Genomic DNA, 144,179 nt, shown 5'->3' with positions numbered 1-144,179 from the left:
ATTAAGTAAAGCTTAAAATTATGAAGGAATAAAAAATAGATCCATGTAATGAGAAAAAAAATCAAGAAAGTCTGGTCATGCGTTCTTGTTACAAATTATATCTGAAGGAAATAGTACACAGGAGACAAAATGAATGTCAGAGGAATTAAAGACCCAAACCATCAGTTACAATAAGGTAGCAAGTTCTTCTAAGTCTACACACTAGTGGAAACAAAGGACAAGGGCTGGGGATGAGCTCACTGAGAGAGACTCGAGTAGCATGGGCAAAGCTCTGGGTTTTATCTCCAGCCTATAACAAATTCATGTACATTACGTGAAACCTTTATACATCAAAAGACACCATAAGCAGTACAAGCACCAAGATATAAAACCAGCCTAGACACTCATCAACAGATAAGCAGATACCTAAGACATAGTACATATGCACAGTGGAGTTGTATTCTGTCATGAAGGAGAATCAAATCATGACAGTTGCCTAAGGAAGCAGCTCCAGGAAGACAAATATTTCCGTGTGTGTGTGTGTGTGTGTGTGTGTGTGTGTGTGTGTGTGTGTGTAAGAGAGAGAGAAACAGAGAGACAGAGACAAAGACAGAGATGAAAATAGAAAGGGCCTTGGAGAGGAAAGATGGAGTCTAAAAGAAAATGAAATACTAATTCAGAGTGATGAAGGGAAGAAACAAAATATCACACATTACCTCTCATATGACTTAGCTATGTATGTCTAGTATATGTGTGTATATACATATGACATATATATCTATATAAATATAGGACATAGAGGTAGAGAGGGTGCCATTTGGAGATGGAAGGGTACTAATGAGATGAGACAGGAGAGAAAGAGAAGGAGGTAGAGGAGCACATATGAGCACAGGACAATTACGTATATCAGTGAAAATGTCACTGGAAGCTCATTATCACCTTGTACGCTAAGAAAAAAGAATACTAACAAAAATAATTAAAAAATAAATGTAGCATGCCTTTTCTCACGTATGAAAACAAATTTATATGTAATTATATATTTATGTATATATTTATAATATATGTAATATATATGTAAATACTATATATAGTATATACATTGTGTATTTTTATATAATATATATACATGTATATACTATGTAGTATATACATATGTGTGTATTTTTATATGGTATAATATACATATATATACATATACAGTATGAAGGTAAAATGGGGTTTATTGAGGGAAGCAAGGGCACCAAAGAGAGAGGAAGGGGAAGCAGGATGGGGAAATGGGAGAGGAAAAGACATATTCTCTCTCACAGGCGGAACCTAGGTTTCAGTGTGCATGGCATGAATGAGGACTGTTTGGAGCAAGGAAGTAGATCAGGAGAAGGCAGCAAAAGGAAGTGGAGGATGTGAAGGGGCCTGAGCAAAGAATAATGATACAGTATGTGAAATGTGATGATGGAGCTGCGAATTTGTGTGCACACTAAAAGAGAAAGGAAAAATTCCAAGTGAATGCTATAAGCATTATTAAATAATAAACAAGCAACAGACTGGAAAGATATGTAATACACACATTCATCAGCTATGGAGAGAGAGGCAAAGATGAATTGAGAACACTAATACAAGAAAAAGTGAAACACATTAACCAATCAAAATGTAGGACAGGTGAACCGCTTATATAAAAAGGAAAACTGGCAATAAACCTACTAACATGTTCAATTTCATGACCTTTATGATCTGAAAAGGAAAATAACAATCAGATTTTTAAACTAATCATTACTTTTTCCCCTTGCCTTATGCATGCCTGATGCCTGCAGAGGTCAGAAGTGGGCATTCAGATGGTTTGTAACCCACCATGTGGGTGCCCGGAATCAAATCTTGGTCCCCTGAAAGAGCAGCCAGTGCTTTTAACCTGAGCCACCTCTTCAGCCCAAATGGTTATCAATACTTGGATAAAAAGAAATATATCAAAATATCACTTCTACTTGTATAAAATTATAAATTACCTTAAAGTAATTTAATAAAGTAATTTAACCCGAGGCTTCTGGAGCATCCTTCAGAGTCCTGTGAGGATGTCTATGAGATGCTCCGTGTACTGGTGCATCTACTGACTACACAGCCTATCAGCTGCACTGGGACCCTTCTTAAAGTCCCTATGGAAAAGAATGATTAGTGGTTTGTACATATATCAAATAACTTTATGTATCTATTATAACACAAGACAAATCCCATAAGTATTACTTTCTTTTTATTTAGTATTTTTATTTGTTTTTAAAATGAGCAAGTAATAAGACATTGTAGGGTAAGTGGTTCTGAAGGTGGTTGCTGTGCAGCATAGAACCCGAGAGTTTAAATCCTCAGCATCTATGCACAAAGCCTGGTTTGGCTGCTCACACTGGTAACATGAACACTGGAGAACAGAAATAGGAGGGCAGATCCTTAAGGCTTGCTGGCCACCAGCCTAGCTCCAGATACACTGAAAGAACCTGTCTCAAGTTAGGTGGAGTGTGATAGAGCAGGACACCCAAGTTCTTCTGCTGGCCTCAGTACACATGCATACACGTGCATACACTACACACAAACACCACATGTATATTCCTGTCCAAATGCACACATAAAGATAATCTATAGTATGTTACCTTGAAAATACCTATACTTGTACATTTGGGTCTGTGCATGTGTGTGTCTGTTGCTGGATAGGCTGATCTCAGTCACCAAGCTACACGTGCCTTCAAGTCATCCCTTTATCACATAGATTTCGTTTTTATTAAGAACTAGCAAGTCTAAATTAAACATCAATTTCACATTTAATTTAAAATCTCTCCCCTCTTCCCAGTACAAGCCTAAGCATAGTTTAGGGACCAGCACTAGGGGGATACAGAAGGAGTATTCTTTCATTCATTCATCTTTCCATTCATGTGATCCTGGCTTATGACTATAACACATTCCATTATGCAAAAAGAGATTTTAAAGGAATGCCCGTGAGCTGAATTTTGGTTGCATCAATAACATCAGCCATTTATAAGTTTTAAAATACCAAGCTACCTATTTTAATAATACTATACATTTTGATGGTGCCCACGGACAGCACTTTTGCCCAGTTTGGCCAGTGTTCTCATCTGTGTTGAGCTTAGAAGCCAGTGTCATCTGTCTCTTCAAGAATCTATGACAATTCCCCAGCATTTCTCATCTTTTGCACTATGTAGCTAGATGATGGGGAACGGCCACTCAGGGCTGCTGATTTGATTGCAGACTGTGAGCTGCCCCGAGGCTTCTGGAGCATCCTTCAGAGTCCTGTGAGGATGTCTATGAGATGCTCCGTGTACTGGTGCATCTACTGACTACACAGCCTATCAGCTGCACTGGGACCCTTCTGAAGATGAAGCTCCTCAGGAGCATCATGGCTGTTGGCATGGAAGATGATGTTTATGGTTCACTCAGAAGGAAGAAGGGTTGCACGCAGCAAGGATGGATGGAGGAAGAAAGGGAAGAGAACAGAAGTAGACCATATGTTCTATATGCAGATCTTGGAATAACTGATCAATTCTTCCACAATTGAGGATAATATCCTGGAAATAAAATAGATTTGACAGAGAGAGAATATTTGAATAGATGAGGGCAATTAATGAAAGTCAGAAATTTCAAGTCTTATGAAAGGAGAGGGGCAGAGAGCTGCCATTCAGGCTCTGCCTCCCTGCCCACAGCAATGTGACCAGCCATGATATGATATGATTGCAACCTGGCAAATTCTGAAAGAGGAAGGAGGGCAGAATGGTAGAGGGCAGAAGAGACCTGGGCAAACAGTGAGCACCGTGAGAACAGACCCTTGAGAGACAGCTTCAGAGAGAGAGAGCCTGTTTAATGAAGGTGGGGGTGAGGAACTAAGGCTGTTTAAACCTTTGTGGGTATGGTAGGGGCTTTCAAGGTGCGCTATGTCATGGGCTGGGGCCAGGGTGCTGGCATGACTCATTAGCTTAAGGAGGAATTCCAGTTGCTGCTGGGCACACCCTTTAAGGGGAGAGGAAATTTTACCTGGCTACCTGGCTATGTGATCTGCTTTGGTGGGCAAAGGTGAGGATACAAGGCTATGTGTGCTGGGACACACAGGCCTGGGGCAGGCAGAGAGTGATCCTATTCCTCCTGATGTCATTCTGAGATTCCTGGAGTTGGACATGCCTCAACCCCACTCTTGCTCCAGGCTGGCTCCCCTGGTCCACAGAGAGCCTCCAATAGGAAAAAGAGGGGAAAGGGGGAAAGAAGAATCCGAGGTTTTGAAGGAAATGATCCCACTTGTTTTTACCTCATACAGACAAACAGTGTCTAAGGAGACTGAAGACAGATGGCAGAAGGAATGGCTTTGGAAGATAGTCTAATCATTTGTCTGGGAAGAAAAGAGAGAGGAGAGGAGATCAGACCCTGGGCAGGAGGGTTGTGCCAAAGGCTGCTGGAAGGCAGCAGGAACTCCATGCACAGCTCAGCTACACTGAGGCTCACCTCATCCTGTCTTCACCACTGAGAGATAATGGAAAGGGCCCATGCTGGGAAGCCATATTAAAGACTCGTGCAAACTTGAGCAAATACAGATGGGCAAGTGGTACCCACCTTTCCTCATCTGTCCATCCCAGATGAGGATAACTACCCCATTTGGGAAAAACTGGGAAACTATGTGGAAGCTACACGTGTTTGGTATATGATCTTTGCTTTTAAACAACTTTTCATTTGTCCTGAGGGGAGAGATAACAACCTGTCCCTTGATCAAGCAGTTGATGTTGTTTCATGTCTGATGTTAAGACTGTGGACATCTTGTCACTGTGATTCTGTTGGTCACACTCTGTTGAAAGAGAGTTGTAGACTCCAGATGATGTGGCTTCCCATCTTACCATCCACTCACCTTCTCAGATCGGTTTCCTCTTTTGGGGTCAATCAAAAATTCATTCTCCTGTGGGATTCAGAGCATATCTCAAAGGCAGGCTGGTGGGAAGTATGCTCATATGCATACAGAAGAAAGAAAAGTGTGTGTGTGTGTGTGTGAATGCGAGCGTGCATATTTGTGTCTGTGTCTTTAGTTGTGGAAAAGGGGCAACATAAGAATGATTGAGGACTTGCCTACCTCTGTATCTAGAATAGTCTCCTTTCTCAACTTTCAGGTGAAGACATTGAATCAAAGACATACTACAGAAACTTTCATTTTCAAATGTCATTTTATGGCATTAAACCTTAATGAGAAAAGCAAGCTTATTAAGTTCCCTTTTTTTCTCCTCTCTATTTTTTTTTTCCTAAAGAGATCCAAGATTCAAAGCCAGGACAACAAAGGAGCCCTCATTCCTCTTTATGGGGTAATATGTTTGTTTTGTTCACTCTAAATTGGGCTCAAATTAGGCCTCAAAAGGAGGGAATTCATTAAAATCCTGAGCTGGCATGCTGGCGCGTTACCATCTGAAAGGCCAGTAGTGTTGCTCTTGATATAGCTCAAAAGAGAAAGAACAAACTCTCAAACAAGACTGTTGTTCGCTCACTGCCAATTTATAATCTTTACCTAGGATGGTAAAGTTAGAAAGATGAAGACATTGATTCCTGAGAAGCAGACTTCCCCCACTGAAAACATGCATATGCATATACTAGCTGTGTGTCTTTCTAATAATTTTATAAAGATGTAAACATAGAAACCCACAAACACATAAGCATGTTATGAAATTGATAACATATTTAATGCATAGATTTGCAGTTTGCTCTTTTCCACCCAAACTTATAGTTACCATTGCTTTTCGCCACTGAATATATTCCATGAAAAGCCCATTTTCTGGGTCTAAATAATGTCCTATCCTAGGCTAGTCACAAATCATCATTGACTTAGGAGTTCCTTTTCACTGTCTGCCAAGATGATACCCATTTTTACCATTTTGTGAGAAAGAGCTACTGCTCAGAGACAATTTTGACAGCAGGTATCTCTTAAAGCTTTTAGCAGTGGGGTTTTTAGAGTGACATTCATTTTGAAGCCTTCGAGCTCTTATTGTGAAATGTTCCCCACAGCCCCGGAGCTTGTCACTGTGACTTCCAGCAAGGTCAGAGCTGGGTGGAAGGAAGTTTGGACATCTGAGGACGTTCAGAAGAGATGTTCATCCTCACACTGCATCCCTCTCCAGTCCCCTCACCTTCTACCCCCAGCACAGAGAAAGGTAGAAGATGTTGTCTTCTCTACTCAAGAAGTGGCTCTATCTGGACACTCAGAGGACTTCCTATGTGTACTCTAGAGGTGGGGATCCAGTTATATGGACTCTGGCTCATGTTTCATGCTATTAAGAATGAAGAACATAGGGGCTAGAGAGATGGCTCAGTGGTTCAGAGCAGAGACTGCTCTTCCAGAGGTCCTGAGTTCAATTCTCAGCAACCACATGGAGGCTCACAGCCATCTGTAATGGAATCTGATGCATCTGAAGACAGCTACAGTATACTTATATAAATAATAAGCAAATAAAACTTTTTTAATAAAAAAAAAGAAGAAGAACAGAAAGTGGGTGCTCTTGGCTGTGATTAAAAAGAAACTGTCTCACCAACAGCAGATCTCTGAATGTGGTTTCTCCTGAGGCCAAGTGAGGACTCTGATTGATTAAGTGGACCATCTAGCAATACAAAAAGATTTGACAAGAAGATGCTGGAAGTGGGTGACATGACTCTCAGGCACCAAGAGAAGAGCTTGGCTAACTTTAAAGAGTTTGTCCTATCCTCAGAATTAGGAGCTCCTCAGCGAACCCCAAGTCGTCCCCTTAAACATCTGAACCAGATGATAAACAGTTATCAGTGCAGTGAGGTGTTCCAGGTCTGCCTTCCTCTCTGCCGTGTGCCCTGACTATCTTGGCTCTAAAGAGCAGAGGAACAGCAACCCCCACCATAGCAGATGATGGTACCTTCAGTTCAGTCAAGTTTCAGACTTCAGAGGAAGCTGGGAAGGTTTAGATATCTCATGGGACCCGAAGACTTTTTAATACTCTGAGAGAAGTCTAAAGCATCATGAGGCTCACCTCAGAATTGGCCCAGCAAGGCAGGAAGGAGCGCTCCCAAAAAATGAAGATAGAGAGAGTAAGAACAAGATAAGTTGTTTTCTGCTCTCTTCAAATACCGATGTTCAGTATCCCGTTAAGATTTCCTCAAATGATAATGTTTGTAAAATAATAAATAAGCCGTGAAGAGAGTTAAGTCTATTGGAGTACTGGAACTCAACTAATTAATCAAAGAGAATACAGAGAGCAGCAGATATTAAATCAGTCAGCCTAGGGATGGCTCCTGGAAGCTATCAACTTGCTTTCTTGTCTGTCAGTTATAATCACACCATCGACGTCAGCTGGAAACGTCACTGTAGGCTGTGGACTAATTCAGTGGTTGGAGTGCTTGCTTGCTTGCCAACCATGCAGGAGTCCCTCCCTGAATCCAATCCCTAACCCCACAAACACAGACAAAGCAAATAGCCTTTGTTAAGAAAAGTGCTTAAGTAAAGCCAGGGGATTATCGAGTAGTTTCTTTGGCACTGAGAAACTATAACGCAAATGATGGGCATTAATTATCAGGTCATAAAACTCATGGACACAAAAGAATATAATTTTACAAGCTTCCTGTAGCTCAACTTAATAACTATCTGGAGTCTTTAGTCTTCCTAATATAGAAAAAAATTAATGTCTATTCAATGCAGAAAAAGAAAATCAGTCACCTAGTTGATTTTTTTCTTCCAGGTACTTCGGGCTAAGGCTTACTGTTCTACATCCCCAAAGGAAGGTCTACTTCCTTTGGTGATGTTTTGTTAAGAGAGGGTGCCTTGCTTGCAGCTTACTTCTTGTAATAGATCCAGTCTCTGAGGATGCCATTTATACTGCATGAACTGCCAATGTTACCTTGGATTTTTCTAACCCTGCTAGCTCACCCTCTGCTCCGACTGGCTTTCTAACAGCAAGCAAGAGCCCCATGCTTCTCCCTCTGATAACCGTTCCTTAGGCCCCATTCATTCGCATTCCCTCTAAGAGGCAATGCAGAACTTTGGCATGTTGCTCCTTGCCTCTTGGCTCTCTGGGGAGAATTCTGGGTAGGATGTGTCATGCCACGCCCTCTCTGTATTTTGCTGTGCCGACTCTCACCAGAGCTTGGGATGAGGACTGGAGAAGTCAGGTCTGGTTCTACCTCCCAGCTCCATGCTCCCAGAAATTAAGACTCAGACTCAAAATACATTTTAAAATACTCTTCTCTGACTAAATCATACCTTAAAATAAGCCGTTTATTTTAATCTACATTCTGCCGTGTGGCTGGTTACCTGTGCTCAGGTACCATGTGTCCATCTCATCCCATATTCCCTGTGTGAATCTCCTGTGCCTGGCACCATCGCAGACTTCTTTCTGCCTCCCGGATGTTCCACCTCCTGTTTCCTGACTAAGCCATAGGCCATCAGATTTTTATTGACAGGTACCACATCCATATAGATGCAAGATATTCTCTCTACAGAGAACTGTAAGACATTGTTACACTTTCAGGCTTTACCCGGAGAGCAGGGTGGGCAGCTCTGTTTTCAGACCCCTTGTCTCTCGAGGCTCTGTTCTGCTATCATCTTGTTCAGCCTTATTGAGGTAAAAACCACCTATAGCATTCACTGACGGCTAAATTACCCTGTCTTACACACACGCACACCTGTGGAGAGAACTCTATATCTGGGTTCCTTCGACATTTAACCTTTAAAAGTGGAAACATGCTGGCAAGCAGCAGCAGCAGCATCTTTTGTGTGCCCTACAGAAACGGGAGTTCTAGATGAATGCTCTGAGTCTAAACGGTCCATTTGGAAGGAGGAAAACAAGAGGAGGAGGGAGAAACACTTGCTCTTTCTAAGCCACGCCCCCTTTCAACAAATGCTTTCTAAGGTCTCTTTAAAATCATGAAGTTCATACATGGGGCATAAATAGGCTGAAAGCAGCAGGCAAGTTCTCATCCTTCTCACTGTTTGTCTGTAGAGGCGACCGGTCAGATTTCCCTTTATCTGACAGGAGTCACCACATGCGTGTCCATTTCCCATCTCACGACATGCAAGAAGGAAGCCAGAAGTTCTAGTTTCCTGAGCCTATAGCCAGGGAAAGAGACTACCTACCTGAGACACACGACTCTATCCACTGTCAAAATGCCCGTGGAGAAGAAATGAAATGCTGGAGGTCACCTAAAAGAGGTTTCCTCCAGCTTTTTGCCCTCCTACACCAGAAGTATCTCCAGAAATGACGAGTAGACAAAAGGGCAGTCTATTTGAATCGTGTTTTAATTTTATGAATCTGGTGGTAAGAAATGAACAATGAAGTAATTCTTTTCCATGACTATCTAGGTATTGGACAATGAACATATTTTAACTTTATAACAAACACAGATTAAAATGTCTCCAGCTTGAAACAACTTTTGAATTGCCTAGAAAGTTAACTGGGGAGTACCAGGTCCCACCTTCATTCATCAATCATTTTGAATTGTGCAGTTAAACCCCCCGATGAGCCTCCACAAGGTGAGGACCACTTTAACATATGACTTAAAGGTCTCACAGGACAATATAAGTAGAAGGATATAGTCTCTGACCAATCTTAAAATGGATCTCATCTCTGCCCCCATTTGAAGAAACAACCAATAGGAAAGAAATTAGACTTGTCTGGGTTTCTTCCTCCAGGAGGCAGAACCAGGCTTAAGTTCAAGACAGAAGACATGCCAGACAAAAGTTATCCCAATGAGCAGCACTTCTTGCCTGGAAGTTTCTCTTTAAAATCACAAACTTGCCCTCACTTCTACCAAGTCTATTAGCCTGGAAATCAGGAAAGAATGAGGTGAGAGATGGCTCTGCTACCATTCAGGTACAGGTAATAATTGCAGAGGTTTGATATTCTATCTCCAGCGGAAGTACCGGCTTTTAAGCCCTCCTGCTCCTCCCCCTCCCTGACAGATCCTGGGAAAGCTGAGAGTCCTGTACTGAGTGATTTCTTGCTGCTGGGCTGCGATTCCATCCTGCTGTGACCTCAGGCCACCCTGTCATGGCCACCGCCATCAGAACCTTTTCTTTGTCTTACTGCTACCTTCCTAACTGTCTAGCTAGCCCTTGGTTAATCTTCACATTGTCAACAAGAAGGGGGACACTTTTCTCCCTGATGATGTTACTACATTTTGGCAAGTAGCCACAAGAGTCACCCAGCTGTTGTCAAGTTCATCTGGACACGCAGCAGGTACCCAAAAACGTACTCAGCTATCAGATACCAGGTCCTAGGCTTTCATCTGGGACATGGGCGGGAGCAAGGCACTGATGGTTAACAGTAGACATGGTGGAATGCATTATCTATTATTGGTATTATCACCCTTTTCTGATGAGCATCAAACAAGCTGCTCAAGTACAGGAAACCATGGGGTGGTACTTCCAGGGCTGGCAGTCATACCTATTTTTCAAGGTTAGCATCTCCGGGCCTTCTCACCTCTCCACACTGAAGTGAAATTCTTGCTCACTGAGGCACTTTGCTTTTTTCTACACCTTTCTCAAAGAATTTTTTATCACCATGTCACAGAAGCCAGTAGTACTTCATCCACACCTCTCTGCTTTCCCCAAGAGGGCTAGACTTCAATAGGTAATTGAAAATAGAATTGTATATGCTCTGTTAGGTCAGAGCTATGTTGTTTACATGTGAGAAGATAAGGAAGCAAGAATATCTAAATCCAACATCTGAATATTCATAGTATTTAAAACATTGCAGGCAAGGAATTGTTAGAATAACAAACGCAGGGTGTATTTTATATGCTTTGCGCACATGCTTCTCGGGGCTGAATAGTGAAGAAGCCATTAACGATTTTATAAAGCAATGACAAGATCACCTTGTTGCTGATCCTGCAAAATCTATTCATTATTTAGTGATCTCTGAAAGCAGGAGAACTTAACCAGCATGGTCCTAAACTCTAAGGAACCCCCCCCCCCAGCTTAAGGAGGGCAGTTCCTCACCCCTTTTCTTCAGGATAGATTTTCCCCAGCTCCCTTGAGACAAGATCATGTCATTTAGACCCAGCTGGGCTAGAGTTTGCAATCCTCCTGCCTCAAACTCTCAAGTGCTAGGATTAAAAGTTTATGTCATCATTCCAAACTCTGGAGGATAGTTTTTTTTTTTTTTATTCTGCCCTAAAATCCTGCATGACAGACACAACCAAGGTTTTGGGTTGTTTGGGGTTTTGTTTGTTTGTTTGTTTGTTTTGTTTTGTTTTTTTGTCTTAAGGAATGCTGTAGTCAGTAGATGAGGCTGTACTTTACTCTTAGCCATTGTTGTAACTTCGATTCATTGTACATTCTGCTCATCGTTCTCTGGGTAAGGAGGATGGAATCTTCAGCTTAAATGTGAAAATGGGGACCAGTTATTTTCAGTTGCTTCAAACAGAGCACATCATGATCCTTCCACGACAAAATGAGACCTTCATCAACAAATATTTCTGATTTGAATCCAACAGTAAGGGTCATTCTTCCTGTTTATTGTGGAAATTCCTTTTAGATTTTTGTAAGGCATAGCTCTTATAGTGAGGTGGGCACATTGGCAGAACGAGGCTGGGGGTCAGAATGGCGTTTCAGTGTAGACGGGTGTGGTGGTTTGAATATGTTTGGCCCAGGGAGGGGCACTATTAGGAAGTGTGGCCTTGTTGGAGTAGGTGTGGCCTTGTTGGAGGAAGTACGTCACTGTGTGGGTGGCCTTTGAGACCCTCCTTCTAGCTGCCAGTGAGCCAGTCTTCTTCTGTTTGCCTTCAGAACAAGATTCAGAACTCAGTGATTCCTGCATCATGCCTGCCCGAACTCTGCCGATCTCGTACCTTGATGATAATAACCTGATCCTCTAAACCTGTGAGCCAGCCCCAATTAAATGTTGTCCTTTATAAGAGTTGCCTTGTTTGTGGTGTCTTTTTACAGCAATGGAAACCCTAACTAAGACAACAAGATAGAGCCTAAACAGCCATAAATCTTTGCCATAGTGCAATCTTGTGAACTGTCACTCACCTACTCCCATGAGGTCAGTAAAACTGACTAAACAGAGACATACAGATCTGTGTGATCGAGGCTTTCAGATGGGTATATCACTGGGGTGTTAACTTCACACTCTTGAATTCCCAGGTGTAAATTAGATGGTCCAAACTATCTGTACTGATTTCATTGACACAGGGAATAATGGTCCATATGAGGGAAGCAATGAGTGAAATGAACCCAAGTGTTCTGAGAGGGCGAACACAGAGTCAGTGCACAACTACAATATGGAAAATGTTCCTTTGCAAAGGAAAAGCAAAGCCATGCATCATGATGGAAGATGGTTGTTTAGAGAGTATAGCAAAATGGGCATCAGAAAGGCCAAATTTGGCATCATTCACTCGGTGCCTCCCAAGGAATACTCTCTAGAGCCCTTATACAATATCTTTCACTAGAGCACACAGCACTTGGCTAGGAATGTCTCTGGATGCTCCTACCAACTCAGCTTGAAGATCAGAACACTGACTCACTTAATAATTAGCTACTATCTTAAGTGGTTAAATTCCATGATTTTGTTTCTTCATCTGAAAACCTAGACAGTAATAGTACTTCTTTTGTTTGTTTGTTTGTTTGTTTGTTTTGCCACATTGACCTGAACACTTTGTGCACAGACTACATTTCCCAGTCTTCTCTGGGAAATTTAGGAATGACCATGACATTGATTTGTGTGCAAAGAAGCATGAGCAGAAATAATACATGACTCTTCCAAGGCTGACACATAAAGTCTTCCTCTACATAAGCTTCCACCTTCTTCATCTGTCGACCGATGGATGTAACAGAGCCTCCAACATCCTGAGAATTTGAATGATCATATGGTGCAAAATCATATGGTACCACCTCTCATTTAGGAAGTAATTTAACGCAGCATTTAATCAACTTACCTAAAGTTTCGTTTTTGCTGTTGTGAGACTTGAAAGACATGCATCCACGTAAAATATGTAGAACAGTTCCAAGTCCTTACATTTTGTCCCAATTGTTCTTATTCTGGACTAGACCAGTGTTATTTGAGCCTCGTGTATATGTGAGAAAGATGAAATTAATAAATCCAACTTAGCTACTACTGCTTTCATTGACTTTAAAAATACGATATTAGGCATCAAGCAGTACATAAGGTATGGGTGACTAGAACATATGCGAATATGAGTGAAGAGGACATCAGACTCTCTATGTTCTTCAATGACACTCCAAAGGTAGAGTGGCTGAACAGCCAAACAGGGGAGGAGGTTGGCAAGTCAGAACAGCCCGGCCCTGTACACTCATCTTGTCTTGATACAATTTGGGATTGGGAGGTAAGAGGGAGAGAAAGGCTGGGTCGGCTCACATCTAAAATATAATCTCAGTTTGGATATACTTTTTTTCTTCCTGAGCCACTTATATAGTGTTTGGGCTTCCATATTTCATTTCTTGCCATTCTGCCATACCTATTTAGCAACATCAAATGCAGTAGGACAGGCCATAAACTATTGCATTTTTTTCTCATCATACAGGTTACTAACTTTTCTTTTACTTGATTTTCTACCCTTTGTTGCTGAAAAAAACATATTCTAGAATAAAAACTAAACTCCTTACAGATGATAAAATCCCTATTAGAAATAAATATAGTGACATGATTAATTACCCATCCAGTTCTTCTATATTACATTATGCTAGTTACATCTACATGGCCCACCCAAAATTATTCTGTATGGCATTTGCAACTATCTGAAATTGTATTGTGGTTTGTGGATATAGATGTGTACATTTCTGTGTGTGTGTGTGTGTGTGTGTGTGTGTGAGAGAGAGAGAGAGAGAGAGAGAGAGAGAGAGAGAATGGAATCCAGGTCAACCTTAGGTGTCATTCCACAGATACCATATACCATTTTTTATTTGTTTGTTTGTTTGTTTGTTTGATTGATTGATTGAGTCTTTCCCCAGCTAAGTGAGGCTGGATAACCAGTGAGCCTGAGGGATCACTCTCTCTCTATCTCAGCAGCACTAGGACTACAGGTAGGCACACATACCCCATGTCCACCAGGGCTTCAAGGACCAAACTTAGGTTCTTGTATTCGCAAGGTGAGCACTCTACTGACTGGGCTATCTCCCCAATCTTGATTTTACTATTTGTGTTCCTATTGGATGATTGTGTTCACTGATGAAAGATCTATGGGGTCTAGGTCTTTTCTTGTTTGCCACTATACCTCAGCAGCTGGGGCAGTGCTAGTCAACAGGCAAAAGCTTAAGAAACACTTTTTTCAAAATGTGCTAATAATTTTATGAATGAATAGATGATTTCCATACATAGGTTCTCCTGGACATTTTTGGATTTTTCTAAGACTAATCAAAGAATTTCTAAGCCAACAAAGCTAACTGATGGGTTTTTAGCCAAGTCTGGTGCCAAAGTTCAAGGACTGGGTATCCAGGCAGACAGCTGTATTCTGTAAGCAATATGACTGCATGGCCATAAGAAATATTGGGGAATAAACATAAATTTGCAAATCAAATTCTGGACCTGTCTGTGGAGATGGATTTAGCTTATTGCTACACATTGCAATTCATAAGACTCATTGCTGGTGTCAGGAAAAACCCTGCAGAGATCCTGGGATTGCTAACACAGGAGAAAATGCCGAGGTGAAATATTATCTGCTAAGAAATAAGTCTTCTCAAATTCACCTCACATTTTAGGGGTTAGGGTTATTAAATGAGGCTTGTCAAATTCACCTTATGCTAGGTCAAGGTTATTAACTGATGGAGCTCAGGACTGATCTACAGTAAAGGGTTTTCTCACAAACACAAAAGGAAAAGGCGATTAAACTGACAGAATTGAAGAGTCATCATGCGGGATAGCACAGGGGTCTATGGTGGTGGACTTCAGTGGATTATTTGAATGCCTGGAATACACGCTGATCAAAGCTGGACCACAGAGACAGGAACTTGAACACATGGGTGAAATAATCATGCCCCATAAATATCGTTTTGAGCTGTAACAATGGACCGAATAGAGCAAGACAGAATTATCTATCTATCTATCTATCTATCTATCTATCTATCTATCTATCTATCTATCTATCTATCTAAACAAACTTGGGTTCTACAGATCAGCCACACCTGTGATCCATTAGGATTCTTCTAAATAATTAAACCAAGCCACATAAACAATGATATGGAAAGTTTAGTCCCTGACCCCTTTCTCAGCCCAATCTTGAGCCTTTAGTGGACAAGGGTACCAGATAACTTGTGCTTTGCACAATGCAGTAGCTCAGTGCCTGCCTAAACAGGATTGGTTGTCTCTGGCTCTGATAGGCAACCCTCTGACAGTATCCCTCTTGCCTTCATTTTGACCTCTCTTGGTTTTTACACCATCATCTCTGAGCCTAGACTCTAGGAGCCACCGCCACAGATAGCTCCAAGACATAAGATTTGAAGCCCTAATCAATATTTTCAAACAAGAAAATGCACATCCTCACTTTGCTCAAGGTAAACTGAAATGGGATCCAAGCATAAAACTACCCCAGTGCTGCCTGGACTGTGTTCAGATCCAAGCCATCTTGTAATGGTTTAGCAGGGAAATTCTTTCCAAAGGCCCTGATGCTAAAGGCTTTGTTGTCAGTGGGTCACCACTGGGGATGGTGGAATTTTTAGGAAGCAGGCCTTAATTATTTCCCTGCCTCCACCAGCAGCTGTTGACTCTCTATCTACTCTCTGGGGGCCAGACCACATCTCGAGCTAGGACTTGCTTCTGTGCAAGTAACTACAAATGTATCCCCAAGAAATGAAGGTGAGAGAACCTAAGTCTATCCTATGAATGGTTTTCCTTCTGCTTTCCAGGGACACAGAAGAAAGGAACCCTCTCATTTAAAAAAAAATATATATATACATATATATATGATTACATACACACAAATATATGCTACATAAAATACAATATATATCATTACAAAAGCATGTTCAATACATAAAACTTGGAGAAAACAGATAAGTTCAAATCCACATGCATTTTCATTCTTTCCACATATATGTATATATACATATATATATATATATATATATATATATATATATATATGTGTGTCTTTATAAAATACATATTGACTCGGAATTGTGATCATAACTACCTTCCTCCAAAGGCCCTTATGCTAAAGGCTAGTTTGGTAAAGGGTGGCAATATTTGGAAAGAGTAGAACCTTTGACAGGGGTCTAGTGAGAGAAAGGTAGGTAGTTGGGATATGCCCTTGGACGGAGAATAGGGACTTCCAGCCCCACCACCATCCCCACCCCTCCCCTTACTTCTACCACACATATGCTTCCGGATCACTACAAGATAGGCAATGGGATTTCATTTCCTCTGCTGTGCCCTCCTAGCTATGACAGTCTCTGTAGGCCTAGAGGCAATGGAGTCACATCACCAGGTACTCAAATCTCTGAAGCCACAAAGCAACATAAAACTTTCCTTTTGTTGAGACCAAGTCTCATTCTGTAGCCCAGGCTGACCCAAAACCAAGATGGTTCTCCTGCCTCCTGATTTTTGTGACAGGCATGCATGGTCACAGTCAGCTTTTCTCTTTTGTAAGTTGTTTATCTCAGATGCTGTGTCATAGTGATGGAAAATGGAGTGCTCTGTTGTCACTTTTTGTGCTTTATATTAAGATATTTTAACCATGAAATAAGTATTCTTCTTCAAGACCATTCAAGGATGTTGTCTTAGTCAGGGTTTCTATTCCTGCACAAACATCATGACCAAGAAGCAAGTTGAGGAGGAAAGGGTTTATTTGGCTTACACTTCCACACTGCTGTTCATCACCAAGGAAGTCAGGACTGGAACTCAAGCAGGTCAGAAAGCAGGAGCTGATGCAGAAGCCATGGAGGGATGTTCTTTACTGGCTTGCCTCCCCTGGCTTGCTCAGCCTGCTCTCATAGAACCCAAGACTACCAGCCCAAGATGGTCCTACCCACAAGGGGCCTTTCCCCCTTGATCACTAATTGAGAAAATGCCTTACAGTTGGATCTCATGGAGGCATTTCCTCAACTGAAGCTCCTTTCTCTGCGATAACTCCAGCTGTGTTAAGTTGAGATAAAACCAGCCAGTACAGATGCAGAGAAGAATTTTTTAATAATTGGAACTTATTATAAAGAACTAGTTTTAAAAGATCACACAGCAAGCCTGGCAGTGATGGCGCATGCCTTTAATCCCAGCACTTGGGAGGCAGAGGCAGGTGGATTTCTGAGTTTGAGGCCAGCCTGGTCTACAGAATGAGTTCCAGGACAACCAGGGCTACACTGAGAAACCCTGTCTCAAAACACCTTAAAAAAAATTAGCCAGATCCAATGTCTACTCATCTCAGTGAATTTCAGTGCACTTAGACTTGTGCTTTGCCAACGCATGTAGTCTGGAGAATAGGGTTTCAATATCTCCACATTTTCTTTAATTGTGACTTAATTTTCTAAGCAGTGATTGTATCAGAATGCAGAATATCAGTATAGGACAGCTCCAAATGACTCCTTCCCTCTACTCCATTTGGAATCTCTTCACATTCTCTCCAGAGAGGTTTGGGGAGGTGCCTAAGGTTGACAATTGTCTTAGTTTACTGCTGTGAAGAGACACAATGACCAAGGCAAGTCTTATAAAGGAAAACATTTAATTGGGGCTGGCTTACAGGTTCAGAGGTTCAGCCCATTATCATCAAGGTGAGAGCATGGTAGCAAGCAGAGCTGAGAGTTCTACATTTTCATCTGAAGGCTGCTAGAATACTGTCTTCCAGGCAGCGAGGATGAGGGTCTTAAAACCCATACCCATAGTGACACATCTACTCCAATAAGGCCATACCTACTCCAACAAGACCACACCTCCAAATAGTGCCACTCCCTGGGTCAAGCATATTCAAACCACCACAATGATGCTTCATCTTCAAGGCATTCTTTGAGTGATGTCACATGACTAACGTGCAGCAGGGTCAAAATGTTAATGGCTATCACCTTCAGTCTGATCTAGAAGGATGGTCATTCCTGTGATCTCAGATTATTTTCCAAGAAAATCTGAAGAAGAAGATAGATGAATGAGTGCCATGCACATAGCATTTTCCCGGGTATGTTGTGGCCCCTTCCCTCGATGTCAGCTTCTTCCCTTGGGAAGGAGAGGAAAAAATGAGAGGTTCTATTATTTAGATGTCTTCCCCTGTCTATTTGTTACTGCTTCTTCTTCTAGACAACAAACCCAAACCTTCCAGAGCTACTATTCGATTGCTGTGAAGAGACCCCATAACTAAGGCAACTTATAGAAGAAAGCATTTCATTGGGAGCTTGCTTTACAGCTTTAGACAGTAAGTCCATTATTGTCATGGTAGGGAGCCTGACAGCAGGCAGGCATGTTGCTGGAGAAAGAGCTGAGAGCTGTAATCCCGATCCACAGGCAACAGACTGAGAGTGGAGCTGGCAAGGGCTTTTTAAACCTCAAAGCCCCATCCCCAGTGACACATCTCCTCCAACTAGGCCACACCTCTTAATCCTTCCCAAACAGCTCAATTCCCTGGTGACTAAGCATTTAAATATATGTAAACCTAGGGGCCATTTCCATTCAAATCCTGTAGCTACCCATGGGGGCCTATGGTGTCATGACCCATTTGGCATATATATATATATATATATATATATATATATATATATATATATATATATATATATGACATAGAGGTATAAGGGGCACCATTTGGAGATGGAAAGGTACTATTGAGAGGCGACAGGAGAGAAAGAGAAGGCATGGAGATGCAGGTAGAAACACAATACAATTACATAGATCAGAAAATGCTACCAGAAGCTCATTATTACCCTGTAAGCTAAGAAAAAAAGAATACTGACAATAAGAATATTAAAAAGATAATATAGCATGTTTCTTCTCATGCATGGAAACAAATTTTATATATTTATATTAAGTATTTATGTATATATTTATATTTGAATTTCAAAGTGTAGGGATACCTGATAAGTTCACCTCAACTTCTAACTAGAAAGAGTGGAATTTAGCTCCAAATGGCCATCTGGAATGTCTATTTGAAGACTATCCCTAAGTATTCTCAGTCCCCCTTCAGAGCTACTGAGGACCTCCCCAGCCCCACCTCCTGAAGTGCCTTCTACCTGGCCTCAGCTCAGAGCCGGCCGTGGTGGAAGCACCAGTGGATGGCTCTTCACAAGTATCTCCGGCATGGTCTCTGCTCTCAATCTCATTGCTCATTCTTTGTCATAGTAATAACCATGCAGTTCTTACTCCCCTGCTGGACTGCGAGTTTCTTTCTATCCCACTGTCTGATTCCTCTGTTTCCCCCTTATAGCACTTGGAAATGAATTCCTATCTGAAAAGCTATATGACTTCATAGTTCCAGAGAGGAACCACTTATTTATATTTCTTCTATCTAGGGCACTTCATAAGCAATCTATCCATTTCACTACCTTCTAGCTTTTGGGCTTCCTGGTACTACTGAGCAAATGCTAGATTCTTAGCCAGCACACACCCTTGTTCTTCATGCTCCACTTACACCATCTTGACCTGCAGGCAAGGAGTGGTTCTAAGCCTCACCCATAAACAAAGGATCCTTCCAGCTCTTTCTCTCCCTGCTCAGTTAACCCATCATGTGGCCCTGATCCCTTTGCTTCAAGGGACACTAGAGCTTCTGTAAATGGCCACCATTGCAGTGAGGTGCATGAGCAGAGCAAGAAATGAAGCGACCACAGGTATAAAACCCAGGCTTGGTCTTAGCTTTCTGGGTGTGATATCCTCAAAAACCATTTCTCTCTTTCAGAAATCTTGTCTACAGCGATAATATTTGGGCTTCCCAAGCTATTTCCAGCTTTAGGCCATCATTTACTGAAATCTTGTTTGAAAATGAAGACCAATAAAGTAAGTGAACACCTGCCGCTGTGACTGAGGCTCAGGATGATGTAAACCATGCTGCCTTCCTTTGAAGGCCATTGAACGGAGAGCTTCTATGCAGTTCTAACCAGAGTTCCTGATTTCCCAAGGCAGATACATCAGTGATGTCCCAACAAGGAGCTGTCCCAGGGAAGCAAAGCATCCTGGGAAAAGCCAGAAGTCTACCTAGGGATGAGGTTGTCTTTGTACACAAGAGATCTGCCACACCCAGACATCCTCAGGGCTTTTGGGTTGAGTTGCTGCTTAAGGGCAGGGATTCAGTTTTGTTAATCTCTGCATTCTCGCTTCTCAGCACGGTGGCTAGACCAAAGTTATCGTCTCTCTTATGTAGTTGGTGCCGCTCAGGAGGTATGCGCTGCTCTCCATCCACTTCTATCGAAGCATTAAATTCCACCTGTCTCTGCACCTAAACTAGTGGTGCATGTTTGTACATCATCACTGTGCTGTCTGGCAGCCGGACAGGGCAGTACCCCTTCTCTGCATCACAGGCAGCCGACGTGGTGATGGAGTCATGGCGAGCACTCCGTGGTCCATGGTGAGCACTCAGTGGTCCATGGAGAGCACTCAGTGGTCCATGCTGAGCACTCCGTGGTCCATTGGAGAGCACTCAGTGGTCCATGGTGAGCACTCAGTGGTCCATGGAGAGCACTCCGTGGTCCATGGTGAGCACTCAGTGGTCCATGGAGAGCACTCAGTGGTCCATGGAGAGCACTCAGTGGTCCATGGAGAGCACTCCGTGGTCCATGGAGAGCACTCAGTGGTCCATGGTGAGCACTCAGTGGTCCATGGTGAGCACTCAGTGGTCCATGGTGAGCACTCAGTGGTCCATGGAGAGCACTCAGTGGTCCATGGAGAGCACTCAGTGGTCCATGGTGAGCACTCAGTGGTCCATGGAGAGCACTCAGTGGTCCATGGAGAGCACTCCGTGGTCCATGGAGAGCACTCCGTGGTCCATGGTGAGCACTCCATGGTCCATGGAGAGCACTCAATGACTATGAGTGAATGACTGAGAATGTTCAGGTTCTGGGTGCTGCTGTCTTGGCCAGAGAAATATGAAGCACGTGTCTTTCCCATGGCTTACCAGACAGTCTCCTCCTTTGCCATCTACAACAGCCAGCTGGACTTGGCTGAAACCCTGCCAAGTGCCACTCCAGTCCACCGACGTCTTTGTTCTCCACTGAATTTGCTCTGTCCCTTCTATCAGATAGGAGGAGTGCTTTGAGTGTTTGTTTGTTCTCTTCTATCACAGATTCAAGCTATCATCATTTCTCCCGTCTTTCTCTTTACAAATGACACGAGTCAGAACAGTCAGCTCGGTGGTTAGGAGTCTCTGCTCTTTCCGGGGACCAGGCTTTGGCACTCAGTACCAATATCTGTGGCTCACAAGCATCTGTCACTCCAGTCCCAGGGGACTTAACTCCCTCATACATCCTCCATAGGCACCAGGCATGATTGTAAGGGACATTTACACAGGCAAAACATCCTCACTTATAAATAACATTTTAAAATGAAGATAACAAGACATACTACACGGTAACATCATACCATGACAACACAACAGCAACATAACCTGCCCAGTCCTGGGCTCTCCTCATTTCTAGAAGGGCGGCTCACCTGGTGATAAGGATCTCAGCAGAGGAACTGGCTTCTCAGCAGGCCTCAGAGCTGTGCAAAGGGTTTCCATGGTGATTCCAATGAAGAGCCCATTCCAGTCCCCTTCCAAGATGACATATACACCAGAAGAGGGGACAGTTGGAGTCAGGAAGGGAGCTACCAGAAGGGGACAAAAAAGCTAAGGGAGGGTGGAGTACAAGCAAAGAACAATGACACACAGGCATGGAGATGGCATCCTGACACCTATTAAGTAACAGTATGAAGCGCAGGCAGGCAGCAAAGCAGCAGGAGGTGCAGGCCATGCAGTGCAGAGTTAACCAGAAACATCTGGACCATGGGGGCTCCCTGCTTTGGATTAGCTATGCATTTTTTCACTGGCAAGATGGAAGGAGAGCCCTAGGGATTGGAGCAAAGCCCTGATGAGGGTTAATGTCTTCAAAGCTGAGGCCCCGGCTTTGCTCCTGTGTTCCGTTCCTCCCCATCTCGAACGCTTCTCTTCTTCATGCTCTTATTACAGACTGGAAGCCACCCTGCCCCTCTTTGTGTCTCTGAAGCTGATTGAGGGATCCCGTGGCCTCTACCTTTAAAACCTGCTTAGAGACTGGTCATCCCTCCCTACTACTACCAGTTACCACTCTGTACTAGTTGTTCTGCCTCAGCTCTAATGACGTTCAGGCTGGATAATTCTTTTTAAAGGGAGGCAGCCATACACTGTGAGGCAGCATCTCTCATATGTATCCACTCACGAGGAACACATACCAATCTCTCTGTGGTGGTTTGAATAAAAATGCTCCCCCACCCCCAATAGACTCATATGTTTGAATGCTTGGCCCACTGTGAGTGGCACTACTAGGGGGTGTGGCCTTGTTGGAGGTCATGCATCACCATGGGGACAGGCTTTGAGTTCTCTTATGCTCAAGCTATGGCCAGAGTGGCACAGTCTGCTTCTGCTGCCTGCAGATCAAGATGTAAAACCCTCAACCCCTTTTCCAGCACCCTGTCTGCCCACATGCTGCAATGCTCCCTGCCATCATGATAGCGGATTAAACCTCTGAGAATGTAAGCCAGCCCCAATGTTTTCCTTTATAGAAGTTGTAGTGGTCATGGTGTCTCTTCACAGCAGTAAAACCCCAACTAAAACACCCCTTTCCCCCTAAGTTCTGCAAAACCAAACCATGTCTAGACATTGCCAACTGTTTTGCAAAGGAAAAGAATTGTTTGGTTGATAACCACTGCTCCAGAGTGAGCTCTGCCAGCTTTCCCCAGGATGGCTTCAGCACTCACCTATCTCATCTCCCTTTAACAGCCCCGATCTCCTCTCTCCAGCCTATTCTACTGGCAGAGATGATATAATCTGGATCCTACATCAGGTTAGTCCTTGGCTCACCACCCTCCCAACACCCATCGTCATTGAAACCCTATCCTTCAACAGATTAGCAAGCCCTACCTTATCTGTACCAGCCCCACCGCACATCACCTACTTCATTGCCTCTCTCCTCTGTTCTGTGAGCTGCAAGCGCCATAGCCCTCTCATTTCCTAAAGGCTAAGCACAGTCCTGCTGCAGGACCTCTCTGCTTGCTGATGCTGGGTTCTGTGGAGGATGCGTAGAATAAGGTATGAAGAATGTTTGACACGGTGTTTGTCACACCATACACTCAGAAATGGGAGCTAATGTCTCATTTTGATGTTCAGTTCATGAGACATTTTCCCAAATCACCATTAGTTGCTCAAATATATTTTGGTAAGTGATTCCTGGAAGAGGCTGTGAAATGGCTGTAGAAGAGAGATTCTCAGATGAGTATCAGGGTCAGGTATAGAGACAGCAAGGGAAAAACACATAGAGAATTACCTGTTCTGTCTTTGTCTCTCTGTCTCTCCCTCTCCCTCCCCCCCCCCCACATACACACACACACACACACACACACACACACACACACACACACACTTTTCCATCTGTCCCTTTGATGGAATTCTACATAGCACATCACATTCTGGTATCGTTCTCTGGGGATCACTCCTGAATCAATGTAGATGCAGAAGTCATTATTGTTTCCCTCGAGAGCTTCCAGCTATTTGGGATGAAGGAAGCCTGAGATAACATGCTGTGCATGAATTGACAGAGTAACTAATATCACTATGGACAGTGCAGGACACAAAACTAGCTCCTACAGATTTATTCATGTTCCTAAATGAATACCTTCATTGTTCCCTTAGGTACCAAAGCCAGACTTTAGACAATGCATATCTAAAATCAATACATACCACTTTTTAAGGCTGGTTTGTAAAATAAAGTTAATGTTTTTGCTAATAATAAACCTACATGACTCTAAGTCCTCATTCCTGACAGAGCAACTGCACTCTTCTCTACCCTCTAACAGCCTGTTATCAACTCAGTCTCAGTGGTCATAGGGAAAGTGTTTAGAGGTGTCTAGCCCTATTCTGGCATGTGTTGAGTGAATACAATATGTTGTTGTTATTCCTACCATCAATATGTTTTCTGGGATTTCAACTTGCCATGGAAGTCAGACTTTGTTGAGCTGCCTGTGGCAAAGGACACACAGTTAAAGTTGCTTGCCAGAATCCCGGAGCCTTTTCCTGGCATCAGATACAATTACACTTACGCTCTCTCTTTGACTGAGGCCATGCGAGGAGTTCTAGGCAAAGCATCGTGGAGGCAGCAAAGAGTCATCTCTAAGCTAAAGCAGTTCATTGCTTTTGCTGGTCCTTTGAACTCTATTTTCGCTGTTTCACTAGAACAAAGGATAGCTGAGCCGCCCATCTCAGTCCCCAACCAAGAACAAAGATGAGATGGAGCGTCACCCAGTAATGAACAAGAAATACGTCTTTACTCTTTCAACCACTAGGATGTGTGTTTCTTTGTTACTGGGACTTACCCTGATCTGTCCTGACTTATGCACATCAGTAGCTTGACGTCTGAGAACAATGACAGCATAGCTAATGCATCACCAACGCAGGAAGCCATAGCTTACAGGGAATGCAAAAAGAATTTCCCCATTGGGCAAGAGCTGTCACTACATAAGCATAATCATAAAAACCTAGGTTTGAATCCCGATCACCCACATAAAAAGTCAAGTCTGGGGACTGGAGAGATGGCTCATTGTTTAAGAGCCTGGTTGCTCTTGCAGAGGACCAAGCTTTGATGCCCAGCACCCACATGGCAGCTAGCTATCATCTATAATTCCAGTTCCAGGGAGGTCTGACGCCCTCTTCTGGAGGTCTTTTGAAGTACTCTTTTGAAGGTACTGCATGTACATGGCACACCAACATACACAAAAGCAAAATATCCATACACAAAATTAAAGATAAATCAATCTCAAATTTTTGTTGCTGTTGTTGTTTTTGGTTTTTTGAGACAGGGTTTCTCTGTATAGCCCTGGCTGACCTGGAACTCACTTTGTAGACCAGGCTGGCCTCAAACTCAGAAATCTGCCTGCCTCTGCCTCCCAAGTGCTGGGATTAAAAGTGTGCGCCACCACGCCTGGTCAATCTTAATTTTTTAAAGCCAAGTGTAGCCATAATTCTAACACTTAAGGTATCAATGGTGAGGTGGGGACAGGAGGATCTCTGGGGCTTGCTGGCTGCCAGCCTAGCTCCAGGTTCAGTGAGAGATCTTGCCTCAAGGGGATAAGGCAGAGAGTAATAGAGCAGGACACCCAGTGTTCTCCGGTGACTACTGTGTGGGAGTGCACACTCATGCATATACATACTCATAAACACACACATACACACAGAGAGAGGGAGAGACAGACAGACAGACAGACAGAGGTTGTGGTTTATTTGGGCTTGAAGGAACACAGTCCATCATGAAAGGAAAATAGTGGTGGCAAGAGCATGGGGTGGCCAGTCACACAGTGTCCCCAGCCAGGAAACAAAGATGAATGCGGACATTCAGATCACTACCTCTCCCTCTCCCTGTCTCTCTCTCCACCTCCTACCCCACTTCCCTCTCCCTGTCCTCCTTCCCTTCTCCCTTTCCTCTTCCCCCTCCCCTCCCCCTTCCTCCCCTCCCCTCCCTCCCTTGTCCCTTTCTCCTCTACCCCCTCCCCTTTCCCCTTTCTATTCAGTCTAGAATTCCAGCCTATGGAACAATACAGAAAACATTGGTGGTGATGGGAGGGGTGTGTCTCATCTCCTCAATAAAACTTCTCTGGAAACACCCTTGAAGACACACCCATAGGTGTATCTCCTAGGTGATTCCAAATCCAGTTAGATGATAACGAAGATGGACTATCAAAACCACTTTCTCTGCAAGGCTTGATCTTGGTGAGAGACCAATTGCTGGAGAATCCCGTCCCAGACTCACAAATCCTTACACACACATGCCTGATTATCAAACGGACAGCTTTCCAGATCATCCACATAAATCCACATGTGTGTTGACAGCTCAGAAAGCAAGGCTTGCAATAGAGAATAACACCATGGATAAGAAAGACTTTTGAAAGAAAGAAAAGAAAAAACATACAAAGAAAAGGGGCTGAGTCTCTAGCCGTCGGGTCACACTTAGGATGCCCTCAGTGTACTATGGTCTTGGAGTTGCCTTCAGGACCCACACCCACTGACTGTCTTCTTCAGCCAGTCTCTGCCTGTGCTCTGAACATATGCCACACGGCAGTCGCTTCTACAGTGGCTCTTAGCCGCTTGCTGTCTACAATCCTTTACTGTTTGCCAAGAGCTATCTACTTGACTGTACTCCCTTTGAGTTTGGGGACTTGGTCATGGATGTCTTTTGGGCTTCTTGTTTGTCTCCTTGTTTGTTTTGTCCCGATCTTTTATTTTCCAAAAGTGTTTGTCCTTCTACATATAGTAGGTACTGGCTGCTTACTGTACGGGTAGATCAAGGAAACCGCATCTCTACCGTGGTGTCTGCAGACTTCCTTTTTTTAGAATTCTGTCAAATCAGCAATGCTGATTTCTCCTGTCTGTGGTGGTGCTTTCAGTAGCAGAGGAGTTCTTCTGTTCTGATGCTAAACTGGAGAAGCGTACAGCAAATACGCTGGCTGCCAATGTGCAGAAGGACACACGTTGTCCTTCAGTTCATCCCACCGCTCCTGGAATAGCAGTAGTAGTGTGAGGGACACAGCGGCCGTCTGCCCACCTCTCCTATCTTTGGTCTGTCTTCTCTCCGTCTCCCAAAGTTCAGGGGCTAGTACATTAATCCAAATGAATCAGAACAGGTCCTACTCATGTGTCCTGCGGAGGGTTCAGACGTGCACATTAGCCATAGCTCAAGCCAATGAGTACGGGGAAGGCTTGATGCCTCTGGAAAGAAACAGTGCAGAAAATGTGTCATGGCTGGAGCCGCTGAAAGCTCTGGCTGATGGGTAACAGGAACCCTAACTACCCTGCACTGCTTTGCTGATAACTCAAACTACCCAGGATGGCTGTTTTACTATGTGTTTTAGTTCTGCAGCTTCCTCATCAGAGGTCTTGCTTGGTCTATTTTCTGTTCTTTGCAGACAACCCCAGCCAGTACAGAGTAACCACAAAACTTAAAATCCTCTTTACTAACGACTCAGCAGAGTCATTGGGAGAGTGAATGCTAATAGCAGGTGGGAAACAGCTTTATTATGCAAATATATATCTCTGGGAATCCCTGGGTAATGCCCCTCCCCACAACCCCACCCCATAGGCCCAACTTGGGAGGCTCTCAAAGGTGTTGAGACACTCAGGTAGTTTAACTCAGGAGCTCAAAACTTCGCGTGCAGATTATCAGAATGCTTTATAGCCATTCAGACCCGAGCTGAGAGGAGCTGGCAATGAAGCAGATATTGTTAAGGAGATGAAAATGGTTCACATAAAACCCCAAAACTGCGCACCCAATACAGTTAAACTGTTCAGGTTCTTTAAATGCTAAAAGCAAGCTAGTCCTATAAGGTACAAAATTTAAGTTACTCCAGCACTGGTAGTCACTAAACCTCTGTTCTCAGCCTCCCAAATCTTTTCTCTACCTTTCTAGAGTTAGTGGGTTCTGGGAGGGGTGTTGAGGAGTTCATGTGGGTGTAATCTTTCATACAAGTGCTAACATTTTATACACTGTTTATAGTTGTTGGGTTTTTTTTTTTTAGTCGCATAATGAAAAAACAACGGTCGCTTAATGGAGCCAGGAGTGGTGGTCTATAATCTGAGCACTCAGGAGGTTGAGGCAGAATTGCCACTAATTTGAGGCCATGTGTTGTGCTACAGTGTCAAACTGCTGCCCGCCTACTCCCTAAAAAGGATTAAAAGCACATAAATATATCTTGAGGATTTTCCTGCCTGGATGTCTACAGAGCTATTTCCCAGTTATTGCTCTTTCCAAGTGTGGTCCAACCATCTTCCTCGTTTCCATGAACTGAGCTCGTTGATGTGACGCTGTCTCAGGCATTTAGGTTATTTTACCCCCTTGCCTTGGCTGCGGCGTTATGATGCTTCTAGGGGGGCCTCAATTCCCAGGATAAATTCCGAGTTACAGATTTCCAAGGGCTGTTGAAACTCCTAAAAGTCCTTGAAGTCTGAAGAGCTGAATCTGACGCTGCAAACTTCAGATCCACGTTGACCAAAGCAGCACCCGCGCACCCCGCGATCTGCACCCGCTCCTCCTGCAGTGCAGCCCCTGGGCTGTGCAGCCCTGTCCCGGACGCCCGGGCACGTGCGATTCCACGTGAGCCTCCCGCCCGGAGCGCAGGAGCCCAGTACGCATGCGCCTCCCGCCACTGAAAGTAGGTCAGGCTCCTCCTCTCACGTGACCCGCTCCCCTTAGCTACCCTCGGCGCCTCCCCGCCTGGGCGCAGCCGAGATGCGCTCGGCAGTCAACGTGATGGGGCCGGGAGCGGGCGGGCGCGGGCAGGGGCGGGCCAGCCGCGGGAGGATTTGTAGGTTATCCTCCCTTCAGAGCTCTTGATCGGGAGTCGGGCGGGCAGAAGCGAACGCCGGGCGATGTGACTAGGAGCAGAGCTTGAAATTGGAGTGGGGAGGAAAGTGGCCTGGGAACGCATGTCACAGGCAGGCTGACTCCACTGGTCTCCATCTACAACACCGTTTGCAAGGAAAGAGCAAACCTGGGTCACCCTGAAGTGAAAACAGTTTCAAGGACCCTTTTGCAATCCTTTGCCCCAGTACCTGAGGGCAACTCCTATGTTCGGGTAAACAAAGTTTGAAAGAAAATACAAAGGAGGTTAATGGAATTTTGCAGGAATGTCTCACAGTCCCCCTTTCTAATCTTCCACCCACTAACCTCAGAAAACTCCCATTCCAAAGCACACTTTCCCCTTTCTATAGGAGGTTGTGGAAGAAGTGGGGTGATGGGCAGAAAGGGTTGTGACAGGGGTGGATATGGGCTGTGAACCCAGTTCTTAGACAGCTGAAGCCAAATGGTACGCATTCGAAGTAATTGCTTCCTGTGCCCCCTCTCTGATTTATTATTATTATTTTATGTTTTACGTATTCACTTTGCATCCTGCTCACTGCTCTCCTCCCAGTCAACCCCCTCCTCCCTCGCCTTCTCCCTCTGACTTTGAACTTGTTGCATGCTACCTCTGTCTCAATGAGTGCGATCCAGAAGAGAGACTGACAGGCCAAATCAATGGGTTACCATGCAGCAGGCTATATAAATCTCTTGACTGAGGTGTGCCCAGGAGTTATGTAAGTAGGGGAAGAGGGGCGTCCAAGTGCAGGGGTGGGTACCCTGAGTTCTGAAGGCTTAAGTGGGAGTGAGCTGGCAGAGACGCTAGGCAGAGGGGGTGGGAAAGTGTTCCAAACAAAGAGAACTACTAATGGTTGCATAATATTTCCCTGGGGAGTTTTTACTAGAATTGTCTTAGCCATGCGCATGGCTGAAATGTATATTCTTTTTGTGATTGTGATTCTAAGCTGGCTATAAAAGAATGTCCGTGGCCATGGTGTTTCTCTCCTTGGTCTTAGGAAACTCCTGTGAGTCAGATTGCCATGAAAAATACATGCAACTTTCTTGTGACCTTTTCAGAACTGAGGATGGAACCTGGTACTTATACTAAGTAAACAAGGAGTAGACCATTAAGCTACCTCCTCGGCCCTATGTATAGCCCTGGCTGTCCTGGAACTCACTTTGTAGACCAGGCTGGCCTTGAATTCAGAAATCTGCCTGCCTCTGCCTCCCAAGTGCTGGGACTAAAGGCGTGCGCCACCACCGCCCGGCTATTTTTTTTTTTTGATAGATACTATCAAATATTTTCTTAAGTAGTACCAAAATAGCAAATATTGAGTATTACTGTTAACTCTTACACATTAGCATTAAATTATTGTAAGATATAAGATAGCATTCAAGTGGTAACTTGCCAGTTATTTATTAAAAATCCACTAGAGCTAGTGAGGTTTATAAGAATGCCATAAATCACAATGCAGGCATTTCTAAGTTCTGTGAGCTACCGCAAGGCTAATCAGGCTTAAGTTTGGAAAATGAAAAAAATGTCTGATCAGTTCATTTAATCCATACTGGGAATTATGACTGGGGGGCTGGAAAGGGGGTGCAAGTAGAATGAACTCCTTGTTGTGAATCAAGAATAACAGAGATGACAGATTCCCCCCAAGTCACAACAAGTGACAAGATGTGTTAGCGCTCTATTGCTGTGACAAATTTTTGCAGAGAATCAACTTAAAAGGAAAAATTTCTATTTGTGGCTTGCCATCTCCAAAGTTTCAGATGCATGGTCACTTGGACTTGCTGGCATGTGGCAAGAGAGTACCTTAAGCCAGGCAGTGGTAGCACACGCCTTTAATCCCAGCACTCGGGAAGCAGAGGCAGGCGAATTTCTGAGTTCGAGGTCAGCCTGGTCTACAGAGTGAGTTCCAGGACAGCCAGGGTTACATAGAGAATCCCTGTCCCAGAAAACAAAAGCAAACAAACAAAAAATAGTACCTTAAGGTTAGGGGTGCCCGAGGGGGATACTGTTCTCCTCACACAGCTGGTTAGGGTTAGGACCTAAGTTTGGAAAGCAAAAGGAAGAAATACGATTTCCCAGAGCCCTTCAAGGACACACAACCAAGACCTGACTCCTTTCTAGTCCATGGTAATAGCACCTCAGGCTGTCAATCAAACCTTTAGCACAGGAACACTCAGAGAACACTCCAGATTTGTTTTAACTTTTCACTACAAATGTTAGGGATGCTACAGTGGACCCCGAGGCATCTAGGCAATGTACTAGAAGAAGGCTGGGCAGGCATCTGATAATCTCCAAACCCAGGCATGCCTGCCATGTCCCTGGACAAAGAGAAAATATTATGGCATTCAAAGAACATTTGGAGCACACACCTTTAGTCCCAGTAGAGGAGGCAGAGGCAAGCTGATCTTGACGAGTTCAAAGACAACCTGATCTACAGAGTGGATTCTGGGACAGCCAGTGCTACATAGAGACCTTTGTGACAGAAGATAACAATGCCACTGAAGGAGCCACATGCCGTTGAATGTGTGATTTCTGCCTGCAACATCCTGCACTATTAAGGAAAATGGGAGTAGCTTCAGGCTGTGGTCCACATTATGGACATTTTCCTAACGTCAGTTCTACATCTTGTTTATCCATCCATCCTGTGCTTTCAGAGTGGGTAGGGAGATCTACCTCCCCTCAGACTCAGGGGTTGCCGTGGACAACCTGAGTCAGTATGGCAGGGTAGTGCCTATCACTCTATTTCTTTCTAGGTTTTTTTTTCTTTAATTATTTTTATTTTTTATTGTCATAAAAATAAAATCGACCCTTGACATAAAATTCATCAGTTATAGGAAATGTTAAGTTTTACAGTGCATTCCCCATTGCATAGGGTTCTAAGACAGCTCTCTGGAGATTACCTATCTCATTTACCTAAAACTCCATGTTCATTGGTTACCAGCTCCGGTCAGATTCTATACCGTTGTAGATGCTTTGTAGATGTGGAGCCGGGAAGTTGGCGCCTTTCTGAGAGTAACTCATTTCATTGAGTGTGACGTCCTCAACTCATCTGTGTCCTCTCACATGGAAGATTTTCCTTCTTGTTACATGTTACTGAGTTATCCTACCAGATGCTCAGACCACATCTTTCCTATCCCTTTATCTGTCGGTGGACCATTAAGTTGTCTCCACAGTTCCCATCTCTCCTCACACATCATTGTTCTCCATATGAGGATTTGGAAGGAATGCAGCAACAGCTCTTAGAAAAGGCTGGCTTGACGCATACAGTAGTGTCCAGTGAATTTCTGCTCATGTTGCTGCTGCTTCGTTTACAATGGCTGGCTAAGGCAGCAACGTTCCGGGGCTTCCTTTAGCCCTGTACTTTGTCTGTGACTGAGGCCAGCCAAAGAAGCATGGATAGTCCTTTATGCCATTTTCCTGCTCTGGTGGGGAGGACAGCCCAGCCACTGACCTAATAAGCAGGGGTGGAGAAGGCCACTCCTCCATCAGACTACACTCACAGATGGTTGAGTCAAACACATACTATTTATTGTTTCCATCTGTAGGATATTTTTGTTGTTGTTATTTATTACCCACAAAGTCACCCTGATGCCGTGCCCTGGTCTACATGTCAACTGAATAATAATACTGGCTTTTTCTTTCTGAGCATGAACATGATAAAGTTTCCCTCCATGCAGATGAAGGCTATGTACAGCGTACCCATATTTTCCTGGGGGCAGTTAGAACAAAGTGCTCTGAAGCCATTGAAACTCTCCAGATTCATGGGTTTCCTCCTTCCTCAACCACAGATGAGCAGCAAGGACTTCTGAGAGACTCTCCCAGAGCAGCCAAGCTGTAAGGAGGAACTACCTAGAAGAAAGAGAGATCAATTAGCCAAGCCTCCTGGAAAAGGCTCAGACCAATTGAGCTGTCAGGAAAGGCACTCCCCAACCTGTTGACCTGCCTGCAGGTTGCCTAGCTTTCATGAAGTATCACCATGTTGGGGTGGGCCTTAGTAATCCAGCTGTCTTCTAGTCATTTCTGTAAGTAACCCTCATACATACTCCTGTATGTAACCCCCATAGAACACACTGGCTCATCAAAATGGCCATTCATATTGTCCTTAAATTGGTCTACTATTAATTCCCTGTCTGGGGCTCAGTAAATATTCCCATGTCTCCCTGGGAATATGGTCACGCAATGTTGTAAGACTTGACCATATAAGTTGAACAACACAGTTCAGCTTATAACATCTAGCAAGATATTAAGAATATAAGATGTGCTGTTTGTTGTCAGACACAGACCGTATCTTAACTACCTTCTCTACCTTCTGTTAGGGTTTGGAGACAGAAGAGAGAGTGAACTTAGAAAGGCCTCATCTGAGAATAGATCCAGAAAAAAAAACCAAACAGCACGTGAAGTTTTGGCCAGCCTACAAACACTAAATGTTTTCTCAAAGAGCAATTCCTGTTGGGTGTCAGGAGAGCAAATGGAAAGGACACCCCAGTGTCTTACTCCTCGATTGCTGCTCTATGGATGCCATAGAACTTGTGATTCCATTTTGTCCTTTCTGACTTAACACTTCTTGGCCAGACTGCTGGTATTTTATTGAGCAGTGGGCTCTCCGTTCTGAGCGTGGCTAAACAGTTATTTGTGTGCGGCTTCTAAGTTCGGTAAGGTAGCATACTCAAAAGGACTAAGAGCTTGGCTTACATTTTGAGATTGGCTGTTGAATTGAGTAAGTTGTAAGGATGACCTGTGTGACACAGACATCACTTCCATTCAATCTCTCTTCACAGGAAATGAAGCCATAGGTATTCATGGTCTCCAATGTTGACCCATTCGTCATAGTATTGAATAAAAAGAAAGCATTTTGTTTTCTCTGTTGAGCTTTGTTAATAAGTGCCTCTTGTATTATTTCCCAAACCCTCTCCCAGCATGCAAGTGGCCAAGAAGCACTCCCACCACCACCATGTCCCATATTCATGCAGACTGTGTGTGTCTCCGAGAATGAAATGGTCCAAACCTCTTATCTTTGTGGATCTGATGGTGTAGCTGTGGAATCTTCTTTCTCCTACCCTTTCTATACCACTCTTTCAACTTCTGTCTTAGTTAGGGTTTTACTGCTGTGAACAGACACCATGACCAAGGCAAGTCTTATAAAAACAACATTTAATTGGGGCTAGCTTACAGGTTCAGAGGTTCAGTCCATTATCATCAAGGTGGGAGCATGGCAGCATCCAGGCTGTCATGGCACAGGCAGAGCTGAGAGTTCTACGTCTTCATCCAAAGACTGCTAGTGGAAGACTGACTTCCAGGCAACTGGAATGAGAGTCTTAAACCCATACCCACAGTGACACACCTATTCCAACCAGGTCACACCTATTCCATCAAGGCCACACCTCCAGATGGTGCTACTCCCTGGTCCAAGAATATACAAACCATCACATTCCACTCCCTGGTCCCCATAGACTTGTTCAAAAACATGAGTCTATAGGGGCCATACTTAAACATAGCACAATGCAAGTGCATTTAGCCCAACTTTCAAAGTCCTCATAACAATGTTAAAAGTCCAAAGTTCAAGGTCTCTTCTGAGATTCATGCAACTAATTGACTGTAATCCCCAAAGCAAGGCAGGGAACCAACTGGGCAAACTCCAAACTTTGCACCTCCATGGATGATGTCAAAGCAGTCTTCAGATCTACACTCCTTTTTTATCTCTGTTGACTGCAACAAACTGCTTTCTCTTGGGCTGGTTCCACTCCCTGTTAGCAGCTTTCCTCAGCATGTACCCGATGGCTCTGTCATCTTTAACATCTTTGAATCTTCAAGGCAATTTTAATGTTGCAGCTTCATGTTTCAGTGTTTGGGATTCCACTTGATCTTTTGGACTCCTCCTAAGGGCTGAATTCACTTCTCCAGCTCTGCCCTCTGTAGCACTCTAAGCTCAGGTTGATCCACTCCACTATGGCTACTGTTCTTGGTGATCATCCAATACACTGGGGTGTTCCACTCCAATTAGGCTTCATCAATAGCCTCTCATGGGCTCTCATCATGGTGCCAAGCCTCAAATCCTTTGCAGGACCACTTCAGTCCTGGGCCATCAACTACAGCTGAGGCTATACCTTCTATACCTTCTCCAATGGCCTTCCATGACTTCTCACAGTGCCAAGCCTCAGCTGTTCTTCATTACACCTTCATGCCTTCAAAACCAGTAACACCTGGGTGATTCTTACACATTACCAAGTCCAGCTGTAGCGGGAGGTACAACCTTGGCTATCTCTGGAACACAGCTTCTTTGTGCTCCCAGAAAACAACTCTCAGATTTCAACTCAGTGATGCTGGTCTCTTCTTAATCATTGCTAATGTCTTAGCTCCAGCTAACTAGCATCAATTGTCCCAGTAGTTCCTTCCATTCTTAACTCTAGAGCCAGAGCCACATGGCTGAAGCTGCCAAGTTCTGCTGCTTACAGGAATTAGAACAGGACCCGCTTGTACTATTACATTGTCACTGGCTTTCTGTTTTCCAAATCCTTCACTGCCTAAGCTTGGCTATCCTGGATCTTGCTCTGCAGATTGACCTTGAAAACAGAGATCAGCATGCTTGTCTCCTGGGATTAAAGGTGTGTACTACCATGCCTGGATCTAAATTTAGCTGGGTAGGATCTTGCCCCAAGGTCCCACTCCCTTAATCTGTTATCTCCTAGAACACAGGATTTTGCTCCATTTCACTTCCTGGTACTCCTTTAATACTTAAACCATATATTTTATATTTTTCCTTTCTAAGCTTGCTATGCTTGTTCAAACTTCTCTTCATAAGACTTAACCAGAGAATAAAGTCTCTGCTGGGCTTTCTTGAAACTTCCTTTGAGAATGCAAATACTCTTGAGTCTCTTCACTTTAGTCTCAGACAGACTTTTCAGACAAGGGCAAAAAGTAGCCACATTCTTCACCAAAATACCATGAAATGCCACATATTGAAATTCTTCTCCTTTGAAATCTCTTGGGCCAGGTCAACACAGTTCAAATCACTCCCAGCAACAAAGTCTTCCATATTCCTATGAGGATGACCCATTAAGCCCCATTTAAAGCATTCCACTGAGTTCCAAATCCAAAGTCCCAAAATCCATATTCTTTCAAATAAAAGCATGGTCAGACCTATCACAGCAATTCCCCACTCCCAGTACCAACTTCTGTCTTAGTTAGGGTTTTACTGCTGTGAACAGACACCATGACCAAGGCAAGTCTTATAAAAACAGCATTTGATTGCGCTGGCTTACAGGCTCAGAGGTTCAATCCATTATCATCAAGGTGGGTGCATGGCAGCATCCAGGCTGTCATGGCGCAGGCAGAGCTGAGAGTTCTACATCTTCATCCAAAAGCTACTGACTTCCAGGCAACTGGGGTGAGAGTCTTAAGACCACATCCACAGTGACACATCTATTCCAACCAGGTCACACTTCCAGATGGTGCTACTCCCTGGTCCAAGAATATACAAACCATCACAACCCCCTAACCCTAGATAAGAGACAAAAAATGAATAGAGAGGAAAAGAAAGAACTCCCTGAATAAATTCAGGGGTCAAAAAGGAGGTGATTGTATTATCATTAGCCTACTTCCTGTTGATAAGGGGCAACAGGTCCTTGGAGCAAGTTTGATCTTTCCCTGTCAGCATATCTAATTTCTTCTTGTTGTTTTTTCTTCTTTGCACACAGCTACTTAACAAACCACAGCCAACCACAAACAACAAACAACAATCCATCAACAACCTGCCCCTCCTCTTGGGACCCTAGCATTTATGTACCTTCTGAATAGTCCCCAGAATTCCAAATGTCACACTGTCACAGAAACTATCTGCAGCTGGAAAAATCAAGCTCCTGCTAGACTATGAAGCAAATCATGGCTGGCTGCTGTGGACAGTCTGAAGCAGCTCCCATACCCCACACCTGGGATTAAAATGAAAACATAGTCTTATAATATTTCTGAGTTTCAAAAGAAATCAAAGTTTTGCTGTATGATGGTCTTTATTTCATAGTGTAAATCTATATTTTTGCCGAAATGAGGAAAGAAAGAAAAATTACTTGTGATGGGAGCCAGGCAGCCAAGGAAAGTAATTTATTATTGCTAACCAGGGTTCCATGGATACATCCCAAGAAGGAAATGCTCAGTCACAGAGGACATTCACCAAGGATGTCCTTCAAACTCATTTGTGAGATTTGCTAGATACACTTTCTCATGACTCCACTCCTAAAGAAAAAAAAAAGGCTGGTGAAGGGGCTGCATGTGTGGATAGATCTGCAAATACAGTGCTGCCCACCACCACCACCCCAGAGCTGGGAGTCTGTGCCTAAGCCATCATTTCTCCATTGTCAGTTGATCATTCCAATGTTCTTTCCCTCAGTGATTCTAAAACATCATCTCTTGCCCAGTGCAGTTCACATTAACTGAAAGATATCTCTTTAATCAAGAGGGCCAAACAACTCAGGGCTGGAACTGTTGCTTGGCACTTACTTAGAGTATATGAGGTCCTAAGTTCAAACTCCAGTACTGCCAACAACAGGGGAAAACACGTGTCTTTCTTAAGGCGCACATTAGGAGCCTTAGCTGTCTATTAGACATAAACTGAAGTAATTCGGAGAATGTTAATCTGCTACGGCAAACCCAGCCAGCATCTCTGAAACCATGTGTGATGCTCAGCCACAGAGCTAAGTGCACTAAGCCACAGCAAAAGTTTGTGTCTGAAACCAATGCTCCCTGTTGAGTCACCGTGGTACATTCTGCCATTACAGCTCGGAAATAACAGGAGGCTCAATCCCTTCAACCCTCCCGGAGAATTTACTTAAGGAAGTCGTATTTGTTTGCTGAACTGTAAATCTAACAGGTTCTCCCTTTCAATTTGGTCAGAATCACATCTTGGCCGCTATATAAGGAGTCCAAAAAAATAGCACCGAAGGAGAGAAGAAGAGAAAACACTCTTTAAAAGAATGAGAAACGGTTATGTGTTTTCTTGCAAACCCCAGCTATCGGAGCAGTAGAGCAAGAAGACATTTTGGTGTCAGATGCAGCAGAGCTGACTTCTAGCTCTCTCTGGCCATGTTAGTTCATATCCATTGCTTCTCTTCTGTTCTGATGTCTGAGCTTCATTGAGCTTACCTGCAGGTTGACCATCTGCAGACTCCATGGCAGGGTTGTTATGAGGTTGTTATAAGAAGGATGTTGTGGATAAAATGCCCAACGTGGACTAGATATTCTCCAATGATTCAAATCATTACTAATATAGTCTTACAAAAATCAGGCAGGTGCAAAGAAGCTGTTTATTTTTGCTTCACAGTTTCACCGTAGTGAGATGAGTTTCGAAGGAACCCAGTGAGATTTGGAAAGTTCTGAATGGCCTTTTTGTACATAAAGTACCAACTCTGATGTCTACGGCTCTCCATAGGTGAGGTCCAAAATGTCAGCGTACATATGACATTTGCACTGGGATCAAACTAAAGACTTCAGTACATCCTTGGATTACAAGGTAGCTGTAAATTCAGTTCCATTTGAAATCACTGAAGACTCAAAACCACTAAAGTATGGTGGTGCATGCCTGTGATCCTAGCACGGGGAAGGCTGAGACAGGGGAACCCTGAGTTTGAGGAAAGTTTAGACTATACAGAAGGACCAGCACAAGATCAACTCAGTGGAGATGAGTTGGCTGCTTTGATTTGGAGAACTCCTTTTTGTTACGGGAGAAAGGGCTCCCAATAAGACACACACTTAAAAGACCACCAGTTCTTACAGGACTTAATGATACATTTAAGGCAAGTGGCTCTTATCTGTACTTAGTTGTAAGTTGTAGGGTAGAAAACCATTCAGATCTTTAAAGAATTAGCATACTTAGGCATTGAACTTTCTTGGGAGTAAGTTTCTGTATCAATTTTAGTGTGCCCAGACAAGTGGGAACAGAAAGAAATAATTGTGATCATAACTTCAGAAATTTGGAATGGAGGGAAAAATGAAGTGTTTTATAAGTGGACCTTTTGCAATAAGCATGCAGTTATTATAAATGTTTTGTACTAAATAACATCCTAAAATGAGCATAGCTGGTTGGTTGAAATAATTGACCTGCATGAAGTTTTTTATCTTGCAAATGAACAAAAAAAAATACCTTTAAAAAGTTTTGATACGTCACAAAGGCGATTATATCTTAGACTTAAGGGAACACTATAAATGATCAGCTTGGACATAGAGTTTGTGGTACTTGATCTTGAAGATGGTTTTCCAAGCAGTCTTTGGGGAAATCATGGGGGTCTTTTATAACACTTGATCAATTATATCCAATATTTATCCTGTCTATAAAGTTGTTTCTGCTCAAAAGGAATATCTAATAATTACCAGAAGCCCACATGGTAGGCTAGATATGAGTGGCAGAGATGGCATAGTCAGCCTCTCCTTTCCCACCTTTTAACCTTTATCATTTAAAATATGGATCTAGGGACAGGAGAAGTGGATCTGAGGGGAAATAGAGGCTGTGCAAGCCAGGAGGACTGGAGTTTAGATCACCAACACACATACAAACACTGGGTGAGGATAGTGACTCACCAGTAATCCCAGCACCTGTAAACCCCAGAGCAAGTTGGCTAGGTAGACTAGGCGAGTTAGCAAGCTCTAGTGTCAAGTAAGAAATCAAGTCTCGACATATAAGGTGGTGAGTGGATGGCATTAGTGTCAACCGCTGGCCTCCATGTGCATTTGTGCAAATTCATAAATACATACACTCATACATATGCAAGTATAAGCACTCGTGCATGTACGCCACACACACACGCACAGATCTTAAGAAGAACAGGGGTCCAGTGAACATGGTGATGAGCCATCTTCAACCAAGCTGAAGAAGTCCATCTACTAAGGAACGAGTCACAGAGAAGCCTATGTCTACTACCAAGAAACAGATCTGCTATGGGACCCTGGGATATTATTTTTCAAGGGAAGGCATGAGCAAATCTCTATTTATCACAAGTGGGGCACCAATGGAAGACCAAAAAAAAAAAAAATTCCACCCAAATCTAGCTTAGTGATTCCAATAAGTTTGCTGAAGTTACTTTCAGGAAATTAGGGATACTAAAAAAAGAAGGTGATTCCAGGAGCTGCATCAGTGAAGTGTTCACCCTGAAACACACAAAAGCAGCACCACTGAAGAGCCTGGCAGTTTCAGGCAATTCTACGCCAGTTTTCCTTCTTCTTTTACGTGCCCTTGGAGATTGCGGGGCCAGGGTTCCCAAATTATTGTAAGTTTCTTGTGAGTTTCATGAGCCTTCTGGACCTTTCTCCATCCCTCCAGGAGGGGATGTTTCAAAGCAGAAATAACAGCTGTGCCAACAGTGATTGTCTTCAGACTATTACGAAACAAGAAATCAACTTCTATCTTGTTCACATTACTGTCAACATCTCATCACTGTACCAGAAAACTCTAAATAAACTATTTCAAATGCCCACGGTTTGGTTATGATTGCAAAGGTTTAAAATGCCTTGGTTCCCCCTTATTAATTGAGCTGCTCCTGGCTCCCGGAAGCCTGGCTCCCAAGAAGTCTGTTTCTCATCTCTCACTTGTTGTCTGAGATTTCTATCATCCTAGCTGTTCTCAGTTCGCTTCTCCCCTCTCTGGGTCCTGTGTGATGCTGAGGTAAGTCTTGACACCATGATTAGAAATATTTGGTACAGTAAATCTTCTCATCTGACAGCAAGAAAGAGGAATGGCAGGACTGGGGAAAGATACCTCTTTCATGGCATGCCTCCATAATTTCCTTCTTGCACTACACCATCTTCTATACGAAGTGTGTGTGTGTGTGTGTGTGTGTGTGTGTGTGTGTGTGTAAACTTAAAGGAGAAAGAGTTTAGTTCACAGTTAGATGGAAGCAGCTGGTCACATGAAATCTACACTCAGAAAACCGGGAAATATTAATCCTTGGCTCACAGAACAGTCTTGCCCACAGTTAAGATGGGCCGTCTCCATCTCAATTCAGTAATCAAGAAACTCCCTCAAGGTATGCCTAGAGGCCTGTCTCCCCAGTGATTCTAGCTTTGGTCAACCTGAAACCACTAATAATAAAACCAAATAAATAACAGGAGCCAAATTTCTCTAAAGCCAGACTTCTGAGGGTTGTTTCATTGAAGACTGAGCCTTTAGCACAGGAGTCTTTGGGAGACATTTTGTAGCAGAACCACACAAAGGAAAAGCAGTCAGATGTATATTCTATTATGTGTTTACATTGTGTGACCTCCCTTCTAAGAATTCCAGAATTTACACTACACTTAATGACCACCATTAGTTAAGATGTTCAGATTTTATTTTAGGTTTGATACATTTTAACACTCACTGGTAACACAGACACACACTTCAACATCACACACCATAACCATGCTCAGAGGCCCTAGGAACATAGAACACAAGAGTGAAGCACTTCCAACATTCCTATGTGGTTGAATGATAATTTGAGTGACTCTGGGCTCACACCTATTTTTCTTTAAATCTCTCGAAACAGCCTCTGGTCTTTTCTCCTCTTCTACTCGGGTGCTTATAGATCTCCAGAAGAAAAGTCTCACAAATATATGTGAATATGTTGGTCAATATTTAACCATTTTTAAAAAGTGCCTGAGAGCCTATAGTGCTTAAAATCCTGACAATCTCATTTTCTTATTGTTATTTAATTTTTATTCTGTTATCATCTTCAGAAACACTATTTTGTTTCTTTGTTTGTTTATGTAGCCCACTCTGGCCTCAAACTCATTGTATAGCAGAGACTAGATTTTTACTCTTGATCCTCCTGCCTCAGCCTTTAAAATGCTAGGATTACAGACATACACCTCCATACCTGGTAGCTCAACACTCTCAACATTTTTATCGAGTCAGCAAATATTAAGTAAAGTTGTCTTCTGCTCCTCATATCCCCAGGTGTCAAAGGCTGTTCAACAAGCCAAGACTAGAATAACAAGCAACATAGGAAGTTTCCTCTCCATGGAGTGTGGCTTTTAGTGAAAGAGGCAGAAAATAATTAAGCAAATAGAAATTAAATAAGATCGTGCTGGATAGAGGTAAGTTCCAGGAAGGGATTTCAGGGTGGTGCAATGGTGTGCCTGCCACAAAGCAGCGGATCAAAGGATGTCACTGCTTCTGTGGAACCGTGAAGGACCAGAAGAAGCCATTCACCCAGATAGCTTTTCTTTGTCACAGTCTGGGTACAACCTCTTAAAAGTCCTGCTACGGAATTTCGAAAAGTAACTTCAAAATGGATCTTGAATCAGACTGTTTCTTGCCGTGTTAGCTGTCACACATGCAACGAAGCTCTCATTGTTTCATTTGAACCCTTTCTACACAGTATCCACAGCAACTGCTGATGGATAAATCACAGTATGTTGCTGCCTTGCGCATAGCCCAACAATGGGTTTCTATGACAGAGAGTTATTTTCTCATATTTCTTCCTTTAGTAATGGAATGATCCAGTTTGGGCTGGACACATTTCTCATCTACCTTTATAGCAAGTTTTAGCTGTGTCATTAACGTCTGGCTAACGAATGGGTCGGAAACAGGAGGGTGTGGACAGTTGTGAGGTTCTACTTGCTAAAAGAAGACTGCCCCGACTCTTCCCTCAGGTGCTGGCTGCAGTGAGGACCCACAAAAGAGGATGCTGCTGTGTGCCATGCAGGTGATGGCAATGCCTGTGGGTGATAGACAGAGAAGAACCAGAACTCCTGGCTCTGTGGAGGGGTTGAGCCATTTACGCTCAGATTATTACCCAGAGAAAATATTTCTGTGTTCTTCAAATCACTGCCCCTTTGGAATGTGAGTGACGATCATATGTGGCATTTCTGGATTGTGAGAAGAAGAAGAAGAAGAAGAAGAAGAAGAAGAAGAAGAAGAAGAAGAAGAAGAAGAAGAAGAAGGGGGGAGGGGGAGGAGAAGGAAGAGGAGGAGGAGGAAGAGGAGGAAGAGGAAGAGGAAGAGGAAGGGGAAGAGGAAGAGGAGGAGGAGGAAAAGGCCTTGCCTTTCTTTGCCTCTGCACAATGGTACCAAAATGGTAGCCATGTTGGACTCAGAAATAGAAGCACCATCTTGAGGATATCAGCATTGTTACAGAGTTCCAGGCTGTGTATTTCTGGATAATTACATGAGAAAGAAACAAATTTGCCATGTATTGGCACTGGAGGATATCCAGAATCTTGAGGCTACAGCATCTTCAATTCTGTGTAAATGATATATTCCTTGTCATACTTCAGTGAAATCTGAGGTTCTTAATTAGATGAAGATTGTGTCTCTCTCATAGGAAGACAATAAAGTGCCTGGAACAAGATAAAAAGGAGATTAGTTCCCTTCTCCGCCCCCTGCACATGATTTTAACGCCTGAGATCAGTGTAGCTGAGTTTTCAATGGGGCCCTAATACGTGCCATTAGAAAAACAAAATATTCTTAAAAGGATAGCCTCACTAGACATGTGTGTCAGGAGGTGTTGTGTTATAATCTGACTTTTAAAAGGCTCCAGCTCTTTAGGAAAGTGGATATAGATTATGTGCATAACAGCTGTCATGGAAAGCTTTCTGTCCAATCTGCAGCTGATTTTCCCACTCCTCTCAGAGCGCCTACAGGAATGAGTGCGGTAGGCACACCGGGGCAGAAGCTTGATGTGTTAACAACATGTGGCATGGGTGCTTTGCATAGATAGCTAAAGCCCATGGGTGTCAAGCCTGTTGCTAGCTCATCAATCAAAAGGCACGATGATCAGAGTCCTAGTTAGGGTGTTCGTGGGACCTGGAAGACAGGCTCGACTCTACCTAGCTTCCAACAGATGTTGAAACTGCAGGAGAAAAAGGAAACCAATGGACTTTCAGCTAAATACCAAAATGAGACAGGTGTGTCGCATGCAATATTCCCTTTACTCTCTCCAGACTCCCATTTTGGTCCTAGCTTCATTGATAGGGAGATAGGTTTGGAAGCATTGGCTATTTGATTAGGAATAGTGAACAAAATGGTTGCAAAGCTGGATTCACTTCCAGGCCTGTATCTGGCCAATGTCTGGGCTCTCCCAGCTCCAACCCTCTCCCAACTCTGCCTAACTGTTGCCAGTGACAATGGGAGAGAGGAGTGACAGCTGTGGGTAGGAGTCTGGAGGTTGACATTTCTGTTACTTCTGTTCATGGCTTGGAGCTCACTGGGCTCCAGTTGCTTTGTCTGAATATATGGGGTCCTAGAGTTGGGGTAGATGGTCTCTAGAGTCAACACTCAGCTTCTGTAGGGAAGAGTGATGTGGACTCTGTATTTGGCACAGGAGTAGAGCCCCACCTTAAGCATTCTGGACCAATCTCTGCCTGTTCTTGGCTTTTCCCTCTTCCTTCCTCATGTCTGCACACACCCTCCCAGCACAGCTTTCCTGTGTGGTTCAAGAAAACCAAGAGTTAGATGCTTCACGCATTTGATATTTATTAAGCAATTTCTAGAGTCAAGAGCATGCCTTTTGCTTGGATGGAACTGATAAACAAAATTCACCTGATTTCTTCCCTCATGGAACCTCGGCACACTTCAGTCCTGGACACAGGCCACTCAAGAACAAATTTAATGTTTTTTAAATGTATGAATCAATGAGTAAATAAAAAAACAGAAGACAGACGGAGAGAAAGAGAGAGAGCAAGAAGAAAGGAAGGGCAGATCATTCAACGGGGTGAGCTGTTTGCTTTGTAGATATGAGCTGAGTTCTAGTCTCAGAACTTCCATTAAAAAGGTGAATGTGATAATGGCTGCCTGCAGACCCAGCAGGTAGGGAAGAGGAGACAGGGAGATTTCTGAAGTTTGCTCTCCAGCCAGCCTAACAAAATAGCAAGTTCCAGGTCAATGAGTGACCATGTCAACGAAAGAGATGGAAAACTCGTAAGGAACAACATCCAAGGCTGATCTCTGGCCTCTACATGCCGTACATATATGCACATACCTATGCACATGGGTGAACACAGCACACATACATATTTCACACATACCACACCACACACACACACACACACACACACACACACACACACACACATACCAGAACATTCCCCAAGTCATGAATCTTAAGAATCTTCATTCAGGGTCCTACTCCGTTCATTTTATACCCTAGCTGTTATGGAAGCTTCTGAGAATTATCGTTCACATTTTCAGTCTAGAACGTGGTAATTACACACAGCACTATTAAAAATGACTCTACAAGCACTTCTGATCATATAAAGCATGCTACATGCAGAGGTAAGAAATATGGAAAATGAAAATTAATATATAGTGACTGAAGGCCTGGGGCATGGGGAGGAGGGACCAGAAAGGAGCATCTAAACATAGGTAAAAAACAGACAAACAACCCCCACCCCCCCCCCAAAAAAAAACCATCATCAACAACGACATTACCCATAGCAACAACAATAGCAGTGCAGTTGCTTCAGGGTTAGAGTAGAGTGGGCCACAGTTGTTTATGTTTTTGAGGTTGGTTTTTCTTGGGAAATTGTCCAGAGGAAAAGCCTCACACTTTGGTGTGGGAGTCTCCCTTACCCCACCCCCCCCCCTTAAGGGTGTCACATTAGTAATTTAAATCAGCCAGGGTAAGAACTTTGATGCTTCCACAACCACCAATGCTGTAAAATCAGGGTTTGTTTACCCAAAGTGCCAGCTGTTGAACAGACATCATACAGATGGGACAAGAGTGTGATAGTTTCTAAATTCATACAGACTGCTTATGGTTCAGGGCTGGGGAGCTGGCTCAGAGGGTAAATGCTTCCTGGGCAAGTGTAAGGACCCTGTGTTCAGATCCCCAGCTTGCGTGTAACACCTAGGCATGGTGGAAGGGAGTGGTTGACATCTCCCAACATCAACATCCATCCAGTCTAGACCCACAAGTGTGTGCATGCTCAGACATACACACACACACACACACACACCAATGCTGGAGGGAGGTGTTGTTTACAGTCCATACTCTGGATTTCATTTCTCTGACTCCATCCACATTATGTGAGATTCATCCCTGCTGTTAACACAGCCTGAACTCTCTAAGAGAAGAGTGAATCACCGCAGGGAGGCAAGGACAGGGGAGAGGAACAGCAAGAGGTTCAGAGGTGGCTTTGGCCAGAGCTTTGCTACCAAGGCCAGGCCTGAGTTTGGAGTTAATAGTGGGAAAGGGAGCTTTGGGCTAGAATCCCTGACTTGGAGGTCATCTGGGGGTCATAGCTTCTGGAGAACATCCTAGGACCTGGCCTTGCCTTCCAGGAGGAAGTGGAGGATTTACAAAAGGTAAACTGTGTCTTGTCCCAGGAGAGACACCAAGGAAAGGATTTGTAACTGATAGTTGGAGGATTAGGGACACAGGAAATGAACATCCGACAGCAGAGAAAGGGGTTTTGCGGACAAGGCAGATAGCTGACTTGAAACTGAGCTGCCTGTACGTTTGCAGAAAGAACCAGTATCAGTGCAGTTCCTTGGTCAAAGCCTTTGGTTTGAATCAGGATGAGAAAAGTGACCAAGGCACTGGAAGAGAAAGGAGAATCACAATCTCATTGTTAAAGTATCTTGGAAAGACACTGGAGGAGGGGGTGGGGGTGTGTTCTATTGGTGGGATCTTTTTCACCTTCTAACACACAAAATCCTGAATGACCTAAGAGAAGATTCCACCCATGGCTTTGCGTTGGTTTATTCATTCAGAGATTTGCTATGTCTATTTCAAGTCATAGGCTTGATGTCTTTGGCTGAGAGATGCCTACCTCCCCTAAAACGTTTCTGATGCCAGTGACTAAGACAGAAAATACAAAGTGTTCAAGATGCAGAAGAGGGAAAGCAAGAGGCTCCCTTATACCTCGGGAGGAAACAAGTCTTTGTTGACATGCCCATTTTAGACCTCTTGCTCTCAAAACTGTAAAAGAAAGCTTTCTATGGCTTTCAGACGCATCTTCAAGAGGCAGACACAAGGCTGGAGAGATGGCCACTTGTTCTTGTAGAATAGTGGTTCTTAACCTTCCTAATCCTGTGACCCTTTCATGTTGTGGTGACCCCCAACCATAAAATGTTTGTTGCTATATCATAACTGTAACTATGCTACTGTTCTGAATTGTAATGTAAATTTCTGATATGCAAGCTATCTGATATGTGACCCCGGGAGGGGTCGAGACCCAACAGGTTGAGAATTCAGCTTTGATTCCCAGTACTCACGTGGCAGCTTGCAGCCAGTTCCAGGGAATGTGATGCCGTCTTCTAACCATATATATATATATATATATATATATATATATATATATATATATGCTCATATGTATATGTGTGTGTATATATGTACATATACATATATATATATACACATATACATAGTTATATATTGTGCTGAGATAGAGGTATAAAAAACACTCATTCACATAAAATAAATCTTGAATGACTGTATATTTTTAAAAAGCACATATACCCTATGCCAGACCAAAATAGACTCTTTAAGCAGCAGACCCAAAGATCTGCACTCTGTAGTGTTTCTCAGGACTTTGGAACAATCAGGCTTGGCCAGGACTGGAAAAGAGCAACTGAGTATGTCACTGGTCTCTCTGAACTCACGTAGCTCAGTGCTGCAAGGTGTTTTTGAAATAAAAATATAAATTTCACAAGCTGCCTGCCATTTTCTTAACAAAATACCCAAGACGATTAGGCAGCGGTATGAGATACCCAGATTATTAGTTATTGGACCTCTGTAACTACGTCAGAGCTAACTGGTCAGCAACTGGAGGCCCTAGGCTACAAACACAGCAGCAGGTCTGGTTTGGATGGGAAACTATTGTGTTTGGGCGTGTTCAGAAAGGGATAAGGAAGGAGACCTGAATGGTCAGGACTAAGCCCCTGCAGGTAAACAGAAACCCAAGCTGGAGACTCAGTAGAGAATGTGGGAGGTACTGATAACAAACAAGGCTAACCCTCAGGGGTGGAGAAGAACTGACAGGCAAAGGAGGAAGGAAGAAGCGTCTCTGTCTTTCCTGGGAGTTCTCGTTCCTTCAGAGGTGGCCGAGGAAGAACAGTTAAAACTGGAGAGTGAGAGAAAACAACCCTTCTATAAACAGATCTGCCCGAATGAGCACAGGACCCAAGCAGATGACCCTAAACTTTGGCACCATCCCCAGTAGAATCTGTATATAACTAGACCTTCAAGCCATGATCACACGTCTTTTATGCAGCTCCCATGGCTGGGAATACAGTTCAGCTGATGGAGTATTCGCCTTGCAAGCTTAAGTGTTCAATTTCCAAGACTCTATATAAAAACCTGCCCATGGTGGCAATGCACCTCTAATCCCAGCACTGGTGGGAGGGAAAAGAATATTTCTGGGGTCCACTTAGTATGGTTCAGGACACTGAAAGACACTGCCTCAGCAAGCATGATGAAGGGGGCCCAAGGAAGGATATCCAGTGTTGCCCTGTGGCCAGTGCACACACACATACATACCACACACACCCACATGCACACATCACACACATATACATAAACACATTTACATACCACACACATACATATGCACACATGCCACACATTTACATCCATCCATACATACAACCACACACACACATATAGCACACACATATACATAAACACATATATAAACACACATAAATATCACACACACATACTTAAACCACACATACATAATACACACATACATAAACACACATATATGCCATACACACATACATAACACACACACACACACACACACAAAACCAAGGGAAAGAAGTTTCTCATGAATGAAGGGAATCCAAAGATAAGGAACTCTTGAACTGGGGGTGTGACATGCCCCAGTGTGCATCTCAGGTGAGTTTGCAGGGAGAGAAGGAAGCGGCAGGAAGGGAAGCAGCAAGGCAATGCAAAGGCTGGAGGAAGCTTTTGATATTCGCCCTGCATTGCATCAGCCAGTTTGCCTTAGGCTGGTAGCTGACTTGCAGTGTTACTTTAAAGACAGATGACAATGTAGCATGCACACCTTCAGCAGAGTGCCTCATGGGGCAGAGGGTCACAAGCCATAGCTGTGCGTCTTACTGTTCTCAGTATCTTCTCCCTCAGGTAAACCTTGTCTTCTAGAAAGCTGAAAAGCTTGTACTTGGAACTGTACCACTGCGCATGCCCACCCTGAGTCAACCTGCTTCCCATTTCCTGCCCCCAGAACCCACTCCTATCTTCAAAGCCGTCCCCACAGCTGCCCTATGAAGATTGTCAGTCTTCAGAGTTGACTCTCCTTTGTCCTCCCTCCCCCCACCCCCGCCATTAATGGTAGATTGCCAGACTACAGGAGACTTATGAGTAAGTCTATACCCTTCAATCCAATCCTCGGGGCCCAATGAATGCCTAGCCCAGAAATGCCTTCCAGTGATGGTGTGTGCATCCGTAAGACCATGATGCTGGCTGTCGTCTTCGGAAAGCAGTCCTGGTGAGAGCCCATCCATCTTAATGTTCTCTGCCTGGCATTAACAGATGGGGAACGGTGTGCTTGGAGCCTCATAAAGCGGAGGGAGGCTAAAACTTAGGAATTGCTGCCTCTTGCATGGTGCAGAGTCTGGGTGATGCCCCAGAGACATAATGAGCAGGGAGATAGTAACCTTAGAATGTGTCTGTCATATGTCCAAAGGTCTAAACCACTTCAGGCTACACAGGATCTTTCTGCCTTTGTCTCTCACCTCAGTCCAGGTCCCTGTGAGGAATGCTCACATCCACACATTTGCTCAACTAGAGAGAAGCCAGCAACACTCTGGGCACCTGGTTGGCACTGCCTCATATCATTAAGGTCGTTCCAGTCACTTTCTCTGCTCTGATTCCATGCTTAGTGGGAAGAGCTCTCACAAAGAGCAGCCCTCGAGGGCAGGCAACCCACTGACAAGGGGACAGGGATTTACTTTCTTTTTAAGTATTGCTTGAAGTTCAACATAACTGGCCTGCTCCTTAGAAAGAATTCTGGTCTAAAGAAAAGCAGTGGTAGGCCAACCTGGCTGCACATGGGACAGCCACGTGTCTGAGTTAAACCAGCTTGTCCTGGCCTGTAATAAGGGAAGCTATGACCAACAATCCAACAAAGACACCAGTTATAGGCATAATGTCCGTTGGTCACTCATGACATGGTTCACATAAAACCCCAGGAACGCCATAAAGGATGGTGATGATGTTGATGAAGCAAACCCTTGATCTTGATTTGAAGGCTCTGTGAATGGAGGGTCTTGAGCTCCTTTGTGACTGTAGGCCATGGCTTTACGCCTTCCCAGTTTCAAAGTTTCCTAAGCACTAGACTATACACTCTAGCATTTCAGTCTCCTAGTGATGCTACAAGGTGGGAAATGGACATTTGGTAATATTTCACTCAGAAAAACAAAAACAAAATGGAGATCTGAGATTATCCAAGGTCACAGAACAAGAGTTGAATCAGTTGGAAATTTCATGGGTTTATTAAATGGCCATATATCGTTTATTCTCCAGGTAAGGGGAAAGACCACGTGTGCTAGCTAGAGTCGGGCAGAGCTCTTTTCAGCTCACAACTTGTGCATGTGCTAGCCAGCCACGGGAAAATAGCATCGCTCATTTCTCTAGGCCTCGTTGTCTTGTCTGTAACATGGGATGACAGTGCCGTATATGCTATACTGTGCGACAAGTCATGACTGAGATAGAGTTTTAGAGATTGATACTGAGCCAGAACAGTTAGGCACATGATAAAGATGCTGCTTCCGCCGCCTTCTCCTCCTGCTCCTCCTGCTCCTCCTGCTCCATGCTAAGATGTTACTATGTACTGTTAAGATGTGCCCTAGTGACACCAGTTACCCAGGTACTAATGTACACCTGGCCCCAAACTGTCTTCTCACTCCATGTGATACACCACACTGCATTATTTTCCTTTCGCTTTGCTACAAATATTTTCTTCCTCCCTCCCTCCCTCCCTGCTTTCCTCCCTCCCTCCCTCCGTCTCTCTCTTTCTTTCTGTCTTTCTCTCTCTCTCTCTCTCTCTCTCTCTCTCTCTCTCTCTCTCTCTCTCTCTCTTTCTTTCTTCCCTTCTTTCTCTCTTTCTCTCCTAAACAATTCCCTGGTCTTCTACCATGCGTGCATAAGTTCTACTATCTTTAAATACTCCCATACCGAGGGTTGTATTTTTATATCTCTCCTATTATATGCCACTGGTGTTCACCAGAGCAGCACAGGCCTTAGGGAAAGGATGGGGATGCCTAGTCATTCTTGAAGAGGAATCTAGAGTTCCCTGTAGTTGTCTTACTTTTGTTTTCTTCGGTTTGCATATTACTGAGCCCAGAGAATAAATTATTCATAGGTAAGTTGATTAATTATAATTGTCCTTTTCAATGTTTTGGGGTGAGTTGGAGGCCCCTGGAAGAGGGAAAAGGACAAATGACCCTTGCTTTGGCAATTCAATGCTTTTCACTGTGGAATTAATTCCCTGGCTAAATTGGCAACAGGCTGAACAGGTTCATCTAGAGCTTTGGCTCCACTGTACAATGCGCTTCATAATCTCAGAGCAGTCCTCCCAATGCACAGGTTCCCAGGCCCTGGGAGGGCACAGGAGCAGGGCAGGCATTGTGCACAGAGCTAAATTTCACAGCTATCAGGAGACTGAAACATAGCCACTACTCACATAGGACAAACCCTCCGCAGACCTTCAGAGGCAGGATGGCTGATTCCCACCACCTGCCCTGTCACATTCCTCTGCACGGCCCCAACTCATCCCTACTGATCAGTACAGTTAAGTCTCTTGAAAGGACAACAGGTAGAAACCACTGGTTGTATGTACACACATAAGGGTAATTTCCAAAATCAGAGAAGAGGGCCTTACAGCCAGCATGGAACCTTGCTTTCTATGGTCTGTTCTATTCCTCCCTCTCTGAACCACACACTGAAAGGTTGGAGGAAAGAGAATCAACAAAGTCCTCCAAACTCTAAGGATGTCCCGTCATTGACCATCGGGACTCAGAGATGGGGCCAGGAAGGAAGAGCAGCCCAGAAATGAACATCATGAATGAAGACAGATGGGTATTGTGGTTATACCCGGTGTAGGACACTGAGGCTGAGCTCAGTTTGCTTTATCTTTGCATCTCACATATGAAGCTGCATATATCATTGCTTAGAATGGCCAACAAGCCATACATTCAACTAGTGACTCATTGAACTGGCAGCCAAAGGATCCAAGGAAAGTGCTTCTTTACTTCCCTGATGCCTTCATATGAAACCAGAATCACTGGATGTGATAAACAGATCCTTTGGCTGTTGCCAATGAACTACTCCATGTCCTATGTACTCCCTTCCCTCCTTGACTCAGTCTTAGCCACACCCCTAATTTTGAATGATGGGACATCAGGCAAGTAAAGGCTTCAGGGACAGCATGTTGGGGCTTATCTACTTTGCTGAGAAAACCATTCAAGGAAGGCCAACTGAGAAGAGAGAGACCTTGATACTAACTACATGGAAGAAGAGGAAGAAGAAGAGGAAGAAAAAGAAGAAAAAGAAGGAGGAGGAGGAGGAGGAGGAGGAGGAGGAGGAGAAAGATGAGCCATGCAAGCACCCAGCCAACAGAAGACTGGGGTGATCGTCTTTTTATGGAATTGTCTGGAAAAAAACCAAACCAAACCAAACAATAGCATGTCATGGAAGGAGCTCAAAAATGGGCAACTGCTACTGGTAACTTAGGGTGTAGATGCAGGTCAACCTTCATGGTGATTTGCCACTCTGCATTCACTTAAGAATCAGCCTCAGGACTCAAGGGCCACCTTTCCTGGCAGATGGAGACCATCACAGAAACCCACAAGGGAACACAATGCAGAGATGATGGCGAGCACCCCTCCATCACAGCTCCTACATGTGTGTGTCAAGGAATGAACATTTCAGAAACAAGAGCTGAAACATTTGGAAGAGGTGGAGTTCCAGGAAGTCCGCTTACGAGGGATTCTCTCCTATAATTAAAATTCTGGAACACTCGTCACACCCTTGAAGTAGAGAAGACAGAGGGAAGAGCGAGTCAGTGTAGTAAGGGAGTAGGGGCTTCAGGTCGCCGATATCCAGAGATGACCAAGACCAATAAAGGGACTGAGCAGTCAGTCACCAAGCCAGTTTATTTTCCGCAATGAGAACTACTACAAAACCACAGCCTTAGGCTCTCTTGGGGTTTAGGACAATGATTGCTCCAGGCAAGCAGGTTCCTTGAATCAATGAGTTTCCTATGTGGAAACATGGGGAAGAGAGGGAAGGCAGAGAACTCTGAACATGGAGCCCTGGGGCTGTGCTAATGGATCATCACACTGGCCTCCTTTCTTATGCCTGGAATCCTCTGCCTGTTTCCAGTCAGTGTGCTTGCACATCGCCTTGTGGATGGGTTCACAGGGCTGTGGGGAAATTAGCAAGATTTTATTGAAAGGACCCAGATGTAGCTGTCTCTTGTGAGACTATGCCGGGGCCTAGCAAACACAGAAGTGGATGCTCACAGTCAGCTAATGGATGGATCACAGGGCTCCCAATGGAGGAGCTAGAGAAAGTACCCAAGGAGCTAAAGGGATCTGCAACCCTATAGGTGGAACAACATTATGAACTAACCAGTACCCCGGAGCTCTTGACTCTAGCTGCATATGTATCAAAAGATGGCCTAGTCGGCCATCAGTGGAAAAAGAGGCCCATTGGACACGCAAACTTTATATGCCCCAGTACAGGGGAACGCCAGGGCCAAAAAGGGGGAGTGGGTGGGTAGGGGAGTGGGGGTGGGTGGGTATGGGGGACTTTTGGTATAGCATTGGAAATGTAAATGAGCTAAATACCTAATAAAAAATGGAAAAAAAAGAGAAAATTACTCCAAAAAAAAAAAAGTTAAAAGATGAAACCTTCCTCTCTCTCTGACAAGAGCACAGAAGCTCTCCTGTGTGTGTGTGTGTGTGTGTGTGTGTGTGTGTGTGTGTGTAGATTAACATGGGCATCTTCTCTGTTTCTGAGACAGGGTCTCTCACTCAACCTGGAGCTCACTCATTGCCTAGGCTGGCAGCCAGTGAGCTTTTAGGATCTCCCTATCTCTGCCTCCCCAGTGCTGGGGTTACAGGCCCATGCTGCTGCTGCTGGAGGCTGTTCTTCCTCCCTCCCTCCCTTTTCATGTTGATGCAGGGGAATCCAAGCTTGTATCTTCATTCTTATGACCCAAGTGCTCTTTAATCCACTGAATAATCTCTTCAGCTTCCAGCGGAGTCCCTTCTTTTCTGAGAAGCAAACCGACTGAAGGGTTGGGAAGTTTATGAGGGACCACTGGCTCCAAGCTCACCTCAGGCGCTTCTCTGCACTCTCCTTCCAGTAACAGATGCCCACGTCAGCTCTCTCTGTTACTGGGTTTTGGAGTCCAGACTTTGTGTGCTTCTATGGCATCCTTTCCCTGGTATAGCCAGGTCTTATCCATCCATCATCTCACCAGCCCCAGCCCAGTCAATGGCATGCAGTGGTGCTCACTGAATGTACACCGCATCCACCCCAGGGCTCATGTTTCTGGGATCTGACATCACAAGAGCATCTCAGAATGTCATCTTACCATTCACTTTGCCCAGGTGTTAGCAGGAGGAAATGAAGGCCACGGGACCAGCCGTCCATTTACCCGGAAACTTCTGCTCAGAGAAAGAGTCAGGGCTACTTATCATGAACTTCCAGTGCCCTTGGCCAGGGTCCGGAATTTCCTGAATTTTAGATTTCTCTTCTCTCCTTTCTTATCTCTCATTTTTTGGTAGTGGGGTGGGGGAGGGGCATCCCAGTAATATTTGCACCCCAGGAACCCAGTCTATGTTCACAAAAGCCTTTCTGCCTCATTGAAAAGCTTCTTGCAGACCCTTCCCCACAGGTCTGAGGAGACAGCTCACTGTGATATAGAACTAGCTAGACATGGGTAAGGCCATACATTCAACCATCAGTACTGCAAAAACCATCCCACATGCTCCTCCACGGGTCAGGGGGACTTAGTGCTGGATAGAAATGTGTAATTGGTGGGTGGGTGGGGGTGGAAAGTGGAAAGAGAAGCGTGGAGATGCGGTTCGTGTGTCTCAGTTCTCCTGGCTGGGGAGGCAGAATGCCTACATTCCAATCCATCCACTCCGCCAAGGTGTTCTCCCCCACACCCTCAGCAGCAAGGTCAAAAAACTGGCCTTTTCACAGCCTTCAAAAGGCCAGAGGGATGTGCTGCAGCCACAAACAAGATTCCCCTAATCTTTTAACAAAGAGTTTACAAATTTATTTTAATTAGTATTCAGACCTTCTAAGTTAGCCTAATTACAGCCATGCTGGGCCTTTTAAATACTCCTAACTTTCATTCCTTGTGTTTAAGTCTCTCCTGCTTTCCTTCCATTGCAAGCAAATGTCTGTCTTGTTAATTCCCTCGGACAGCGTGGGAGACAGTTCACTTCAGTCTGCAGCTCCTGTCTCCATTCTACGTTTTTGCACATTGTTTGGAATTCAGGAAAGTTGATATCTTAGGTCGGATATGCAGTGGGGCTAGAAGGAAAGTACTAAGCTCACCAGGAGCGAGGAGGAGAAATATCCAGAAGTCATTCGCTTCAAGTCTATCCAAATCTCCTAAACTTGTCCTGGGGAGCTTTAAAAAACATTGCTAGCCAGGACATCGCCCCGGGGGTTGGGGGTTCTAATTTAAGTCCGGAATGCCACTTGGCCATCTTTTAAAAATCATCTTCTTTTAAAATCACCAATTTATTTCCACATTGCAAACCACTGACACGAATTTCTCATTGTTCTGCTCTGGGGGGCGGGGGGGGGGAACGGAGGGGGAAGGGCTCGCGTGCAAAAGGAGTCAGGGTGAGAGTTAGCGCGCGTTATTCCCAGCGCAAGGCAGAGAGTGAAGCAGGAAATCTGGCACCTGTGCTTTTCGCAGCCCACCAACGCCGCAAGGGCCGGAAAAACAGCGCGTGCGGCGATGCTACACACGCAGCCCTGGGGGGGCGGGGTGGATGGGCGGGCCCGATTTGGGCCCCGCCCCTGCACGCCTATCGGCGCGCGGTGCGGGCCCTGACGTCACTCTTGTCAGGGCAGCGGCACATGGACTGCCTGATGCGCTGAGCCCGGCGCTGCGGGGCCGCGGAGCGCGGGGAGCAGCGGCCGCGGCGGGGAGGGGGGTGGGGCGGGACGGCACAGCCTCCGGTGCTCGCGCGAGGGGCCGGGGCCCGCGCTTTGCCTTCTGCTCATCTGCAGCCGTCTACGTTTTCAAAATTTCTCTCTTTCCTTTTTCCCCCCACCTCCTTGCAATTTTGAACATTTTGCAAGACTGAGTGTTGGAGGCAGGTGAGAAAGCATCCTGCACTGGGTCGGAGGAGTCCGCGGCGCTAGATGCGCCTTCCCTGGACTGTCGGCACTGAGAACACGAAAGTTTTTTTGTTTTTGTTTTTGTTTTTTTTTGATATTTGTATGCTGATGTATTTACAAAGACAGAAGTGATTTTTTTTTTTCTTCCTTGTCTGCACTGTTTTGAAAGCGAGTACTTTTGGTTGGCAAAGGACGGAGGAAACAAAGCTCATCAACATTTCGGGGCGGCGATTGGCCTTCTTTTTAAAAAGACAATTGAGTGCATCACGATGGAGAAAATGTCCCGACAGCTCCCCTTGAACCCCACCTTTATCCCGCCTCCCTACGGCGTGCTCAGGTCCCTGCTGGAGAACCCGCTGAAGCTCCCCCTTCATCCTGAAGACGGTGAGCGTTGCCTCGGCAGCTGGGCTCAGGGAAGGGACTACACTCCCAGGGACCCCCCTAGTCGGCTGGGAGGGCACCAGCATCTTTCTTCCCCTCGCCTTGCTTTAGTGAAATTGGGGGGCTTACTCCCTCTTTCTCCTCAATGCAAAGGGGATCCCTCCGGGGCAACATTTGAAATAGCGCTGGGAACCTGGCTCGCCTGCCTTTCTAGGTCTGTCCTCCTGCAGCGCAGGTGACAGGTGAACTTGACAGGTCAGGATCGCTGCTTTGAGTGACAGGGTGTGCGCTTCCCTGGGAGACTAGTGTCTCTGGGACTGGAGAGGAGAAAGGGCGGGAGGTGGCTGGTTGGAGCCTGGCAGAGAGGGGGGGGTCAAAGTAAATGGGGGTTCTCACTCGGCGGCAGCCTGAATATTCGGATCGTGTTAGTGTTTTGTGTTGTGAACTCACGCGGCATGAGCGGAGAGGCGCTTTCTCCCGCAGACCCGCAATTCACAAAGCGGGGTGGGGGTGGGGGGAGTGGTCTGTCGGCGGGAAGCGGTGCACGCCTCCAGCGCTGACACTTTCCCGGTGCTCTCTTCCCGGTGGGAGGGGAGAGCTGAGCAGGCTCACGTGTAACCGCGTGCAGGAGCCTCCTCTGGCTTGAGCCCTTTCTTGGTAAGTCTCAAACCTTCCCTAGGCAACCGTGGCTTGGAGCTAAGGAGACGGGTAGGGGGATATGGTGGGGAGTGGGGGGGGGGCTGGGGGTAGATGCATGTGAGACCTAGCTGGGAACGCAATTGATGCCAGAACGGATTTGTGTTTTGGGCCGGTGCAGTTTCTTGCCTTTGGTGTTATCACAGTGACAGAAGCGAATTATGCTGCTCCTGCATAAATTCTTGAAAAGATTATTTGGCTGGAAATAGCTTCGGGGTGTTTGCATCAATTTCCCTGGGAGAGAACGCCTGTTGCATTGCAAGAGTTGCTGGTGCTTGATTGCGCGTGCAGACCGCCCCCCACCCCCAATACCCTCCCGCACTGCTTCTTAAGGAGTAGCATTTGGGAGAAATCTGCGGATGCGTTAGGCTTTTGTGGTCGATGTTTTTAAGCCTAACTCTAATGAGACTGCGGAGGATTTGAAGATTCGAATGGGTGGCGGTGGGACTACATTTCTCTAATGAGAAACAAAACAAAACAAAACTCAGAATCAAATTCTCTAATCCCTGATTCCACCCACACCTGAATATTGGCAAAATGCAGACAGCTCGGTAAAGACCAATCCGGGGGTGCTGTATTTCCAGGCAGGAAATAGCTGCATTCTTACCCTCAGAGAGTAGAACACAGCACCTTTGCATAGTACTGCCTTGTGATGGGGTACATAAATGTTTGCTTTCTTTTTGTAAATTAGGTAATATTTAAATGTTTGGGGGGAAAAGGAAAAAGAATCCACCTTCTAAAACAGACTTAGTCCTCTTGAGGGTTCTAAGCAAATGGATGAGTTCGAAAGTACTTCATTTCTACCCCGTCACCCCGGCCTGCCCACCCCTCCCCCCACAGTCTCCTTCTATGGTGAGAGAGCACCCTTATCTTCCTTGTAAATGGGGGATAATTGTAGGCTTGCACGTTTATTGAGATAATACATGGAAAGGAATAACGCAGAAACGACGCGTAGTATTAAGGGAAGGTGGGGGCGGGGACTGCTTACTAAGACTAAGCTTGCATACCCTGGTTTGTAAGTCAGAATGACCTCAGATTCTTGCGGTCATCACTTTCTAAAAGGTAGAATCATACCAAGTTATCGGTGGTCCCCTTTAAAAATCCCATCAGTTGTATATATTCTCCGGTGTTATTTTCTCAGTATAGATTTCGGTGACTTAGCCCTTCAAATAACACACCGAGGAAGGATTATTCTCTTGTTTTCATTCCAGATCAGTCGGTAGCCCCGTCCTGTCCTACAGACCAGAAAGCTCTTTCTTTCCAAAGTAAATAGGAAGATGTCGAAACTCTAGATCTACCAGAGGCAGCAGCCAGAGGCCTCGGTGCCCCCAGAAGTCATTTTGTAACCGATGGCAGGAAGGCTGGTGACAGACTGACCCCTTTTCTTTTCTGTTTTAAAAAAAACAAAGCTCACCTTTCCCTTTTTCTTCTTCAGCATTTAGTAAAGAAAAAGACAAAGGAAAGAAGCTGGACGATGAGAGCAGCAGCCCGACCGTCCCCCAGTCCGCCTTCTTGGGACCCACCTTATGGGACAAAACCCTTCCCTATGACGGAGATACTTTCCAGCTGGAATACATGGACTTGGAGGAATTCCTGTCAGAGAATGGCATCCCCCCGAGTCCGTCGCAGCACGACCACAGCCCTCACCCCCCTGGCTTGCAACCAGCTTCCTCCACGGCGCCCTCGGTCATGGATCTCAGCAGCCGGGCCACAGCGCCCCTCCACCCGGGCATCCCGTCTCCGAACTGTATGCAGAGCCCCATCAGACCAGGTAAATTCTGGAAGGTTCACCCGTGTTAGATGTGGGGGACAAGACGGAAGTGGGGCGAGCGAGGTTGGCAAGAGTTGGAGATCTTAACACACATTTCTAGAGAGGAGCCCTCTCTTCCTGTTCTGAGGAGCCTTCCTCCTTCAGAGCATGCGTAGCTCTCACCTGCAGAGCCAGTTAGAATACTCTATGGACCTGCCCTTAAGAAGCTGATGTTTTCCGGGTCTGGGGTTTGAACCCAGACTTCATTTTAACCAAATCCCAGGGGAATTCTGAGTGGTTGATTCGAAGGCTATAGTTTGTGATACTCCAGCCTGGAGTTAATGAACGGGCTAATGGGTTAATGTAAAACAAACATCTATCCTATCTCCTACCGCCTTCTCCTGGTCCCCAAACACAAGGGTAATAGAATCTCGCTGGATAATTTGGGTAGACCCCAGAAAGTTAACTCATATTCACTCTTCTCTGGCCTAAAGGGGTCACTGCGAGTAGACATGCAGGGCTCTTCTTTTTCTTCTTTCTTTCTGTCTGTCTGTCTGTCTGTCTGTCTTTCTTTCTTTCTCTTTCTTTTTCTCTCTCTCTCTCTCTTTCTCTTTCTCTCTTCCTTCCTTTCTTTTTTTCTTTCTTCCTTTTTCATCTTCTTCAGTCATTGACTCAGACCAAGACTGTAAGTAAATGCAAGTCTTCCTATTGCCTGAGGCTACGCCTCCTTTTTCTTAGCACCCTGTGTTCCGTGAGCCAATCTTCCTTTATATATATGGTTTTCAGTGTCATCCCATATCAAGGCTTGTGCCCACGTAAAAAGCCAGCCATGGTGGCACATTTGTAACCCTGGTGCTAAGAAGGTGGATACAAGAGGATCTCTGGGGTTGGTGGACAGCCAGCCCAGGCCACTCGGACACACATGCACCCACATGTACACACACCCCACCTCCCACATTTAAATGGGCTCACACATATACACAAATAAATGACGAAGAATGTTGAAAGAGACGACACAGAAACATTGCCGGGAAAAACTATGCTTTAAAAACCCATTGCCAAGTGGGCAGGGGTAAGGCCTGACTAAGGCAGCCCTGGATCCATACCATTCATACGCCGTAGCACAAAACAAGCAGGAAGACAGATCATTGTATGGACAGGTAGCGGGAACAAAGATTCATACGGATAAATTGACAGGAAGGTCACAGATCGGAAGGCGCTTAGCTGCAGGGAAAGGCAGCAAACGGGACAATGAGAGACTTGTATTCGCAGTTTCTGCTGAACTCTGTGCCCTCATGCAGAAATTTCTGTCACACACAGAACTGGGAAGGAACTGAGAGGAGGAAGGAAGAGAACCCCTACCTTAATAGGTTAACCTGGAGTTCAAATTCGCCCTTTCATAGATCTCTGGGCTTTCAAATCTATTTTACACAATCTCCAAAATCCACTTTAGTTGCCACAGGCTCTATTGAAATGAAGCTTTAACCTGCAGATATCCCCGGAGGCTACATCACCCTCTTGATGTGAATTAGATGACCTGCTATGAGGAATGTGTAGTGCCAATGTCTTTAGTTTCTTCACGGGGGGAGGCAGCTAGCAAACTACATAGCCTCTCCACACCAGATGTAATGATGTGTCACGGGGAGAGAGCAGAGTCCCAGAGAGTGGTCACTGGCATTCCTATATCCTACTGCGTATCTAAGTGACTGTAGAAATGACATAACCTCTTGGAGCCTCACTTTCCCCTTTAATAGGTAGATATCGTTTCAATTTGATGGGGCTATTTTGGTAAAGATAGATAATGTGCCAAGGTCAGATGGCAGCTTCCGGTGGTCTGTTCATCTGAATGGTTGTAGCTGTCACTAACTTTTACTTATATGACCATCCTGTCACATGAAATAACTTCCTGAAGCCACTAGATATGGTTACTCAGCCTCCCTTGAAGAGAAACAATGGGAGATTTTGTCCGGTGAGCATTGTCTAGGGTGTTCCTATTGAAAGTGAAAAAGTAGGATCTTGGAATTTGAGGCTCAGTCATTTATCAAAGCTCCTTAGAGGCCAAAGTGGTCCATGACTCAGGTGATGGTGATTCCCCAATCAGAGTTGCTGTCCGTAGCAAGGGACTCCAAAGTGTCTGGATAGCATTTTATTAAGTTATAGAAGATACCAAAGGATCTGAAAATAAGCCCTCCACTTAAATATCCTTTCAAATGTAGTAGAATAATATTGCAACACGGCTTTGTTCTTTGAATTGAAAACCAAGTGATATTCCTAGCAGGAAAAAACAAATCAAAGCTCTTTTTTCAAATGCCAATAGATTAAAAAATTTTGCATTCTGTCATTCATACAACATTGCTTATGATAAAGATTATACTGAGAAATGAAATTTTAGGGCCCTTGATGGATGTGTTATCTCAAACAAGCCAGAAAAGGGTGAAAGTTCTTGACTATGCTGCATAGCTCACAGGGGTGACCACAGTAGAAACTCTCAGTGAATCTTGAGGAAAACGAGTCTTCAGAACGAAAGAGCACAGATGTAGCCAGGGGCATTCTGGGAACTGTGATTTCAGTCTCAACTGAGGTATCTCATCCTTGGCATGCTCCCTTGAGGGTAAGTCTTGTGGTGTATGGCCTTGTGGATTAAAGGAAGTTAAGGGACATGACTACTCTTTTCTTTAGATGCTAGGGACCCCCACAACCCAGTTGTGGCAAACACAAATGTATTGAGTCACTTCACAGTGTCCCCAGGGGAGTAAAATCACTCCTAGCTGAGAATTAATGTCCTGGACCTTCAACTTGGACAGCAAAATCTAGACTTAATTTAGGCTACTATCATACAAATGAGTGCTCTTCATACCCTATAATAATCTACGGCAAATGTTTTGAGACAGCCCAGAGACATTGGGTTGCCAAGAAAAAAAAAGTCATATATTAATAAGAGTGTTCTGAGCTTTTAGGGGATAGAATGAAGTTACCAGGGTAACCAGGGGATAATAATGCCTCCCAGTTCAAACGTTTGCCCTCAACTGCTTGCTCAGTATGCGACTTTTGAGTTATGCTCAATAGCATTGTGTCAATAGTGCTGCCTGTCTGGGTGAAAGGTACTGTGGGAAGCCAGACGGAGAGTTATGCAGAATGAGGTCTACCTTAAGGGTATCTTGGAATGGCAAGGTGAGCATAGTTGTGCATCTTGGAAACCATGTGTCATGACTGCTCCCAGACAGACCCTTTCCCTGTGTTACACATTCAGATCTGATTCCTCCATGCAGGTGTGTGATCCAAGAATGACCCAGAATCTACAGAAATAAAAATGTTCCCACAGACCTATTCTAGAGAGTTGAAGGCTCTGGTGGGGATAATGCCGCGGGTTGTCCTCTCCTTGAGGGGGACGGTGGGGGGTCTTGGATGCAGGGACTCCAGGGTGTCTGAGTGCAGCACCCTGGCTGTTCCCAGACCAGCAGGAAGGTAAGACTCATTCTGTAGGTTTTGGCATTTGCCTGTCAGATTGTATCAGAGGTCGTGGGGAGAGCATGCTCCTGGAGGTGGTATGCTGGGTACTAGGAAAAATAAGAATCTGTTTGCCCTGAGACTTGAGTGACTGCTTTAAGGACAGCTGTCCCTTTAGGGAAAGTCATCTATAGCAGACAAAGGCAGAGATATTTTTAAACCCTGTGCTTATAAAGATGGATTTGAAACCATTTCTTCGTGTGTGTGTGTGTGTGTGTGTGTGTGTGTGTGTTTAAATAGCTTTTGGGTGCTCTGCCACTTTAAGGCCCAGATTCAACTGAGAATTGAGAAGGGTTTCTTTTTCAGTTCTGAGCCCAGGGACTGGGCTATGATGGAGGCCGGGCACACAGAAAAGTGAAAACCTTTCCATGTGGCCACACATAGGAAGAGGAGGACATTGAACAGATGGCAGTGAGAGATGGGGACAGGGGTACTTGCTGTAGATTTGCAGCCTGGAGTTTGTGTCCTCTTTCCACTCACTGTCCTTGGTGGTAGGGCTTGGACATGGGAGGGAATTTCCAGCTGTGGGATCTGCGTAATGATGTGGGGAGCTCTGTGCAGGTGGATTCGGGACCATGGGAAGTCCCACAGAGGAAAACGGGCGAAGCTCACTTTAAGGATCTGCAGGTCATTTATTTTCCCTCCCAGCACATATCCACCTGCTGGCTGAGATCCCCATGAGTCATGGTGAGATCTATACCACATCGAGAATCTTAGGAGTTTCTACTGCATTTGGATCAAAGGAATCCTGAGGGAGGAAGAGGGAGTGGAGAGAGAGAGAGAGAGAGAGAGAGAGAGAGAGAGAGAGAGAGAGAGAGAGAGAGAGAGAGAGAGAACAGTTTATTCTGAATGTAGTCTCTTAGATTTCCTTATCTTGTCTCCCGTGTCCTGGGAGGGGACAGGCTTCGCCTGTTCTCATGTCCTGGTTGCTGACATATACAGAATAGCAGTCCCTTGCCTGTGACAAGAGATATTTGGGGAGGAAAATGGAAAGCAAGACATCTTGGTGATAGGAATGTAGGCTTTGGGACAGGAGGCTGAGGTGTTCATGGTGGACTCACCCTTGGCTTGCTAGCTCATTTTGTGTTTGCTCTTATTTTTTTTTTTAATTAAAGATTTATTTACTTTATGCATGTGAGTACAGTCTCTATCTTCAGACACACCAGAAGAGGGCATCGGACCCCATTACAGATGGTTGTGAGCCACCATGTGGTTGCTGGGAATTGAACTCAGGACCTCTGGAAGAGCAGCCAGAGTGCTCTTAACTGCTAAGCCATCTCTCCAGCCCCTTATGCCTGCTTCTTAACCTCTCCAAGCCTCAGTTTACTTAGCAATAGAATGGAGGCTACAAATGCCATCCTCTCCGTGGAGTTTCATCAGGCTTAAACAGGATAAAAAAGTGGCAAGATACAGTGACGCTTCCGGTACAGGAAAGCTCACTGTCCTTATGAGAGCAGTGACAGGGTAAAAAAAAAATGGCTGGGTTCCCTGTCCCCGTTCTCCATTTTGGGATTTGTTCATCCAGTCCTCTTCCCTCTGCAAAAATAGGACATGCTTTTTTTTTTTTTTTCTTCCCTTCCTCAGCTTGCCCAGCAATGATTCTTGTCGCAGGTCTGACCTTTCTCTCCCTCCTGGGTTAGAACGAATCACTTTCCCAATGTTAACCTAGCAGTACTGCCCCTGGCTTAGAGACTCCTGTTCTGCCTGTGGGAAAGAACCCAGCATCCGCCCCCCACCCCCACCCCCAGCTCTCCTGGGAGATGTGGACACCCTGGCAGCCTGCCTACAGGACTGTGTGCTCCAGGCACGTGGCCATGTCCTGTGGAGCTTGCTCCACTCTGGGTGGCATGCTAGCTTGTCCCCACCCCCACCCCCACCCCTCCCCCTCCCCTTCTCCCCTCCCTTCTTCCTTCTCTTCCCAGGAGAATTATAGCAAGTGCCAGTGAGCAGTTGTAATCCTGACCCTGGCATGATGAGGAAGCTGAGCTCCAGAGGAAGGGACAGGCCAGGGAAACCTGTTCTCTCTGGCGGCATCTAAGCCAGCCCCTAAGCCTGGCCTCTGGCCTGCCTCTCGGAGGCCCCATCTCCTCTCTTTCCTGCACTGTGGCTGTGGGCAGGATTCCTGGAGGCCGGCTGCTGCCAAGGGTCTTGGCAGAGCATTCTCAGTTCAGCGCTGTGCCTACCAGACTAGAAAAATAGCACTAGAAAGACAGAATTAGGTGGAGGAGAGGAAGAGGTGGTGGGGGAGTTGGGAGACAGCCTGGATGACATCCTAATACAGAATCCCAGAGGGTGAGGAGACAGCGATGATTTATTATGTGTCTCCGATACCTCTCTTCCAACTAGCGCTAATCACGTCTACCCAGGAATCATTTTTTATGTCTTAGCAGTGAAAACGAAGGGGAGAAGGAAGGCAAAGGAAGCAAAAAGATAGAAAAATGCATTAGCAGCCACCAAAGGGTGGAGAGGGACTGTGGTACAGCGTTGGGCTCAGCAAGATCAGGCATGCAAATATTTAACCATTTTCATTTCTTGTGTTTGACATTCATAATCCCTGTAAACATCTTCACTAAACCGAAGAACACCGGCTTTGGCCATAAACTTACATTTCTTAAGATAGGTGATACATACATCTCGAGTCCCAGGGATGTCCCGGGTTGATAAGATAGGTGATTGATAGCTCACCATACATCTCGAGTCCCAGGGATGTCCCGAGTTGATAAGATAGGTGATTGATAGCTCACCATACATCTCGCGTCTCAGGGATGTCCCGGGTTGAGACGTGAAGATCTGCATACAAGGCAGCAATAGCTTCTAGAGTCTGGCCTCCCACCAACAGAGCCAAATGTGAATCCTGATAAGAACACTACTGGGCTCCCACTTGCTCTCAGGTAAGCCATTTAAGTGATGGGAGCGTCTGTGTTCCCATCTGGAATTCTGGAATAATTATAGGATCTTTTGTGTAGAGCTGGTAAGGTCATGTGAGGCAGTGCGTGGTAGTGCATAAGCACAGAGCCTCACGCACAAGAAGTACCCCTAACAGCCACTGTGAGCAGTATTCCCAATTGCCAGGGGCTGTCACTCTCTTAGAGGGCTGAGAGAGTTTTGATACCATTCGTCCTCTTGACCAGAGTTCAGGGCCACGACTGGACTTGTTCTCAGCTTCTCTGGTTACCTGGCCCCCACCCTAGCCTCTGGGTTCTATTTAGGTGGTTGCAGGGAATTGTGACCTGTCCCCACTCACTGGATTAAAACCTGAAGCAGGCAAACAAAAAGGCATCTTGAAGTTCTTGCTTAGATATATCTCCTGAGAGCTATTCGCTAGTAAACCTTTCAATGCCGCAGCCTAATTTTTTTAATAGTAAGTTCTAATACAGGCCCTTGACCCCAGCAGAGAGGAGAGTCAGGAGGCGTCTTATGATGTTGGGAAAGGAGAGTTTTGGTGATTTTCCCTGGCAGCCAGTAAAACCATTTATTAACATTTCAAAAGATAAGCCCCCTCTCAGTTTTCTTCGATGGTGTACATCCTTGGGCTTCCTGAACCTTCCTTATGCAAGGAGAGCCCCGGGGAGACCCCGGCGTTTCCCACAAGTCAACTCTGCCACCTTTCTCTAGGGCTAAAGGATTAGACTGGAAGAGAGAAGGGTGTAAGATCCCCGGAGCAGAATGGACAGGCCCAGAAATAGCACCTGGCTTTGGTTGTGCTCGTGGGGGAAGGTAGATGAGGGGAGGGAGGATTTTGGTGTCTCCAGAGGGTGGCCATTTCAGAGGGAAGTTCAAACTTGCAGGCACACAGAGAAGTGCCAGGACAAACTGTGCTCTCAGTGCCAAGTGGCCAGTTTATTGAGACCTCAGGTGTCTATTGAAAAGAGGGAGGTGACACGTTCATGTCGTAGGCTCGGATAACATTTGAAGCTACGGAAGGGACTGGTGCCAGCCCTCGCTCACAAGACCTCACAAGGGAGCAGCCATTGCTTAGGGCAAGGGTGCCCCAGGCCTGACTTCCTGGAATTGCTGAACCCAGTGGCAGAGGGGGTGGGGGCAAAAGAAGTAAGAGAGCCAGGTTAGAGAGTGGGCAGTGGGGACAGAGCTGCAGAGGCGCGAAGCCCACAGTGTGCTTGGGCAGCTTGGTACAGACTGAGTGTGGCTGGCGCAGAGGGTTGAGTTCCGTGGTGGTTGACCATAAAGGCAGCTTCATGTATGCCATGCTTCAGAGGCCGAGCTGTGTTCCGGAGGCAGTGGGGAGCCATTGGAGGTTCATGAACAGAGAAACAGCGAGTGAACGATTCTATTTGGGTTCAAGGTTAGAAGGGAAACATTTTTAGAAACTTGACAATAGTTTCCTCTGGCAAACTAGGATTTCCTTATTTTGGAAAATAAACACTCTTCCTCCAACATCAAACAGATTTAAAAAAAAAAAAAAAACACGATGTTCTAATTGATCTAGATGAAGTAATTGAAAACATGGGGTTTAAGTTTCATTTGTAAAGCCCATAATTTTGGTGATTGGGGGGAAGCACTCTCTGGCGGGGGAGATAGATGTAGGGATTTGAATGGTTAGAATTTAAATGTCCAAAAGCAGAGCTGGCCTCATAGGAGTAAAAAATAGATTTTAATAAACTCGGCCCATTAGTGTTCATTGCTTTTAAGTGTCTCTATTTTATACGGCTTACTAGGTTTGCGGACCAGTATGTTCAACCAATATTTATGAGCTTATTTGTGTGTGTTTATGTGTGTGTGTGTGTTTGTGTGTGTGTATGTGTGTGTGTATGTGTGTGTGTATGTGTGTGTGTATGTGTGTGTGTATGTGTGTGTGTATGTGTGTGTATGTGTGTGTGTGTATGTGTGTGTGTATATGTGTGTGTGTGTGTTTGTGTGTGTGTGTGTTTGTGTGTGTGTGTCCATGCAATTGTTGGAGGAGCGATTGCCTGAACGGTACAAGCCGTCCTTGATCATAAGGATTAACTGTAGCAGTAGTTTCAAGCTAAAAATACTTATTCAAGTTTCTGGCCAGGTTATTAATTTTACTTCAGAACTGAAGGGATCATCAGTACTTCATGCTTGCTCCCTTCTCTGAAACCAGAATGAGTGCACCTCCTGCTTAAAGCCTGCATATGTATGAGGGAGGTGGGGTAGGGATGGCTAGAGAAGGAGGCTTGGTGGGAGGGGAGAGGCGAGGAGATGGGGATAGCTGCTGAATGGTACATACATGAAATGACTCTGCACACTAGTGTGGCATTCCGGGAGACTGGAAGATTTACGATAACCCCAAAACCAATTTCCTTAAATAAAAAATCAACTAATGAAAGGCAGTTGTACAGTTTACCTTCCCGCTGCATACACTGGACAGTCTCAGGGATGTTGGCAGAATCCAGTCTCTACCAGAGAGAAGTCATATAGCACATACTTCTCCACTGGCATGCTGTGGGCACAAGTTCTGCGACTGACTGTAGATATGAAATTTTCCAAGATGTTCACGTTCCTTCTCCGACTTTAACAGATATCATTGCCATCTGAGAACGCCAGCTCCCCAGCCTCATGTTCTTACCTGAAAAAATAATGACTGGTCACACCAAGTCCCTAAAGGGTTTATTTTTAAAAGTTGAATCTGGGATGTTTCTTATTGTTATTATTGATGCAAGAATGCTTCGGAATTTGCAGGTCTTCTAATGAGGTATGGTCCGTGTCTAATGGAAACCCCTTGGCATTCCACTCTCCCCTCATAGACCCTAGATTCCTAAAAAACAGTGAGTACGTGCTCCAGAGAGATGCTCGTGGGACCTGCACCACTAAATCTTCTGTGACAGAATGTTCTTGCAAAGAGAGGAATTGCATAAATGAATCGGCAGAAATAAGTGCTTTGGCAGAACTCCTTGAGTGGGGAAGAGAGATGTTTGCTCTTCTAATTAGCTCTGGGTAGCAGTCTGCCTTGATGTCTTTGCTGAGGAACCTAGGCAGAGGTCTCCTTACAGGTCTGTTTGAGCTGCCACACTTTTAAAATGTGTATGTGTGTGTGTGTGTGTGTGTGTGTGTGTGTGTGCGCGCGCACGCATGGAAGTCAGGCAACAAGCCCAGAAGTCATCCTCATGAATATAGTCCACCTCCTCTGAGACAGTCTCCTGTTGGCTGTCCAGTCATGCACACCGAATGGCTCTTGAGTTGAACTGAGTGATCAAGGAAAGCAGAAAATTTGCCAGTAAGGGAAAGGATGCCATGGGGCTCTGACCAATAGGAAGCCCATTGTAAACCAGATGAGCAAGATCACCCAGGTACACCATAGTTAGTTTACCCAAGATAGAGATCACCATAGCCCAAGGTATTATAGAACTCTCTTAAGGACGCGGGCAAAGAAAGCCCTGTTCTTGGCAATGAAGACTCAGTTCACCTTATTCATTATGACAAGGGCTTAAGACCATTCCTTGTCTTTTGCTCCAGAGAACTATGAATCAGAGGAAGAAGTGCTGTCTAAGTCAATAACAGTAGTATTGCTCTGCGTTCATTAAAGGTTTAAAAAAATTACATTTTCTTATTTAATTGTGCGTGCGCACGTGTGTGAGTGTGTGTGCATGTGTGTGCGCACGCGTGTGCTGCATGCATGCCCGTGAGTACTTACTGTGTGTCACAGTTTGCACATGGAGGTCAGAGGTTGGCTTTCCTTTTACCGTGTACGCCCTAGGAACACACTCCTGTTGTCAGACTTGGCAAGTGCCTTTACACAGTGAGCTCTCCTGCTGCTGAAAAGCCCTGGAAAGATCCCAGGGGGAGAAGGTAGAAAAGTAAGAAAGAGGAGACTGTGGGGAGAAACAAGGCCTGGGTAGACTCGCTGCAGATGCTGGCTCCGCAGTGTGGACTTCATACAAACTGCATAGGTTTGGTTTCATTACAATAGAGGTCTTTATACTAACCCACATTTTCAGGGAAGATGAGTGTCATGTTTCTTCATAGAATCCAGGGTATGTTTAAATAGCCAGCAACATGCATGGGAATGAATCCTTTTTAGAAAGGTTTTTTGTTTTTTTGGGTTTTTTTGTTTGTTTGTTTGTTTTGTTTTTGTTTTTCGAGACAGGGTTTCTCTGTATGGCCCTGGCTGTCCTGGAACTCACTTTGTAGACCAGGCTGGCCTCGAACTCAGAAATCCACCTGCCTCTGCCTCCCGAGTGCTGGGATTAAAGGCGTGCACCACCACGCCCGGCAAGAAAGTTTTGATCAATATAAAAGTACATTTCGTTATTAGCTTATGAATGAAACTCACCCAGCTAGAGAAGGCCAGCTAATAGTATCCAGTTTTATTCGATCCCTTGGATGTTTTGGGTATACTGTAGCTGTGGGTATTTTATAAACTAGGCACAGGGAAATGTTTCAGCCTGCTTATGTCTGTTTCATTTTTTGACTTTCGGTTTATCTGGCTGTAGCATCTCATTGACTTAGATTTTATGATCATTTGCTCTCCGACCAATGATACTGAAAGAATTTACATTCTTTGTTTTCGTATGTGTGTAGTATGTACATGTGTCCATGTCTCTCTGTGTGCACATACCCACGTATGTGTGTGTACCTTCCTCTGTTGCTCTCTACATTATAACTTGAGGCCGGGTCTCTCAGTGACGGTGGAGGTCACTGATTCTGCCAGAGTTGCTGAGCGCTGAGTCCCAGGATCTTCCTGTTTCTGCATTTCCGGTGTCCGTTACACGCCTCACTTCTCCTGTGGGTACTGGGATTACTCGCTTGGTACCTTGTGCTGGCATAGCAAAGGCTTTACCCACTGAGCCATCTCCTTTGCTATTTTATAAAGAAAGGTACTATGAAAACATAATTTGGGGGCCACATTTGACTTGCCAGAGCAGGAAGTAGCCTTTAAGGACTGTAAGCACTAGCATCTACATTGATGTTCTTAACCTCACGTATGTGTTAGTCGGGTCAAAGACCGCCGGACACAGCTGTTTCTGTGATTGCACTCACCCCATTGCCCGTTATGATCTCCAGCTGCCCCTCCAATGCCATTGTCTGCTTCTATTCCAAAATGCCAAGTAAGGACATTAAAACGAAATAGGTGATTTGTCATCAGAGAGGACGCCGTAGACAATTTCCAGAGACAGTGGTTTGTTTGTTTGCTTTTGTCTTGAATTTTGCTAATGAAAACTCATCAGTCAGAGCACCTGCTCCATCTTCCCCTTTGAATGAAGAAGTGATTGTTGACCTTCTGCCCTTGCCTCCACTGCTCCCCAACAGCGTAAGGCTTCTGCCTTTTATTTCCTGCATTGTAAGGGAATGGAAATAGCTACTCCCAGAACTCCTGATTTGTGCTCTACAATCCCCGTCTCTCTTCCCCCCTCCCCATCATTACCTATGGATTCTCATGGCAGAACGCAGCTGTTCAGGAGAGACGCTGGCTGGATACTATTCCACACCAGCTGGGCCAATATGTGGAGGAAAGGCTTATGAAGGGGCTGCGAGTGACCATGAGTGCATTTGCACCTGTGGAAAGATGCACACGTTCGCAGTTCTAGCCCTTCACAGACACCACCAGCTTTCCTGAGTAGTTCCTCTAATCAGCACAGTTGGCAGCTGGAACTTTCCTCTGCGTCCTCTACCCTGCCATCCGACAGAGTGTAGACGGGAGAGAGGTCCGGTCTCTTCACTCTCGAGCCTTTCAGAGTGATGGAAGATAATGGGATACTCTCTTCTGCCTTCCTTTTAGGGGCACCTTGGAGTCACAAAGGAGAGAGATGGTTGCTCTCTTGTTGGGGGCTGTGGCACTCTTAATGGGAATACCAAGTAGAACCAGGGTTTCCAATGCCAGCATCTCCACTGATCCCATGCTCCCTTTCTTGGGAACCTCTCAAATACTATTGGGGAGCACCCAGACAGACAGAAATGTGACTAGGAGAGCTCACCCAGGAAAAGCACTGTCTTTGTTTTCCCACCGCAGTAGAGATGAGAGGGTCTTGTCATATTTCTTGGCTTCTGTCATGTGCTATACATGTGGATAAGTAGGGTGAGGTAAGGCTAACAAGCAAGTCACATGGTATTGCGGCATCAAACCTAACACGGTGCTCCCCTCTTAAGATTGATGTTTCGTCCCAGCTAAAGTGCCCAGAGCTTGTCTCCCTTCCTCTTCTTTTATAAAAGAATAGGTACAAGGCTCCTAAATTTAAATCAACTAAACACAGTATGGAATCGTCGCCATGTGCATAAGGCCTTTTCTTCCTCCTCTCTCTCTCTCTCTCTCTGTGTGTGTGTGTGTGTGTATCTCTCTCTCTCTCTCTCTCTCTTTCTTCCCTCATATATTACATCCACCCTCCCCCATCTCTTCCCCAGATCCATCCCCCTATCCCTACTCCATCTCCTGGGACATCAACCAAACACAGCATAACAAGCTATAATTTGACCAGGCATATAATGTCACATCAAGACTGGTTGAGGCAACTCCGTAGAGGGAATAAGGTCCCACAGCAGGCAAAAGAGTCAGGAACAGCCCCACCCCACCCCCTACCCCCGCTTGCAGTTAGGATTTCCTTGGGATCGTTGAGCTACTCAGCCATAACCTAGGCCACACCCCTAGGTTATGGGGTTAATCAGGTTCCTTGATTTCCCAGGTTCCTCTGAGTCCCAGTCAGTTGATCCTGTGTTCTGGTGTGTCCCTGACCCCTCTGGTTCTTCCAATCCTCAGCAGGACTCCTGAGCTCCATCTAATGTTTGGTTGTGGTGCCCTGCATCTGCTCCCATCAGCCACTGGTTGAAGTCTCTCTGGTCTCTTTGATGGTGAATCTGCTAAGGCCCCACTTTGCTGAGGCAGGGTCTCTTCTGAGCCTGGAGCTCCCCAGCTTGGCTACTTTAGGTAATCAACTTGCCCAGTGGGTCCCATTTCAAGAGGAGCTGATGTGCCTCTCAGGATTTTTTTTTTATGGGGTCACTACTGATCTGAACTTGGGTCCTCAGGCTTGAAGACTAAGTGCTTCATCCACTAAGCCATGTAGTCCAGTAGCTCTCCATGACACACTTAAGCTGGGGTGTGTGTGGGGGTGGGGGAGGAGTGCTAAGGACTTCATGTAAAAGGTTGGTGCAGTGATTCTCAACCCTCCAATGCTGTGATCTTCCAATACAGTTCCCCGTGTTGTAGTGGCCTTCAATCATACAACTATCTTTGTTGCTGCTTTATAACTGTAACATTTGCTACGGTTATGAATTGCAATGTAAATAGCTGCATTTCCATGCTCTTCTGGGGGTTCACCAACCATAGGTTGAGAGCCACTGTTGTAGAGAATTCACTCATACTAAGCATAATAGTGGTTCTTAGAAGTTAGTCTGTTCCTAAGAGGGTTGAATGATGGGATGGCATTACCAAAAGATGTCTTCTTTTATTCTCCATCAGCCCTTCCATCTTGACTACAGGCAGCTTAAAAATGAGTTGGGCATATCTTAGTGGCCAGAAACCGTGGCAATCAGGATGAAATCACTATCAAAGCAGAAATAACAAGCTTTGATAAAGCCATCCAGGGAAACACAGTCCTGAGAGCGTCCACACACTCGTCTGGACCCTTATGCCACCAAATTAGACTGGGTTTGAAATGAGAGCTCTTGCCGGAAGCCGTGAAATGTTGATCCCATTCTAAGCCCCGGGCTTCTCATCTAGACATGGTGGCCTGCTCACAGATCGCCATGAGGGTTGCTGGGGCTGTGTCTACTTAGGACTTGCAACTGTCATTTTAAGTCAGAGTCAGAGTCTGTTGTTTAAATGAGACTCTCGACCATGCATTTGTGGTTCCTTGCTTTGGAGTATCCGCTGCAGGCTGCTAAGGCTGAGTCTTCACAACTTCCCCAGTACTTGCTTGGGTACAATGAAGAGATGGCATGTGTACTTTTCCGGTGTGACTAGTTCACAAGTATCCTCTCATGCTAGCTACTTGTCTTAGTTAGGGTTTTATTGCTGTGAAGAGACAACATGACCACGGCAACTCTAATAAAGGACAGCGTTTAATTGGGGCTGGCTTACAGCGTCAGAGGCCTAGTCCATTATCATCATGGCAAGAAGCATGGCGGCAGTGTCCAGGCAGACAGGGTGCAGGAGAAGGAGATGAGAATTCTCCATCTTGATCCAAAGGCAGCAGAAAGGGACTGTGTGCATGTGTGTAGCTTGAGCATATATAACCTCAATACCCACCTCCACAGTGACCCACTTCCTCCAGCAAGGCCATACCTCCTAATAGCGCCAGTCCCCATGGGCCAAGCATTCAAACACAGGAGCCTGTGAGGCCCAAACCTATTCAAACCACCACAGCACCTCTCTGGGTTTTGCTTCTACGTCTATAAAATGAGAACAATGTCTGTTGTCCTCGTGGATGTGTCACAGATGTTAGATAGTCAGTTAAAAAGTGGACCCAACAAAACTCAATGCAAAGTTCAAATTGGGTTGGCTTTATTATTGCCACGGGATCTGAAACAGCAACAGGGGAAACATGTGACAAAACCACTTCAAAGGTAGCCTTAGCCATGAAGAACGAAGAACTTGGAATCAGCCAATCTAGGCTTGGCAGGGACTGTGGCAGGATGAGGGTGTGTGTTTTTGGACAGGTGACCGCTATACTCAAGGTCCCCACTGTTGTTGTCTGTGAAATGAAGGTACTGGTTGTAGCTTTATGACTCTGTGTGTTAAGACTCCTAGGAACTTTTAACACTATTTTTTTCAAACATGGGGCTAGAAAAAAAAATCCTTGTTTTAAAGCCTCCTGGAGTCATGGTGCCGAGGAGGTGGACTGAGAAGCTGACCACTTGCCATTCAGAAGAGATTATGGTGGTTAAAACGAAAGCGTCAGTGCCAGGCGTTTGACACCATTTGAGGTAGGCAGACAATTAAAACGGGTTGAAAGCAACGATTCTTGATTCTGCATATGAGAACCACTGGTTCCTTCAACATTCCAGAGCGACTCCGAACCCCACTTATCTGTCTGGAATTACTGCTCCGAGGGTTGGCTATGTGAGCAGTGGTTTGTCAGCCAGACAGCATACAAGGCAGGGGTGTGTGTGTGTGAAACACCTCCAAGGCCACAGCTACCTCTTTTGACGGCAAGTTTTTCCATCTGGGCTTTAGCTCCTTGGTGTGTCTGAATGCCGGCTTCTGGGACTGCTCATGATGTAAGTTTCAGCTCATAGTCTAGAATGTCATCCTGAAAGATGATGAGGCTCAGACCTGATCCATGGAAAGAGTTCTGGGACTAATTAGTAATGTCTGCCATGCTTAGGTGTGGTAGGACCAGTGTCACATAAGTGCTGTCCCTTCAAGGCATGTTGGAAGCTCCTTTAGGGATGGATATGTACCCTCCACCAGGCAGCAGATCAAGGATTGGGGCCAGTCTTGTTTCCGGTGTCCTGGAAAAATGTTTTTCCAGCCCTCTGGCAGGTTCTGTTTTATTCTCTTGGGGGAAGGCTCATTCTAGTTAAGTGAGCAGACAGAATGGAAGAAAGGAAGTCTGTTGATCCTGCTCCACAGTCACAAGACAGGAGCTGCAAGATCAAGAAAGCTGGGAATTCTACATGTAATTCCACAGAAACTCCAATGACGACCAGGCAAGGTGCCCCCTGGCCCAGCAGAGGCAACCACAAACCACAGACCTTGCCGGGCTGTGGCCAGAGGTCGTGACTCCAAATTCCCTGGACACAAGTTCCTTGGTAGGCGTCCAGGGATGGCTCTGGAGACTTTGCCAGTCTGTTTAAAATTGGGGCTGCCTCTCAGTTATCCGTGCCGAGGAGCAGAGCATCTGAGGTCTGTTTCTCTCCAGCTCTGGAATGCGATTTATGCTTTTGTACTGTTGATCTGCTTTCTCCAGTGATGTTGAGCGGTTCAGATTTAAAAAAAAAAAAAGTGGAGGGGGTGAGGAGTGCTTTTTGCAGCTCTTAATGTGTTTTTCATAGCCAGCCAAATGTCTCAGAGCCATCTTCCTTTAAGCCTGTGAATGGGTACCAATAGGATGTCTACACCTGTGTTCTATTGTGCTTTTACTACGTGCTCCGTGGGCTCCTGGTCGCTGTGTCACAAGGGGTGGATTCGGAAGTGTGCTGGGCAGTGTTGGGAGAAGGGGCCAGAGGCCACACACTGTCTATGAAGAACCACGAAAAGAATCCGTGAAGGACCTCACCCACCCACGGAGTAACCCCTGACTTCCTTTGTTCCTTCTGCTTCCTGTGTTTTCCAGTGGCTGCACTTGAGCTTTGCATACAATTAACTTTCAATTACCCCGAGGCTGATTAGTCCGTTTGCAGATTAACCCAGGTGAAGGCTCACCTGGGTCTTCGAGGTGCTCTTCAACTCAGTCGATCTTGCTGATTAATTAGTTGGTTATGGCTGATTGCCTGCTCAGGGAACCTGAAGCCCTGGGACTGGGCTACTCAGAAGAGGGGAGGCTGATGGAGGGACAGCTTTGTCTGAGTGTGTTGACTCTCTTTAGCCAGAGGATTTTCACAGACAGTCATAGAAAGCTCCAAATTCTCTAGCCACAGCCCGAGAGGTTCAGACGTACCCTGGGGTCCCGCTGCCGATCGCTTGCTCGCTCGCTCGCTCCACCTTTTGTTTCAACCAACACACTTTGCAAATTGGGGGATTTAAGTTGACCGCAGGGTGCTGTGAAATTTGAAAGGCATTGCAATTAAAAATCTAATCTGTTGAAATTAGTAGACCCAGTGTACAGCAAAGGGGGCTGCTGTCCCCCCTCCCTCCTCAGTCTGTTAACTCCCTCCAAACGTGTAGACTGACAGCCCCCCCCCCCCAACACCAAGCACTCGATCCCGTCTGAGGTCTGTAGAGGTCAAAGCCATGGTGATAACTGGGGGGGGGGGGGTGCTGTCTGCAAAGAAAGGTAGGTTCCAGAAAATTCTAGTCTTCCAAAGATGATTGTTTAGAATGTTCGTGATGTAGATCTCGTTGTTGTTCTCCCTCGCAGAAGCTGACCACCTTTGCCTGAGTCTCCCTTGGGTGAAAGAGCAGAGAGATATTTACTGGCCATACCATACACAAGGTCAGAATAAATTCTGTAACCTGCAGTCAATCTTTCACCATGTTTGGGACCAGTTCAGTTTGGGCAACAGATAACTCCAGTCTTATGGATAAACTTCGAGAAAGTGTCCATTGAGGAATTGGGTGTGGGGATCACGGTGGGGGGGTGGGCACATGAACACCATATTTCATGGGGTTCTGTAGGTGACCCCCTTACTGCTTCAGTAACACTCTCTGGAGTCCCCGACGTGTCTTTCCCTCTGGGTTCTCATTTCAACATTCCCAGACCTTCATGTCATGGCTTAGTTAGCATCGCCGCCTCTTGCTAGCCAGGGCCCTGAGTTTCTCTGGTCCTTCGTGTTTTCCCAGGGCAGTCAGTGTGTATGTACAGTCTAGAGATCACATTCTATTAACACAAAGAAATCTGCTTGGGCTGCCTGGTTTTGCAGTCACGTGGAGAGCAATGTGTTTCTTTGGTCCGCCAGCCTGCAGCTCTCTGTGCAAAATACAGCAGAGGGCTGGGCACTGGGCCAAGCTTACATTTCACTTAGGAACACACTTTCGAATCACTCCTTGGCAGAACATCCCCGGTGGTGTCTATTTGGGGAGTAAGTTAGAGAAGTGTTGTTTTTCTCTCATGAGTGTCAGGAGATAGGACCTTCAGAACATGTTTTCCTTTCCCTGCCCTCGCATCTTCAGGGTGCCCAGATAGCAGTGGGATCCAGGAAAAGGCAGCAACAGCCGCAGAAAGCCCCCTTTTGTCCCGAGCTGCCCTGCAAAAGCAGGGAGCACAGCCCTGGGCTGCCAGGGATAGAGAAACTTAAGGCCAGGGTAATAACATCAAAAGCAAATTTCTGCATCTCAGGGGCAAAGGAGCTACTCTCCCAGATAAAGCAACATTGTTGTCCAAATCTTTCTTTCCAAAAGATCTGAGACTTTCCTAAGGTTGGGCCTCAGCCAGCCAGGGAAGGAAGTTACTCCAGCGAGCCTTTGGAATGGCAAATGCTAGAAAAATAAACAAACAGACCTCTTCCATTCCCTTCTCTCTCCCTTGTCTATTTTTATAGCCCCCTCCCTCAACGCCCCCCACCGCTCTAACCCCGGTGTTCTTTAGCCCTCTGCAGCACCCTGCCTGCTCCTTCCAGACCGCTCCCTTCCCCACCTCCATCTTCTCCAGAACCACGTTCACTAGTCGGCCTTCTGTAAAACAAAATGCCTAACTTCAAAATGAGGGCTCAGGAGACAGGAAGTCTAATTCAATCTCCCCCTGTTGCCTCCTCTTGTTCTCTTCTTGTAAAGTCACTTGAAGCCTACCATGAGGTTGAACAATGAGGTTGCTTTGGGAATTTCGAACCTCCTTGAGAAAGATCAGAATAGTTAAAGAAACATTTGCTGGCGTAGTCAGGACTTCTCTTTTCCTAATGAGCTAGACCCCTCTCGTGAAAAGAAACTTTGTACTTATCAACATCCCTCTGTCCCATAATCAAGCTTTGCTCTCATTCTAGTATTTGACATTTGGGAAGGCTGGGCTTTCCGTCAATACTGTGTGGCCAAGCGGCAACTGATGGGGGCATAGAGACCCTTCTCCGGCTGCTGCCTCCTGGACCAAATAGACACTGGGACCCCACCCCACCCCCTTGGAGAGGATGCCTAGACCCTCAGAGCCAGGCTGCAGCTTCCTACCGGTCAGCTCCTGCTGAAACCTTTCCTTACTTTGTAGAATGCAGGTGACAGGGACCCATCCACCGCCTGGAAACCTGTTGGTAATTTGCTTTAAAAATAATGCCAGGTTCTCACACTGGCTGCTGGGTGCGCTAACTCAGCAGGGAGGGAAGAGAGCGTTACTTCACAGGATAGCACCATAGGGAGGTTAGGTAAGGTTACCAGAGAGATGAAGTCACCTTGCACCTTCCAAGAGATCTGCAAGTCTTGAGGAATAGCTAGCGGGAGTGCAGAGCCACACCCCCTTCCCTTTCTATATCCCACTGGGATAGTTTGAAGTCCTGTTTTCTTTTTGGAGGAGGCTGGCGATTAAGCACACAGCACCATACATCGCAAGCATACACGTTGCCACTGTGAGCTCCAACTGCAAAACCATCACTTTTTAAATTTTATTTTATTTTATTTTTTTGGTGGAGGACTGGAGGTTGGGGGTTGGGGGTGGGAGCTTGGCAAAGTCTCTGAAGGAATGAATAAGTCGGTCACCTTCATCAACATCAGGTGTCGATTTTCCACTGTGACTGTGTGGATTCATTTCTCAGTGTCTTAGGCATGGTGAATGAATACCTGGCTAGTTATTGTTTGACACCTAGGGAAAGACTCTGGACTTCTACCCCCCACTTAAGGAGTGTTTTCTGTATGTAATTTCATTTTACAAATAACAGCGTATATCTTTGTAACATTAGGACAATTATTATTCAAGACTATGCCTAGACTAAGAGAATCAGTCTTCAAGGTTGTAAGACCTGATTGTTGAGCCTTTCCTCTCATCGGTTGGGAAACTAAGCTCACGGGATTTTTGCCTTTTGCATAAGGAAGGATTTTTGGAAGTTGATCCAGGTTCCCACAGCTCTGGACACTTCCTAAGGAGACACTGTCAATTCTTTGTCACTAAGACTCCCTCACTTGTTTTCCACCAGAATAAGTAGCCAGGAAACATTAGTTGAATGAATGAATGATGTATCAAAGATTCGACTTTGTCAGAATGACTTTAAAAAGATGCTTGGGCTGGCAGGATTTCTTTTCTGACGTAGTGGGTACAGCTTAGCCAGTGGGTCTTGGAGGAGGCCAAGTGTAGCCTCCCCCAGCTGATGCCGTGACAGGCTCTAGGATTCTTCGCTCGCAGCACTTCACAGGTTGCTTTTCTTACGTGTCATTTTCATGTGATTGGTTGTATAAACGAGCAAGAATGAAGAGACCTTTCAGAGTAGAGGATTTAGATGCTTTCAAAGCCACTTGGCAAAGTGCTTTTGTATCAGAAGCATAAGAACTCAGTACCCCCTAATATCCATATAAAAAGCTGGTGCAATCATACATGCTTGCACACACACACACACACCATCAAGTTACATTTCTTTGATTAATAGATGAAGGTAAGCATGTCTCTACAGACATGTTAGTTGCAGCTTCTTTGTGTGTGAGATTTGACTGTTTACAAACTGGTGAGTCTCCCCACACCAGTCACCAGTTGCCACTGAACCAGAATCGCTGAAGAGAACACATCACAATCAGACCAGGCACTACTGCAGCGTTGCCCTAGGTAAGAGAGCTACCTGCATCTTCCCAGTGCCCTACACTCTATCTATCCATTCTGAGCCTGCCATCCCATCCCGTGCATGCATGCCAGAGTTGTTAGTCTTTCCCATACGCACCATGCCTCAGTTTCTCTGTGTGTTAAAGAGAGGAATAGCCCTCTTACTTCTAGCTAGAAGTGAATCATAACATTATCCAATCGATATTGCAGACCCGTGTGAACCAAACTACAGGCCCAGCCTTAAGAACTTTAGTTTTTATATATATTTAAAAAAACATATTTCATTTTGAAGACCAAACTGTGATGACTCCACCTCTATTTTCCTGAGTTTTAATCTATCCTATACCGGCCCTTCCATTTTATCAATAAACAAGCCTGGTTTTAGCCAAATTTGTGGAAGTCTACATGCCCTTTGTTTATACTGTGTGAAAGGGCAAGAGGCGGATTGGCCTGGAATTCTTCTGTGTTTCACTCTGGGATGCAGAAAGACTCTTGTCTTGAGCCATATGTAGAGATGCTCTTCTCAGTGAGCCAGAGGAGCGGATATGTAAAGAAGCAGAGCCAACTTCACAGAAGGGCCCAGTGCAGACTCGAGACACAAGAGCAGCTTTTGCCCAAGTGTCCTTAGGATGGCAGTGGAAGGACCAGTGGGCATGATGACTACACTGGATAATAGCTGGTCATCATTGTGCTCCGAAGCCAGCGGACAGAGCTTTCCTTCCCCCGAGGCATCCCCCCACCGCCTGGGAAAGCCTTACTCTGGCAAGAAACTCTGATCTGAATGTTGCCCTTCTATCAGGCAGCAGGAAGAAAAGCAACAGCTCCTTAGTTACCATCCCTTCCTTTCATGCTTATGGTAGTTCGGGCGCTAGGCTACCCAGCTTCCATGTGTTATCTCATTAAACTCCAAAGCCACCCCAGGGCACCAGTAGCATTAGTATTAGATTGGTACTGTTATCACTGTCCTTTTACAGATGATGCCCAGAGAAGGGGGGCACAAATGGTACAGACAGCAGTTAGCCGGCAGGGCTGGGATAGGACGCAACACCACCATCTGGTACTGCGGCTCTATGGTAGGTCACCGCAGCCTCCTCCACTCTTCAGGAGAGGGCTCTTTGCCTGCAGAACATAGCAGAATGTCAGGAGCCATCAATGCCCCTGTGCCCATGGGATGGGATGGTGGCTACTAGCATCTGGGAGCCCGAATGTGGAGGGACAGAAAGGAAGGTACTTTTTGATCTGGCTGCATCTCTAGGGTCCCAGGCTCTCTTTAACCAGCTCCCAGGGTATCTAATTTTAAAGGACAGCCAGACCAGCTTGCAAAACACAAGGTTTATGTTTAAATCATGAAGATTTAGTTTAAAAGTGAATTCTGTGCTTTGGTATGACTCTCAAAGCCTCCGTTCCTTCTGACATACGAGCAGCAGAGAAGCCCTTGGAATGCAGAAGTCAGCAAACAAGCAACGAGCAGGAGTCAGGGACACGGATGAGGCTGTGTCTCTGAGGCTGCTTGTGTCCCGCTCCCAGCAAAGTCAAACAAGTCTCAGGCCCCACTGCCTGGTGCGGCAGTGGATACCTGCATATGGGCATAAGATCCTCCAGCTTTCATGAATACATTCCCCTTGTATAGACACACGCATGTATGTCTTTAGGGAGCCACACACATGAATATCTGACTATGCTGGGAGTCATCTGTGGGTTTAGCTCTCAGTAACCTATCAGGAGACGATGGAAGCACTTCCTTAGTATCCCTGCCCATCTGTTTCCCCAAGGCACACCTAGGTTCTTTCTTCCCAGATACACACGAATGAAGTAGTCTCTTCTGAGATGCTTACGGGAGGAGGCACAAGGCATCAGAGCCTTCATTGGTAAATATTAGTTTCCTTCCCCTCCCTGTGTCTAAGGCGAGTTGTACTGAGTGAATGAGGCTTCGGCAGCTCAGAGTGCAAAAATAGCCCTGCCTGTGAGGATGTGGTCTCTTTCCCCCCAAGTGTGGACCAGATGTCAGGCTGCCGGGTGAGGACTCAAGGAATGTGACAGCTTCCTTCTGCAGGGCTTCGCTGCTTCTCTCCAGATGGAAGCCTCTAGTCCCATGTGAGTTTTTGGATCTGAAAAACAAGTACAAAAAAAAAAAAGATGGTTCACGAGCCTTGTTCTCCACCAAAAGCACATGTGTGTGTGTGCATTATAGGTATTACTCTCAAGTCAGAGACATGGCCACCATGCCATCTCCCCTGGGGCTTAGTGACAATGAAAAGGAATGGAAACCTATAGCCTGTGGGTGTTCATTTTTGAGTTGCTCATATTCGTTTTTTGACCTCACATTTACTCAGAGCCAACTTTTTACCATGCACCGAGCTACGTGTCGACAGTCACAAGAGATGGGAAAGATGTCATCCTTTGAACTGATAAAGCCCATGATGGGGCAAAGGAGATAAGTTATTGTGAATGGAGTCTGACCAGTGGTAGAAAGAAGCTATGCAAAGAGGGACTTAGCAGAGTCGATTCCTAGTCCCACCCCCAACTGCATCTTGAGGAATAAGCAAAAATGGTAGCAGTAGACAGGAAGGATTTCATATGTGACTTAATGAATTTTTCTCAACTGGTATTAGCAGTATGCCAGTCATTTGTAGGGAAGATACCAAATCTGCACCAGGGGATCATAGGCAAGGGGCGTTCAGGGTGTTATAGGACAGAAGAATTGGGTAGTGGTAGTGGGGGGAACCAACCCAAGTACTGAAGTGATGGTTAGTACGCAACCTGACTGAACCCCCTTATCCAGATGAGGAAAGAATTTGTGGTACAGTATAGGACCTGTGTGAGCACGCTCAGGGTGGCAAACGAGGTGTCTCAAATGTGGTGTGTTTAAAGAAGATGTTAGGAGGTTAGGGGCGGCATAATTGATATGATTTAGAAGTTGCTGTGGCAACACACCTACCTCTAGAGAGTCAGTGTCTGTGGGAAGGCAGGCAAGCTCATGGCTTTTGCCCTGGACTATCCCGTGCCTTGCTATCGCCTGCTGTGGGCCAAAGGTCTGGACAAATTCAAAAGAACAAATGCCCCACGTGGTTTGTTGCAGCCAGTCTTTGTGAAATTGGCCCTGGAATCAGATAAAGAGGTGGTTAGTAAGTCAGCTACAAGGTTACGGGGAAAGAGTAAGGGAGAGAGAACCTGGGCTGGCTTGCCAACTCTTCAGGAAGCATCTCCCCATGTTGGGAAGCATGGAATCGCTTGTAGATTTCCATGAAAAAAGTAAATGCATATGGCCTATGTGCATGTAAACTGCCTGTGTTGTAATGCCCATGTTATAATGCCCGTGTTATAAGCAGTAGCACAGAATGCTTTGGGGACATAAAGTAATGCAGACTTCAGAATGGCAGAAAGATTTGGGTTAATGAAAAATTGGCCATAACAAGTTTTAAAAGACCTCAGTGACTGCCTCGGTGGTGCCACCTTCAGGCAAATCACTGTATAACGTGGTTGGAAGCAGGCTTTGTTTGGTGTGTGAGCCCTTGATGCAGAGGAATCTTTGGCCACTTTAGTAATTCTTAACTTTGGCTCTACACTAGGATGACTAGTGGCAATTCTTGACATTTTTGTTTTAAAATATTCCATTACAAAAGAATGAAGCATCATTGTTAAAGTCAGAAGTGTATGACAATATAGCTTGAGTTCTTACAGTCTTATTTCCAGACTGGTTTCCTACAGTCTCTTGCATTCTCTTCCAGAGAGTTCCTTTGATTCTGTAAGCATATATATATATATGGGTGTGGGTGTATATTGTGTGTTTGGAATATGAAAATATATGTATGTATATTTGCATGTACCTGGCACATGCTGTGGTACAACTTGCCTCTTTAATATCTGTTGGAGAACTATCCATATTAGCACATACAGATCTGCCAGCGGCATGGAATCCCGTGGTTTGGGTGTTCTACGGTTCGTCCTTGCTCCTAGGCATTTAGATTGGTTTCTTCCACAGATGCTGTCGTTCACGTTTGTAGTAGACCTAAAATTTAATTCCTAGATGTGGAAAGGCTGGATCAAAATGTGTAGGCTCCAGAGGAACGGAACTAATTCACACTCCCACCAGAGAAGCATGTAGGGAAGCTATTTCCTCTTTCATTGAGTAAAAGAAATTGGAGAGCCCAGGCCACGTTTTCAGATCCTCTGATTGGGCAGGGAGAGGTGCTGGATATAGGGGTGACCTCAGTGTTCTTAAGAGCCTTGCAGGTCAATCTCTAACAAGGTGGAGACTATGAGCCATGGGTAGTTACTTGATCCTGCCCTTTGAGATCCAAGCAGCAAGACCTCATGCATGGTTGTGAACTGTGCAAAACAGAAAGATGTGTATCTTCCGAAATTCCTAGTAAGCTGGACACTCCCATTTAGATAGACATGGAATTAAATGAGTCTCTATCCATAAACATGGTATATTGAAACATCAAAAGCCAGAGAAGTCCCACCAAGGTTCTGTTTGATGCTTTCCCCTCTCCTTTCTAATTATTTTGTCAGAATGCTTTTCTTGTATAAGGAAAAGTTATGGTCTCAGATTCCTTAGAAGCAGTTTGTAGATATTAGTAGTTAGCAATTGTTTTGGTAGTGGTTTGCAATGTCCCAGATGGGTGCCAACCTTGGCAGCTTCAGAAACTCAAGGTATCCTCTTTCTCTTGCTTAGGTAACTCAGATGACTGAGAGACAGAGAAAACACCAGCCACCTTAACAATCACAAGCCACTGCCACATCACATCACCAATCACATAACAATCACATCACCAGTTTTCAGTTCCTTGACCCTGTCCTTTTAGGCTGTGCCATTCCATTTTCTCCTGGGAGTCTGTCCTCAGAGCTGCTGGAAAGCCCCTTGCTTTGCAGCCTGCAGCTCCCCGGCCCCCCCTTTTCTCCCTGGCAGTTCGCATTTAACACATACCTAGCACACACACATAGAGAGACAGACAGACAGACAGGCAGACAGACAGACAAGACACACTTAACACACAAACACTCAGAGACAGACACACAGACACACGCTCCCAGAAGTGGGCAAAGGAGAAGCAGAGACAGACCATTTGTCTTCACCTTAAGGCAGATCTTCTCTTCCTTCCTCTTCTTCCCCTTCCTTCCTCTCCCCCTTTCCCCTCCCCTTCCCTTTCCCCCTCTCACTCCCTCTCCCCTCCCCCTCCCCTCCCTCTCTTCCTCCCCCCTTTCTTCTTCTCAGTCTTCGTCTTCATCTTCCTTTTCTCTTTCAAGCTGGGGATTAAACCCAGAGCATCACACACGCCAGACCAAACCTTCCTTTGTACTGCGTTACATCACCTGCACATCTGTATTACTGTTTTGGAAACGGATCCTCACTAAGCTGCCCAGGCTGGACCTCAGCTTTTTATGTAGCTCAGCTGAGCCTCAAGCCTCTGAGCCTCCTGCCTCAACCTCCTGAATAGCTAGCCAGTGTTACAGGCATGAGTCACCATGCCCAGCTTCTGAGGAAACTGTCCCCTGCTCCCAACTACCTAGGGTTTTCCTAGAGTTCTTTCACTTCTGTTGTGATAAAACTGTCCAAAAACAACTTCAGGAAGAAAGGGTTTATTTAGCTTAAAATTCCAAGTTTTAGGCCATCACTGCAGGGAAGTCAGGGCTGAAACTTAAACCATCAAATCCACAGCCAGGAACACAGAGAAAATAAATATGTGCATCCTTGCTTGTTGCATTCTCCTGTCTTCCATAGTTCAGGATCCCCTGCCTAGAGAATGTGCTTCCCACAACTCAGGGTGGGTCTTCTTATATTAGTTAACAGTGAAGACACCCCCCTTAACCCACAGACATGTCCACAGGGCCCGATCTCGGCCATTCCTTAGTAAGATTGTGTTCCTAGGTGATTCTGGGTTCTGCCAGGTTGGTAGTAAAGTAAGCCGCCAGCCTAGCATCTTCTTACAATTGGTTTTCTTTTCCATTCACTCCTTCCCATGATTAGGTAAGGATTGATTTTGATGCAGGTTTTGTGTAGGAAGTTCTAAGCCCAATAGAATGTTACTGTTGACTGTCAACACTGACAATGACAGACAGTGTCTTTCAACACACCGGAATGACAAAGGGATCTGGGGAGTCTGTGGGATGCTCTTAGTCCATGGAAATGGGACTTCATTTGATGCACAGTCCCAATGGGCATGGGCTAGAGGAGCTGAAAGGGAGCCACAGCATTGGTGACCCAATAGCCGCTGATGACTTTCTGTCTGTCAAGGCGCACATAGACCTCACCTCATACCCGCAAAAGAGGAGAGCAGATTTTTGTCCCATGAGGATTTCTGCATAGACTGCATCATGCAGAAGCCAGATGGGTTCAGCTTGGCTAATCTTAGTGCAAGCTGGGAAATTTCAACTGAAATAACACATTTCTAAGAAACTGTCTGGTGTGGAATATTATGTATGTATAAGAGAGCGGCATACCTATAGCACAAAGTCGAACTACTTATTGTATGCTCAGGTATATGTAGGATTTGTCTGTACCCCTCTTTCCAGTGTAGTAAGAAAAAGATTTGACAAGTCCCCTCATTTTCTCTTGCTTGCTATATCAATAGCTATTAAACAGTTTTTCTGTCACACAGACTTGAATTTATTTAGAAAGTCCCAAGTAGGCCTTTCCCCAAATCTCGGCTTGCATCTGAATGTAAAACTCAGGTGTATCCTCATGACTGTTGATTTAGGTAAAAGCTGTCTGTGATGGACAGGAGGCCCTCCAGTCTTCCCTTTCCTACTGCCTCAGGGACTGATGATGGAGCTATCGCTTTTTCGTGCTGTCCTACCTGCTATGAAGAAAGCATATACCGAGATCCATAACCAGGTAGCACAAGAAGACTTGAGCACTGAACACATGCACAAATGAGACACTAACGTGCCCATCACTGAGAGCCACCAATACTGGTAGCCTCAGAGATTGTTTACCTTGAGATCCTGGACACATGGAAACCATTTTGTTCAGGTACTCCACAGAATGAACTCAGTTTGTCCTCTGAGATCTGTACGCCTGACTAAGCATACCGTCTAACAATCTAACAATACATGTTTCATAATCCATCAGAAGTACCCATAACAAATAGGTAGAGGGAGAATGGCCATTATTCTGTGGTATTTCCACAGCCTACGGGATAGTGGACCATAGAGGGTGTCTCTGTAGGCATTTGGCTTGCCATTCTCTCTTCTTCCGTAAAATCACTTTCTAGACCTAGATACAATACAAAGGAAAAAATGAGATCATTAGGACATAGGTTTAATAGGCAGTATAAGGATACAGGTTTAATAGACAGTATAAGGATACCTTTATCAAAGTAGGATTTTTCAGCCCAAGAAGGTGTTCTTGTGAGCACGTCTTGGAATTTTCCCATAGAGATGCGGATATCTAACATCACAAGACACATGTGAGAGCCCCAGCGGTCCTGCCTTATGCAGGAGCCCTGTGAGTGCTGCTTGAAGGGAATTGTCTGACATTAGCTGTTGGTGTTAGGGAGATCTCTGATTGGCTTCTCTGTCAGGGCGTGGAGGTATGGAAAGAAAGGAGTGTAGAGTTAGCCTTAGTTTCAAATATACCCTCTTTCAACTCACCATTTAAGCTCCTGCAAAGTACTTAATCTGTTCAGTTGTATTGTTTGTCTGTTTGTTTGGTTGGCTTCTTTTTTCTTTCTTTTTTTCTTTTTTTTTTTTTTTTTTTTTTGAGACAGACTCTGGCTCCTAGCCCGGAATGGTCTTAAACTCCCCCACCTTCTTGTCTTTACTTCCCAGTTCTGGGTTAGGAGGCTGAATCTCCATACTCAGCCTGTACTGTTTCCCACATTTGTTTGTTTGTTTGGTTGGTTGGTTTTTGGTTTTTCAAGGCAGGGTTTCTCTGTGTAGCCCTGGCTGTCCTGGAACTCACTCTGTAGACCAGGCTGGCCTCGAACTCAGAAATCCACCTGCCTCTGCTGAGATTAAAGCCACCACTGCCCGGCTCCCACTTGTTTAATGGCGGTAATATCATAGGTGCTTGGTTAGGAGGCATGCTAACTGCTCATTCGTGAGCAACAGGGTTGTCAGGTGGATCTCTCTTTGGTCAGTTCCATTTATGTCTTGTTAAAAAGCTGGTGGCTGTTTCTAAGCACTTCACACTGAGGCTTCTCCGCTGCCAGAGCCTAAAGGGTCCCCGTTCCTTCCCCAGGATATTTGCATTGATTTCCTCGTTGTCGTGTTCTCTTCCGGGAGAGGCCCTGAAGTCAGCACATCTCTAACTGGTTAACATTGCTCTTCAGATGTCTAAATCTCCCTAGAAACCTGAGGTGCGTGTCCGGGAGGCTTCTCCATCGGGGATCCATGGGCACATGGGGTCACTAGAGGCCTCTCCCTCTGGATGTGTTCATTCTGCCTATCTCCCCTGTCAGTGACTGATAACACCTATCCAGGTATCCACGCTAAAACTCACACTCATCCCATATCAGTAACGAGTCTCACCCGTTCTGGTCCTCGGCTAACCCCACCTCCGTGCCACAGCCATGTTCGTCTTCCAGAAAAGAGCCACGCACGTGACATTCTTGCTCCGATCTCCCCTGCTGGCTGGCATTTCCTGACTGGGGAAATCTGAACATCTCTAACTATATCTTCTGCTCTCAATCCACACTCCTTGCCCCTCGACTCCAGCTGTTCCTTGCCTGGAGTATGACTTCGCCTGTGTCTGGAGGCTTCCTGTGTTCTGTTCCCTCTCCCCGCTTAATCTTCATGTTTTTACTTTCTGGCCGGTTTCCAGACTTGGCCTAGAACCGATGCCAGCTCTCTTTGAAGAGCCTTCCTGAATGTCCTGTACTCCCTCCAAAGACATAGATTAACAATCAACTTTTCAACTGCAACCTTTGGCTCTTTGGACAAAGTTCTTTCAATCACTTCACAGCCCGGACACTAATCATCTGTGTACTTACGAGTCTCCACAGCCAAACTGCATGTTTTCTAGAGTCCCCTCTTCTGCTTTCAGAGCCCCGTCTACAGTAGGCACCCAATAAAAGGTTTTAAAGTAAATATTTTTATCATCAAGCATGTGTGACTCTCCTATATAAGTTATGGCTGTGGTCTTGCCTGGAAAGATTTACAATCAAGTTTGAGGACTGGTAGTTATTTTAAAAGTCAAGAGTCATTTACAGTGATACAAACTCCAGGTTGTATGTGCAAAATGACTTAGCTAGTATTCCGAGAGAAATCAGCGTGCCCTACTACTATCTACTAAAGTTGCCTTAAGGGGAAACAGAGGCCTGGGATCAGGGCTTCTTAGTGGTAGGACAAAGAGAGATGGCAAGACGTGAAAGCCAAAAGGTTTGCCTCGGGTAGATTGTACATGGCAGGGGCCATGTGCCTCACCACGGAGGTCACCAACCACCAAGGGCCTGGGGCTGAGAGGCACTGGAAAATTATGGGCTGCTTTTGATCATGGTAAAGATATCCTGAAGGGAGTACGCTGGCAGTTCTGTGGGTGGATGGGAGAGCTTCTGGCAGAAAGACATAGTACAAACACAGCTTGATTGTCCAAGTCTTATGTGAACGGGCCTGCATCCAGCCCATGACCAGAGCCCCAAGCACGGAAGAGAAGCTACCCAGAGCTTGCTATTAGTTACTAGACCTAGGAGGAGCATGTCTAACCTCTCAATCTTTAATCTCGATATTTCATATGAGTGCATCCCAAGGATCAGGGAGTCACCCCCAAGGGTCCTGTGACTGAGAGGGTCTTCGGAGTCCAGACCATGGCTCTTTTCACCATTCTGCCTAAGAGTAGATGTTAAACTTTAAAGCCAGACAGCATTGAGAAATTCTTTCAGGCATGAGGAGCCATGCAGGAAGGGTGAATGAAGGTCAACAGGAGGTGGGGCTGGTCTGGGCTCGAACACATCTAGGCTGAGATGCCAGTGAGACTGGAGAGCCTGACTGGCAACCTGCACCTTGGTTATCACTCTCTGTGAACTTCAGGGTGGGAGAGGTGCAGAGAGCTCTTGGACAGAAACCAAGAAACCAAGGAGATTGGGGCAGCAGGGCTGGGTGTTCACTTCTGGGTGCCAAACTTGGAACCTTGTGCAGGGGAAAATGTGTGGCTCTCCTTGAGATGCCACAGATGCACCTGAATGCGAGTCATGTTATCCAGAAGTTGAGTTTTCAAACAACCCTGTTTGCCTTCCTCTGTTTTATTGAATTTGGGCCAGGGGTCGGCAGGGGCAAGGTTGTCGCTGTGAAGAGCACTAGGCCCTTTGTTTGCACTTAGGTCCTAGGTTAAGAGTGCATGAGAGCAAACAGCGTCTCTTCCTTTGGTCTCCTCTTTTACGGCCCCCTTTCTAAATCCAACCCAAAGGAGAGCCTTCAGTGTAATAACTAATCCTGGCAGCACTTTGTAAACTGCGGGTTTCAAATGACTAGGCCTGCACATTTCCACCAACTCCAGCAATTAAAGAGTCTCTGGGGACCTAGGCAGTGCTGATGCTAGTGGTGGGTACTGCTGTTGAAAAAAAAAAAAAAAAAAAAAAACGGGAAGAGCCGCTTTCTGAAAATAGACTGCAGGTATGGGACAGCTCATTTCCCGGCTCGATAAAGAGGTCGCCCGTCCTAGGGGGAGTCAGGTAGATTGCTTACTGGTTCGATTTTTTTTCCCACCAGTAAAATGTACCCACTTAGCCTTACCCATTTCACAGGGTTGGCAGGGTGGGCAGAATGAGGTCATCAATGGGCAGCGGGTACCCAAGGAGGTCTAGCTGTTCATGCTGAGAGCAGAAGCCTTCCCCTCCCCCTCTATGGAGATATGGTGGCACTGACAGCCTTCGGCACTTTGCATACCACAGGGGGCCTCTCTAGTGGATTGACTGTGGTCTGTCTGTCTTTCTTTTCACTCCATTGGCCCCTTTGGTTTGTCCTTTATTATGTGCAGTTGTGGAAAGGCAGTCTGGACTGGCAGCCTTGAGAAGAGGGAACTGGCTGGTCCTGTTCAGAGGAACTGCTTTAAGGCCACTTTGCAAAGTTTAAGCCAGCCAGCAATCTGAATTCACCTTTTATTCCCCAGGATAACCTCACCCTCGCCCTACCTCGTCTCTACGTAGTTCCAGATATTGGAGTGGAGTGTGGGACAGGGAAATGGTGCTTGACAGGGACAGAGAGAGCAAGCCATCTTGTTTCCCACCCATGGCATCTGGCATCTGTATCCACCTCCAAGGCTTTGAAGCTGCAAGATCCCAAGCGCAACTCACGCTGGCGCTCAGTGCTGTTGGCACCATGAGTTCATTTGTGGCCTCCTGAGTGTTATTACTGCTTAGAGAAGCCACAGTCATACATGCTGGCTTCTGCCACTCTGTGACACCCTCACCCCAACCTCCAACCGGGCCTGGGTGAGGTTTTCAGCTTAGTGAAGAGCAGTTAGAGGGTGCTTTGTTGTCCTCTCCTCGGGGACAAAAGTGGGAAGGCCTAGGGCCACACACACTGTGACCTCTAGTTCAAACATCTGTTCCTTCCCCACCCGACTGGCTTCTGCCAGGCTGTGGTTGTGAGCTCTGGTCCCACCACGCAGCGGGTTCAAGAAGGCAGATTTTGCTGACAGCTCTGGCAAGAGGCCTGATGACAAATACCCTTGGAACGGGAGGCCTTGCTAATCCTCTGGGCCAAGCTCCTGCCAAGTTAGAAGCTGCCAAGTCAAGTCAGGGCCACTCTGAGTTCTGATCCACGGCCCCAGGGCAAAGTGCTTGTCCTAGGCACGGGGTCACACTCAGCAGTGTCTAACAGGCTTAGCAAGGCTAGCACTAGAGGAAATGGGAGCCAAGGGCATGGCAGGAGAGAGGTTCAGACTCCAGACCTACCCAGGGCCTTCCCTCTTGCTGTGTCCCATGGTTCCAGGGGAGGTGAGCAGCATTGTCTGTCCCCCAGGCTGCAGGTGAGGGGACGGGACTCTTGATTATAGAGGGACTGGCCTGAAGCTTTAGAGCTCTGTGGGTGAAAAGCCCCGATCTGTCTGTATTTTTGATGGGCAATGTTCTCTCCTCTAGAAGAGGTCCCAGAAAAGGGTCCTAGTTGGGAACGAGAGTCGCAGAATGGCCATCTACCCACAGGGAACACCGTCATGCTACTCATAAGGACTATAGATATAAAACACCTCTCCCCCATGAAGTGACCTGTAAGCCAACTTCTTTCCATCCAGAAGGTGTGTGATGCCTGTTGAGAAACCCTGTCTTCTCAGGGGGTGGGGAGGGAGGAGTGTCTGGATGCATAGAGGTTCTCTACATAAGCTTGTATGTGAGGGACCACAGTGATGCGGTGCTGGCCCGGCGCCTCAGTGGTTCTCTTGTCAAATGTGGTCCTGCTCTCTGCACGAGCTTACTCTTCTGGGTCTAGAGCAAGGAGGAGCTGAAGCAGAGACACAGAGGGAGAGAGGAACAAAAGGCTGTCCTTGCCCCTTTGTATGACCAGCTCTTGTCTTACCTGTTGGGTCCCGAGATGTGCGGATCTGAAGAGGGCTCCCTTTGCTCCCCTGCTGCCAGGGTGAGAGAGGGTAAGGTAAAGGAGAAAGCGTGCATTTAGGGTCTGGCTGGCTAGTGCCTGAGTTCCCGCTGACTTGAGTGACTTAATGTTCAGAGGACCCTTAGCCTACTCATGATACAGGGCTACTCCTGGCTCGCCCTGGAGGCAGGACTAGGCTCCATGGCCCCAGCAGTGGTGTATCTGCTGGTTGCAGAGTGAGGAAGAGGAGGCGAATCTGACTCTGTTGTTGGGCATGCCTGGCAAATGATGCAGCATTTCAGAGCTGATTCCGCACCTCTGCTTTTCCATCCCTTTATTTCCACATCTGGAGACTGAGGATGCTAGTAAGTCCACCCTCGGAGAGCTGATGTGGGGATTAAACAAAGGAGCGAACCTTTCTGAGAAGCCCGAGGGAAGCAAGGGTTCCACCTGGTTACCCTTCGGTTAGGAACAGTGGTCGGTACTCACTACTCATGGGAGGGAACACCGCGAATCTGCTTGCCCCCAGGCACCCCTTAGAAGCAATTTGAAGGCCAAAGTAGGAAAAACGAGTCCCCGTTTCAGTGCTACGGGAGGTAATAGTGTGGATGAATAGTAAGAGGAAACCCAAGGGTTAGATGGGCAGTGGGTAAGCCTGAAGTCCATCAGAGGACTGGAGCGGGAACAAAAATCATGCAAGGGAGCAGGCAGGGAGTGGAGGGGGAGAATGTTGTAGCTAGGGATTGTACTAAATACCCAGGCCGGAGGCAGCTAGTACATGGGTGTGTGAATGGACAGGAAGGGCTAGTGTGGGAGGGGAGTCTCCAATGTTGTCACAAGGTGATGGAGTGATTCTGGAAGCTTCGAGAGCAGACCTGCCTGAATGTCTGCTTGCAGAGTGTCTTCTGGCTGTCATATTACATGATTAGTCAAGGGTGGAAGGACAGAGAGAGAATAGACAGGACGACAGAGGTTGCAATAGTTCAGGAGAGGGATGGTGATGGCTTAAAATTAGGGACAAACCTGCAAGTGAGTGAGTGGGTCTCTGTGATCCTGGAACGTATCTTTTACATTTTGTGGTTATAGATGGACCACTCCCCAAGTTCTCTCCAGGTCCTGTGCTAAACATTTTACCTGCGTACATTGTCGAATTCATTGTCACTCTCTTTTCTCCCTGGCTGTTCAGCCAACACTCTGACATCCTTTTGTATACAAGGAGACCAGAACTCACAAAGAACAATAAGATCATCTCTGTCTCTCTCCATCTCTTTGTCTGTCTCTGTCTCTCTGCCTCTCTGCCACCCCCACCCATGTGTGTGTGTGTGTGTGTGTGTGTGTGTGTGTGTGTGTGTGTTTGGGTGAGACTGATCATTTCTTTTTCCAAACAGATTTTGATGGGGTATGGAGGAGCTGTTAGTTTTGTTCACTTTTTCATGAGTGTTCTGATATGTACACTCATGAAATAAGTAATTCATGAGTAATATACAGGTGGCAGAACTGGAATTAGAAAGAGCTTAGTCATGTCTCCATTCTCACTTCAATGTTAGCTACTTAACCCCCAATTCAATGGGACTGGGACCATAAACATCCCCACATGAAGTAGTTTGGTTCTTGGAACAGTTATCTGCTGCCTCAAGAATGCTAACCAGTCACAAAAACCCAGGAACATACGCAAGTAAGGATTTATGGTTCACGCAAGTGCAACTCCTCTGAGTCAGGCAGTGGCTGTTCTGGCCTTAGCTGGACCCACACTTTCCAGGGGAGCAGGTGATTGAGCTGACTCCCTGGCCTCTCCAGTGCCCGTCCTTCCAGCAGGCTCGCCCAAACGCGTTATGGCAATGACACACACGCTACTGACAGAGACAGGCTCCTTCATGGTGCCTTTAGGCTCAGATGCAGAAAGCCAAAGCGCTCTTCCCATACTCTCTGGGCCAATGCAAGACAGGAGACAAGCCCAGATTAGAGAGGCTTGGAAATAGATCATGCCTGAAATTGCAAAGCCACATGGAAATGTTGTGGGCCGGGGAGGGATGGGACCTCGGGCCACTGGAATGTACCCGCACTTGTAAGGTGTTTGTTAAAGGAGATAGTGTCCTTTGCCATCAGAACAGACACCAGCTGACCTGGACTCAAAGTCTGGGAAGAACCACACTTTTAGGATACACTCAGGAGGCTTTTATTTAATCTCTGTACATATTGCAGACTTTCCTTATTGATCCAGAAATATCATGATAGTCCCCCAGTGGACCTCTTATATGCTAAAGGGATTTTCAGGAACAAGGGTGTTTTATATTGAAGCAGGCAGGCTATGAACCCTGAATGTGGTTTTCTCTTGAAATCTGGGAGGTTCCAAGAGAGGAAACGATGCTATTAGGACCATCTGGGATCCAGGAGATGATAACAAACAAACAGACCTCAAACTAATGAAGGAGAGGGAAGAAGCAGGCAAGAGAGAAAGACCTGAGACCAGGCTCTGGATCAGAAGGCTTTTCACCGGTTGGATGGAAAGGGGTCCCTTTTGACCAATGTACAAATCACATCCTCTTTTCCCAGCCTTTCTTTCCTTGTTAAATTTTGTTTACTTTTATTTCATGTGCATTGGTGTTTTGCCCGAATTGTACATCTGTATCTGGGTGTCAGATCCCATCGAAATGGAGTTAGAGGCAGCTGTGACCTACCATGTGGGTGCTGGGAATCGAACAGAGGTCCTTTAGAAGAGCAACCAGGGCTCTTAACAACTGAGTCATCTCTGTAGACCCCTCTTGGCCTTTTTTGATAGAGGATGATTTCCCTCAGCCTGCTCATGCTCTTGAGGGACTAACACTGAGCGATGACGATGTCTTTGCCTCTTTTTACATGGCTGCTTTAAATCTAATGCCTGTCCACCGGAATGGGAGCACATCAGAAGGGTTGCAGTTCCTGTAACTAGCTTTGGGGACTAAATAATAAATAAAATGGTTATTTGTTACTTTAATGCAGCTGTAGTTTAAGAACACAAACCAATGACCTGAGCAGACTGCTGCTATCCCCATTCACTGAGGCCAGATAATCAGCTAATTGGACAGGGACTGACACGTTCTTATGAAAGAAGAGGAACGAGGAGGTTTCGGCAGGCCTGCAAGGTGACCAAAGTGGAGCCCAACTTTGGGTCTGAGGTGACTTTGAATCTCTTCCCAGATTTCCATAGGATCTCTGTTCTACCTTTTCCTCTGGAATCCTCCTTGGCTCTTCTGTAAATGAGGGTCATCATGAGGCCAGTAGAAGAAAAACACAATGCCCAGCAGACACTGAACCCTCTTAGTGGGGTTGAACCTGCAGGGTTTAAATCAAACCTCAGAGAAACGTTAAGCTTAAACATAACAAATACAGGGTCGGGGTGGGGGGCACACAATTATCTTAACATCTTTTAAAGTGGTGAGGCCTCTTCTGGTTCCATATCCCCAGTGCACTGAGTCACAGCTAAGGTCACCCCTATTGATTCTTGGGCGCCTCCCTCGTCCCAGGCCATGTCTCATCCTGGAGATGCCCCCACCACCACCTCCACACCCCCATAAGTTGCAGATTTCCATTCATTTTCATGGTCATCTAGCCATCTTTCATGTCCTTCTGCACACCTGATCTTGGATCCCCCATTTCCCTCCCTCCCAGCTCCCACCCTCCATCTGCCCCTTATGACTATTTTATTCTCCCTTCTAAATGAGATTCAGCCTTCCTCAATTGGGCCTTCTTAGAGAACAAAGGGAGGGAGAATGGGGAGGGGGAAGGGGGAAGGGGGAAGGGAGGAGGGAAAGGATTGTGGGATGGGGTTGACCAGGAGGGAGTGGTCAGTGAGCAGGATGCAAAGTGAATAAGTTAAAAACGATTTAAGAAAAATAAAGAGGGTGAAGCATTTGAGGAAATTTAATGTTCTTATTTCTGATTTGAAAAACAACTGCCATTACAATAGGGGTGGAAGTCCCTAACTCTGAGACTGTGACCCTCTGGGGTTTTACGGTGTGAGGTTTCCACAGCGTCTTCCACTGACGTCTGGACAGTGGGATTACCCATTTTACCTCATTCCACCTCGTGTTGCTGATGCAGATGATGCTGATACGGTGAGATTAAAGCTCTTCTCTTCGAGAGGAAGAAGCAGGAATTATAAGCATTTGAAGCGAGCTGGAACTAGCCCTAGAGGTGGCTGATAAAAGTACTTACTAAAAAGTTAAGAAAAATCAGACTTGCTAAAACTGTTAGAAGCAGGATGGGGGTGGGGGAAGTCGATGGCTATGAGCCTGGCATCTCAAAACCTGTCACTTCCTACATACCAGCAAAAACCAGTTAGGAAACAGAGGAACCAGTAACAGCTTCTATAGAGCATTTAAATTTAACAAACACAGCAAAAATGTGACAAGTTAAGGCCACTGTAAGAACTGGACTTTTCTTTTTAAGATCCCCCATATAAAAGTAGGATATTCAATGTGTAAAGATAAATCTGCCTGCATGGCTCACTTGCAGTCTTTACCCAAAACTCCCAATGAAGATTTTAAACAAAACTCAACAAAGGCATTCTGAAACTCCCCCAAAAGGTGGTGTGTGTAGGAGCAACCACAGACATCCGTTAGAAGTACTATAGTGGGGCTGGAGAGATGGCTCAGTGGTTAAGAGCACTGACTGTTTTTCCAGAGGTCCCGAGTTCAATTCCCAACAACCACATGGTGGCTCACAACCATCTGTAATAGGATCTGAAGACCCCTTCTGGTGTGTCTAAAGACAGCGATGTACTCACATAAAATAAATAAATCTTTTTTTTTTAAAGAAGTACTCTAATGAAGACATATCTTGTTCTGTCAAATGTTAAGCCTTACCAATATTAGTCATTAGAGCCAGTCATTTGGAAAACGTTAGTTAGCAGCTTTTTTTTTTTTTTTAATGTTGTACAGGAAAGGAAATTCTGAGTGAGTCAAATAAACCCATTATAGTTGTAATACAGGATTATATACCGATATGTGAACATATTATGTACATATGCCAGATATACAGTTACAATGGAAACTCTCTTAGTAGTGAAGCTCTACACCATCCTAAACAGGGTGGGAAAACCTGTTCGGTGTAAGCTGGATAAGGAGGCAATGAAGTTTAGTTTTAGAATTGGATAAACACTGGGTTCATGAGATAGCTCAGGGAGCTAAAAAGTGCTTGCCACTGAGTCTGATGGGCTGAGTTTGATATCCAAGACCCACACGGTAGAAGGGAAGAACCAACCCACACAAGTTGCCCTCCAACCTCAACGAATGTGCACAAATGAGCTCCCACAAATAACTCTCAAAGGCTCACAAAATAGATAAAATATAATAAAATTACCTTTAAAGTACAAAACAAATGCCTATCTTTTTTAAATCTGAGAATTTCATATATATATATACACACACACACATACATACTGCTTATATTATCATTTCTACACATCCCTCTTTTCATCCCACTTCTCCTGTGCCCCTCACTCCTCAAATTTATGATCTCATACTTAATTATATGTGTAATATTTATATTTAATTATGTTTGATTATAGCATATATTATAATAATAAAATAATTATTGGAAATATTACATATATGTATATCCTGCTGAGGCTGTTTAATGTTGTTCCAATGTATATGTGGTTAAGACTGACCCCTTAAGATCGGATAAACTGCTAGTCCCTGGAGAAGATTGATTCACTGTCTCTCAGCAGCCAGTAAGAGCTAACCTGTAGCTCTTCATCTAGAGGTAGAGCCTTTTAAAATTCCCCCATCCACATTGGTATATCAGCTGGTGGTGTCACTGTCAGATGAGATCTCCTAAGCGTAGCTTCCCTACCGTTTATAGAAGACCCTATCTCACAGCAGATGTTTTGATCCTCTTGTCCTCTTGCTCTTACAATCTTTCTGCACCCACCCCCCACCCCCAACTCCTCCGTGTTCCCTGAGCCTGTGGTGTAAGAGCTGTGTTGTAGATAAAACTATGAAGGGTACACAGCACCCAGAGAGGAATTGACTCCTGCAAGTTCTCCCTCCCCCCCTTACACACACACACACACACACACACACACACACACACACACACACCTAACAAACTTATGTAAAAAGGTAGGAGAAGAGAGGGAGGGATGCCTACAAACTGGTCGGGGAAGTGGTGATAGGACATTGGGTAGTATTGTTATCCAGTTCAAAGATACTTCCTTCATGAAAAATAACATCCCTATTTGATGGACAAGAGGTTCCAGGATGAAATTGTATTATCGCCCTCTAGTACAGAGCTCAGCAGTCCTTAGAAGCTGGAGCTATGCAGCAGCTTGGCTAATGAGAGAAACCCCATCACCTGCCAATGCCTGGGGTTTGGGGGGGGCTTCCTCGTTGGCAGGCAGTGCACAAAGAGAGCTCAAAGCAGAGAAGGGACCTAGAAGGTCATCTGGGTCATTTATTTTTCAAGCTCCCTCCCAGGCCTTTTCAGAAACAGGCTTGCAGGGTTTCAGTTTCGCTACAATATAAGCAATGGGTAGCATGGTTCACCCTGGGGTATATTTTTAATGAAACCTACAGGTTTCTTCCTACACGGGGGCCTAGCTCTAGCAAAGAGGAAGAAGAGGAGCCGGGCCAAATGCAGCCGAGCTAAATGCAGCCGAGCTGCGTCCTCTCATTTATTCTCCGGGCATGAAAGGAGCAATTGTACAACTCAGATGAAACCAGAAGTTAAGCTGCAGAACTCCCGGCATAAACATTTGGTCTGTTATTAAGTTCACTCTCACCAGCAAGACAAAGAAACACAAGCCACCCATTGTTCCGGGGATGTTTGTGCAGTCCAGTGGCTTAGTCTGTGAGGGTTCAAGTAGAAGTTAGGTTGTCTCCATTATGCCCTTTCTGATCTGCTCAATGCTTTAGTCGAATGTGCCCCTTCTCAGCATCCATATAGCCACTCTTACTTGTGGGCGTGGTACACCGAAACTGCTTTGTATCTGACCTGTCTCCACCCGTGGCCCCTTCAGTCCATCTTACCCCCAAGAGTCTTGTTCTAAACTAGCTGTTTGCCACTTCACTCCTCAAAATTCTCCTGTGACATTCAGTGTCATTTGGTTTGTTATATGCCCACACCCCTCTTACCTGTGGCCAACAGCTCCAGTAGTTTTACCCAAACTCGTTCTGGGTTCCAACAACTGATGACTCTTCGTAGCAGAGTCTGGATGGGTGGGGATGTAACACAGTGGTGGAGCACCTGCCTGCAGTGCTCAGGATCCCAGGTTCTATCCCCTGGAGAAAACAAAAGGAAGCCAACCTAGAGCTGAGGAGATGGCAAAGTATCTGCCACAAAAGCATTAAGGACCTGAATTTAGATCCCTAGCGTTCATGTAAAAACCCAAGAGGGAGAGAGGGGTGAAGACGGGCAGATCCCCAAAGCTCACTGGCCAGCCAGCGTAACTACATTTACCAGTGTCAGGTTCAATGAGAGATACCATCTTGAAAAATGAAGGTGGAGCGCAGTTGAGAAATGGCACCTAGTGTCTACCCCCTGCCACGTAGGCATCTCTGTACACACACATGTGCACGTGCACATACCTACGCTGACAGGTATACACACAACAACCCAACACGCACAGACACTGGCATACTTGTGTCTATCTGCATGTTGTGCCTAGCGTGCCCTTTTGTGGGTGACTGTCTCAGGGTGCAGCTCTACCAATGCCATCGGTCACCAGTGCCATCGGTGGGATACCCTCCACCACCACCCCCACCAACCTCTTTTGTGTTATGTATGGGTTTCTGTACTGTGGATGCACCCGAGATTGACCTCCATCCTATAACCACTACACCCTACCCTAACTGGCTAATTCTAGGTCTGTCTCTGTGACTTACCGGGGAAGCAACCTGAAGTGACAACCTTCCATTACATCATCTCGATCCATTACATCATCCAGCATGCTGGGCGCGAAGCTGATGCTCCATGTGTATCTTAGAGTTACAAACTGCTGTGACAAAGCAGTTCCTCATTGAAAGACGTCAGGGAAGGAACTTAAATAGAGCAGGAACCTAGGGGCAGGAGTTGATGAAGACCACAGAGGAATACTGCTTACTGGATTGCTCCTTAATCCTTGCTCAGCCTGCTTTCTTAAACCACCCAGCATCACTAGCTCAGGGGTGGCACCAGCCACAGTGATCTGAGTCCTCCCACATCTATGGTCGATTTAAAAAAATGTCCCACAGTCTTGCCCTAGGCCAACCTGGTGGACACATCTCTGTTGAGGTTCCTTCTCCCCAATTGACTCTAACTTGTGTCAAATTGACGTACAACTAGTCATAACAATGCATATGATAGGAAAGTGGGAATGTGTGTGTTTGTATGTGTGTGTGTGTTTTAAACTTTCTTGATCCTGTTTGTGAACAAGTACGTATGTGTCTTTGTTTTGCCCGATAATAACACGAGTCGATCATGTTCTGCCTTGTTCTTGGAAAAACAGTGAAGATGAATAAGGACCAAAGGCAGCAAGGTCAGAGCAAGTAGAGTGAAGACTCCGAACAGTCCTAGAGAATTGCCAAGTGGCTCTGACCTGGGTGGCCTTAGAGTTGACCATAAGTTAATACTCCCGTGTTTTTCCAGGCCAGCTGTTGCCAGCAAACCGCAATACACCGAGTCCCATTGACCCTGACACCATCCAGGTACCAGTCGGGTATGAACCAGACCCGGCAGACCTTGCCCTCTCCAGCATCCCGGGGCAGGAAATGTTTGACCCTCGCAAACGGAAGTTCTCTGAGGAAGAACTGAAGCCACAGCCCATGATTAAGAAAGCTCGCAAAGTCTTCATTCCCGATGATTTGAAGGTAAATTGGAACTGGTAATCAGGCCATGGGCAAATGGAGAGTGGGATCATGGGAAACTAAACAGGTGGTTTTTGGAAGTCTGTATGCACACAGAACAAAAGATCTGAGAGTTCCGAGTATATTTGTTGGCACGTGACTTCCTGGCACAGTACGTCCTCTCTAGGAGTTTTCTGAAATACGCTTTCATGTCTTGATACTAATCAGACTTAAGGAGAAGCAGTCAAAGATCCCGGCAATGTTGAGTCCCCGAAAGAAGCAAATTGGCTCGTCTCTACAAGGGATCCCATGGGAACCCATGCATCAAGCTCAACTCTCTTAATGTTGCAAGGGGATGGAGGGTGGGGAGATGTTTTGAGAAGGGCGCTTGGACTGGACTGCAGTTTTTTGAGGCTTACATCCAGTGTTCATTGTTGCTTGTTAGTAAGCTCTACTGTTTTTCCCTGGGTGCCTTAGGGACCTAACAAGTCTGAATTTCCCCTTGCATATTACTGACTCTGGGTGACCAAGATGACATATTGTGGGTAGAGATGATGGATCCATTGCTATTATCTGACATTCACTAAATAGGCAGTTCAGGGTGTTTTTTTTCCTGGACTGTGTTGAAGGGGATATGTCATTTATCAGGAAACAGAATCACCTGTTTTGTTTATTCTGAGTCATTTGCCTTAGGATGCAGAATATGCCCGAAACTCTGCCAGCAGAGAAGTACTTATGGTTAGCCATTTCATAGGACTTTTTCTATTTATGCTTCTTTCCAATCATGAGAACAATAGACGAGTGCACATAGTCAACCACAGTTAGCCCTTTCCTAACACCTGGTCCCCATTGCCCATCCCCCAGTAGGCCTCATGTGTAGACACACTCCATAGGGAAATGAGAGTTGGGGACACCGTGTAAGCTAACATAGGCCAGTCTTTCCTCCTTTTTATATCTAGAAAGAATACAAGAGGCAAGTGTACCCAGAGGATCTAAAGCATGCCTGTTATCCTCACCTCTGAGAACTCCTGAATTGCTACAAAATGGGCAAGAGTCATGACTGAACTCCAAAGTTATCACTTTACAGTTGAGGGTATGGAGAAGCAGGAAGGGGAACGGAGGTGAACTTTACTTTTAGAGGAAGATAGGTTCTAGACAGGTCGCTGTAGCATGACAAATCCAGACAAGGGGCCCTGGCATAACAAATCAAAAGCTGCCACTCTTAAAAATCAAACCCAACAAAGTCTACAGGAGATGTACCAGAAAACCCTAACTTCTCGGGGCTTCGATGGTTAGACTCTAAGGGGCCCCAGGGTCAGGTTTAACCTGAATAAAGTACCTTCTTGCCGTTGGATGCCTTCCAGGGTCTTGAGTTCTTCGCAGTCTAAGTCTGTGTATTTCAGAGTTTTATCTCTTCACCCAAACCATGAAGCCTGTTCAGCATGGGCCTCTTCCTGACTGGGATGCGGTTTGACAGGATACTACCAAGGAGTAGATTAAACTTGTAGCCAGACCTTCAGAGAATCTCCAAGTTTGCACGTTTGAAGAGTGAGCGTACTTAATGGCCCGTGTACTCTTGGCAGCAAAGAGGCCGTGATGAACCATCTGGGCTGGAATCATATGTATTGCTGCTGTCATGGCTAAGCCTACCCTTTCCCCATGGTGGGTAGGGAGCTGGCAGGAACCTTCTCCTGCAATGTGCCTGCCCTCAGAGGTGGTTTTCAATTGCAGGTGAAATCTCAAAGCACAAGTCGGGAGCTGCTGAGATGCAGGAAGAAGAGCTGTGAGGGTCTCTCCCTTCAGTAGAGAGGACTGAGCCCGGGGTGGGTGGGAGACAAGGTGTGTGTGGCTCTCAGCACTGAAGGACAAGTTAACCAGAAATAGAGTGGGGAGGAACGTACCAAGAATGCTGTTGAACACAAGTGCTTAGCTTTTTCTCCGAAGCTGGCCTTCTGGGTTAGCATCTATACTGAGGGAGACCTGAATGAGGACATACTGGGATTCCTTGCTGATAGTGCACATCACATTTATTTCTTACCACTCTTAATGAATGACCCATTCATTCACTTGGCAAACATCTTTCAGAGGCTCAGGGGACTCTAGTGTTTGCCAGCATTAGCAGCACACTCGATCTCATAGAAATTCTAGTCTGTAGAGAAAAGAGCAGTGTCATCTGTTAGAGGTAGGTGATGAGTGGGTCCCTGAGTGAAGGTCACTGGGAAGCCAGAGGGCGTCAGCTCTGAGCAGGTACAGGATGGGCCAGGGGATCCAGTGTCAATTCCATCATTCCCACTAGAGTTCTTGCCTCCCTGTCTCCAATCAAAAAAGAAAGAAAAAAAAAAAAAAAAGAAAGGAGGCAAGCTGGTGCTTCTAGACCAGGATATCCCTTCTCCCATCATTCCCATTTTTTCCATCCTTTCTTACAGCTCTGTTCTTTGCTTCCCTCCTACTGAAGAGTCTTTTGCTAGCTCATCTGCACATACGAGCAGGTGAGGCTGGGGAGGAAGGCACTTTACAAGTGATAAGAATGCTAAGAAGCCTGAGCCAGAACTCCCAATGAGAACTGAGTGTGAAGAGTTAGTTGGTGATTCATTGGCCCTTAAAGACATGGTCAGAATTGTCACAGAACACTAGAGCCATTCTACCACTTCCCAAGGCTGTGCTCATGTATAGCCTCACCTCCTGCCCTCGTGTGCCCTGAGCGTTGGCTCTGATCCATTCGGACTCAGCCGTTCAGCAGAACGTTCTTGGAAACCATACTCCTGGGCATATTGACAAGTGTGGTAGACTTCCTGATACTAACTATAAAGGGGGACAGAATGGAGGAGGACACCCAAGTCCCACCAAGAGCCTCCATCAGAGCTGGGTGCTTCACTGTTGTGCAGATACCTCCATTATGTGATGTCACTGGGTTTCCCAGGACCTCCCAGCCATCCTCCCTTTCTGCCCTTCCCACCAGCTTTGAGAAGCACAAACAGCAAATTCTATCAACAACCACAGCAAGCTCATCCAGGCATTCTCCCAAGGGCTCCCTCCTCCCTAAGAAGAATTTGCAAACCAGCTGTTACAAAGATGCCCTTTTGATCCCGTTACACATTATAAAATGTATAGAAATCTCGAGGCAATTTATGAACAAAGGATAGTCTTGTGACCAGCAGGCAGGAAGTGCCTTCACACACTTTCCATCTCACACATGGTCTCCACACAAGGTGCATGTCTGCTGAGGAGAGTGGACTGGTAGGCAGAGGCACAGGCAGAGCCAGAGAGAGTGGACAGAGACAGACCACTGATCCTGACCTTTGTTTTGCAACCTTTGAGCTTCACCCATGTGAGTGACTTCCTCCAGTGCCAACTGCCCTTGGCGTCTTGAGAGAGGGCAGGAATTAGCCTCGCCTACCAATTCTAGGCGATATGAACTAAAGTATCAGCTTTGCTAAGACAGAGATATTTGCTGGAGCAAGTTGATGATACAAAAGGAGTTGCAAAAATTCCATTTGGCACCGTCCCCTCTGTGGATTAAGAAGATCCAAACTATCCCCCACCGTCCACCTAGGGAGCTTTCCTTTCTTTTGGTAGGGGGAGCAATGATGGAGAAAGATATGAGAATTCCGGATTGGGTAATTGAAACCCAGCAAGTAGTTACGCAGGAAATTAGAATACATTATTTAAATGTTAGCCATTGGTAGGAGTACATTGAGTAATGAAAGTCAATATATTTTTTTAATTTCTGTTTTCAATTACTGAAGTGCACATAGCCCTTATGTGACATTCTGATAGCTCAGGATATAAACTAAAAGGGTGGGTGAGCCTCCTCATGTGTGTTGCCTCCCTGATTTCGTCCCCCTTATGGTGGGACCTATATTAGCCACTATAAATCGATCTGGCCATGTCTGTATTAGTAAAGCATAATGTTAGACAAACTGTGATGAACATGCATGCTCTCCAGCAGATTGCTGTCGTTTCTACACATATCACAGGTCATCACACACATCTTTGCAGTCCCCACCCCATCTCAGGTCTTTATTTTTAAAATCTGTAGAGTATATCTTTATGTGACTATGATGATGTAGTTATCAACCCTACTATAGATGATTCGTTTTTTTCACATTTTTGACTTTTGCAAATAATTTTATAACCAAGAATGCATCTGTGTCTATGAACATGGAGAATGCTAGATGAAATCATAGAGGTGGAGTGGCTGGCTATAGCAACATTATATTCATTAAGATAGATTGTAGAGAGACTTGGCATGGTGGTGCTAAGGAGTCAATGGCAGGAGGATCAGGAGTTCAAAACCACCCTTGGTTACATAGTAAGTTCAAGACCAGCCTGGGATATGTAAGACTTTATCTTAAAAAGGGGGCGTTAGTTAATTTAAAATTTACATGTGTCTACCTTTGAGAGATAGCACCATATTGCCTTCCAGTGACACAGTCCCAACTTAGAGAAGCCTACATGTGTACTCATAGGATTAAAGTAAGTTAAAAAAGAAAAGTTCAACAAAGAAAGTGAAGAAAATTGGAATGGAATTTAGGGAGTGTGGTGAGCCTTTGGCATTCAGCTGAACTCTCCGCTCTCCTGTACTGGCACACAACTGCATTGGGCAAAGCCTGTTGCGACAGGTTGGTCCTTTCTCTAGGACCAAAGCCATGGCTGGCAGATCATACCCTCAGACATGTAGAAGCTGAAAAGGAAGGAGACAGAAATGAAGAAACCCAGGCTGGTATCTCAGCACACCCCTGGCTGCCACCCAGTGCTGCTGAAACCTAATATCTTGTTTCTTTTTCCTTCTGTAACTAATGAGCAGGATGACAAGTACTGGGCGAGGCGCAGAAAGAACAACATGGCGGCCAAGCGCTCCCGTGATGCCCGGCGGCTGAAGGAGAACCAGATCGCAATCCGGGCCTCATTCCTGGAGAAGGAGAACTCGGCCCTCCGCCAGGAGGTGGCTGATTTAAGGAAGGAGCTGGGCAAATGCAAGAACATACTTGCCAAGTACGAGGCCAGGCACGGGCCCCTGTAAGATGGCATTTTTGTGGGCTGGCTTTTGAATAGATGGACAGCTTGTTTCCTGTCTGGTAGCCCCACACCCAAACCAACCTTTCTGACATCAGCACTTTACCAGAGGCATAAACGCAACTGACTCATATTTTGGTGTGCATCTATGCGTATGTATGTATGTTTGTGTGTGTGTATATGTGCTTATGGTCCCATGTGTGGTCAGCGGTGTGCATGTGTGAGCGTGTATATGTGTGTATTCCTTCACACTTGTCGTTTAAAGATAGTCCTCTTGTTGTCTTTTAGTTCCAAACAAGAAAGGTGCCATGTTTTTTATTCCACCCTGGAGACTCCCATGGGGTTTCCTCCCCTTCCTTCTCCCTTCCTGCCCCTTTCTGCCTTGCTCTGTGTTCTAGCGATCTCACTTGGCCAGGGTCTGTGTTGCTTCAGGAAGCAGGGCCCTGGATCTCAGTGATCAAGACCATAAGCTCTTGTTTCTGTTTCAGCCATGAATTACCATGCTGGAAAGGTGCATAGCATACCCTAGCACTGCGCGCAGCTGAATTCCTTCATAGGTTGCCCCACTTCCCTTCCCTTTTTCCTCCCCACCCTTTCTCGTTTTTTCCTTTCAGTTTTGGTGACACTTGTCTTCAAATTTAAAGTGCTGTTTAGATTTAGTAGAGTCCCATATTTACTTACTGCTACCTACTAAGTTTCCTTTTAATTCCACCAACCCCAGATAAGTAAGTACCATTCCTTATAGAACACAGAGTGTGTTTTGCACTGTCTGTACCTAAAGCAATAATCCTAGTGTACGCTAGAGCATGCTGCCTGAGTATTAACTAGTGGACGTAGGAAAAAAAATTCCCTACCTAGGAATTTCACTGTCTTTTAAAAAAAAAACTCAAAAATCAAGTAATGCATTTGTGCATGACCAGAATATTCTCAGGACAGGGAAGCAGAGGGCAAGGGAAGGCCTAAGAATGAGGGGTTAATTTATCAGTATGTATGCCAAAAACATAATAATAATGCATCTTGGAGAAGCCTTTGCCACGGTGTGCTTCGTCGTGCGTCTCCCCTTCCCACACCCAGCCCATTCCCACTTTTCTAGCCCATTCACTTTCTCCATTTCCCTCTTGATATTCAAAACGATTGACTTAAGATTCAGTTTACCCACTTTGTTTTATAATATATATATTTGGGGGGGGGACGATATTTTGCTGTTTTTAGAAATCAGTTAATTAAGTGAAAAAGTTGATGTTTTGAAAAGCCCTCCCTTGACCCCCACCCCCACCCCCCGTGGTGTCCTTTTGAATGCCTCACAAATGAATGATTCCGGAGCCCGTGTTTCTCATCCTCTGTTTGCTTTTGAACATATGTGCGCCTATCAAGTGGACTTCTGAAAAAAAAAATGAATGTAAAAGACACTGGTGTATCTCAGAATGGGATGGTGTTGTCACAAACTGTGGTTTCTCCGATCAATTTAAATGTTTACTATAGACCAAAAGGAGAGATTATTAAATCGTTTAATGTTTATACAGAGTAATTATAGGAAGTTCTTTTTTTGTACAGTATTTTTCAGATATAAATACTGACAATGTATTTTGGAAGACATATATTATATATAGAAAAGAGAAAAAAAGGAAAACTATTCCGTGTTTTAAAATTATATAGCAAAGATATATATTCACCAATGCTGTTCAGAGGAGTGCTTGGGGGCTTTTGAAATCTTTAATATTTTAAACCTATTACTGACACATCAGCATGTTTTCTGCTTAAAATTAAAATTTTATGACAATACTGAGGCTTGCTGTGACGACTCCTGCTCCAACGCTTTCTTGTTTCTTATTAGGTCTCAGAAGGAAGTCAGTTAACGTCACCCAAAAGCACAAAACGGGTTTTAGTCAAATATTTATTGGATGATCCAGTGTTTTTTAGGAAAAGCATCTGCCACATAAATGTTCACTTCAGGATTCTGAGTCGTTGGAATGGAGTATGGCTGCCAGAGCCCCAGATGATTTTGTTCGCTTTCGGCCTGTGTATCTATCTCACGCAGTGTAAGGTTGACCTCGGTGCTATGTGTACGGCTTAGAGTTTGATAGCTGTTTTGACTTTAAAGATGGCTGTTATTTTGTTTCACTGAGTTGTATAATGTCAAGAGAGTCTGCTGTTTCTTCAAAAGCACATTTTTGTGCTCGATTAAAATCCCCTTCCATCCATGGATGTTTTCCGGTCTCCTGCCTCCACAGTATCTGACTTCTCTGCGGATCCAGTGATGCCCTCCCCCCTCCCTCAGCCACTCCGCTGTCCAGTGTCACAGATCTGGAAAACGAGACCTGTAGGTTTCTTCCCAGGTTCCTGTTGTATTCCACGGTGAGAGATGAGAGAGTGAGAGAAATAAAATACATTTTGCAAGCAAATTACTGATTAAAAAAAATGTTTCAACCATGTTGTATAGAACTGAATAAGAGATAATTCAGTAATAGCCATGGGACACCAAAAAGTTGGTCCTTTTGAAGATAGAGAAAGAGAGGGATTGCAGAACTGTTCAATGACAGTGCTTGCCAGGGCACAGATGAGTACTTAAGGAGAGAAGTGTTCAAGGGTTGCACTGTGGCCCACCCAGACACATGGAACCATCCAGTACTCGATGAAGAAAAGCATGCCTGGCCTTTCTTGGAATTGTTTTTACCAAATAAACATCACAAATGTTTTCTGCAGAAGATATAAAAAGATCATAATAAAACTTATTCTTTTGTATACCAGGAAAGGTTTGTAGAAAACCTACCTCATTCAAAACAAAACAAAACAAAAAACTCAAGAGTTTGGAATCTCCACAGGTGCCTTATCTGTAGGTAATTATCAGTCCCCCACCCCCAGGCTGACTTCTCTTTGCCCCTGGATATTAACTAGATGAGAAAATGCCATTCAATGCCCTGAGAAGCTAGAACCTAGGGTCAGATAACTGCAGCAGACCATAGCCATTAGGAAGTCCCATTGTCAACTGTCACCATTTCAAGGTAGGCATCTTTCCATGGTTAATTATTTGGTCATTCCAAATGCATCTGAAATGTTGCATGCCCTGCCATTCAGATGCAAAGCACTTCCTGGTCAGGTCATATCTTTTCATTAGTCACATGGATTCTCGAAGAAAGTTTTAAAAAAAAAAGGAATCAGGGTTTCTCTCTGCTGATGCTCCCCTGAGGGGATGGGGGGGCTTTGGATGACAGTCCCCAACTATAGAGGGACTGGTGCTTTGGGTCATTCACAAACCACATCAGGCATGACTTGGCCAGGCCTTTGTCTCTAAATAGAACAGGCCTTGAAGGGACCATCCTTTGTAGAAGAAGAAGAATGGGCCTATGTTTGAGAATAGCATGATGGGACTCAGTCACTGGGTGAGGGGGAAACCAGATAAAAGAACCCAGAGGCTCTTTCTAACCCATTATCTTACCGTGGGAATTTACACTGAGTCTAAACATACCTTCGAAAGGGCTACAGCCTCAGGTCTGGATGACCTGCCGTGAGTTGTAAGTGGCAATGTCTCTCCTGTCCAGGGATGAAACAACTGATGATGTGTAAAATACAAGGAATACTTTGCTCTTTCTAAAAGTTTGTTCAGTTTGGCCCTTAGCATTCCTTTAGAAAAAACTCAAAACTTCCTCAGAGTTAATTAGTGAGATCCTCAGGCATCGATGCCTGTGGATCTCAGACAGCTCTGTGTGTGGCTTGTCCCCACCGGCTGGGATTGGCTTCCTGCAGCTGACTAGGCTGAGGTGTGATGCCCTCCCTCCCTGGGTACATACCTTCTTCTCTGGCTCTGATTGCACTTGCTTCCTACTGAGGGCTCCTGAGTACAACCCTCTGGGGAAGCCAAATTCAACTCCAGGTGTTCGGTAAAAATCAGTGTCAATAATAAATGAACAAAACTTGTAGGTCTTGATGGACTGAATTTTCAATAACTACTGTTAATGCATTTTTGCCAAAATCTGTGTTGGGGAATGTGTGTTTGTGTGTGGATGTTTAAGTGGAGACAGAAAATCTGTAATTTTTTTTTTAGCACCTCACCAGACATAACAATTAGGTATTATCCTTTCGACAACACCACAAAGATTGCATCTGTCAAACAGGCTCAAGTTAACAAGAGGTTAGTGTAATTGTATACCATGATATTGCTGGTATTTATGCTGTCAAGTCCAAAACTTCATTTGTTCTTCTAAATGTTTAATAAACTAATTTTTTTCCTTTTTTCATGTATTTTTTTTTTTTTGTGACCAGCTGGCTACCAATTGATTTTGTTTCTATCACCACAACCGAGAGACCATTTACAGAGGTTTGCATAGATGATAATTATGCTGTCTAATTAGTAATAAAGTATCATTTATTGATAATTTACATACTAAGTACTTCACTATACACATGGAATATTGTAGTCCCAAAATAATAGAAAGCATACAATGAGGTTACAATTTTTATACAACAGGAAATGACAGGAATTGCCAACTAGGCAAGTTAAGAAACTTACCTAAGGGGTGGAGAACTGACTCAGAGGTGAAGAGCTCTGGCTGCTTTTCCAGAAGACCCAGGTTCGATTCCCAAAACCCACCATGGCAGCCCGCAACTGCCTACAACTCCAGTTCCAGGGGATCTGCTACCCTCTTCTGACCTTTATGGGTACAGACATTTATACAACCAAAACTTACCAGTACATATAAAATTTAAAAATTAAAAATAAAAAAGTGCTCTTAAAGATGGAAGTGACAGAGATCACTACTGATCTGTTAAATATGTGCCATATAGACACAGAGCTCAGAAGCTAGTCTGGGTCTATGTTCTTGTTGGGTAAACAAAAATAACCCAAGGACTTATTATAGGGGCACAGATCAATCAATTAGAAGCTGATTTGAGTTGGGACCCAGAAACCTGAATATTCTTAATACTCCCAGCTAACTCCCACATATGAATAAGCTCAGATGATTCTCAAGATCTGAAGGGGGATGGTTCCAGAGCCTCAGCAGTGACCAAAAATCTGTGACACTCAAGTTCTTTATATAAAACGGTGCGGTGTTGCCTTGTAGCCTATTGAGTCTAACTGATGCTATAAGTCACCTCTGAGGTGCCTCTACCTACTACAGTGTAAAATGTTATGTAAGTAGATCTATAGGCAATGATGAAGATGGGAAAGTCTGTACGCATGCAGTGAGGACACAACTGTCCCAGAGCCAACAACACAGCACACAAGAGCAACATTCAACTTGAGACTTCGTCCAGGACTTCCTCAAGCAGGTCCATTTACAGGAAAGAGATTGCGTATAAAGGCTGCAAGAACGTCTTTAAATTGGGTCCTTGTACATGCACTCCTTAGAAATTCTTTGTTCTCCAACAGGTCTACCAATTTGACAGCTGGTTTAAGTAAGCTAATCTCTGTGCACACTCTGGTTTGCCAAGTGTTCCTCGAATGCTGAGCCGACCAACCAGTGTAGGAGCAAACGGCAGATGCCTGAAGGCCTTTGTGTTCCTTCTAAGTCCTCAGACTTCCCAGGTCTTCACCTTCCCACTGCCTCAAAGTTCAAATTCCCAGAAAGTCTATACATAAACACTTAGCTTCATAATTACCCTCTCCAGCCCCACCTTTTGGACAGCAGCTAATTTGACAGGGCTTCATTTCCTTACAACCAGTTCTGGCTAGCTGGTAACACACACACACACACACACACACACACACACACACACACACACACACAGAGCACTTGGCAGATCCTGGCTAGCTGGTAACACACACACACACACAGAGCACTTGGCAGATCTATAAATCCCCAGCCAAGATGCGTTACTCACTCATACTGTCCATCCCCCACCCCTCTTCTTGGACATTTCACTTGATAAGTAAGAAGCCTCTAGAATGACCTGGCTCAGGATTAGTGTCCTCTATCTGGCCTTTGAAAATCAAATGACTAGCAGGAAGGATACAAGGAAACAGAGAGCCCATTTAGCCACTCTGTCCCTCAGGCTAAGTCCCCTTGTAAGGCTTCTCTCTCAGCTGTAACAGAGAACAGGACGTGGATTAATAGCCCAGCTGGTATCCATACCTGTTTTGATTCGACCATGTAATGTCCATCACGGGCTAATGGTTTGAATTTGGTCACCAGCTAGTGATGCTACGCTTGGAGGTTTCAAAACCTCTGGGTGATGAGACCTAGAGGGGGGATATACAACCCTGGAATGGATGCTTGGGAGTTCTGTTTCCACCTCAGTATCATCCCCCAACCCCGCCTTACCTGTGTAAGCTTCCCTCTGCCACGTGCTCCTCCTGCCATATCACAAGGACCAAATGACCATGGGCTAAATGTTCTGCAGCCATCAGCCAAAATAATTGCTACCTTGTAAGCATAACATACATACATATGTAAGTATGTGTGTGCGTGTGTATGTAAATGTATGTGTGTGTGTGTGTGTGTGTGTGTGTGTGTGTGTGCGTGTGTATGTATGTATGTGGTGTGTGTGTGTGTGTGTGTGTGCGCGCGCTATCTATCTGGCCACCTCAATGAGAAAAGAAACCCAGCATACCTCTGTGATGGTTAATGTCAACTGTCGATTTGATGACTTAGAATCATCTGGGAGGTGAGTCTCTGGGCATACCTGTGAGGGATACCTTAATTGGGTTAGTTGAGATGGAAGACTCATCTAAGGTAGCAGCATTCCATGGGAGGGGATTCTGGACTATGGGCTGAATAAGCATGTACCACTCTCCATTTCTTGACTATGGATACAATGTGGCCAGTTGCCCCACGCTCCAGTGAATATCCTACCACTGTAGACTGAACGCTGACCTTGTGATAGTAATAAACCCTTCCTGCCTAAGTGGCAATTGACCAAATATTTTGTTGTAACAACTGGCAAAATAATGAAGATGGCTTCCCAATGATCATCACCTTCCCCCAAGACAAAGTGGCAATGAGAGCACTGTGGACATTCCTACCCCACCATCCACAAAGGCACCCCGATTTATATAGTGCAAGTAAGCAGAATGTGGATTTTGGCTTTGGGGTTTTTATTTGTTTGTTTGTTTTATTTTATTTTTGCTAACATAGCTTCATTTCACCTCTGTAACCTCTCCATTCAGAGTACAGGCCCCAAAGCCTCTTCTAGGAAGATCCCCCCAAACCACTACTGGAACTGAATTTCCAGATATAAAAGACTGGATACCAGCGCCCTATGTTTGAACCTCCTCGCCAATTGGGACCTGTGCAGTTTTCCTTGGAAGTAGAGGGTGGACTCGGAGCATGAGTCACAAGGCACAGATACAATTCAGTTTCATTCCCCAGAAATCATTTGTCTCTTATCTTTTTAGGGTCTCATGCCTTGGGAAAGGGTGGGAGAAGAGACGGGGAGTAGAAGATCTTCCCATGAACCTCTAGCAAGGAAGCAGCCCTGGGGGGAGGGGGAGGGAGATTGCTTGCTACTTTCCCCATGATGAAGACCCCACCATGTCTGAACAGACCTGTGCATGATGAACAATCTCTCACCTGGTTTTCTGCACAGCCCTCCCAGGACCCCTGGCCAGTAAGCAGAGCAGAACAAAGAAAGAGGTTTCATGACGGCAGGCAAGCCTTGACCGGAGGGTCTGAGGACTGGGATGGATTTGTGTGGCAATGCGACCTGACATCTCTTTATTCCTAAAGGGGTGCACCCTGATCCAGCCTCATCCCCTGTGGCTTGAAGGAAGGCACTTGTCATTCCCAGCCCTCTGATGTCCTCAGCCATAACTAAATAATCTACAGAACGAATGCCTGAAGCAGTTTGCCAGTTCCCTAGCCTGCACCCCAGAGCTTTTTCCACCCACTATCCCTGAAATGGGAGAGTATGATTTGCCAAGGAGATGTCAGTTTGGGGCTGACTCCATCTGAGACAGGCCTACCTTTCCCAAAATGAACCTCCTTCACCTGGCATCTAGTTCTCCCTAATTTTTTTTTTCTGCTCAGAACTTTGCAGGCAAAATGAATGTGCTTTGGTAAAGCTTCCTGACAACACCCCTCGGCGTCTGCAGCTGCCTGCCTCTTCACCGGGCAGCACTGGAGAACCCTGAGACCCTTCTTCCAGGTCACCTTCTCCCACAGCTACAGACGGACCGAAGCACAAGAGGAGACACAGAAGAGCCTCATGAAAGAGCTCTTAGAAGACCAAAGCCTTTTCATCCTTTTGAATGAAGATGACTCTTAGAAGTAGCAGGATATAATTTGAAAGAGGAGACAAGTGGGTGTATAGAAAGAAGAGGCGCCGTTCCTTGGCCTCTCAGCTCCTGGTGGGAGCCTTGGATCTGAGATATTTGTGTGCTGAGAGTCCTTCTCCCTCTTAATATCATGGTCTTTCATCTCCCTTTTTTTCCTTTCTCCTCCGCTCCCTGGCTTTCATACTTCCCTCCCTCTGTGTGCAGGGGAATAACTGCCCAGGGACAAGAGGTGGGGATGGTCCCAGGGAAAGTGAGGATGGGATTCAGGGCCCCAGGCAGAGGACGGGGAAGAGCAAAGTCCAGATGGCAGCTGAGACCTTCTGGCCCTCTGGCAGTAATCTTAAACACGCGCCATGGTTTTGAGACCCATTCACCGATAAGTCAGTATCATTTCCCAGTTTCAAAGACTGATCCCAAACCTCTCCTGGCATCCTTAAATAATGTTTGAACCAGAAGGTGCACTTTCTGTGTTCCAGTTAGCAATTTTCCTCACTCTCTTCATAAGAAGTCTGTGGGCTTGTGAAGAAAGACGACTTGCAGAATGCTGCGCACTGCTCCACACAATCACAGTTACAACAGGCCGCAGGGTTTCATGCAGCACCCTTCCTTTCCTTTGGCTGGTTTCCCATACTAGACCCAAAGCACAACGGTGACCTGATTATTGTTCTATAGATTGAGAAATGAGCACAGGAAGACCTTCATCTCTGTCTCCTCTCTTCTAGGACGGAGTGTATGCTCTGAGTATCTAAGTCCTGCCCACTCTTCATTATAAATTGAAATTACTTTCTGTGAACTGTCCTGAAGTGTCACAGGTTGGCAGCAGTTGCTCCCACCTTAGAATTTCACCCCATGTCCGCTCAAGGCTGCTTATGGTGGTCTCCTGTGGTCGCTACCCTCCTCGAGTATGGAGTTAATTGCATCCGTTCACAGTGTAGCATGGCCCAAAATATGCCAGGCATCTTTGATGACAGAGCCTCCATACCTGAGACTGTGATTTCATCCTAACCCTAACTACTTCATTGTGCTATCATTTGGAGGGGGGGGGGACCCAGCCATAACAACAACAAACCCGTGTTTCTGTCTTTTCACAGATTTGATTTGCTAAGATTTTTTTTAAGATGCACAACAAATCTCCTTGTTTTTTTGACTAAGATTAAGTAAAGAGACACAGCCAAGGATGGGGTGGGGGTGTGTGGCTTAGACAGTAAAGTGTTTTTCTTGCAAGACTGATGACCTGTGTTTGATCCCCCAAGAATATACTGCAAATAGATAAAATAAACAATAAGTAAAAATTTAAAAAGCTGGATGTGGTATTCTGTGCTTGCAATCTCAGGGCCCAGGGAAATAGAAACAAGCAACTCCCCATGATGCTTTGGCCAGCCTCTTAGACTACTTGACAAGTCCCAGATCAACAAGAGACCATGACTCAAAAACCAACCAGCCAAACAAACAAACAAACAAACAAACAAACACAAAGTAGATTAGACTTAAGGATCAGCAGCTGACATTGCTTACTGATCGCTAAATCCATTCATACACATGTGTTTGTACACATGCAAACACACACACACACACACACACACACACACACACACACACACGAAACACAACAACAAACTTGGAAAACAATCTTATCTTGGAGCACTGTTATTTATTGATGCCTTCTTGGCATGGATAGCCTAACCCTAATAAAACATCTCCTCAAGAGATCACACTTAGTAGGTGCACACCAAGGATCACCCTAGTAGGTGCACACCAAAGGCTGGTGGCAAGATGGGTCAGCCTTAAGTCTAGGTAGTAAGAGGCCTGTTATTCAGAAGTGATTTGTGGTTTGTTCTGTCTTGTTGAAATAGGATTTCATATATCCCAGTCTGGCTCTTAATTAATTATGTAGCTCATGATGACACTGAAGTCTTCATAGTCCTGCCTCCACGTTCCAAGTGTCGGGGAGTAAAGGATTGTGTCACGATGCCTAACTGGAAGTAATCCGAAATGAGATAATGTTACTATTCTTTATTATCCAACCACGTCGTCTTTTCTCAGAATAAATTCATCCAAGTATTTGCAGAATACAATTGGAATTATGCAATGTCTGCTGAAGGTATGTTAGTGGAAAATTTTAGTTGTTGAAACTTGGAACACTGCTAGACTAGACCCCAAAGGAAAACAAAGACATCAGGAGTGTTGTAATTTGGAGGAACCTATTGGGAAATGGGATTTTAAAAAATGAATCACTGCCCATCTTACAGACACATGATTATTCGAATTCTTTTTGGAAAATTCCTATTTGTAAACCTGTTGCTTTAAGTGAAAGAAAGTTTTAGAAATTCGATTGTTGAACGTTCTCCACTTGCCCACACATGAGGAAATCTTGCTGTGAAAAAGAGTCATCTTGGCCATTGACTGAATACCCTAAAAAGTGTGATTCTGACAGCCAGTAGTTAACAAATTTACCAATATTAAGGTATAAACACAAATCTATAGCGATGTGCATGCTGTGCAAACGCCAGGACCTGGGTTCTTTTCCGGCGCCCATAGAAAGCTCAAGTGTGGGGGTGGGCATTTGTAATCTCAGCACTGGAGAAGCAGACGGGAGAATCCCTGGGCACGATGGCCAGTCAGCTTCCTCAGTGAGCCTTGGGTACCAGTGAGAGGCTGTCTCTAAAGACAAAGTAGAGGTTCCTGGAGAAAGGTACTGAAGATTGGCCTCTGGCCTCTACACACAAGTACATCCGTATGGACCCACATGTTACAAACATAGTAACACACAAACATGCAAAATACACTAACAAGAAAGCTCTGGTAGTGTTACATGCCTGTAATCTCTGTTCCCTGAGAGTCTGAGGCAGAAGGATCACGATGAGTTCCAACCAGCATCTGCTACACAGTGAGGCAGTACTGCCTTAAAAACAATGAACAAACAAAAATTAATAGAAATGTAAAAACACAATATTAACTATTCTTTTTTCTGATTTATTAAATTTATTTATTTTAATGCCCTGATTTTTTTTAGATGACATTGGATAGAAGAAGCAAATCAAGGCTTTCTAGACAATAATAAAAAAAATTTTAAAAGTTGCATCATTACTAGAACTACTTCCACCAGACAGAGGAGAGGAGGGTCAGAGCTAGCTGCTCCCCATGCAGTGCTGGCTACTCCCCTGCCGTGGGGACCCATTCTTTGACAAGATCTCCAACACCCCCACAGAAGTTTGGAAACAAAGTTCCAATAAGGCGATATCTCTGACCAGGAGGTGTTATTGCTGGAGGCTTCTTATTATTTTCAGTTCACCAGCTCTGGTCCTCATCTGGTTCCCGAAGTCTGAAATGAGAGAACCATTTTCTACTCTCAAAACTTCCTGTCGCAATGTAGAAGATGTCTCCATGTTGACACGATTGTCATTTCAGGCCAAGACAATTTACTAGGAAGACTGCCTGGAGGATCATAGAATGTTCATCCGCATCCTTGGTGTTTACCCACTACATACCAGTAGTGCTTCCCCATGACTGTGTCAATAGGATTGATTTCCCATCAGCAATCAATCACCCAGTTGAAACTATAGGAGACTGAGCTCTGGCGTTGTGTTGCTGAAATGGCTTTCTTCTATGTTGTTGAAGTTGGCTAATATTCCTACTGTGGCTGAGAATTCCCTCTCTCTATCCCCTCCTTCTCCTCCAGAGCCCCCACAAAACTAGAAATAATAACATCTATTCTGATTTGATAGTTCACAAAAGATAACACACGTGGAAATGAAGTTTGCAGCTGCATCTGGTTAGTATGACAGACTCTATCTAGGTCAAAAATTGTATGTAACAACTCAAATGTGGGGGTAAATGAATCTCCTTAAGCTATCTATGCTTGGTTTCCCCTTTATTTCAGTCTCTCAAAACTTAATTGTCCAATTAAAGGTAATTTCTTCTTTTGTAAATTAAAATAGGCTTTTCCTATCAACACAATCCCTTTGAAGATCAACTCAGAGGACACACGTTCATTCTCTCTCTCTCTCTCTCTCTCTCTCTCTCTCCCTCTCTCTCTCTCTCTCTCTCTCTCCTCAGCTTCTTTCTCAAGGTTGTGCGTTGGGGTCAGATGAAATTTATCAGTCCTATAATAGCAAGAGCTGGAGTTTCAAGACACTTGTTGGCCTCAGGTCTGTGCTAATTTCTGGGATATTTGAGGCTGGGTTCCTAGTGTTCATCTGTTCCTTGGAGCTTCATGTGTCTTCCTGCCTCTGTGAGTAGGATCTCTGCATCCTGAAGTCATCATATTGATCACCTAGCCTGTTCTTGTCCTTCTTTTCTTCCAGCTTTTGTGTTCCCCTACATCAACTGGAATCTGTACGTATTAGTATGTAGGGCTTCAAGCCAACTTATCTGGACACCTTCCAGCTCTTAGCCTGCTGCCTTGAGCTATCCTGGGGGACCAAGGACTCTCTTTAGCTCAGGTATAAGTGATTCTATTACCTTATCTATGTGGTACTGAAACGATCTAAGTTGTTCCAAACCTCCTCAGAATGACAAGCACCACTCCCACCCTTTTCCCTGTTGAATTGGGAATTCCTTTATCTTTTTTACTTAGAGGTCTCACTGTATAGTCCTGGGTATACTTAAACTCATGATGCTCCTGCCTCTACCTCCCAAACGCTGGAAATACAGGCATGCAGCATCAAGTTTTTCTCACTATTTTAGTCTCCTTTTTTGTTGTGATAAAACACTGTAACCAAGAGCAATGTAGGGAAAGAAAGAGTTTATTTGGCTTATACTTCTAGGTCCCAGTACACAATTGAGAAAAGTCAAAGCAGAACTTGAGCAGGAACTTGAAGCAGAAACCATGGAGAAACACTGCTGGCTCATGCTACCCACTTGTTGGCTAGTTTTTCTTATATAACCCAAGATGACATGCCTAAGGAATGGTGCTGCCCACAGTGGGCTGGGCTCTCCTACACCAATAAACAGTCAAGACAATCCTCTACAGGCCAATCTGGGCACTCCCTCTTTAGCTGAGACTCCTCTCTTAGGTGACTCTAGGCTATGTAAAGTTGACATATATAATTTTAAGTAGGACACTCCCTTAACCATTTATCTAATGTATATAACTTTTGCCTCCTTTCTAGTGGCAATACGGTGGAAGGGATAGCAAATTTATCAAAATATCTCAAAAACACTCATAGAGTCAGAACAAGGGTTCATGGCCAGGTGATGGGAAGAATTCTGTGAAAATAAAACACTTATTCCAAATTATCTTTAGACTTCCGCCAACTGTCCTCCCACACGGAAATAATATGTTGCCCTTGAAAAGCCAAACCCACCCTCAGAGAGAATGTGGCTTAAGCTTTGAAAAATGCCTTGATATTCTGAGTTGTCCTTTCTCTTCTTTCCCTCCTTATTCCATGTCATTGGCCTACTCTCTGGATTAGTTTCCTGTGTGGATTGTCTCTGGAAGGAAGCCCTTGGGTGAGCAGAGGGCTTGCTGACTGCCTTCCATCTTTTCTGGGGAAGCCAGACTGATACAGCTGTGCTGGCAACCAGTGTTTCCAAGGAGGGTCGCCAAGCATATGGAGCCTCTCCCAAGAGAGCTCAGACAGCATTCCCTCATGGAAAAACCATTCAAGTATGTTTCTTCAGAACTAACAGAAAAGGCCAGGTCAGAGACTCCAGGATACATTACCAGATACAAGAACCTCAAAAGCAACTCCCAATGGCTCTGTCAGCAGTTGCTGTTTGGAAATTCACATCCTTTAACCTGTTCAGGGCCAGCTATTCATTCCTGGTATCACCCGCCCCCAAACTTATGCTACATTCATGTGATACACACATGCACGGCCACACCTCCCCTTGGGCTTGGTTTAGAAGCCTGGATTTGTATAATGGAACTTCTTCTGCCACACAGACTAAAATAACTTTGGAATCCCTTTTGGGGTGAATTTTAATTAGGAAAGACATAGCACTTAAATTATGTTTATTACTTTCAGTTGTTTGTACAGGCTGTGGATTAGGAAAAGACCACAGGAGTCATGCGAGCTATATTTTTTTAATAGGATAGATCTGGTTGGGAAACTACTCCATGCCAGAACCTTGGTTAAGGGCATCATAGTATCTTACTTAGTTAAGAGGAGGGTTTGAGCAACCCATCTAGTTGGGAACTAAACATTTTAGGAGATATCAGGAGAAGGCCCTTAGGATGAATCTGACTCTTCCTGGAGCCAGGATGCATCTGTTATGGTGCCTGGCTGTTAACAATGCAGATGGAACGGGGCCTATGTGTAACTAAATGGATTGTGAGCATGGTGGAGCTCTTCACAGAGTCAGATACATATGAAGTGTGTGTGTGCGCGCACATGTGTGCCAGACTCTGAGCCACAGACTTCACTTTTGAGCCCCTCGTACTGTACAGTTCCACTTGCCAATAAAACGGCTATCATTTTGCTCAGGTTTAAAATCTGAAATACACTGTTTCCAAATTCCTTTCTCCTGCCTTTCTTTCCCAAATCTTGACTGATATGTTGATGAGAATAAGTCTTCAACCTGCAGCTATGATTTTAATTAAAATATTAATTAAACCACCTGACTTTGCACCTCTGTGTGTGTGTGCGTGCATGCATGTGTGTGTGTGTGAGAGAGAGAGACCATGTGTGTTCGTGTTGCTTTGCCTCAGCAAAGCGCTTTTAGCATCTCTTTCAAGGGTTTAACACATTAATTTGAAAATTCCATCCAGTTCAAAAGCCTCATCTTTTCCATTTTAGATTCTAAGAACATAGTTAGGAGAATAAGTTATAAACTAAAACCAGTACCTTTGATTCTCTGTTTAATGCGTTGTGTGCATGTGTGTACATACATGTGTGGGAGATAGAGATCAACACCGGGTGTCTTCCTCAATTGCTCTTCACGTTATTATGTTTTTAGAGGGGTCTCTCACTGAAATACCTGGAGCTTGCTGAAGTACCTAGACTGGCTGGCCAAGAAATCCTAGCGATCTTTCTGTCTCAGTCTCCTCAGCCTCAGGGCTGAAACTGCAGGTGTGGGACACATACCCAGCTTTTAAATGGGTGCCACGGATTAGAATCTGGTCCTTACATTTGTGGTCTGCACACTTTACCAACTGAACTCTCTTGTAGCCCTCAACTTTGCATTTAACTGGCACAGTGACTATAGCAGCAGTATCTACTTAGTTTTCTAAGGATCATAGACTATTATATGCAGCCATTTTTTCCCTTTCTCTGTTTTTCTGCTAAAGATTTGTGGGGCCTCAGATGTGTCACATGTGTTTTAGCATAACCATCCAACAAGTATTTATTAATCATCTCTGGCCAGCTAGTCTGTATTCTGGATGGTAGAGGGATGCAGCAGCCACTGGGCAGGACAGACAGGTAAGGCGATGAACAGGGTTGTTTCAGATTATAATAAAAACGGTGAAGAGACTGAAAGAGAGCAGAGCTAACGGGCTGTGATGGTGAAGATGGGCGGGGTGGGGGCGGGAAGGGGCGGGGTGGAGATGTAAACTGAGATGTGATGAATATGGGGAAGAGGTAGTGTATACATCCTAGGAAAGAGGAAAAAGGGCAGCAAGGATGGCAAGTGCAAAGACCTTCGAGATGGGGATGGACAGGGCAGAGGGCTTGGTGGGATGTAGATGGGTCCAGCACAGGGATACTGAAGAAGGCATGGAAGAGTTTGCAGGGCATGCTATGAAGCTTGGGTTTTCTTCTAAAAGCAATGGAAACATTTGGAAAGTTTTAACAGAGGGGGAGGCTTGCTCTGGTTTGCATTTTAAAACCATCCCTCTGGCTGCCATATGGGGAAAGAGTTATAAAGAGGTACGTGTACAAGTTAAGTGTTATATTCCACAACGGAGGTGATGGTAGCCTGGACTACAGGTGGTGACATTCTGGAAAGGCCTGGATCTGATGGGTAAGGATGAGAATAGAAACCAGTGCTCAAGTCCACTGAACCATCTGTCCCAGACCTACTATGTGCCAGTGTAACTATGCCTCAATCCCCCTCCCCCACCAAAACTGCTTTCTGCAGGGTGACCTAGTTAATGGGGATTACTAATGTCTCCACAGGAACTAGAGTCACTTGTCGTGGGCCATCATCTTGTATCAGCATTGCTGGTATTCTCTTTCCTGGAATGCTGGTCACAGAACAGGCTACCAGGCAAGGGTGGGGCAAAAAAGCTGAGTGACTCCGAACACCTTCTGTGGAGCACCTGACCCAGGAGTCTGAGGAATACACAGACACCCAGAAAAGGAGAGGCCCATTTCCATCAAAGATCAACCATGTTGATGGAAGCACAAGGAAAGAGGTAGGGGACAAAAGGTGCTGGGAAGTAGAAGGCCAATGACTTAGACTTTCAGATGAACTTGACAGGGGTGAAGGGTGGGGGAGGAGGGCCAGAGAGTGAGGGACATGGAGAGCATGCCTTCTGCAGTGAGACCCTGCAGCAGAGGCCTCAAAATACCCTTTTTTTCAACAATTTGATTAGAATTTCCAAGTATTTCTAGAAGTCCTGTAGAAGTCTAGAAGTCCCCATAAGTCCCGTGAGCGTCATCATCCTTCTGCCAAGGGTATGACTAACACATCACATTATATTATATATTACATGCTATTGTAATGCTTTCTCTGTAGGTCCGTCATCTCCATGGGAGAATGGCCTCCTTGAAAAGGGCCTGACTTGGCTTTTGCAGCCTTGGCCAATACCCAAGAACCTTGCTTGCAATTGTCAGCCCACAAAGAACTTACTGCTCAACAGTTAGCTATATGACATTCCCGAAGAGCCAAAGATTGTTCTTAGTTATTAATCTCTGTTGCTTACTGCTGCTTTCAAGAAATATGACTATGATGATAGTCATAAATCCTTTCCTCAAAAAGAATCCATACAGGAGAGACTGTTTCTTTCCGGGTATGGTAGCACATATCTATGATTCCATCACTCAGAAAGCCGATGCAGGGAATGTCAAATTTGAGGCCATCCTAGGGCATATAGGAAGAGCCTCTCTCATGGTGGATGGCAATTAACACAGAGACCCATTACTGATCAGGACATAAAGAATAAAAGGTGGTGGAGTACTGATCCCTAAATGGGCACATCTACACACACATCTACAAGGCTCAGGGTCATCTCAGAAGAGGGGGCAGGAAGGGTGAAAGTACCAAGGACAGTAGATGACTACAAGGGAAGAGTGCTTTCCAGATACAACAGGACAGTTGCACATAGGAACACAAGATGATTGTGACAGTACACACAAGACCACTGAAATCTCAAGCCAGACAGAATCCTGACATAGAGAGAGACGGTGGTCACCAAGTCCCATCCCTAGCTGAGGAGCTATTAGCATGTGATAGCTGCTGGGAGAAGGAGAGACTATTTTCTTTAAAGGCTGTGACCTGTGGTTGGTCTGTCAGACTTTAGGGCAGACCCCATACCCAAGACTATTTGGGCAACACAAATTGGATTTGATAAGTTTTAAAGAAACATGATAGGAGAGAAGAAAGGATAAAAAGTTAAGTTGGTAGGGAGGTGTAGGATCTGGGAAGAGTTGAATATGATCAAAATATACTGTCTGAAATGCTCAAGGAGGCAGTAAAATAGTATTTAAAAATAATTTTATCTTGTAAAGCCCCTGTCTCCCCATACTCGGACTATTTATTCAGTTATTGTCCCAACATCATTGAGTTCGGTTGCCTTCTTGGATCATTTCTTTCTAAATTGTTGCTATTATGAATCACATATAACTGAACTCCTCTTGTAACAGAAATTGGCAAGTTCCTTCAGGGAATAATATGATACTTCGGATATTTCTTTTCGCTAACAAGTCAAATTATTAAAATATGAAATGCCAAAAAAATCAAACACACGGGATTTCTGTGTGAGCACCTGTCCCTGTGTGGGGGAGTGCAGATGTATACGCTTGTATGCTGAGGAGAGCCTTGGGTGCTGTGTCTCCAGTTTCATCCATCTTATTTTGAGAGAAGGCTTCTCATTGGCCTTGAACTCACCATGAAGGGTAGAGTGGCTAGTGAGGGAGCCCCAGAGCCCTCCTGCCTCCACCTCCCAAGCACCAGATTCTTACAGATTTTTTTTTCTTTTGCATAAGTTCTGGGATTGAACTCAAATCCTCATGCTTACAAACCAAGTGTCTTAGTCAGGGTTTCTATTCCTACACAAACATCATGACCAAGAAGCAAGTTGGGGAGGAAAGGGTTTATTCAGCTTATACTTCCACACTGATGTTCATCACCAAAGGAAGTCAGGATTGGAACTCAAGCAGGTCAGGAAGCAGGAGCTGATGCAGAGGCCATGGAGGGATGTTACTTTCTGGCTTGCTTCCCCTGGCTTGCTCAGCCTGCTCTCTTATAGAGCCCAAGACCACCAGCCACAATGCCCTTCTTCCTTGATCACTAATTGAGAAAATCCTTACAGCTGGATCTCATGGAGGCATTTCCTCAAGGGAGGCTCCTTTCTCTGTGACAACCCCAGCTTATGTCACATTGACACACAAAACGAGCCAGTATACCAAGCATTTTACCAGCTGAAATCTCAGACCTGTACATTATATTTTTAATTTTTCATAGCTGGTAAAATTGAATACCAAAAACCAGAAATGACTTATTCAAAGCCATTTGAATATATATGTATACATATAAACCACATGTATATATGTACATATGTGTATGTGTGTGTGTGTGTGTGTATATATATAAATATATCTTCAGAACTCAGCTAGCCAGACTCTCCGCCTCTGTGACTCCTGGTCAGATTACACACATCACACTCACTGAGGATTCCAAGATAACAGTCAGAACTATACTAAGAACCAGTCATTGATCCAGTTCTTAGGAAATGATTGAGATAAGGGCTCCTACCCTGGGCTTTTGTAACCTGTCCTGTAAATCAGCCCTAGGTAGTCAGTATATGAGCCCAAAGAATGGTAAAGTCCTAAAAATGGGTGATTATTTGTTCCCCTGTCCCTGGGAGCAAGGCCATAATCCTAAGTGTTGTGTTTAGGAATTCAGGCCTAATTGCGACTACTAATTAGCTCATTTCAACCCCCTGGACACGAACACCTCCAAGCAGCAGCTCTGTGTCCTTGCAAAGGAATTGGCTTAGGTCCCAAGCAGGTGGAAGACTTGAATGATCCTTCATCCCTGCCTTTCCTTGTCCAGAGCAGAAGGAAGCAGATTCTGTGAAGTTTATTCCACACTCTTTCTGCTTCTGAAAGAAAGAGAGGAAGGGGGAGATAGAGGAGAGAAGAGAGAGAGAGGAGAGAGAGAAAGAGATATCAAAGAACTGAAGATTGAAAATGGAAATGGAAGGAGAAAGAAGTCAGACAGCTGGTATGAATGGCAGGAAGAGCATCACTCCCTGCAGTGGTGAGATCTTTATAGCCTGAAAGACACAGCCTCAGTCGCTTAGAACGAACGCTTGTCCTCCAGCAGATGGGCTGGGCAGAGGCGCAAGGAGACAACTTGCGGCTGTTTCCCAATTCCTGTCTCCACTTGCTGACTGGGCACATTTTGGTGGAGGGTCCTAGGAAACTCAGAAACCGATATCCAGGAAGTGGTAGCAGCCCTTGCTCACATTGGCTTGTGGGGGTTAGGAGCTGGGTGACAGCACGTTGGTTAAAACAAACAGTGACCCCTGTCCCTTCCCCAAATTAGAGTCTGCCTAGGCAATGATTCAAGTTATTCCGCATCGGGGATCTTTCTTTAAAAATTAATAGAATCTATGGATTTTTCTCCCTGGAATCTACCCAGAAGCCCAGAATCCTATCTTATATGGAAATAAGGTCCCTTAAGAGATGATTTGTTAAGGAAAGGTGGAACTGAATTGGAGTGGGTCCTGAATTCAGTGGCTGCTGTCCCTGAAGGAACAGGAGAGGTTATACAGACAAAGCGCCAAGAGTTCAGGGTTGAGAATCCAGGGATGATGATGAGACAGAGGCTAGTGACACAGGGACAGCCCATGAAATGCCAGGGCTTGCTGCAAAGCCACCAGAAGTCTGAAAGAGACCAGGAAGGAGCTTTCCCTAAAACCTTCAGAGAGTAAAGAAGACGGCTTTGAAACTTTGATCTATAAAAAAAAATATGAGCTTGACTTGTTTTAAGGTACCCGTTGAAGAGTTTAATTATACCACTCCTAGGAACGTGGTATTAAATATCTCCTCTTCAGACTATACTCAGGGTAAACAAAGCATTTGTATTTTTCTGAACATGTCTTTGTTTCCCTATCCAGTGGCTGCCTATCTCCTGTGCTCCAGGCCCCCAGGTCAGTGCCTCCTTCACCCTTAGGCTCCTGAGTAGCTTCGGTTTGCTGGAACGTTAATGACTTCTTCTCTCGCAGGCTGGTTAAGTGCTCTTTTTTCCTATGTTCACATAGACGTTTCCTGTATTGTTGTTATTACACTCACCTTGTCTATTCATTACACGAGGATGCTCATGGAGGGGCCCTGTCCGTGCCCCAGGTGTTGATGGACTGCCTGGCTTCTACAGGATAGTTAAAATGTGACTGCACATTTACTCATAGACAGCGGGCCTAGTAAGACAAAGCAGATCTCCTATCGTGGGCCAACAGTGAGAGCTCCGTTGAGTTTATAGCTGGTTGTGACCAGTGCAGCACCAGGAGGCATACGCATAGTCAATCAGACTGTGCAAAGGCCCCTGAGTGGGTCCCTATAGCTATTTTATATGTGTTTTGTTGTCCTGTGGAAGGAGACCAATTTTTTCCCCCTCATATCTCTTCTCCTCATAACATGTCTTCTTCCAAAGCCTGGAGGTCCAAAGGCATTGACCCTCACCCTCTGATAGAGGCTACCTGGGTGGCCTACACCACCTGAACATTACAACCCTGAGAATCCCCTCTGCGAGGTGCCTCAGAGCAAAAGAGCAAAAAACGAATGTGGGTGTCCTGTTAAGGTGATGCGAGTTCTCCCCCCCCTCACCCCACCATTTTGAGTGCTTCCAAGCTTCCTTTTGCTCCGTGACTAGATCTCTACTGGTTGGAACCAATTAGAAAGCGTGGACGGAAAGATGCCATCCTCTGTATTTCCTCTCATTATTTTCCTCTTTCAAGAGGCACTCGGTCCTCATTCCTGAACAAAAGAAAACACGCTGTACAAAACAATAAAAGGACAACTGACTTTCCACGGAGGATTGCCATTAAGTACCAGATGTCCAGCAGGGAAAAGACCACGAAACAAAGCAGCTGTTTGGACCCTGCTCCCTGGGCCTCCCTTCCCTCGGAGCCTCATACCACAAGTTCCTGGGCCTTTGAGACTGAAGGGAACTTCAGCGCCATGGCATTGGGCCCTGTATGTTAAGAAACCTGCTTAATGTGTGGGACCTGTACAGACCCTGCCGCACTCGGTTCTTGGGGGAAAAACTCCTTCCCTTCTCCCGCTCTCCAGTCTTCTAGAAATCTCTCGTACTCAGCCAAATTCCGCTCCGAGGTAGTTACCTCTTCATTGCTTTTATTCTTAGATTGATTTTTACCCCATCCCCCACCCCCTGGGCTCAAAGACGAGGACAGCTAACATTTGTGCACGTTCCATGTGTTACTGCGTCTTAAGTATCTGGACCAGGAATAGTTCGGCTTCTTCTTCGGAACTTCTCTGCCTTTATCTCGGCACCGTGAGCCATCCAACAAACCGTATTTCCTTTTCTTCATTGCTTTGGATGCTCAGACGCTCCAGGGGCAGGGGTGTCCCTGGATCCAACCCTTGCATCTTTGTTGAATCCTGCGATGCAATCCAAAATTCTAATCTAACCTCTACTAATCCTTATTTTGTCTCTGTTTTTCTTCCATCTCGATCCTGACCACTAGATGAAATTAATATTTGGATAGATTTGTCTTTGGGCCAGTAAGCTCAAATCCTGGATAGAGGTAAACAGCATTAAGCAACGTTTTGTTTGTTGTTTGTCTTGTTAGATTGGCCCAAACCTAGACATCACTGGGACCAGGTACTCTTCATTGAGAATATGTCTCCATAGGATTGGCCTGTAGGCAAGTCTGTAGGCCTTTTTCTTAATTAGTGATTGGTGTGGGAGAGCCCAGCCCATTGTGGGTGGGGCCACTCTGTCAGGTGATTCTAGGGTGTTTTAGAGCGCAGTCTGAGCAAGCCTTGGGGAGCGAGCTAGTAAGCCGCAGTGGTCCACAGCCCCTCCATCAGCTCTTGCCTTCAGGTTCCTGCCCTGTTTGAGTTTCTGTTCTGACATTCCTTCATGATGGAATGTGATGTGGAGGTGTAAGCCACAAGAAACTCTTTCCTCCCAACCAGTTGCTTTTAGTCACTGTGTTTTATCACAGCAATGGAAACCCTACCGAAGACGGAGGGGTTACCTAACATTTTTAAGACCCCAAAGCTCACTTCAGTAAGCGTTAGCGCTTATATGGCAGGAGTACTTAGTAAGAATCTGGGCTTGTGCTGAGTGTCACGTGTGGGTTATCTCATTTGTCATCATCACATCACATTACAACAAAGCTTGAGGTTCAGAGAGACCGAACCGTTTGCCCAAGCTAACGCCGATACTGACGTGCAAACCCACACGGCCAGGACTTGAATCGCCAAACTCTTTGGAGCCCTCCCAATGTATAATAGAGGTATGCTTACAGACACATGACTCAAATGTCTCATTAACTGTCCTCTGGCTTCTCTTAAATGCCCAACTGCATAGCTAGCTATCACCAAGTTTTATCATCTATAAAAACTCCTATGGCTGTCTGGCTAGGAATAGGTATTTCTGAGTTTCACAGTTCTCCATGAAACAGATGGATTTAAAAAAAAAATAAAGAAGAAGAAGTCTGTGTGCCGCACTGGATTTTGAAATGCCAGCTTGAGCACCGGCAGAGAGGAAGATCACACAGCATCTAGGGTGAAAAATAAAAGCCTTTGTGAACAGTGGCTCTGCTCGTTGGCGCCACCTATCAGTAAAATGCTGGTAATTGCTTCCAGAAAGAAAATGAAATTTGCCCAAGTACAACTTATTGGAAGTCTTGGGTGTCAAGTGTTGTTGCCTGCTTATCTTTTTCTTTCCTACAAATCCTAACTGGGAAGTGCCTTTATTTTAAGAATTAGAAATGTAGAGTTCATAACCAACTTGCCAACGAATTTGACCCTAACTTGTGTTCTTGGAACCTTTATTTATACTACCAGTTCTTGGTAGCCTGTGCCTTCTGCATCCTCTTGCATTTGGAATCACGGATGCTCCACACTTCATCGAAACTCTGTTGAGACTGGAAGAAAGCATAGCAGCAGTGTTTGTGTGTGGGGGGGGGGTGTCCACAGGCTGGAGCTCTCCACCCCCACAGTGTTGCCCAACTCTTGGCACAGGGCTCCTGGCTCAGGTAGCAGTGCAGAAGCTCTCGCATGGCTGGATGGAAAAATGGCAGCTCCTCCTTAAAATGAGGACCATTCTTTTCTGACTAGATGCTGCCCTGGAGCACACTAGAGCAGTCTGAATGAGGCTAGAAGCTCCGGTGAGCTTTGTGGCATTGTTAACTTACTGTAATGACTAGTGCTATCAGTCAACTTGACAGCATCTAGAATCACCTGGGAGATGGACCTCTGGGCATGTGTGTCAGGATTATCTTGATTGAGATTATTAAGGTGGAAAGATCCATTCACTTCAGGTGGTATGGTTTCCTGACTGGGACGTCAGACTGTGTTAGCAGGAGGAAGGGGCAGAGCGTTGGGGAGCATGCATCCATCGCTCTGTGCCTCTTGGATGTAGGTATGAGGATGTGGCGCGACCAACTACTTCAAACTCCTGTTGCTATGGCTTCTCTCTCGTGGTGGGTTGAACCCTTGAACTGTAGGCTAGAATCAATCCCATTTCTCTTAAGTAGATTCTCTCAGTGTGTTCAATCATAGCATCATGAAAAGCAACTAGGACATCTACCTCACCCCCGTTCCTCTTCTTTTGTTATCACAATAGCCACACAGAAGCCTCACAAAACCTTAGTGGCTTTGAAGATTGGCATCCTAGCAGCCTGGGGAAAGCAGAGCATATTTGCATTGCAGCCCAAACTCTTAACTGCAGAGAACTGACTGATGCTATTTGATCTATCTGAGAGCTCCCTGAAGATCTCTATGCCTAGATTATTGTTTTTCAAATAAAATCTAGTTGAAATTCTAGTGTATAAATGGGTTTTATTATAATACATATATCATATATATAATTTGTTCTTTGCTCATGTTTACCTTTCCACCACTTTGCCTGTCCCTTCTCCTCACTCCTGTTGGTCCTCTTCTTTTTCTAAATAGTACCATTCCTTCTGCTTCTATGATAGATAGATAGATAGATAGATAGATAGATAGATAGATAGATAGATAGATGGATAAGTCGATGGATGAATAGATGGATAGCTAGTTAGGTAGGTAGGTAGATAGATAGGTAGATAGATAGATAGATAGATAGATAGATAGATAGATAGATAGATAGATAGATGCATAGGTAGATGGATGGATGGATGTTTGGATGGTTGAACAGATGGGTGAATGGACAGATGGATGGATGGATAGGTGGATGGATGGATGGATGGATGGATGGATGGATGGATGGATAGATAGATGCATAGGTAGATAGATGGTTGGATGATTGGATGGATGAATGGATGGATGATGTGTAGGTGGGTGGATGGATGGATGGGTGGGCGGATGGAGGATGGATGGATAGATAGAGATAGATAGATATAAGAACATAGATATGGGTAGACATAGAATATGTGTATATATGTAAATCCAGATTCCATGTCTGAGAAAATAATATTTCTATTTCTTTCCCCCATTCCTCTCTCTTGTTCTTCTTGCCCCTCTCCTTCCTCATAGTTTTTCTTTACTTTCATGCCATATGTGGTTCTGGTGGGCATTGCCATGCCATATGTATTCACATATAGATTTCACACATGAGAGAAAATGTGCAATAGCTGTTGAGTCTAATCTATTCTACTTAATAACACGACCTCCAAATCCTTCATTTCTTTATAAACAAATGGTGTGATTTTTATTCTTCTTAATGAAACCCTACAGTGTGTGTAGACATAATTTTCTTTATCCATTCATCTGTTGGTGGACATCTAGGTTGGCCCCATGGCTTTACTACTATCTCTGGAGATGCTGACTGGGGTATTTACTTGGGAGTGGTTCATGTGGCAGTCCTACTTTTAGCCGTTGGATGAACCTCCATACTGATAGCGGCTGGCTGCACCAGTTTGTAAACCCACTCACAGTGTATGAAGAATCATCTGTCTACACATCCTCCCTGATGTTTGTTACTGTTTGTTTTCTTGATGATTGCTTTTCAGGCTAATGTGAAATAGAACTTTGATATAGTTTTGTGGGGTTTTAATTTTATAAATACATTTAAAAATTAAGACATAATCATATCATTTCTTCTCTTTTCTCCCTCCAATCCTTTCTGTGTATTCTCCTTTTTCCCTCTCAAATTCATGGTGTGTGTGTGTGATACACACACACACACACACACACACACACAGAAAGAGAGAGGTTGAGAGAGAGAATATATGTATAAGTATGTAAATGAAACCCAATAAGTCCATTTATTGTTGCTTGTATGTATATGAATGACTTCAGTGTTGGCCATCTGGAATTGAATAGTCAATCAAAAGGCTCATCCTTGGGACTAACTAAGCTTTTAGTTTCCTGCAGTTGTCTAGGGACAAGACTTTGTGATATTCCCTACCCCCTTGCACATTAGCATGTCTATTGGTGTTGCCATGGTTCAGGTCTTTTTTAGGAAGCCATATCGTTGCAGTAGCGTGGGTGTAGCTTCTCTCTCATTTCTAGGAGACAATCTTACTGTAGACTTTCTGTTTCTCTAGCTCTTACATTCTTTCTGTCCCCTCTTCCTCCATGTCCCCTGACCCTAAGATGCAGGGATTGTATTAGAGATGTACCCGTTGGGTCTGGCACCCTCTGATAAGCTGATCTTTGCATTATGACCACTTGTGGTTTTCTTAATGGTCTTCATTCACTGCAAAGAGAATTCTCTTTAGTGAGAGGTTGGGGCATTTGTTGGAAACAATCATGAGCAATGTTTAAAACTGGGGCTGCTTAAAGTAGAGGTCACATTTGAGAACAAGAAGAAGCTGAGAAGACTTCTGATAGGAAAAAATGAAGACTAAGATGCTCATGGGAGACTTTGAAAAAACTGCAGCGTCTTTACAGAGATCCAAAAGGCTGTGCTTGTGTGCAGGGCTGTGCCCAGCAAAGGCCTAAGAATGTCCCAACTTCTTACCTTGACCTCCAGGCCCTACTTTAGCAGGAAGTAAAGGCTAACAAGGTAGAGTTGTGAACTCTCCAGCAGGGTAGTGAAGGCACACTAAAAACCCCACAGAGAGATGCTTGACTAAATTAATGAGTTTGCTAGTGTACTGGATTTAAGATCATCTCTACTTAATCGTTAGCTGACCACTAAACTGAGTGAAGTCTCAGAATTTGTTCAGAAACATCACCATAGAAGCAAACAGTGACTCAATAATAACAAACTCTCGAGAGGAGATCACATCTGATTTCCATGGTTGCCATATTGCACCAGGTAAATCATCCGGTTTTCAACAACAACAACAACAACATTAACAATTTGTTAGGCATGGGAATGAAAAGCATACAACCTGTTTTCAGAGAATGAATTTGAGGAAACTCAGACTCCAGATTAGTTATTACCTCAATCTTCAAAGAAGGGGAATCCTGAGAACAAGCCCGGCCACAGGAAGACTCTCAATACAGGGCCAGAAGTCAGAAGGGAGGATCAAATAGAAGCTGTAGAGTTAAAAAGAATCTAACAGCGGCTGGGCAGGGAAGCCTGCAGCACAAAAGAGCTGTAGAGTGGGCTGATTACACTTATGAAGTCTGGGGGAAGAAAAGAATGAATTAAGATAAACAGGGAGCACCAGAGACCCGTGAGACACCATCAAGCACACAGCATGAATATATATGTATAATACATACATACATACATACATACATACATACATATATGTGTGTGTATGTATATATATAAATATATATATGAATAATGATATATCTAAAAGGAGAGGTGAGGAGATATACATATATATGTATGTGTGTGTGTATATATATATATATATATATATATACATACACATTTACATATATGAATAATGATGTATCTAAAAGGAGAGGGGAGGACAAAGGAAACTTTGAAGAAATTCTAATGGAGACCTAAAGGTGTGTCTCAGTCATAGAGCAACATCCAAAATTTAATGACAAATTAAAAAAAAAACATACTGAAAGCCGGGTGCAGAGATATGTGCCTCTAATTCCAGCACTTAGGAGGCCAAGGCAGTAAAATGTTGTGTTTATGTCCACCTGAAAGCTACCGTGTTAGTTACTTTTGTCACTGTTGTAGCAAAGTACCTAAAATTAATAACCTAAAATTAATAACGCATTGACGTCCTTTCCTTGGAGTACTGGGGATTGAATTTAGGGCCTTGTGCATGCAACACAAGTCCTCTACTCCCGTCATAACCCCGACCTACCTCACAAAACAAACTTAAAAGAAGGATGCTTTATCTTGCCTGACTGCATGGCTCTCAGTGGCTCTGCTCACTGCCTGCCCCTTCAGCAACCGTTCAATGGCATTTCTATGGTCTTCCCTGCTACCTCACACCTCGTCCGTCCGATCAGGGCCTGACTGCAGGGATCTTATCCCCCTCACACTCAGTCTGACCTCACATCTGTAAGCCGGAGAGTAACCTGTCAGTTCTCTCAGCCTACCACGTGGGGCCTGAGGATCGAACTCAGGACCTGAGACTTAGAGGCAAGCCCACGTGCCTACCGAGTCATCCTAGCAGACACCAAATGGTTTCAAAAGCCAAATATTTAGTTCTGAATTCTCTGTAGATTACTAATAGTGGGAAAAGCTTAAATAATGGCTTTCTGTCTACATTTATAGAAACCAATTAAACAAAACCAAAACAAAAGTCCATAAAATCACTGTTTCTGTCAGGACCAGGGAACTACAGGGGATACTGATAGAAAGCAAACAAAGCAAACAGGATGTTGACTACCAATAGCCATAATCATGAAGTAATTTTTTTTTAGAGAAAACTTAAGGAATGGCTTCATTGTTGGGAGCCGCGCCCACATTCGCCGTTACAAGATGGCGCTGACAGCTGTGTTCTAAGTGGTAAACAAATAATCTGCGCATATGCCGAGGGTGGTTCTCCACTCCATGTGCTCTGCCTTCCCCGTGACGTCAACTCGGCCGATGGGCTGCAGCCAATCAGGGAGTGACACGTCCTAGGCGAAATATAACTCTCCTAAAAAAGGGACGGGGTTTCGTTTTCTCTCTCTCTTGCTTCTTGCTCTCTTGCTTCTTGCACTCTGGCTCCTGAAGATGTAAGCAATAAAGCTTTGCCGCAGAAGATTCTGGTTTGTTGTGTCTTTCCTGGCCGGTCGTGAGAACGCGTCTAATAACAATTGGTGCCGAATTCCGGGACGAGAAAAAACTCGGGACTGGCGCAAGGAAGATCCCTCATTCCAGAACCAGAACTGCGGGTCGCGGTAATAAAGGTTCCCGTAAAGCAGACTGTTAAGAAGGATTCAACTGTATGAATTCAGAACTTTTCAGCTGGGGAACGAGAGTACCAGTGAGTATAGCTTTACGAGGTAAGCCTGGCCTTGAACTTTCTAAGGAAATTCAAGACAGTCTATCAGAAGTAAAGTGGAAAATGTTTGGCCTTGAATTTTTTCTAATGTTAGAAGCCCTTTTGTTCCTTTTCACATGTTATCAAGTGGTTAAGGCAGGGCGGATTCTGGATGAAATTCAGGGCAATCTATCAGAAGTAAAGTGGGGAGAGAGAGTAGGAACAAAGAGGAAATATGGTACACAAAATAAGTATACAGGCCTTTCCAAGGGTCTTGAACCCGAGGAAAAGTTAAGGTTAGGTAGGAATACCTGGAGAGAGATTAGAAGAAAAAGAGGAAAAAGGGAAAAGAAGAAAGATCAATTAGCGGAGGTCTCTAGGAAAAGGAGCCTGTGCTCATCGCTGGATGGGCTCGGGGAGCCAGCTCTTAGTAGCTCTGAAGCAGATGAAGAATTCTCCTCTGAAGAAACAGACTGGGAGGAAGAAGCAGCTCATTATGAGAAAAAAGGGTACCAGCCAGGTAAAGTGCTAGCTAATCAGTTAAGGAAGCCAAAAGCGGCTGGCGAAGGCCAGTTTGCTGATTGGCCTCAGGGCAGTCGGCTTCAAGGTCCGCCCTATGCGGAGTCCCCGCCCTGCGTAGTGCGTCAGCCCTGCGCAGAGAGGCAGTGCGCAGAGAGGCAGTGCGCAGACTCATTCATTCCCAGAGAGGAACAAAGGAAAATACAACAGGCATTTCCGGTCTTTGAAGGAGCCGAGGGTGGGCGTGTCCACGCTCCGGTAGAATACTTACAAATTAAAGAAATTGCCGAGTCGGTCCGTAAATACGGAACCAATGCTAATTTTACCTTGGTGCAGTTAGACAGGCTTGCCGGCATGGCACTAACTCCTGCCGACTGGCAAACGGTTGTAAAAGCCGCTCTCCCTAGTATGGGCAAATATATGGAATGGAGAGCGCTTTGGCACGAAGCTGCACAAGCGCAGGCCCGAGCAAACGCAGCTGCTTTGACTCCAGAGCAGAGAGATTGGACTTTTGACTTGTTAGCAGGTCAGGGTTGCTCTGGGTAAAAGCCTGTGAGCCTAAGAGCTAATCCTGTACATGGCTCCTTTACCTACACACTGGGGATTTGACCTCTATCTCCACTCTCATTAATATGGGTGGCCTATTTGCTCTTATTAAAAGGAAAGGGGGAGATGTTGGGAGCCGCGCCCACATTCGCCGTTACAAGATGGCGCTGACAGCTGTGTTCTAAGTGGTAAACAAATAATCTGCGCATATGCCGAGGGTGGTTCTCCACTCCATGTGCTCTGCCTTCCCCGTGACGTCAACTCGGCCGATGGGCTGCAGCCAATCAGGGAGTGACACGTCCTAGGCGAAATATAACTCTCCTAAAAAAGGGACGGGGTTTCGTTTTCTCTCTCTCTTGCTTCTTGCTCTCTTGCTTCTTGCACTCTGGCTCCTGAAGATGTAAGCAATAAAGCTTTGCCGCAGAAGATTCTGGTTTGTTGTGTCTTTCCTGGCCGGTCGTGAGAACGCGTCTAATAACACTTCATTGGACCTAGATGAACTGGTAAGGTTTGTTTAGTCAAACTAGATGTTGGCTTTGTCATCAGTAGGAGAGGGCTAACCATGCATGTCACATCTGCCATATGACATTATGCAGGTATAAGGAGACAGGTTATGACGGTGATTTGAAACATTCAATGTCTGTATACTTTTCTTTTATCCAGTCTCTGATAGACATAGCTATCACTAAGTAAGCATTTATTGAACATAACTAAATAAACTGGAATCTCTAATTTGAGATATTGGGATGACAATGCACAGCGGTGTTAGTGTACCAAAAGCCTTCCTGCGTTCATGTTAGTGGATGCCTTTTGGCTAAGCCTGGGAAACGCTCTAGGATTTTTGGAGTGGGATTAAATAGGGGTGATTTGCCAAGTGGGCGAAGAAGTTTAGAATCTACAGAGTACCAAGTCTAAGAGGTTAGAAGTCTGGTGTGAGTTTGACTCTCACTTTACTGCACATGCATGCAAGTGTGTGTGTGTGTGTGTGTGTGTGTGTGTGCATGCTACTATTTGAGGCATGCATGCATGCATATGCATGTGCATGTATGTATGTATGTGTGGGCATGTGTAGGCTTAGACTTGAAACCCACTTTTAATAATGGTTCTCAAATGCTTTGACCTCCCCTTCTACTGTCCAAAGGTAGAAGAGAAAAGATGGTAAATAGGATAAGGGGATATGGACCTGCTTAGAAGTCTTTTCTTGGGGGTGATTCAAATCTCTGTTTGTCAGGATACCAGCAGTCCAGTTCAATAATGTCGGGACTGCAAACAGGAATCAACAGCGGGGGCATGATCGAGCAGAAACAGCCAGGCCTTCTCCGAAATGGCACAAGTTGGCGGGAATGAACAGGAGCAGCCGCGGAGCCAGGAGACGTTTTCTGCTGTGCCTCTCTCAACAAAGTGAAGATCAGTGAAGACGAAAATTTAAGGCCAACGAAGTGTTGCAAAGCTAGCTATGTAAGCGCGGCATCACTGTCCATTGAGTCCTATTTATACTCTCTCCAAACATCACATGTCCACCCTGGGTCTTGTCTCAGCAAAAACACCACTGAGTCTATCTTAGCAAAACACCATGTGAGTCTGGGCCACCTGACAGATTCAGAAACTTCCACTTCAGGGATGTGTATATCTTAGCAATGCATCCAACACACAAACCATCATTTACTGTTAGCTTATCAACGATGCTCCCGTCCTTCATTCCTTTCTCCCTTTGGCCTAACTCGGCATAGGCAGCGGCTAGACACTTGTCATCCACCCCTCCTCATTCTCACAGAAGCTAGAATACCCTTGCAGAATGAGTCGCTGTCCTGGCTGGTTTTGTGTGTCAACTTAACACAAGCTGGAGTTATCACAAAGGAAGGAGCCTCCCTTGAGGAAATACCTCCAAGAGATCCAGCTATCGGACCTTTTCTCAATTAGTGATCAAGGGGGCAGGATCCAGCCCATTGTGGGTGGCGCCATCCCTGGGCTGGTAGTCCTGGGTTCTATACGAAGGCAAGCTGAGCAAGCCAGGGGAAGCAAGCCAGTAAGCAGCACCCTTCATGGCCTCTGCATCAGCTCCTGGCTCCAAGTTCCTGCCCTGTGTGAGTTCCAGTTCTGACTTCCTTTGGAGATGAACAGCAATGTGGAAGTGTAAGCGGAATAAACCTTTTTCTCCCCAACTTGCTTCTTGGTCATGATGTTTTGTGCAGGAATACAAACCCTGTCTAAGACAGTTGCCTTCCAGGCACATGCTAGCTAGTGATCTCACATATAGAGCAGGGTCAGCCAAGCTGGACCTTAGAGAGTGAGAGGCAGATGTGATTAGAATCAATGATAAGAGGTGAGATTAATGCCACAGATCAGATTCAAGTTCCAAGGTCACTCTAGCACCAGAAATGAACAGAACCTAAAGAAAGGGAGGGATAAAAAGAGCATAGGAAGGGGCCATGACTGATCAATGGCACTTGTGACATCGGGGTGCAGGTACTCCGGCACAAGCTGCTCCATTTTCCTTCCCCACAGCCATCCTTTCCTTGGGTCCTCAGCATCCATATGACCTTTGGGTCACTGTATTGTTTTTAAAACTGTGTCACATGGAGATGCGGCCAATAATTTTTTTTCTAACATTTGATTCCGTTTTTTTCAAAGCCACCATGTTCTAGCATGTTAGAAGGCAACAGGAGGCATGGTGGGTGGAGAGTCAGGTTTCCTGCTACAGTTTCAGCTAGAATGAAAGCTTCATTTCCAATTCTCTTAACGGTCACAGGTTTCTACAGTTCAGATGCACTGTGAGTCTCTGCTTTGGAAGATGGCCTAGTCGGCCATCATTGGGAAGAGAGGCCCCTTGGTCTTGCAAACTTTATATGCACCAATACAGGGGAACACCAAGGCCAAGAAGTGGGAGTGGGTGGGTAGGGGAGCAGGGCTGGGGGAGGGTATAAGGGACTTTCAGGATAGCACTTGAAATGTAAATGAAGAAAATATCTAATAAAAAGATTGAAAAAAAAGAACACTGATGTATTTTCAAATTAAAAAAAAAGAAGAAGAAGAAAAAGAAAAAGAGTGTCTGCTTTGACAGTGTTTGTACCAGACTATAGCAACCTTTCTAGGGGCAGCCCTCAGCTCAGGGCAGCCTTCTGTCCTGTCCCCGGCTCTAAGTAAGCCATTTCAAACATCTCCTTCATTAAGTTTACCTCTCTCTGCCCAAGCATATCTTGCTGTCCTTCTTTAATCATCTTTTGGCCACAGGTCAAAGCCTTCCTTCTCAGGGTCCACTTCAGGCAGAAGGAAAGAAACAGGCTAAGGTGTTAGGCTGTTAAGCATCTTGGCAGTGCGCGGACTGCCCTTTGACGAGTGAACAGCGACATAGTAGATCCTATTCCTCCTTAAGGGAATCGTTGGCTTTCTCTGGCTCACGAAACTTTGTATTTGAGAAAAGCACCTCACAAACTGAGATGTGGTCCTTCACATGCTCGCTCACATTCTAGCTTGGGAGCATTGCCCAGTGATGTTGGGAAGGGTCATGATCTCCTATTTTTCTGAGTGTAAAATTGGAAGGCAATCATTAGAAAGTGACGTCACTGTTCACCTTCTGTTGTCCCGACTTCCCTCTGATTATTAAGCTAGTCATTTCATGGCTGGGATGGCTTGGAAACCCTGTGCCCTTTAACATTACACATGGGGCTGGGTGCCCCCTTGTGGTCATCTGTAGCCATGCAGATGTTTTCAAGATGACCACGATAGTAGTGCCTAATTCCGGAGGTCTGAGCTTGCCATTTTCCATAGTTTAGCTCATCCATTCTCACCCAATCCAATAACAGGTGAGCTAGCTGCTATTAGGTTATATAACTCGTCAAGCAGCATAGATAGTGAGCAGCAGAAGAGGCGCCCCAGTCCAGGCAGGTTAGGCTGGGGTTCATGCCTGTGACTCACCGATCATCTACTATGGTATAGGATGAATTTAGAGGCACTATCTTTGGAATTATGGCACATAAAGGTTTCTTGTCCTCTAAGGAAAACAACGACTGAGTTAGACATAATTATTTATGTATCCAGAAAGTGTTCAACCAGTGGTTCCCAACCTGTGGGTTGCTACCCACTTGGGGTTATATATCAGATATCTACATTATTACATTCATTACATTACATTCATAACAGCAGTCAAATTACAGTTATGAAGTGGCAATGGAATAATTTTATGGTCGAGGTCACCACAACATGAGGAATTGACTGTATTAAAGGGTCACAGCATTGGGAAGGCTGAGAACCACTGCCATACATTAGACGCAGAAGGTAGGACATTTACTCTAGACAATAGATGGCATCTCAATAATAAGGACATTTGAATCATGATATTCTGTATTACAAAGCAGATGAGGTGCAGCCTCTCCCCAGTCTGAAGCTATGGACTCACCTCTGGGGGGGCAGATCCCATTTCTCACCAAATCTAAAGCCTCCGTCTGCAGGAATCCTAGTCTATACAGGCAGGACAGGGACTTCCAACAACAGAAAAGGCTCATGAGCTGTGTGACCCTGAGATCACTGTTAAGCCTTACTCACTAGGAGCAACCAGTGCAGGGTGTGAGACAGGTGTCAGCTGTTCCTTTTTGCCTCCACACATTCAGCAACGTGGAGTGCACACTTGATGGCACAAAGGGCTTAACCACAACATCTGATCACAAGTGGCCTGGACAACTGTTCTGAGTCAAGAATAATACGAGAAAGCTAGACTGAGAAACCACGGCCACCCCTCACAGCTTGGAAAACCATGTGCATGTGTGTGGAGAGCCATGCCGTGAGCAATTGCCATTATAGTAAACAAGCCTTATGTGCAAGTGCAAGAGTGAACTCACGCCTAGTCACTGCCCATCTCGCGGCATAGTAATGGGGTGATGGGGGAGCAACGAATCAGGAGCTGTCACGCCACATCAGGTGCTGAAACGTCAGGCTGCGGGCTATATAAGCAGCGCCATTTTCCCGGTTCGGGGTCTTCCCTCCTGATAAGTAAGCAACAAAAGCTTTGCCGCAGAAGATTCTGGTTGTCCTGAGTGTGTTCTTGCCGGCGGGGACAAAAGCTCGGGTTACATGTGTGAGACTGCACACTGATAGGGGGAATCAGAGGGAGCCACCAAACAATGATTTCTTGGTTGTATATGGCAGAAAAGTAGTAGGGCTCTCTGAATTATGATAATAGCCTTCATATTATATGGCCTAGGATTATCAAACATAAGGCCTTTGGCTAGTTAGATTGGTTAAAAGTCAAAATTAAGGAGAAAAAAATCCAAGTGGCAGCTTCAAAGACTTTCCACTGCTAAAATAGGCCGCAGAAGCACTTCAGCCTAGCTGCTAAACAAACCAACGACCAAGGAAACAACCACTCCTGGGAGACCAGGGCCCAGAGTTGCTACAGTGGGTTATCAGATTTGTCCTGCTCACAAGAAAGGATTGTGAGACATTCACAGAACAGAAACGTGACCTGTATGTACAAAAACAAACAAACAAAGAAACAAACAAACAAAAGCAACGAAAAGCAGGTGCCCAGAACTGGCTCAGGGAGGGCCAAGATGGTGCACTTAAGAGACAAAAATTTCACAGTAGCTGCTTTGATGTTCAAGACCTGAAGGAAAACTTGCTCACGGAAGAGGGGGAAGTGTGATGAACATCGCAGCGGCAACATAATGTCAGTAAAGAGACAGAGCATTTCCCAAAGAAACAAGGAGAAAACTCTGTAACTGAAAACTCTAAGAACCCAACCATGAGTCCTTCTGGAGAGAGGCTCCATAGCAGAAGAGAGCTGGTAGGAGAAAGAATTAGTGAGTTAATAGACTGATTGATAGAGAGTAATTATGCAGTGAGGTAGAAAGAAAATAAAGTCACCAGATCCCCCGGTGGCAGGTAGGGCAATTAAATACACCAATGGGAGCAACAGAAGTTATGGAGAGAAAGAGACAGGGAGACACTGAAAGAAAGAATAGATAAAATGCTCAACATTTGATACAAGCATTAATCTATACATGCCAGATATCAGTGAACGCTAAGACATGGAAATGCATGAAGACCCACACTCAGACACACCCTGTTCAAATCTCAAAGAAATGAAGGAGAACTCTGAACCAAGAAGGGAAAAACACTAAAGGTAAAATTCTCAGGGGAAGTAATGGAGGTTAGAATTCGGGAAGAAAACACACTCAACACATTCAGAGTGTTACAGAAAATTACAAAGTATTACAAATAAATTACCAAGAATACAAAAAGATACAATTATTTTGGAAAACCCACCTTGGAAGATGCTCAAAAAGCTAAACACAGTATATTACCACATGACTCAGTAACTCTACTCCTAGGAAAACTCAAATTTAAGTTTACAGAAAAGTGAACATCCTGATGTTTACAGCATCATGGTTTATGTAGCTAAGAAGCAGAGATGCTGCAAATGTCCATTGCTGGATGAATGAATAAACAACATACACATGGAGTAGTATTTGGTAATGAAAAGGAATGGAGTACGGTCATGTTTGGATGTGTTGTAAGAACTGCATCCTGGGTGATTTCATCGCTACATAAGCATCATAGAATGTGCTTATACAGATGAAGCTGTTGTCGTGGCCTCTTTCTGTAGTCAAGAGATTCAGCAATCATGAGATGTATAGGGCTTATGTTGGTATATCACGGCATACTCCTTTACACCAAACATTAAAAGTAAATAAAACTCACAGGAGTACACTCTAGAATCCCGACAAAAGCATAGCCCAAGTTCATAATTAGGAGCATGGTCACTTATTATCAACCAAATATTATTGTATGGTTGTTAACTGCATGGGCTGTATTTGCATATACTTGATAGCACAGTGGCTCTGAGCTCATCGGTATTATCACAGACACACCGGCAACATGACGTACCACTACAACTACACCACTAGTTAGAAGGAATTGTTCAATCCCAGTGTTATCTTCTGGGACTACTGATTTACATGAAGTCTCTTGTCTGAAACGTCCTTATACACGATTCAGTTATACCAAAGACACATGATACAACATGGATGGAAGAAACTAAAAACAAACAAAACCAATTATTCTGGGTGGTGGGATGGCTCAATGGGTACAGGCTCCTGTTGACTATCCTGAAGACCTAGTTCGATCCCCAGAACCCACTTGGTTGAAGAAGAGAACCAACTCTGGCAAGCTGTCTGTCTTAGTCAGGCTTTCTATTCCTGGACAAAACATCATGACCAAGAAGCAAGTTGGGGAGGAAAGGGTTTATTCAGCTTACACTTCCATACTGCTGTTCATCACCAAGGGAAGTCAGGACTGGAACTCTCAAGCAGGTCAGAAAGCAGGAGCTGATGCAGAGGCCATGGAGGGATGTTCTTTACTAGCTTGCTTCTCCTGGCTTGCACAGCCTGCTCTCTTATAGAAACCAAGACTACCAGCCCAGAGATGGTCCCACCCACAAGGGGTCCTCGCTCTTGATCACTAATTGAGAAAATGCCTTACAGCTGGATCTCATGGCTGCATTTCCCCAACTGAAGCTCCTTTCTCTGTGATAACTCCAGCCTGTGTCAAGTTGACACAAAACTAGCCAGTACACTGTCCTCTGACCTTGGCGGTGCTCCTTGGCATGTGTGCCCCACCCCTTGTCACACACACACACACACACACACACACACACACACACACACAAAATATAAAAAGATGTTAAATGAAAGGAATCCATTCATAAGATGTTACAAAGTGCACAAATTTATTACAGAAAATGTTCAGAATAGGTAACTCTATAGAGACTGGAAAAAGGTTAGTGGTTGCCTAGGGGAAAGTGGTATAGGCTGGAGCAATGGTTGCTAAAGGACATGGGATTTGTTTTGGGGGAAACAAATGCCTTGGAGTTACATTGTGGTGGAGGAGTTGTGTGGCGCTTGAGTCCTATCTCTATGAAGCTAAATTTTTAGGATGAATTAGACAGGCTTTTGGCCCTTGGGAAGTTTCCAAGAACAGCATGCCTTCAGCAGTCTTTGTGAATTAGACTAGAAATCAAGGCAGAAACCAGCATGATTTCTCCAGGGGAAGTATTAAGCATTAGGAATTCCAAGCTCCCGATAAACTCTCAGAGCACAGTCCTCTCTTAATTGAGAGTGGATTGTACATTGAATTGAAAAACATCCTTAGGGTTGGCACTGAGACCAGTTCAGAGAAAGAGGCTTTGGGGCAACGAGGACACTGTTCAATTTGTGAGGGAAGTTAGAAAGAGACAATAGAAGCAGAGGCAAGACAGAGGCTGGTCTCGCTAGAGCCTGAACAGATCAGCATAGAATATGGATAACTTCATAGGACTCAGACCAAAGACAAGTGGGTAACTCAACTCACTGATTGAAGGCGTCTTTGGAGTTGAGCAATTGCTGGTAAGATGGGTCTAAAAATGAGAACTACAAAATCATGGCTTGGAAAGGAGTACAGATCTGTGAGGAGGGAACACCCAGTGTGTGTGTGTGTGTGTGTGTGTGTGTGTGTGTGTGGTGTGTCTGTATCTGTGTTTGTCTGCTTGTATGTCTGTGTCTGTATGTGTCTGTGTGTCTGTGTCTCTCCTGTGTGTGTGTGTGTGTGTGTGTGTGTGTGTGTGTGTGTGTGTATGTGTCTGTGTCTGTGTGTGTATGTTGTGTGTGTGTCTGTGTATCTGTGTCTGGGTGTGTT

At 45.1% G+C, this 144,179-nt stretch overlaps 1 protein-coding gene across 6 annotated transcripts; it reads left to right on the top strand.

The window, feature by feature from the left end:
- Positions 1 to 55,460: 55,460 nt before the first annotated feature.
- Hlf (hepatic leukemia factor) lies at positions 55,461 to 109,843 on the top strand. 6 transcript variants are annotated; one of them, NM_172563.3, is made up of 4 exons: positions 55,461 to 56,128; positions 58,257 to 58,592; positions 100,400 to 100,620; positions 105,404 to 109,843. In NM_172563.3, the coding sequence occupies exons 1-4, from the start codon at positions 56,014 to 56,016 to the stop codon at positions 105,617 to 105,619; spliced, it is 888 nt and encodes a 295-aa protein (NP_766151.1). In that variant the 5' UTR covers positions 55,461 to 56,013; the 3' UTR covers positions 105,620 to 109,843. The 6 variants fall into 6 exon arrangements, with proteins under 6 accessions (NP_766151.1, XP_006533067.1, XP_006533068.1 ...); XM_006533004.1 differs by having other exon boundaries at positions 55,462 to 56,128; positions 105,401 to 109,843; XM_006533005.3 differs by lacking the exon at positions 55,461 to 56,128 and adding an exon at positions 56,681 to 56,782 and having other exon boundaries at positions 105,401 to 109,843.
- Positions 109,844 to 144,179: the final 34,336 nt, after the last annotated feature.

This window comes from Mus musculus, chromosome 11 (assembly GCF_000001635.26).
Source record: "Mus musculus strain C57BL/6J chromosome 11, GRCm38.p6 C57BL/6J".
Lineage (NCBI taxonomy): Eukaryota > Metazoa > Chordata > Mammalia > Rodentia > Muridae > Mus > Mus musculus.
The sequence above is the reverse complement of the archived record's forward strand: the minus strand, read 5'-3'. Positions and strand labels throughout refer to the sequence as shown.

What these genes read in the sequence shown, in the direction of transcription:
- Hlf (XM_006533004.1), top strand. Translation starts at nt 56,014, where the DNA reads ATGGAGAAAATGTCCCGACAGCTCCCCTTGAACCCCACCTTTATCCCG. An exon ending in CCCCCTTCATCCTGAAGACG is followed by an intron (nt 56,129 to 58,256) that starts GTGAGCGTTGCC and finishes TTTCTTCTTCAG; the next exon opens with CATTTAGTAAAGAAAAAGAC. An exon ending in GCAGAGCCCCATCAGACCAG is followed by an intron (nt 58,593 to 100,399) that starts GTAAATTCTGGA and finishes GTGTTTTTCCAG; the next exon opens with GCCAGCTGTTGCCAGCAAAC.